The sequence below is a fragment of the Nannobrachium achirus genome, assembly GCF_963921795.1.
Source record: "Nannobrachium achirus genome assembly, chromosome: 12".
NCBI classification, from domain to species: domain Eukaryota; kingdom Metazoa; phylum Chordata; class Actinopteri; order Myctophiformes; family Myctophidae; genus Nannobrachium; species Nannobrachium achirus.
Window position 1 is genome coordinate 24,222,720 of NC_137832.1, and position 121,896 is coordinate 24,344,615.

Consider the following 121,896-nt stretch of genomic DNA (forward strand, 5'->3'; position numbering starts at 1 on the left):
ATGATATATATACTGCATATGGCACATTTGTGCACCACAAGAGGCAGAGGATATCTGCATTTTATGTGAGAAGGAGCTTTGTTCATTTGAAAATTCTAGACATGCTTGTACTACCGATGGAGGAGAGGGAGAAGAGAGGGGGGTGGGGCGGGCTAAAAGACGTAAAAAGAGTTAAGTGCACATAAGATGAGTCCCTTTCTTGAACTTATGAAGAGGTAGAGAGCTAATCCAATCACTAGTCTGTCCATACCGATAGATATCTCAGTAACATAACTTTGTTCACAAAGCAAGGGCATATGAGAAGGGTTGCATTCTCCAGAACTACCATCACAGCAGTTCAGTGTCTAACTCTAAGCCCTTTCTAACATGTCCCATTGTATTATGAAGATGTGCTGAATCTGAAGCAAACGCTTGAACAGTGCAAATACGATCCGTTTCTCCGTTGCCAACCAATGTTGAGTTTTACTGTGCGCAAGATTGAGATATCAGGTTCATTGGTTTCAACTCTGAGGTAGGATCTATAATATCAACGCGGGATACATGTTATTGTTCACAAACCCAGAACACAAGTGCATTAAAGGGAACAATCCGTGAATGACCATAACATTTGTGCTGCCCATTGTTTTGCGGCGACAGCTGGACAGAGGTTTCTCTCAATGAGATGTGTGATTGGCCCGTTGGCAGAGGAGGGGTGGCTGGTTTATGTAATGTTGGATCACGAATGGAAAACACAAAAGGGAACCTTGTAAAAAATAACTCTTACTGTACACTGAGCGCCCCATTTTAAAAGGCACTAATTTCAATATACCCCCCAAAAAACTAACAACACTATACTCACTGTGCACAGCTGTTGTTCAGCAATGACCCTGTATCTAAACTTCAGCAATTGCCCACTGACCCCTAACTAGTTTGGGCTAGTCATCATTAAGGTGCCTTAATATCGAGGCCTTTCTATCAAGTTCATTAAAATACCGCGACTTGCCACAGATACCTAATATGGGCATGATATGTGAAATCATTCTTAAAAGTTAAACAAAAGCATTAAATAGAAATAAATACATTTTATTTCATACAAATATGGGCCCTTGTGTTCAAACTGTCACTGATGTATAGGTGTTTGGGAATAGGGGTAAATGAATGTCATTGTACGTTTCAAGAAAGAAGCTGCCCTACTATTGATATGCTAGCATTTAAATAGCAAGGTTATCGCAAATTGATCAGTGTACGCAAAATCACCAACACAGTCAACCAACTCTATCAGTAACCATCACGCCCTGTAAATCCCCATGTTACAATGCATCTGATCAGCATTAGATCACTTGAAATAAGCTGTAAGCCCATCGCTTACAAACAAAAAACATAACAAAAAAACACCATCAGTGATCATGTCACGGAAGTATGGTCCCTTTTCATCTGATCATCTTTTCCACGTGTCGATTTAACATTTGAATAATATTATGGGACATATAAAATCTAATACAGACCCCAAAAAACCTCAACATGACAGAAGAGACAACGAGATCAAAGGAAATGATCCAAATCAGCTGAAGTTCAAACATTAACATGTGGACCCCCCACCCCAAGGCCTTTCCCCCCCTCCCCTCCAACCATTGCTAAAACCTGGATTTGTCCACATACATACAGTAATCATATATACTTTGTAATCTCTCAACGTCTCTGGCTATGTACAGCTATACAAATAGAGAAGCAGGCTTAAGGCCAGCTTTCTGTGAGCTGTTGGGTTGGGGAAGGGGAGCAGTTGGTTGGGAAGTGTCCCAGTCTCCCGGCTCCTTCCCCGCAGTCTGCCCGTACAGGTGGCTGTTCTGCTTCACTTGCGATCGTCGATGGTCTTAATGAATTCCACTGCCGCGGTGAACTGCATCCACCAATAGCACTCCTCCCCACTCAGTCGGCTGGCGTAGAAATTATTGATGTACTGAATGGTGGACAGCAGGCAGGGCGGGTTTGCCTGGAGGGGAGGAGAAGCGGGGATGGGCCCCCACATTAGCCGCTGAACGAACCACGCGCTATGCCCCATGCAGATTATCGCCATAAATATGGAAATATGGAAAATATCAACCGGTACAGGTTATCGGGCCAGCGAAAAAATCTCGACGCCACCGTGCAAATTACTGGTTAATCATATCAGGTAAGGACTAAGTAGATGTCTCGGGATGATTATTTTCAACCTTCAGAATTCCAAAAGTGGTCAACGCTAAAGCGCGAACAAGCTTGGAGCTTACAGATTGTTTTAGAATACACTCACACAGTTCAGTAATGAGAGTCTGCTATTCAGCATAATGTGTAAACGCATTAAGAGTAGCAGGGACTCACCTTTATGACGACATAAACGAGCACGGGGACAAAGTCGTCTGCTCCGGGGACGGAGTCATCGTAGGCCAGACTCAACAAGTTCATAATGGTGGAACACATGCGCAGTATGCACTGGACTTTGTCTCTTGGGGTCTTGTAGGCATTGATGGTCCTAATCTCAGACTGTGCAGAAGGCCATGGAGCCTCTTTCAGATACACCTGTAAGGATAATAGTAATAATTACACACAAAAAAATAAGCATTTACACTTCAAGCAACTTTGTGGGGCAGCCATTATAGACATATTGGCCGGCTATATAAAATGTTCTTTGGATGCATCTGATGAGGGCATTGGATTATCAGGTTGTTACCTCTGGGATCTGAAGGGCTTTGTGATTGGCCTGTACAACCTTCGAGAGCCGAAGTATGTGTTCGTGGAAAAGCCTGGAAGAAGGTAATAGAAGATAATTTGAGTGAGAATAGAAAACACAGCCCCAGCTATTTAAACCTTTACACATCTCTGCCAGGAAGAGAAGCAGAGGGAATTGGATCACTGTTAATTGAGATGGACGGAGTCAGCATGGCACTGCTGGTCTAGATACTCACTGATCTCTGAGAGTATCCCCTTCCCCGTTGGGGTAGAAGGCCAGTTTGAAGATTCGGTTCATAACGCTGCGTTCGATAGCCATCTGGGCATCTTGCAGCTGGTCCTCGCTAGCATACTGCCAGATGGCATCACGGGCCATGGCACCATACAAGTAGCGCAGAAAATCCTCCACTGCTGCAGTCTTGTCATCAGACGCTGTGCACCCCTGGAAGGCTATGGCGGGAGGCAGAGAACAATGAAGTCAACATGGATACGGGACATACACCACATGAAAGTCTGGAGGAATCACACTCTGTTGATGAAGGGCAAAACGGAATAGCTTTTCTGACAGAAACCTTGAATCTCCACATTTAAATTGTATGTTTTTTCGTAAATTAATACCATACAAGAATGTCACACAAAGTGGTGAAATAGCAGATCTTACAAGCTTGTAGATAGTCTATTTTTACAATTTTAAAACGAACAGTTTTGGACATACAAGGTTTCCACCCGACAGCAATGATATTATATAGGCCTATTGGAGGCTTGCTGCCAAAACCATTTAATGAGCACTGCTAATATGACTACTAGCATATCATGATGTGCGACAACAATGGATGTGAGGAAATACCCTTGATAAAGTCCTGCATCTTGGCCTCCATATGTTCGAGGAGGAGCCGAACACAGACTGTGGTGAAGTAGCGGTTGGCCACCTCCTTGTCCCTCAGCACCCTCTGCAGGAGCCTCTCGAGGTGGGCCTGAGACGTCTGCAGGCCCTGGCGACACCTGGTCAGATAAGCTATGTACGGCGCCCTCTTCCTGCAAGAGGCACAAACCATTGCCTTTTCATATTTGCTATTATACTCCACACTACACCTCACGCACAGAACAGCTAAACAAGACAATGTCTTCAAAAAGCCACAGAGCTGTCACCCCAGACAGGTTACCTGTAATTAGGGCTGTCACAAGTATTACATAATCGTCTAATCGTGATTATTTGACATTATCGCAATTATTTTGTCATAATCGTCATAATCGTGAATGTTGAAAAATGTCCGAAATAGTGGAAATAGCAGATCTACAAGCTCACAACGCGTCGCATCGCGACGCGTTGTGAGCTTGTAGATCGGCTATTTCCACTATCAAAGTTATTAAGTTGTCAAATATATCAGTAATTTCTTTGTATATTTAGGTTATGTGTCATATCTACCATGTACAACTTCAAAGCCTAAAAGCCAAACAGAAATGTAATTATCAACGACAAAAACACAATTAAATCGTTAATCGCCAATTATTTGAGTGACAATTAATCGTCCTGTAAAATGTCATATCGTGACAGCCCCTACCTGTAATCCTCGGCGATGGCAGCCAGCAGCTTCCTGCAGGTCCGCGGGTCGAAGCGGCCGACACAACGAGTGGTCTCCTGGATCTGTGCCATCTGGTTCTTATCCTGGAGGTTGATGGCCTCCGCTAGCTGGACCTTCAGGAAGCAGACGATCTCATTGTCTGGTGAGAGGGAATGGGGGGGAGGCAGGAGGGGAGACGTGTGAGACATGCTGCTGGTGTACAAAAGCGAGAGGGCGGCTGCCGTAATCAGATCAGCCTGCGCCTCCAAGTAAGAATGTGAACGATGGCTGCAGAAATGCTGTGTTATGGATTCACTGTTGGCCATTTGAAAAGGGATGTCATTTTCAGTTCAGCCTGGTGTTGTACTGCTTCCAAATGTGTAGGAGAGATCCTTAAATTAGAATTGCTGCAAGGAATAGGCGAGTCGCTCCCAAGAAAAAAACTCACTTTGAAGAAGTTGTGCGCTGTATGCTATTGCTGCATGTCAAATTAGAATTTTATGGTGGGAATGTTTTGCAAAACTGAACCGTGTATCCAGTTTGTACAATGAGGCAACAGTGCGTCAACCACATAATTGCTACACATGTCACTGGTTGCATTCTGGCTAGAGACCTCCGTTTCATGTCTTAGGCCCTCTATCCTCAGCTTCCCGTCACTCTAGTATAAACTCTCCAATCTAAATAACTGTAAAACAACTGAGTGAAAGTTATTTATTGTTGTACAATTATTTATATATATATATATATATATATATATATATATATATATATATATATATATATATATATATATATATATATATATATATATATATATATATATATATATAGGAGTACCACTTCGGAAAAATCTGATTATGAATAGTTTCTTAAATTAAGACAGTGGTGCGATACCTGTCTGTATATAATGTACACCACTACAAATGCCAAATCAATTTCACACTTAACGCAGCAGGAGAACATCGGGTGAAGATGAACAGGTGCAAAACAACTGTGATCACCTTCTGAGTCTGTGTGGTCAGGCAGCCCGTTTCGTGTATTGGCAGGAGCCATGATGGGCAAAGCCACAGAGTCCGCAGAACACAAGACCATTCTCAGCTTCTTCTTGGCATCACTGAAAAAACAAAGCCATCTCGTTCAGAATTTGTTCCAATTTAATCATTGTCTTTTTGTACAGTAGCATTTTATTTGTAGCTCTGACTTTACTTTAAAATGTTTTAATAAATAATAATAAACCAACCGTAGACCACCTAAACTGAAATGAAATTTGAAAAACATGAGGTCTGTATATGTAGAGTATGTATAGCCTTTGGTCTGCTGTATATGTATGTACAGTATATAGACTAAAGGCTAATGTACACCTTTTTCATTAAAAATATCATATTTTAAAATAAAATACCGGTAAACACTTTTAGGTATAAACGGTGCCATCTGACCTGAAAGAGAACTTGGAGTCGTGCTGCTGGGCTGTCTGGCTGGCAGAGTCTGGCAGGTCGTCTGTGGACATATTCTGTAGCGTATCGTCTCTGGGAGAATCATGCACACTCTCCTCTACACACAGATCTAGTGACACACATGCAAAGATACATTGTTTAAAATGTATTTTTCAGCGTGTTATAGGGATGGGACGATATGAAAATTTCGTATCACGATTATTGTGACAAAAGAAAACGCGATTTACGATATTATCGCGATAATCAAAATCCATTATCCTGGGGCGAAACATTTGCCAAAAAATACTGCGTCGCGAGCTTGTAGATCGGCTATTTTTTGGCAAAGACATTTGATAGAGTGAAAAAAATTATACTGTATCAAGTACGTATATTATAAGTACCTTTGACCAATTATAGAGGGTTTAAGTGGTACCGGATATGCAGCTCGGCAAATAAAAGCTGAATTGATCCCAGTGCATGACAGAGGACGATATCACGATAAATTAAATCTCCACAATACGATTATCGTGAGAGTTTTTTTTATCACGATAAACGATAATATCGCTTATCGTCGCATCCCTAGCGTGTTATGCATGCATCTCCAACATATAGAGGTCTCTCACCCCCTGCACTTTCATATGAGCCCCCAGCTGTGGCTCCGTCGCTGGGGCTGGTTCTCTTGATGTTCCTGTACTTGTCCAGGATGTCTTCTGCCGCCTGGGCCTGAGAGCTCTGTCTGGGCATTGGGTCATCTGATAAAATCCCACCAAGACAAACAGGGCAACATTTGGGTTAAACCCATCACTGTGTGCATATGTCCACATTCTTCCTCACTGATTCAGCAAAAAAAAAAAGAAAAAGAAAAGGGGAGCACACAATGACAATAAATCAGGACAGACCTTGTGGGACACGCTCCTGTGCCATATCGTCTTTCTCCTGCTTGTCCCTTTTCCGGAACGCCGCTATCGGAGCTGCGGTGGAGAGAGGGGGTGTAATGAGTGAGCTGGGACGGGCGAGTCCATGTTCGCTGTCGCTAGATGAGAGGATGGTCATGAGTCACCTCATGACAGCTCATCGGGAATGGGGAATGCACTTTGGTAAATCTTTGGTATGTTTTTTTTGCGGGTTCTACTGTGTACCAACATTCATAGCAACTGTACACTCGAAGGAAACAAAAACATCTAGCATTGTGTTTTGTTGCAAATAAAGCACAAGAATTTTCAAGATGGTGAAAAACAAATAATGGGACAAAAGCATACTGCGGTCCATGACAAGAAGTCAAGACCTCATCCTATTAACGCCAAGGTGCTAATAGGACAAACGGTGGTCTACGTTTCTTTGGGACAACAGGGTCTGGTATCTGATGAACCTCCACAAAACAAAGCAAGGATGCACACCGATATTCTGACCTACTGGGGGCAAACACTGAGTCCAGGGAGCCGAATGGTTACACAAGTGTAAAAAAGAAAAGAGAAATGCCAGCCAACATAAATGAATGCGTGAATGAAGAGGGTGGCTGGGGGATGTCAACTCAGGCTGCAACCATGTCACATCACAGCGCTATCTGTCACACAGGACCACAGCTACAAAGCAATGTGGCGCTCAGCCACTGGATCTAGCAGCTAAGCCTAGTGGCTTGATGATGGCGGCAGTGTTGAAGCGTTACCTGGGACTTCACTCTCAGCCGTCCAATACAGCACTGTGTGAGGAACACAACAGACAGGGGTTTGGCCTTTCACTCACACTCACGCGCAGACGCGTATATACACACACAAACACAGGCTGCCCCTCTGTGGGACAACCGTCTACGCATCTACGCGTCTCCACGCAGAGCAGCGGAAACACAATGAACTCTGTGTGGTGGGAGGAGTCGACAGTTTCCAGCTCCGCGCGCACTCCCATTCTCGCACGCCTTTGCGCGCATCTCCATTTCATGAATACCGGTTTAATGTTTACTCGAGGACCGTCATTATCTCAAAGAGTAATAAGCAGTCATCTCGTGCACGCACAGCTCATTATTTCTCAGACAGATGTATGAAAGATGGTTTGTAGAGTTGAACTGCAACAGGAGATGCGTCATCTATCAGCGTCGATGACAGAGAGGTCTATCTAATGACCATTAGCTGCTGGCTGACAGCACTGCTGGGAGGGCTACAGCCCGCTATCTACACAGCTAAAGCCCCTCTCATGACTGATTAGCTTTGAAAAGTCTAAATAAATCTGTGGCTAGTGAGACGTGGGAGAAAAAGGGGACTGGACACGTCTCCGAGGGAACTTTGAACAACAAGAAACATCATTTTCAAACTGGAACATCAGCAATGGAGTGGAGAACATGGATCATCATTCTCTTTCTTGCTTTATAAATTGCTTTTTCCGCAATGCTCTTTAAAGTGTTGTATTTCCTGTCATAGGTTGTGATTAAGGAAACCTTTATTTTTCTCTTTTTTGGTGGGGGGCTGGGGGCAAGGTAAACATGGTAGCGACAGTAACAATCTGGAGAACGTGTCTAAAATGCTTTCGGAGCAGAGAAATGAATGAACCTGTTGATCGGTTACCTTTGGGTATGGCCGAGACAAAGCGTTTCTTCCACCAAGGTCTGTTGCGGTCAGACTTCTCGTCATCGCTGTCTTTTCTCTCCTCAACCTTTGGAAAGAGAAGTTGTACACGGATAACTAACTATACATGTCAAGTATACATAATGTGTAATCCTCTAATACTCTTGTATAATCCTATTATACACACATGATCAAATAATATGGTGGATGCATTGTCTAACGTACAACAGTACCGTGACATTATAAGTTTATGTTTGCCCCAGTGTGGATCAAACCCTTTACCCCTTATAGCGGTTGCATGTATCACCCATCGAGCTACACAGGACATATCAACTCTCAACTCCACCGCTGAGTTTGCAAAAGCGCAGCCGCTCATGCCCTGCAATGTTACGGTTAGGGGTGGGCAATATGGAAAAATACAATATCACGATATCTTCCCAAGCTGTATCACGATACACGATTTTATCACGATTATTTTTCACGTTGTTTTTTTTGTTCATTTTCAAGTTACTTAACAAAAACTAGACTCTCTGGGTTCCTTTTGGGAGGTCTAAATTGAACTTTACAAGTATGTAACTGATAGTATACAAACCATTTGGTTTCATTTGTATACTGTCAGAGTTAAGGGGAGACCTTGACATTTTAAAGTTTGAGAACTGATGATTTTGACCAAAATGCAGGTTTAAATTGAATTCTGCAATGAATCTCTGTATTAACGATTAAACAGGATTTTAAACGCTCCCTCAATTGTATCACTATATACGATATCTCTGAAAAGGCATATCGTGTAGACATTGTATCGTCTCAACGATAATTATCACCATATCGCCCACCCCTAGTTACGGTCCTGTGCCTACCTCTCCTTTCAGGGAGTCCTTGCTGGGAGACGAAGACGGCCCCAAAGCGAAAGCACCGGCAGAGTCGCGCTCCTCCGCCGCTGCACGCCGGTTGAGACCCGGGTCGCTGGTGGGCCGGCGGCCTGGGCATACGATGTCGGAGCTGCGGCTCCGCACCAGCCTGTCGGGGTAAGAGTGCCGCTGCTTGGTGTGTTCCAGCTCAGCCTGGGCGAGGCAGTGGGGGGCGAACAGCGAATGGCGGGGCTCCTGCCCCAGGGCATACGCCTCAGGGATGGGAGGATCAGGGGGAGGGTGTGGGGGTCTGGCGTAGTGCACTTTTGGTCTTACTATGGTGCCAGTGGAGGAGCCTGGGGTCACAAAACAAGACAAAAATGTGTAGATACTTATGTCAACAGCGAAATGAGTTGAGAAGTCAATGTCAAGTTTGTCAACCATCTGACACGCGGTCAAAAGTTCTTACATTCTCTGTCGACAGCTTTTATTTCCTGTACTTCTTTCTGAACTGTATTGGATGACTGATGAAAGGAAAGACCTCACAACAAATTCAACATCTCGATGCAACGGTATACATCGTCTCCAGGTAGAATTAACACATTAAAGAGTAGTAGAATTACTGTAACTCAATTTGACAGTAGATTCACCAGCTTACTGGGGAATATTGGGTGCGGCGCACAGAGTGAGTGAGAGAATCATTGATGCATAGTACTAAAAGAAACATTGAGGAGGTGGGGGGTTGGGGGGGTGCTACGGAGAGCTGTTGTTGGTGGGATATGAGCCCTAGGTGTAGGTAGACCACCTGTTCCAAGGGTAGACGCTCTCTCCTGAAAAGCTTCCAATGGCAACCTCGTGCCATGAGCACAGTGGGATGAGGGGACCGTGCCAAAGAGCCCGGGGTGAGGTCTCTCAACCTGTCATCCCTTCACCTTGCCACAGACACACAGCCCCTGCTGCTACCATAGCCTTCGCTGAAGCAATCTCGGCTACCCGGTTACACTCGGCAACGTCGACCGCGCAACGCACAGAGGGAACAAAGACGGTGTTTTTGAGGAATACACTGGGCCGAACGCTAAATGGGCTAATTGAAAACGGGCATTCCCACAAAAAAGGTAATATTTATTTTTGTCCTGTAAGTGGGGTAAAGACTTGGGGTGAGGGGCACGGGCGCTCTACTAGGTTCATTTCTCAGGGCTCAAGCTGTTCTGCGGAGCCCACAACATTAGGCAGGGCTTAATAACCCGCTCATTTGCTAGCTCTAGGATTGGCTCCCCGAACATTCCAGGAGCAAAAAATTACCTTCGGCGGAGGAGAGGGGATCGAACATAGCCAAGGTGTCTGCCTGTGATGTCAGATGGTGTGCTCCTGTAACAAGAACAGAGAATAAGAGACAGGGAGATGAATACAATATGGATTATGGGCCCAGAGATTTAATATGCGATTAAAATTCCCATCTTTGAGGAAAGGACAACTTCTTCCTTGCCTATGGTTTCATTCAATCAGAGTCTTTCATCCCATGCCTGCCCCCCCCCCAACTATGTTCTCAATGTTTTCGATTAAGTACAAAAACTAAGCCGATTGTTCGCTACCCTTTATTAAATATATAAACCATAAGACATTAATACGCTGTTCTAAAATAATACAGCCTCAGTTTTATAACCCCATTTGTCTTACTGTATGTCAACCCTGTCCAGAGTCCTCAGTGTCGCACCTTGGGCTTTAAGTAAACTACAACAAGTGGAGCCCTGCGCGGTCAGTGAGTAAAGTAGTGAAGTACAGTAGTTGCAGTTGGTGGCAGCTGCGGAGATGACAGGGATTGATAGCTTTAGCCACTGCTGCTGTTTTGAGCAGATAGACAGTGGAGTGATGGCTTAGCTCTCATGGTGGGGAGGTGACACTCTTCCCACCGTCTCCTACCGTGGCCTGCCTCCTCCCCATCTGGACTGGTCACAGAGTCCTTCCCTCCGAAGTCGGAGCTGCACTCTGACCGCAGGTCCTCGATCTTGTTGGGGATATCTTCAGAGGTCGCGCTGATACCTGTGGCGGTAACACAACGTGACACAGACAGGCACAGATTTGTGGTGACATTCAGGACAAACAAAGCAAAGGGAAAAACTCAAAAAAATCTCTTCCGCGGCGAGACGCCTCACTTTGGAGTAAGGTAAGCACCAGAGGCTGGGAAATTTGCTGTGCTCAAAAAGCTCCAGTCTTGACAGCTCCTGGGGAAGCCCCAGAGAACGTGGAGTGTCAAGAGTATGCAGAATGGTCCCTCTCAGATGGGAACCGCTGGAAGCTCTAAATTGGTAGCGTAAGCTCCCATGGGTGAGGGGAAAGACACGGATAAGAGCGATCATCAGGCGCGGACTATCCATCGGCCGGGGCCCCTTGGGACGTCTCCCCTAGCGAGCTGAGCCATGGGCGTCACCGCCGGCTTCTTAACTCTCAAATGCCTGGAACGCGCCCGAGTCGCGTTAGATTTTAACCACTTTAACCATTATTGTATGCTTTAACTTTAGAAAAATAGCAGATATACAAGCTCACAGCGCGCTGCGAGCTTGTAGATCTGCTATTTTTTTAAAATCGTGAAAATGAGTGCAAGTCTTTGAATATCTTTGACCCGATCTTTGACCCGACTTCTAAATCCTTCTTCTAAATCATGCTGTTCTCAAACCTTTTCATGTCAAGGACCCCCAAAATTACAGGTATTTGGCCACGGACCCCCATCTCAAAATATGTTGTCCCAGGGACCACCAGAAGTAAATATTTGAGTTACAAAAGTTCGCTTTTAAGTAGATATATTCAAAGACTTGCAAAGAAAAATCATGATTTTTCAAAAATAGCAGATGTACAAGCTCGCAGCGCGGCACTTTGTGCCGCGCTGTGAGCTTGTATATCTGCTATTTTTCAATGGTTAAAGTAGTCAATAATCCTAGGCCTAAATGGGTTAATCTGGGATACTGCTTCATGCATGTCAACACAAGCCTGTCCACCTGAGCCCACAGTAAAAGACAACCAACATTAACCCCTGTATCCTAGTGAAAAAAGTCACAGTGACCCCGATGCACTGGTTAACAAGCACTCCAAGTATTATGACTGCTCTACACAGAGAGGAGGGGAAAAAAAGGCGAAAGAGACAGTTTCATTTATTTTACTTAACCTTGTCTTAACCGGGCCGGTCATTTGAGAACAAATTCGTATTTACAATGACAGCTTGGCAAAAGGCGAGATCCCTCTTGAGGTGAAGGCGACTGGGAGAATATATATATATATAACCAACACGATCAATAAGTCATCCGACAGAAGGACATACTGTACAACCAGGACAGACAGAGTAGGTAGTAGGGCATTCACCGAATATTCGAATATCAAAGTCACTATTCGCCGTTGTTCACCGAAGTCGAATATTCGCTTATTTATTTTTATTTTTTTATTGTTTTCTCTTTAAAAAATCTATAGTTTATAAAGCTTGGCTAGATAGGACGTCATAAGAATGAGTTGCCAATGCCCCTGATGGATGAATTTGTTAATGCTCTATACCAGGGGTTCTCAAACCTTTTTAGGCCGTGACCCCCAAAATAAACATATTTGAACTGGGGACCCCCACCCTGACAAGCACTTGGAATTGTAGGTATTACATTTAATGTGACTCGGTTCCGCAGATAAATATTGTGAAAATAGCCGATCTACATGCTCACAACGCCTCGCAGCACAATGTTCGCCTCTTGCTTACTTAATATTTGACAGTTTGGCCAGTCCTGTCAAATACTCGACTATTTGAATACTTTGAGTTTGAATAATTCAAATACTAAAAATCACTATTCGTGAATGCCCTAGTAGGTAGCAGCTTTACCTGAGACAACACTGAGGCCTGGGGTGCTGGGTCTGGAGCTGACCTCCCTGACCTCTGTGTCATCAGACGTGCTGCCTACTCCGGAGCAGCTTTCCAACTCCTGCAGACGCTCCTCCTGCTTCAGGTCAGGGGCTTCTGCCGACAAAACGAGAAACACACACAAAACCCATGCATACATGACGTTAGTCTTTTTGCATTTCATATTAGTCGGGGGCGTTAGGGAGATGACATGGTAATTTCGTGCTAATTAGTCTAAAAGCGCCAAATTTTGCACGGATGTAGCCCAGGGCATGCTCTAATATTTTAGCTAGGGCGCCCGAGTCTGCGACATTCGGGGTCGCCACAGCGGCCAGATCAAGTTGGGCACCCATCGACTTACAATACAGGAGGAAAATACCCAGAAAAACACTTTTTTTCTGGGTATTTAAGTAGGATGTGAGGGGTCTAACTAGGGGTTTGTCATGATGCTGAATCCATTGCAAGCATTTGTTTTGCACATAAAACATTCCTTGGGATACAAATGGCCCCAGAAAATGATGGTTTAGTGATGAAAAGTGATGAGTCAGAGTTTTGTGGGTGTTTTGTGGAGCCGAAGGTCGCCGACTCGGGCGCCCTAGCTAAATCATTAGAGCATGCCCTATGCTACATCTGTGCAAAATTTGGCGCTTTTAGACTGACTAGCACGAGAAAAAAAAAACCTAAGGCCTCCGACTAACATGAATGCTCACCCATACATGCATCGTTTTCTGAGGCCATTTCTAGCCCAAGGAATGTTTTTTGTGCAAAACAAATGCTTGCAATGGATTCAGCATCATGACAAACTCCTAGTTAGACCCCTCAGATCCTACTTAACCCATTTAGACCTAAGTCGGCCTGGAAAAAAGCCTTAAAAACCTATGGCCGATTGGAAAAATACCCCTAAAACCTGAGATTTTATGGAAAACTTCACAGAGGTGTCAACGTCTACTAAAACATTTATTTCTCAGCCTCTGTAGCAGCTAGAAACAACATTTCAAAACTGTTTGATAGCTTACACATTTGGCTTTCATGGGAAATTACTTGTCATGGTCCAGACCTTTATCATTCTTTTAAAAAAAATCTGCAAACTCAAATATTGTAATAAATCTTATAAAACGTCTAATAAAAAATACATTTCTCAGCCTATGTAGCACATAGAAACATAATTAGCAAATATTTGAGACCTTACACCATAGGCCTTACACCATAGGCCACCACTTTGACAAGAAACAACAATCCACCAGCCTTTATATTGAATATTTCAATTCTTACGAGCACCCAGCTCAATATTGAAACTTCATCGCCCCTGCTTTACACCACACCAGTCCACCAGATTTTATATTGACTGTGTCAATTCTTGTTTTTAGCTCCATTTAACGGTAAATCTGGCGAGCGACATTTGTCATTATTATTATATGTGCGTGCGCGCGTGTGTGTGCGCCTGTGTATGTGAATGAATGAACCATATCATCATAATCATTTTATAAGTGTTATTACCTCCAGATAGCTGCGAATCTGTTGTTCTGGAGTTTGGGGTTGACTCTGTGCTGTAAAGAGTCGGGTCTCTGAAACTAGCCGTGTCAAAGTGCGTCCATGAAAAGTAATCCAGTCCTGATGAAATCCATGAAACACTTCTTCATCATCGTCGTTGTTTTCAAACATATCACGTAACAATAACAATGCCAATTCCAGCGGGCCTGGTTTGCCTTCGCTCAACGCGTCTTCCATTTCGCCGCTATGAGTAGCTGCACTGGGATTCTCTGACAAATAAAGTTATGTAAAGAAAAAGGAAAAAAAATCCCAGAATGCTTTGCGGTAGTCAGAAATTTAGCACTTTTAGACTGATTAGCGCGAAATATCCCTAACGCCCCCGACTATATCGCCTTTTGAACAGTGGTGGAAAAAGTACTCAACTGTATTACTTATGTAAATGGTAAATGGTTCATTTATATAGCGCTTTTATCCAAGGCGCTTTACATAGATTGTGCATTACATTCACCCATTCACGCACACATTCATACACCGGTGGTGGAGGAAACCATGCAAGGCACCAACCTGCTCACCGGGAGCAATTAGGGGTTCAGAGTCTTGCTCAAGGACTCTTCGACATTAACTCAGGGGGAGCCCGGATTCGAACTGGGAACCCTTCAGGAACCCTTCGTGCTCTAATAACGGTTTCTCTACCCCTGAGCTATGCCGCCCCCCAGGTATGTAAAAGTATCAATACTGCAATATAAAAATACTCTGTTACACGTAAAGGTCTGGAATTCAAAATGTACTTTAGTAAAAGTATGAAAGCGTTGGCATCAAAATGCACCAAAAGTACCAAATATAGCAGATCTACAAGCTTGTGAGCTTGTAGATCAGCTATTTTCAAATAGCCACGGTATAAAATAGGGCTAAAGTGGTTTATATATGTTTTTATAATATTATAATGTATACCTGCAAAGTAACTAGTAACTAAAGTTTTCAAATAAATGTAGTGGAGTAAAAGTACAATATTTGGATCCGAGATGTAGTAAAATAGAAGTAAAAGTACTGAAAACTGGAAATACTCAAGTAAAGTACAAATAAAATACCTCAAAATTGTAATTAAGTAGAGTACTTAAGTACATTTACTTAGTTACTTTACACCACTGCTTTTGAATGGTGGTGTAAAACGGAGACACAGACACATACAGTAGAGTCACAGGAGACTTCCCCCCCTCATACAAGCACACTGTAATATAATGGACATACGTAGTTAAATGCACTTGTTAAAGTTCGCTAAAAAATTACAGGCATCCTCCAACTCCCCCTCTCTGAGAGGATTATACGGTGGTTGAGAGAAGTGCACACATGCATGGAATCAAAACAAGCCATATATTATCATATCTTATAACTGACTAAATTAACTCATTCAGAGCCCCAGACATTAACGGATTATAATGTCCAAAGTGCCTCCTTCAGGTCCCATTCACTTGCGTTGTCTTATTTTGAAGGCCAGAAGTCCACCGCGCAGTCACTTCCGGTCTGACGTCATCGGATCGTGCGCCGGAACCGATCGTTCTCCACGTGGAGTTGTGTAATGGCCGACCGGAGCTTTTATCATTGTGTAACATAAGCGAGCATCTGCCTCCATCCTAGCTTCTAAAGTGTAGTTTTGAGATAATGGACATTAAAGATGAGATCCCCCGTCCACCTCAATGTTATGGATGGGACTATTTTGTGCTCGTGGAGCCGTGATGATGCGAAATCAGCGACGGATTTCGTCTCCGGACCTGCGGCCATTCTTCTCGGTAATGTACTCGCCGTTACAGTAATATATTACTTTTCCCGAGATATCCCGCGAATGGCACTACAGATACTCGAGTACTTTTCGCGAGACATCTCGTGAATGGCACTAGATGAGTTAAGCCATAAAAGCCAGTTCGGCCAATTCGTTGGCTGCCCAGTGGAGTTGTTGGGTCGAACCCAGCGGCTCCATGCTAACAGCAGTGCTCATTTGCATGCTCGTTAGTAATAATGCGGCGGCGAAGTGCTCTTCGGAGTGCAGTTTTCTGCTGCCTAGCCATGAAACAAGCGCTCCACTCCAGGGCCCAAGATAGTGCTATTACAGAGCAGAACAGGGGCAGCAAACGGAACAAAAAGCAATCAAGACACTCATGCATGTCATTCCGACGTGGCACATATTGAAATGGTGTACTACTTCAATTAACATAAGGCCCAGGCTTTTTCCAAGAAACACTTAACGCTGTTAATAAAGCACTCCACCGATTTTCACGAAACACTGACTTTGGAGGTGGGGGTGGGGGTGTTTAAACACATAATCAGGCATTAACCCATTCAAAACGGGTACACAGTATTGTGTATTATTATTTTATGCTTTAACTACTGAAAAATAGCAGATATACAAGCTCACGGTGCCGCGCTGCGAGCTTGTAGATCTGCCATTTTTGAAAAATCGTGAAAATTTGAATTTTGACCCGATTCTATAAGTGTCTTATGAATCCTTCTAAGATTTTTTGAAAAACCTATTTTTCTATGTCCGCAATCTGGCAAGCCATCGTCAAAGAAAGGGTCCTTTTCACTTAAATGGAGCTCAGTTAGTCTGTTCTTGAGAGACTACTATGTCAGTGGTTCTCAAACCTTTTCATGTGAAGGACCCCCAAACTGATATGTATTTGGCCACGGACCCGCATCTCAAAATATCTAGCTCCAGAGTCCAGGCACCCCCCAGAAGCAAAATTTGAGTTACAAACGTTCGCTTTGAAAATACATATATTCAAAGATTTGCACACATTTTCATGACTTTTTCAAAAATAGCAGATCTACAAGCTCGCAGCGCGGCACTCGGTGCCGCGCTGTGAGCTTGTAGATCTGCTATTTTTCACTGGTTAAAGCATTCAATAATTCTAGGCCTAAATGGGTTAATAAAAGCTTTGGATGAAAGTGCTTTAATTTAGTTTTCCAACAGATATAGTAGGCCTACGCTATAAAATATTGGATTGCGCTCACATTACCCTAAACACAATGACATGATTGGTATAATGGCGATGCAAAGTATACTAGTGTGGAAGGGAAATCCTTCCCCACAGCTCAAAGTGCGCATGCAGCGTGAAACACAGCTAGGGATGGGACGATACACGAAATTATCGTTTATAGTGATAAAAAAAAACACTCACGATAAATCGTATCGTGGAGATGTAATTTATCGTGATATCGTCCTCCGTCATGCACTGGGATCAATTCACCTTTTAATTGCCAGAGCTGCATATCCGGTACCACTTAAACCCTCTATAATTGGTAAAAGGTACTTATAATATATGTACTTATACAGTCTTTTTTTCACTATCTATCAAAATGTCTTTGCCAAAAAATAGCCGATCTACAAGCTCACAACGCGTCGCTTTGCGACGCGTTGTGAGCTTGTAGATCTGCTATTTTTTTGGGCAAATGTTCCGCTCAGGATAATGGATTTTCATTATCGCGATAACATCATCAATCGCGATTTATTTTGTCACAATAATCGTGATATGACATTTTCATATCGTCCCATCCCTGAACACAGCATCAGAGCGGCGCGTCGGAAAAAAAGCCTAGATGTTTTGCGAGTCTAGACACATAAAGGGTTGACACCATGCAAAGTGACTGAGGACAGCTGCTGTCCTTGTGCATGTTCTCTCCCCACGGCTCCACCACAGGTGCCAACGCACCTGGAGGTCCCCTCTAGGGACACCCTGAGCTGCCTTTTACTGGCACGCGCAGATCTGCCCTGAAAGACAAGGCAAGTGCACACAAACACGATGACAGATGCATGCTCACATCCTCGGTATTGGACTGCGGCAGCGCCGCCACACCTGGCGTGTCCACCCCCCCACCCCCACCCCACACACGAAAAAGACACGCACACACACAGATGAGACTGTCATGGAGATGTAGTGCATAAATCAACACAATAACCACAGCGACAGAATGACTGGAAGGCGTGCGATCGCAGAATCAAACGGGTGCACGACACGTCGACCAGCTGAGGGAGCCGATATTTGAGGAAAAAAGCCCATTCCCCCCCCGTTAAACTAAATGTTTGACAGTAAATTCACCTGAGTCGCTGGGCAGGACCTCCACGCTCCAGGCTTCGCTGGTGGTCTCGGAGATGGTGGATCCATATGGGTCCAGCAACACCGAGCCTGAGCCTGGCAGACAGAGCAGGGTGCCTAGCATGCTCTCCACAGCTGCACCTGGGAACGACAGAGAGACAGAGGGAGAGAGAGAGAGTTAAGCATCCATTTCACAGAGGGAAACTCAGCATGACGTTGGGGGGGGAGGGGGTTTAACCACTTTCAACCTGGCGTCCCTGATTTGGGCATGTCATTATGGGTGAAAATGTTCAAAGAGTTTCAAACATTTAAAACAAAAGTCTACAAGCTCACAACACTTTCGGATGGGACGTGCTGTGATCTTGTACATATTTTTTAATTAATTGGGGTTTAAGTGCTGGTTAATAATAGCTCCAACTGGCCTACTGGTCCAGGCGCATACCACATAGGCATTGCCACATAGGCATTGATGGCTGATTGCGTCGCCAGTTCGATTCCCGATCCGGACGACCATTGCCGCATGTCACTACCCACCTCTTCCCCCATTTCCTATCAGTCTATTGTCCTATCCAATAAAGGCATAAAAGCCTTTTTTTTTTTAAATAATAAAAATAAAACAGCTCCAACAGTGTCAGAAGGTCGTAATCTGACCAGACTGTGTGATAGGGGTAGGTCAACTTCTGCTCTAGTCACAACAAGGGTGGCACCTATAGTTGACATCTATGTTTTTAACAACCATTTGTATATGCAATTACATTGCCATCTAGGAATGGAACATTCGAAGATAATCAGTCTTGGCCGACCACACTATTCTGGTTCAACAAATCATTCCGATAACATGGTTCTCATATTCCCGGTATTTATTAAGGATAGGATATTGAGTGTATATATGGAGCTATAACAATATATTCCCTAATACAGTTATAGAATATAATGGCTAATTATATTGACACAAAGGTCATTGTGTAAGGATGAGATGCAAGTGAACATGGTCAACATCAATGCCACTTAACTGCTCAGGAAGTGAAGTGCCTTGCCATGGCAACACATTAGCTCAGTCTCATGCAAGATACCAATGGCTATTCCCATGACAATTACTAAACATTCAACAGCTGACCACTGAAGACCGAGCCAATGGAGGAAAAGAATGGCCAAAATGCTACCGATGTCATTTCTGCCTTCCTGCCATTTAGTCAGCCGTGGAATTTCCTGTGTTAATGGGCATGAGATTAAGCAAACCTGCATTTCTAAACACTACTTCTTTCCTATGGCAGTTATGTGCAATTACAGCACCAGAGGCAGCGCCACAGATCACGCTCAAACCAGAGTCAACTCAAACAAAGGGTCAAATTCGTTCTCCTGCTATACCACCAAAATGTGGAACGCCTTACCAAACATCCTTTAAAATCGCCCTGAAAAACCACTTACAGGGGCAGCCGCTCGTAACTGGTAAAAACCAACCTAGCCCTGACCCTTCTATTGTAAATATCTTTATCTTTTTTGCACAGTTTTGTTTTTTTCTGACAATATCTACAGTACTGCATAGTATTGTGTTCCATCTCTCTGTCATTCAATGTTATATGAGATACATAAAGGTTTCCTGTGCAAATTAGCCGAAAAGCTTTCTCTTTTTAGTTGACCTTGTACCAGTGAACTGTACCGTCATGAAACTGTACCTTTTCCTATGCAAACTTCTAATCCAGTCTTCAATACAATACAACACACACAGAGAGAGTGCGCACACAGAGACACAGTGCGCACCCACAGAGACAAATACAGAGAGAGAACGTGCACATACAGAGACAGTGCACATAAGGAGATAACGGTGCACATACAGACAGTGCACATAAGGAGTAGGGGTGGGTGATATGGAAACATACAATATCACCACATTTTCCCAAGCTGTATCACGATTCTTTTTCACGTTGGTTTTGATGGTTATTTTTCAAGTTACTTGACAAAAACTAGACTCTCTGGGTTCCTTTTGGGAGGTCTAAATTGAACTTTACAAGTATGTAACTCTGACAGCATACAAATGAAACCAAATGGACCCGGGTTTCATTTGTATACTGTCAAGAGTTAAGTGGAGACCTTGACATTTTAAAAGTTTGAGAGCTACTGATTTAGACCAAAATGCAGTTTTAAATTGAATTCTGCAATGACTCTCTGTATGAATTCTGCAATGAATCTCTGTATTAACGATTCAACAGGGTTTCTTACAAGGCTCCCTCAATTGTATCACGATATATACGATACCTCTGAAAAGGCATATCGTGGAGACATTGTATCGTCTCAACGATAATTATCACCATATCGCCCACCCCTAGTGCACATACAGAGTCAGACAATGCACATAAGGAGACACAGTCCACATACAGAGACAGAGTGCACATAAGGAGACACAGTCCACATACAGAGACAGTGCACATAAGGAGACACGGTGCACATACAGAGACAGTGCACATAAGGAGACGCGGTGCACATACAGAGACAGTGCACATAAGGAGACACAGTGCACATACAGAGACAGTGCACATAAGGAGACACAGTGCACATACAGAGACAGTGCACATAAGGAGACACAGTGCACATACAGAGACAGTGCACATAAGGAGACACAGTGCACATACAGAGACAGTGCACATAAGGAGACACAGTGCACATACAGAGAGTGCACATAAGGAGACACAGTGCACATACAGAGACAGTGCACATAAGGTGACGCGGTGCATATACAGAGAGTGCACATACAGAGACACACAGTGCACATACAGAGACAGTGCACATAAGGAGACACGGTGCACATACAGAGACAGTGCACATAAGGAGACACGGTGCACATACAGAGACAGTGCACATACAGAGACACACACAGTGCACATTGGAGAGCTGGAGGTCACAGGCATTTCATGCTGGGACCCACAGGCACATATACTACTGTGCCAAGAGGTCAGGGGTTAATGGTAATATCTCACCCTGCCCCAGCCTCCAGGGCCGTGACTTTGAGCTGTTGATTAAGCCGGGCATTACTCACAAGCAAATTACCCCCTTCGCCAAGCCCACACCGCCCTCCCGCAAAGTCCTCGGCACCGTGTCCCTCCATCTCCATTTGGGTAAGCCGCGGGTTAACAAGGCGGAAGAATGCGGACGCGGCGAAGGAGGGAGGGAGGTAAAAAAGAAAAAAAAAAGCGGTTTGAGTCGGAGTTCTACGCTGCTGGGTCGGGAGTTGAATATCAGAATTCCACCTGTGGGTAGCCACGCCCTCATACCCAGCACCCAGTATGGCACGCACTTCCACTTCATAGCACACACAGCGTGCATGCGAGTCAGTGCCCAGGCTAGAGTGACTGTGTGTGTGACTGTGTGTGTGTGTGTGTGTGTGTGTGTGTGTGTGTGTGTGTGTGTGTGTGGTGTGTGTGTGTGTGTGTGTGGCGGCGGCTGCGGGAGAGCTCTATCCTGCTGTCCGTGTTTACAGTCTTCCTTGTAGGGGCGCAGAGCACTTGTCTTTCAGGTGGATGATTAAATGAATGGCACAACAAGAAGTGAAACAATTAGAATTTCTGCCTCATTATCATGGTAATCTTATCAGTGGGATAATGAGGTATTAATGGATATTTAATGTGCATCTCATAACCCAATCCCTTGGAGAAAACACATAAGGAAATCGCTGTAAATTCACTTAATGATGGAAAAGTCCCCCAACGCCATATTTCCGAAGAATGAAAAATGGCGGATGCAAATGAGAAGGAACCAAGGTCAATAAGACTGCAGGGACTGAGTGAATGTCAGAGAGAGAGTGAGACAGAGTGAGCAGGCAAGTAGGAGAGAGAGGAGAGAGGAGGTATGAGTGTGAGTGACTGAGAAGAGGGGGAAAAAAGCTAGGCAAACACACAGAGGTGAAAAGAGAGGGGAGTCTCTCTGAATGGCACGAAAGGCATGAACCTTTTGATAAGGACATTTAAGTGACTGTCTGTCAAATAACCAGAGGGCTTTTATGCTCTTGGAAGAGTCACTGCCTAAGATAACTTGCCTAACCATATGTCAATTGCTAGGCTTATTCTGACAACTAAGAATATTGTAGCCCAGTGGTGTGCCAAGGCTATGATAATAGTACTGCATTAGTTACTCTGATAGCAAGTACAACGCGTATTGCATAACCGGAGGGCCATCGTTCCCGAGGGGGCATCGACCATAGCATGGACTATTCTAGTCTATATATGTAATTGTCAAATGTTCCCTCACCTCCTAGACACTGTGTGAGTGTGAGAGAGTTGTGTGTTGTGTTCAACGCCAAAAGCACACAAATTAGCTGATAGGTCAGTCTATAAACGCAAACCATTTGAAAAATATTCTGGAATTACGTTCTGCTGACAGCAAAATAAATTAGTTAGGTTGATCCTTAAACTGCATCCCAGAACACATCTTCTCGACTTCTCCTTGCTCATTTAATTAGCCTCAAGTGGCTCGGAGTGGAAGAGAGTTTAAATATATTAAAATGGTGGTAACCCAGATATCTAATCTTATCTTATACTTATAATTACCGATGCGTTGTTAATTTGTCAGTTTCTCCTTCTCACAGCACACCAGTAGTGCAATTGTCTCCAAACTTTGCACAAATATAAGTCATGGGTTGGGACATTTAATAGGCTAGCTTAGCTGTTAAATAGTTGAAGTTGTTACTACGTGACTCACAGGGAAAGAAGGCTTAAATGAGCCGAAATTGAAACAAGCTATTAAACACTTGAAACATGAATGAATGATTGTGACTGGTTGTAGCCTACTACAAGCAGGGCACATTGGGTAGTCTATAATGTATCATTCCATTTTGCAACGGTGTTAATATCTTGCATGTTCATAATGAGAATATTGGTCAAGCCCCAGTGCACGCTCTCCTGTGAGGGTGCACTCGAAGTGTGATGAGATGGTGTCGCATCATAGACTGTAAAAAATATGGACTAAGGCAGGGGTGTCCAAAATGTGGCCCGGGCACCAAACGCGGCCAGAGGGCAAATTTTATTTGGCCCGCGGCTTCATTGCTAAATTATATTATAAACGGCCCGCCAGCACCGCCAAACAAGAATATTTTCCCAGAGTATTATTTGTCAGGATTCTTTGATCCCTGTTGTCTTATTCTGAAGGGGTCAAAGAAAAGCTATTTTATTGTATTTTTTACCTTGCACGTCCGGTTACATTTGGTGGAGTTATTTGTGTGTTGTTCAGAGCACACACCTGACAAAAGACCATCAAACATATAATTTTCCGAATGTCTGAGTGAGTGAGTGAGTGTCTGTCTGTCTGAAACCGCGTTTCTCCTCAGTGTCTGGAGCAATTGATCTGAAATCGCATCACCATTAGCATATGAACACACTTAACATAACTGTGAAGCCCGTTTGTCACTTTCACAAATCTTATGCTGTATATTAGCATTTTTATGGTGTATCTACTATCTATTCTGCATCTAGCATGAGGCATATCTATTCTGCATCTAGCATGAGGCAACATGTTTAACCAGCTGTGTGTGTGTGTGTGTGTGTGTGTGTGTGTGTGTGTGTGTGTGTGTGTGTGTGTGTGTGTGTGTGTGTGTGCAGGCGGGTGGGGGGGGGGGGGGGTACACAGTATCTCTGTAGCCATTAAACGAAACGGGTACTTCTTACATTGATGCTGCTACATATTATCATGCAAACACCAGTTAAAGTTACTTTCCATCCCTCATATACTGTGTGCACAGTGCACACATCCCATAACCCACACACTGCACATCATTTCGGAGCTCATATCTTTGAACGGGTAAGGGCTAGTTGATATTAAATATTGATGATGATAGTTAAATAAAATAGTTTAAATGCAATGCATATGTAAGTGACTTTGTCCGACCAAAAGGACATTATGTCAGGAGATGTAGTCAGCCTTTGGGTGTTTTAATATTTTCTATTCTACCCCCTTTGAAAAGGTTTGGACACCCAAGGGAACAGTGACATCACCCATTGGTAAATGGACTGCATTTATACAGCGCTTTTCTCAAAAACGCATTGTATTTCCCATTCACACAAAGATGGTGGAGGAAACCATGCAAGGCACAAAACTGCTCATCGGGAGCAGTCAGGGGTTCAGTGTCGTGGACACTTGGTTTCTGCAGACCTGTTTTGAAGCCACCTTTTCAGCCAATTCAAATATCTCCATCTTGGAACTTGGAAAGCAACCGGAAACGAATGCTATTGGCTGTAAGGGCAGCGGGGGCGGGTCTTCGCTCAGAAGAGCCAGTAGAAGCCCTAGAAGCATACCCTACTTTATCATCAATTTTCAAATTAACTTCTTAAATGCTAGTTTTATTTATTTCTTTATTTATTCATTTACCTCACTCTGCCAGGATGGACATCGACCTGTCCATCGATGGTGCACAATTTTGATAATCCCATTTAAAGTTGGAGCATGTTGAATGCAGCTTGCTCCTGAATTCTTTTTACAAAATGAATCAATGAGAGCCAATGGTGTGTGTGTCCTTCTCTCACACACAGACAGACAGACAGACAGACAGACAGACAGACAGACAGACAGACAGACAGACACACACGATCATGTCATTGACAACACTTGTAGGCTCACAGCCTCACACACAAGCCAGAGACCCAGTCTGACTGCATGGCTTGGTGAACAGCACCCTCTACTGGCCAACAGTGGACTCTCAGTCAAACTACATCTTGCAGATTGGCTTCTTATGTAAGCACTCTTGTCATTCCACGTCCCTGGCGGTAAACAAGTTGATGAGACCATAATTTGCAAAAACACATTGTAATTGAAAGAAGACTTTAAACTAGCGACTGAAAGCATAAATATTAAGAATTTATTACAATGATTACTACGGTAATAGAGTAAAGTCCAGTCAAATTCACATTGTAATCAATGGAGTGGTAATTGTTCTGCAGCCAGTAGGGGGAAAATAGCGACACCTGCTAAGCCATTAATGCGAACTGCAGGGAATTCGGCACTTAAAACTTAAAAATAAAGGTTCCTTGCTGCTTGTGTCACATACAAAATCACAACCAAATGTGCCTTCACTTCTGCCCATAGTGGGAGCCACAAACGCAAAAGAAACAAAATCTGTTGAAAACTATTTCCCACTGCAGCTTTCTCGTGTTTTCTACTTGTCAAACTTGTCATTGTGGAAATTTCGAAAGATCACAACAAGACACGTGTGCCTCTTCCACACAGCGCACTGTATTGACATAAACATTACACATACAGTAGATAGAGGGACAGAGTGAGTGACACATAGGAGAAATAGACAGTAAGATTGATGCAGATATTGTACACAAGTGGGTAAAATCACATGCTTTCGGAAAGGACAGAGACGGCTGTATTTCTTCCTGCTCCATTTTAGCAGCCAGTAACGGACAGAGTGACACACAACCCACTAGTAGCTACACTGCTTGTAGCGCAACACATATGGAAGCTGGGAAGTTAAAGGCAAGTCAACATTAGAGGCAGCAAAATTATTTTGTGATTCATAGAAAATAAGTATTCTGATTTTTAAATGAATCGATTTCCTCCCCCACACCCCTATTTGTAATCATTAGGGCTGTCACAATATTTTTAAGCCAAAATATTTCCAACACTTTTGACCTGTATGAAGCATAACGCTGTCTCTCTCTCTCTCTCTCTTTTTGTAAGTCTCCTCTGTCTGCACAGCGGTCTGTGCGCTGCTCAGTGTGTGTGTCTCCCTTCCCCGTCGGAAGCATGTATGCAACGAATACACAAAACATAACATAGCTAAGCCTCGTGGCTCGGACGTCCAATTGGACGTTTGCATGCACGATTCGGGGTTGTGATTTCGATTCACTGAACCGAACGTCAATTTTGATTAATTTCAGTTCGAATCGAAAATCGTGACAGCTTAGCAATGAGTTCAGTTGTTGTAACAGGTTCCATAAACCCATGTTTGGCGAAAACATAATCCCCCTTCCTGGCAGAGGTAATAAACATGAATGCAGTTTTATTCTACAGTCAACTGGCAAAGTTGAGAACTAATTTGCATGCAATGCAGGGAAGCATTACTGCAAGTGGGATAACTCAAACTAAGCTTTGGATATATTCCCAGTGACACAGGGACATTTTTAATTACTGAATTTGGTCACTATCTTAGAGATAAGTCCATTTTCCATGACAGCCTAACTCATACAGCGCACCGGTGTGTTTTATCAATATGGAACCTAATTACTTATTCAGACACATTTTGTCAGAGGCGTATTGGGACAGTGGAATGAAACGTTTCTCTTACGCTTATGAAAATTACAGATGGAAAGATGAAGCTGATGCGGAAGTACAGTCTGTCAGTATCTACTTCATATTAAAGTAAACAGAAGTACTGGAACATGTTAATCAAAGTACACTTATGATTTGTTTCTTTTCACCTTTATATGAATTAAATGGAGTTTGTGACCCAAAAGAACAAACAAAGTATATTGCGTCCTCTTCAGAGAGATGCTCTCTCAAAGCTAAAATGCAGCTTTGTGTGTGTGTCAACTCATCTAAGTAAACTTCCATTTGGGCCAAATCCTTAGTGTTTTGTTTAGGGTTAGGTCGGGTTGCACACAGTATGTATGGCTCTAAGCTAGTGTAGCTGAACTGCAGCATTACTGCACTCTGCTGTGTTTTGCCGAAACCTACTTTTCATAAGCTTTCATAACATTTTAAAACGAAAGCTCCCAAGATGACAACTCCTCCTCAGCTATTATGATCTATGTATTGTATAGGCGTATCTAAATAATGTGATGCCAATTATGTCTTTGTAAGAAATGTTTTAAACAATGCCAATTACCCTAGCACAAAACTGGCACATGGCAAGTACTTGGTACTTGCCATGTACTGTACTTGTTTTTGAGCTAAAGGTCTGCTCAAAAATAAAGAGGGACCTATTGGCCTTTGATGCAATATCAGTCTTTAGCCACCAGGGTGCGACAATTATCCATATTTAAATGGGTCATTTTATTTTTTTAACATCAACGCATAATATGTATTATGACTAAGGTGACCTGTTACCACTTCGACACTCTAACCTAACGCAGACAGTTAGCGCGGTGAGTCTCTCCGCAAGTCTCCAGCCAATAGCATGTGTTCTCCTCCCCCCACCCCCCTCTGCTCCTCTGCTCAGCGAACACTGGTGCGTCATGACGTCAACACATTTGGTGCGACGCTCTCTGCACTCTGATTGGTTAGAGAAATTCTACACTTCCTACAACAGTGATCATAACGCGATCACCCAGGCTTCTTTTTCTTCCGATCGCCTAAAGAAGTCTAGGTTTCCGACTCCGAGGCTATCACTTCGGTTAATCAAAAGGCGTGGGCGTCAATGTAACTCCTTTACCTGCGATCTCCTGCAACCGATCCTCGTCCATGTTGGGGTCAAAGTCGCTTCCCAGCACGTCGGTGCTCCAGGTCTCGCTGACCGTTTCAGAGATGTCCCGGTCGTCCGTCAGGCCCATCATGTCTCTGATCTCAAACTTGCGTAGCTTATCATCCAGGTTGTCCTGTGTGGTGGCTGTGGAGGGCCACAAGGACCAAAGGTCTCGTTTAGAAAACATTTCATGTACTGCAGTTGTTGTTGTTTTTTTTTCCATTTTAACCCATTTAGGCCTAGAATTATTGACTGCTTTAACCAGTGAAAAATAGCAGATATACAAGCTCACAGCGCGGCACCGAGTGCCGCGCTGCGAGCTTGTAGATCTGCTATTTTTGAAAAAGTCGCGAAAATGTGTGCAAATCTTTGAATATATGTATTTTCAAAGCGAACGTTTGTAACTCAAATTTTGCTTCTGGGTGGTCCCTGGAACTAGATATTTTGAGATGGGGGTCCGTGGCCAAATACATATCATTTTGGGGTTCCTTCACATGAAAAGGTTTGAGAACCACTGACTTAGTAGTCTCTCAAGAACAGACTAACTAAGCTCCAGTTAAGTGAAAAGGACCTTTTCTTTGACGATGGCTGGCCAGATTGCTGACATAGAAACATAGGGTTTTTCAAAAAAAAAAACCTTAGAAGGATTCAAAAGACACTTATAGAACCGGGTCAAAATTCTAATTTTCACGATTTTTCAAAAATAGCAGATCTACAAGCTGCCGCGCTGTGAGCTTGTATATCTGCTATTTTTCAGTAGTTAAAGCATAAAATAATGAAACACAAATTGTGTACCCGTTCTGAATGGGTTAAATGTAATTGCCTTTCACACATGCACACACACACACACACACACCCTGTTCATGCTCCAGCAGCTGTAGAGCTTCCACTCCGTTGCTCCCTGAGGGCCCGGCTCCCAGCTCAGACACAGACTCTCCTTCTAGGTCCAGAGACGACACCGAGTTGGAACGGTTGGATGGACCTGCTGGAGCAGCAGAGAACAGAACAAATGTATTCCATTTAGACCCGAGGCCGATTCTAAAAACAAACGCCTTCTAAATCCTGACCTTAGTTTTCTGGGAAAAAATCAAATATTTATTCAAAAATGATGTTGCTATATACTCTACATCAACCCCAAAAGGGGTTCCCGGAGTGAAAGGTATAGTAACGTGTAGCGGTTTACATGTTTTTAATCTGATTTGTTTGGTTAAAATAAGTGCTAAATAGCTCCATGTTTTGATGGTACTCATTGCTATGGAGTGTTTGTTCAGTAACAGGAATATATGCAACTCTCTCCAGCTCTTTATTAAACAGAACATTTTATCCAATCAGAATAGAGAACTCAGAGGATAAGGAGTGAAATTTGAAGTGACACAAAGAAATAAGCAGACAAAATTGGAACTGGAACACTATAAAAATGAAGCTGATAAATGGGGACTCTTTCAACACACTGGATTCTTTATTTTTATTTTTTATTTTTTCCCTACATTCGCCAAAAATAGCAGACCTACAAGCTAAGAACATGCCGTTTGTGAGATTGTAGATCTGCCACTTTTGGCAAAGAAATTTGGTTGACGTAGAGGGGAAAGAAAAGTACAGTAAGCATAACTTTTAAGTGGCTAGGGCTATTTTCAGCCAGGCTAATGATGCGTGTGCCTTCAGACTGCACACTGACCCTCCGAGATGCCTTCCAGGTTGTCACTGCAGAGGGAGAAGCGCAGCGTTTTGTCTGGTTTGCCGTGCAGCTTGTTGTCGTCTGCGGGAGCGTCCCCGGGCGCACCGTCGTTCATCTGCAGGTTCAGAACCTATAGTGCAGCAGACAAGTGACAAGGGCTGTCACGATTATGACGTTTTACATGACGACTGATTGGCACTCAAATAATCGCGATTAACGATTTAATTGTGTATTTGTCGTTGACAATTACATTTCTGTTTGGCTTTTAGGCTTTGAAGTTGCACTTGGCAATTATGACACAACTCAAATATACAAATAATTTACTGACATTTGACAACTTTATACTTAAAAATCACACCCGTGTGAACTGAGCGGTGGAGTCTGTGCGCGTGCGTGCGTGCGTGCGTGCGTGTGTGTGTGTGTGAGTGTGCCTTGCCTGTTCTGGCCTGGCCTGAACAACAGCGCCCCTCCCTTAACATGTGTGGTCAGAAAAGGTACTACACCACAGGCTTGAGGCTACATACAGACCCACCCACCCACATACATACATACATACATACATACATACCTACACACACGGCCACGCTATGGAGACGGTGTGACCACCGCTCAAAAAGAACATTGATAGTGGAAATAGCCGATCTACAAGCTCACAACGTGTCGCGATGTGAGCTTGTAGATCTGTTATTTCCACTATTTCTTGAAAGTGTTTGAAACTACAGTATATTAATAATTCTCAACTTGGAAACGATTATGACGATTATGCAAAAATATTTAAGATTACCTCAAATAATTGCGATTAGACGATTATGTAATAATTGTGACAGCCCTACAAGTGACAGCCCTGGTCTGACACATACAGAGCCATGTTATTACCTTCCACTTTCAATAATTAATTATCAGGGTCGTTGTGGTCTTGTGAGAGAAGCAAACATCTTAGCAAGTCCTAAATGTACTTGACGGAATAAAGTTATTCTGATAACATAACGGCATAACTAGACAACTAGAGACTGAACCCTGATTAAAATAGTATGTGATGCTCTCCTAAAATAACCAATTTACAAGTGCAACATGTCACATTGTGAGCTTGTAAGTAAGTAAGTACATTTTATCTATAAAGCACCTTTTGAAACAATGTTACAAGGCGCTGTACAATGGACAGCAATAAAAACAAACAATGTAGATTGTAGATTGGCTATTTTGGGAGTGCAAGTGAGACAGTAACATACAATGTTCACGGTCTGCATTTAGAAAATACATCAGTGCTGTTAAAGGTTTGTGGAAGCTTTGTCAAATATTGTACTTATCTAAAAAGCACAATAAAAACGACCATGACAGCAACGGTGTCGGCCATGTCATACGCCCTGTGCTGACGAGTACATTAATTCAAGTTCCATTACCTCATTCTCTGACATCATCCCAGGGACCGTCTGAGGGCTGTTTCCCAGTGAGATCACCAGCACCTCCTCGGCCATCACCTCCTGTAGAGACTCCTGGGAGCTGGCCTCTGTCTCCCCCTCCTGGGCGATGTTGGTACGGCTGCGGCTGCGAGCGGCTGCTGTTGTGAGGACAAGGAGAGAAGAGAGACATTGTACGCTGGCGCGTTACTTTCAGATGGTTTTTGTGGGACACAATAATAAGGATATGTTGCTGTAGTTATATTAGAGCACAAAGCAGGGTTATTTAAGTCAAACGGGGAATTCCAATCTCCTTTACTTACTTTGAAAGAACAATCCGAGTCGGTATTTTGTGGAAACGAGCACCTCATTCCTCAATAGTATTAACCAGAGAAGAAAATATTATGAATAATTCATATTACGGCAGTGTTAAATCAGAAAAAACATTCCCGTAATTTTTTCGACTTTACCTGAAATGTAAATTGGTCACGGATTAGCGAGCGGGACAAAAGCCCTTTCTCGTTTATAGCAATTGAAGTCAACGTTCACTAACGGGGACTCACTGACCTATCATGCAGCATTAAAGTAGCATTTAAAGCAAATGCTGTTCTATGCAGTCTAAGGGTTCATCTAACATACAGATTTTATCTGTAGAGCTGCCGTGTGTATATTATACACATGACAGCTCTGCCCATTACACCTAGTTCTTTTACCCTTCCCACTGAGCTCTCATTAGATAAATACAAATGTAAAGTTGATGAGGAGTTGAATACTGAACTTTTGAGGACTTAAATGTCACAAGTGTTTTGCTACTTCCAATCTTACCAAGAAGGTTATCATCATGTTATTACTATGCCGTTATGCTGTATTCAGCATCCTCAGTTAGTGTTGCTTCTCTGACATTTCATGATTCACAAGTGCATGCTGGAACCTCTGAAGCACTCTCCATATGGCCAACAAACACATGCCATTGCAATGATGGATCAGATGGCTGCTAACTCAGTCCAACTATGCTATGCTAGTGATGGTTATCACTGCTCTAGTGGTTCTAATGAGCTACAATAAGTCTAGGAAACTCTTGGGCTTCATCTATTCTACAGAATAGTGACAGATAGGGTTGGACGGTATAAATGGTATATAAAAGGTAGAAGAAGCTTTCTGGAGCTTGATTTTATTATAGTGCATTTTTATAGATGAAAGTTCCCAGTTTTCTATTTTTGCACAACAAATGTTCTTAACCTCTTGCTTCTTAAACTGTAAAACGACAGGGTAACACAACCCCTCGCATCACAACATGTTCTCAGCTTGCGGTTCTGCTATTTTAGCAGTTTTTTGTATATATTTTTTATATGTTGGAACTTGTTTTGTGTGTACCGAAAATGATATCCTCAAAATAAGGACGTAGTTAAATACCTCTGTGATATGTGAAGTATGTCCTAGTAATACATAAAAGAGTACCATAATGGCTGCTGTTCAGTTGCCGTATCAATGCTTTACCAAGTCCTTCTGAAGCATTTACAATATTTCAAAATCGTAAGAAAAGGTTACATACTGCAATATATACCGTTACGGTCAGTGCTTCAAAGTCTACCATGATATTAATTTGACTCCGTACCGCCCAGCCCTAGTGCCAAAGGTGTGCGAGAACACCAATATGAAAGTCCTATTAAAATGAGGGATTCTGATGGACCTGTGTGTCACGCCAGGTACTGAATCAATGCAGTCATCTCTACAGGGCCTGACAAAGGCTCATCACAACTAGCATTACTCTGTGATGACCTTTATCGCGCATTTCATTTTAATAGAAGTGGTGTTTTCCCCAGGATAACTGGCACGAGGCTTTGAAGTGCTTTCGCGATGACTTTGGCTTTACTGAGGCCTTCCACAACATAAACCCAATAGAGCAGTCAAAGGAGCTCCTGAAACAGCATCCGAAACCCCGCCATCACAGAGACGGATGGCCCCGACGATATGATTAGCTTTAGCTCGGCCCTGCAGAGGATGAAATGATCTAAGCCATACCAGACAACACCCCACACGTCCATCATGTGGCTCTCCATCATTATGAGTGGTCTTTACGTTGGTGTTTTCTTTCATTTAAACCTAGGCTCTAAAGGCTTGTTTATACTTAGTATGCAAATGCCACTGTACACGACCATGTCGTATGTCAAAAATGACATATTTGAATTGGCCGGTTGGCATTTATACTTATTATTACACACATAAATATCTAATTTCTGTCATACGAGGCATTCGCGTGACAAAGTTTAATTAAGCCTTACAACTAACCAGTACGGAGGCTAATATACAGTACCGTATTTAAATAAATACATTTGCTTCAACTCTACCTGGAAGTGAATAGCCATATTCAGCTGTATGAGAAAGCAAAAGGCAAAACGTCAAAATTAAGTGCTCACAGACGGTTAAATCGGTTAAAGTTAAATGGGGAAAAAGCAGGGTGTGAAGACGGCAAGGCAGGCACATGGAGTTAGTGTAGGTGTTAGGTGCTAGCTAGTCTTGCGTAGCCAGACAACTATTCCACAATCTCTGAATGCTATATAGAGTCTGGAACAGCAGCTCCCTAACGGCGAGTATCGAAAACGGGCATTAACGTTCAAAAAAATATATTTTAAAATGTCATTTCTGCTAAGCAGCAAGCTAAACATGCTTATATGATTTTTATTTATATAATGATAAATATGTGTGATGTGAGACTGAAACGGAAGTGACGTGGGGGCTTCACTTCCGCTTTAACCGGTACTCATCGTTCTTCTTTCGATGCACCAGACTGTATGCCGGGAGCATTTGACCAAATCGCGGAGGCAACAGTCTGGCCACGCGAGACTAGGTGCTAGGTAGCAGTGCTGGTGAAGCAGTTCAAGCAAAGCTATGGGCTATTGCTGAATGAGCGTTATCTAGCACATTAGTTGATGACGGACAAAAAAATATATAACTTAATTTTCTCCAAGCCTCCCAAACAGGGATTATGGGCTACCCACCAAACGGGGTTACTAATGGAATGTGTGCAGACAAGGTGGTTGCTGTGGGGTCCCAGGATGTTATAGCAGCTAAGTGTTGTCCTGGTCGTTGTTGGCAGCAAAAAAAGGGGGGGAAAGAAGGAAGAAAGGGTTGAGGAGATTGAGAGAAGAGAAAGAATACAACGTGCTTCTCAGAATTCTGTAGAACACTCCATGTTTTATACATTCAGAGTTCATGTGTTTTGAGAGCTGTATTTCAAAGACTAGCATGTACGTATGAGCGGTTATTTTCTAATAGAGGAGGAGTTGCTGCTGCTGCTGCGTCATTTGTCTTAGAAATGCTAATGACGGTAGGCTATGCATCTTTCCATCCATTCCAATTAAAGTGAGTTCATTTATATTTGGTAATTTAATTGGTTGTCATTTCTGTAATTGAGCTCCAATCCAGGCCACGCTAATTATCTTTATAACAAGCTGAGAAGAAGCTCATTAGCTTCCCTGCAAAACAAGAGGCCTATCAGTAGCCATCACCGCTCGGCTCAACTTGTTTATTTTATTCCTCATTAGAGGAAATATATAACAGTTCTGGTTTCTGCTTCTGGTTGCACATTCTAATAATCAGCCAAACGTACACGCCGGACCTCGGAAATTCTCACGTCTGGAAATATTACAGAGAAGTTGCATCATATCCAGAACATTAATAATGCATCGTGAGAGCTCAAGTGGATGGAACAAACGTGTAATAATAACGACTTGAGGATTGAAGACGAGGAGGAGCGCTAACCTATGGGCAGCCTGTTCTTTTTGTTGGCCGGGGTGGTGGCGGGGGAGAGCTGGGGCGTGTTGGACGGCGTGAGCTCCAGGCTGTTGCTCTTCACGTCTCGGGACTGGGGCACGTTGGCCAGCTGGGTCTCCAGGACCATGTGCTCCTCCTCCCGGAGGTGGTCTCCTGCCATGACGGCCCGCACAAAGTCCACCTGAACAATGGGGCGTGGAAGACATGAGTTCTTTAGATCAGGGGTGTTTTCCACATTTTCAGGCCAAGGACCTCTTAGTTGAGAGAAAGATGAAGCAGGGACCCCCACAACCTTTTCATAGATTTTATATCTTTTCATCGTTTGACAGCACAATCATCAGTGTATTTTGGATTCATGTCAATTTGTGTTTTCAGATATTGAACCACTTGAACAGTCAATACTTAATAAACTTGAATTTTCATTCTGTACTTAGTCTGCTCTTTTTCCCCTCTATTGTACACCAGACCTCTTTACCAAAAATAGCCGATCTACAAGCTCACAACGCCTCGCAGCGAACTTGTAGATATGCTATTTTTGGCAAAAGTTCTCAGAATATGGACACTAGAGTTCAAGTGGTTAATATAAAAAAGGGGAAAAAAGGTTCTATCACTCACCCCCTGTAGTAAATCTGAGGACCCCCTTGCATTAGATTTCATCACTGGACCTTTCGGTCGCAGCCAGGAGCTGAGTCACAATAATCGTCACAATAATCGTATTGTGGAGATTTATCTATAATTGGCAAAACGGACCTGTAAATAATGTACTTGATAGTCTTTTTTTCACTCTCTACCAAATCTCTTTGCCAAAAATAGCCAATATGCAAGCTCACAACGCATCGTGATGTGAGTTTATAGATCTGCAATGTTTGGTAAACGTTACGACCCTGAATAATGGATGTTGGGGATATTTTCATTATCGGAGTAATATCGTAAATCGCTATTATTTTGGTCACAATAATCGTGACATGACATTTTCATATCGTCCCATACCTAGTCACAGCATGACACTTTCACTTGGCGGAAATGAATGTCAAGCGCTAAGGTCAGGCGACAAAAAAAAAAGTCTTCCGAGATCTTTTCACTGCTTCTGTCGCATTTATATTAAAGCTTATCATTTATAGGAAGTCAACAGCAGTCTTCCAAAGAGGCATGTGGGGTAGTCTCTCATTCTAGTCAAACAAGTTTAGACACGGCCAGCTCCTACTCTGTACCAGTGGAACTGGTTTGTCACTTACTTAATGGATAGGCTCGAGTTGCCGCAGTCACAAGCACAGATTAGGCTACTGCTCAAAGCCACAAATATTTGGTACCATTTGATCTCGTATCAATTGCGGCTCGTCTTGTTCAATGATACATTCTTTGGCAGGTGCAAGCACTCTTTGATTGTAATGGACTTGTCAATGCCTTTTTTTCTATACACAATGCAAACGTCCTCTACATCTGTATATAGATAAACATATTTTAATGAGTTTGTATGGTAGAGTACGTTAATACAATATAACTGACACAGATCTGTAGTGGTTGAAGGTGGTCTCCATACTCTTCCATTGAGAAATGGACAAATGTCAGGTAGGAGTCGGACACCTACTGGTTGACAACTAGTACTGCCTCAAGTTCATGAACATATATCTCCCGTAGCCAAGGGGGGGATTCTGTCATTCAGGCCCAGAATTATTGAATGCTTTAACCAGTGAAAAATAGCAGATCTACAAGCTCACAGCGGGGCACCGAGTGCCGCGCTGCGAGCTTGTTGATCTGCTATTTTTGAAAAAGTCGTGAAAATGTGTGCAAATCTTAAATATATGTATTTTCAAAGCGAACGTTTGTAACTCAAATTTTGCTTCTGGGTGGTCCCTGGAACTAAATATTTTGAGATGCGGGTCCGTGGCCAAATACATATCAGTTTGGGGGTCCTTCACATGAAAAGGTTTGAGAACCACTGACATAGTAGTCTCTCAAGAACAGACTAACTGAGCTCCATTTAAGTGAAAAGGACCTTTTCTTTGACGATGGCTAGCCAGATTGCTGACATAGAAACAAAGGTTTTTCAAAAAACCTTAGAAGGATTCAAAAGACACTCATAGAATCGGGTCAAAATTCAAATTTTCACAATTTTTCAAAAATAGCAGATCTACAAGCTCGCAGCGCGGCACTCGGTGCTGCGCTGTGAGCTTGTAGATCTGCTATTTTTCAATAGTTAAAGCATAAAATAATGATACACAATAACGTGTACCCGTTCTAAATGGGTTAAGCATTATATCAAGGGGGCTCACCGTTCAGGTATTGCAATAGCCGTGAAAACGAACATTAACTAATAACTAGAAATACTGTTCCTTCGAAACAGTGTGGGCTCGATTCCAACCCAACAAATAGGATACTTTAAGGTACTGTAAGGTACAGTACCTTACAGTATTGTACTGTACCTTACTATACTGTACTGCACCTTACTGTACTGTACTGTACTGTACTGTAACTTACTGTACTTTACTGTACTCTACTGTACTGTACTTTACTGTATTCTACTGTAACTTACTGTACTTTACTGTACTCTACTGTACCTTACTGTACTGTACTCTACTGTACCTTACTGTACTGTACTGTACCTTACTGTACTATACTATACTGTACTCTACTGTACCGTACTGTACCTTACTGTACTGTACTCTACTGTACCTTACTATACTGTACTTTACTGTACTCTACTGTACTTTACTGTACTCCACTGTACCTTACTGTACTTTATTCTACTTTACTGTACTTTATTGTACTTTACTGTACTCTACTGTACCTTACTGTACTGTATTGTACTTTACTGTACCTTACTGTACTGTACTCTACTGTACCTTTCTGTACTGTACCTTTCTGTACCTTACTGTACTTTACTGTACTCTACTGAACCTTACTGTACTTTTACTGTACTCTACTGAACCTTACTGTACTGTACATATTCTATGTGTTCTAGATCTACATTTTTGATTCTGTGTTTGGGAACCAGCAACTGTCAAATGGACTCCAACTGTAGTGGAGTATATTGAGTGCATATACTGTAGGCTAACAATCCCAGATCACATCTGTCCTCCACTATGTCTATAACCAAGGCGTTCTTCTATGTGGCCACTCCAGACTGAGGAGTGGAGCATGGCTTTTATTGTGTTTGTGGATCTGACTTGGAAATGCATTGGTTTTGATATCTCCCTGACAACCAACAACAACCACTAATATGGCTGACTGTCCCTGCGGGCTCTAGGATATATGGCTATGGGATTTACATCCCATCGCCCGGACTTGATTCTTGATCACAGCTGTGTAATCAGTAGAGTGGAGAGGGACATTTATTTATAGTTTTAACTATAACTATAGTTTTATACATCACACAGCTTAGACATTTGGATCAAATCAGAGAGCAGACCTGTGTGAACGCAATGATATAGATAGCATATCTGAAGTGTGAACACTGCAGCCACAGCGCCTTAACATAAACATGGGTCTATTATCCTTCTCTCCACTCTACTAAACCCATTGGAAATGCATTGGGTGCTTAAAGTTAAACATTTTTATTTTTTTATATTTATACTACAAAACATTTCAAAACCAAAAATACAAGCACACATGTCCTCAGTAAGCTGAACACATAAAAATTTGAATGGTGTTGAAAGGTGTAAGCGTTTAAGAGATGAAGCGCGCCAAAGTTTTGAGGAGATACACATATAGCTATAAATAAACTAGAAATACTGTTCCTTCGAAACAGTGTGGGCTCGCTTCCAACCCAACAAATAGGATACTTTACTTACAGTATTGTACTGTACCTTACTATACTGTACTGCACCTTACTGTACTGTACTGTACTGTACTGTACTGTACTGTAACTTACTGTACTTTACTGTACTCTACTGTACTGTACTTTACTGTATTCTACTGTAACTTACTGTACTTTACTGTACTCTACTGTACCTTACTGTACTCTACTGTACCTTACTGTACTGTACTGTACCTTACTGTACTATACTATACTGTACTCTACTGTACCGTACTGTACCTTACTGTACTGTACTCTACTGTACCTTACTATACTGTACTTTACTGTACTCTACTGTACTTTACTGTACTCCACTGTACCTTACTGTACTTTATTCTACTTTACTGTACTTTATTGTACTTTACTGTACTCTACTGTACCTTACTGTACTGTATTGTACTTTACTGTACCTTACTGTACTGTACTCTACTGTACCTTTCTGTACTGTACCTTTCTGTACCTTACTGTACTTTACTGTACTCTACTGAACCTTACTGTACTTTTACTGTACTCTACTGAACCTTACTGTACTGTACATATTCTATGTGTTCTAGATCTACATTTTTGATTCTGTGTTTGGGAACCAGCAACTGTCAAATGGACTCCAACTGTAGTGGAGTATATTGAGTGCATATACTGTATGTAGGCTAACAATCCCAGATCACATCTGTCCTCCACTATGTCTATAACCAAGGCGTTCTTCTATGTGGCCACTCCAGACTGAGGAGTGGAGCATGGCTTTTATTGTGTTTGTGGATCTGACTTGGAAATGCATTGGTTTTGATATCTCCCTGACAACCAACAACAACCACTAATATGGCTGACTGTCCCTGCGGGCTCTAGGATATATGGCTATGGGATTTACATCCCATCGCCCGGACTTGATTCTTGATCACAGCTGTGTAATCAGTAGAGTGGAGAGGGACATTTATTTATAGTTTTAACTATAACTATAGTTTTATACATCACACAGCTTAGACATTTGGATCAAATCAGAGAGCAGACCTGTGTGAACGCAATGATATAGATAGCATATCTGAAGTGTGAACACTGCAGCCACAGCGCCTTAACATAAACATGGGTCTATTATCCTTCTCTCCACTCTGGGGACCCATTGGAAATGCATTGGGTGCTTAAAGTTAAACATTTTTATTTTTTTATATTTATACTACAAAACATTTCAAAACCAAAAGTACAAGCACACGTGTCCTCAGTAAGCTGAACACATAAAAATTTGAATGGTGTTGAAAGGTGTAAGCGTTTAAGAGATGAAGCGCGCCAAAGTTTTGAGGAGATACTGACTAGTATATAAATATATAAATAAATAAATAATGAAGATAACATACGTGTGCTCGCCTTCCAGGCGAGCCCACAATAATGAAGATAACATACGTGTGCTCGCCTTCCAGGCGAGCCCACAATAACTTCACATTGAAGTATGCTTGGCACAGTAGAAAAGTGGGCTTTTGCTGCACATACTGAAAATAAACATTCAAGCAGCCATGTTATGTGTTTCTAAGCACTAAACAGCAGAGTCTGCCACCTACCAGAGCAAGCAGCTGATTGTGCGACATATACACCACAGTCCTGCTCAGGCCTTCAAGTAAGTTCATCGAGGACACTGGCGGAGTCTCCACGGCTCTCCCACCAATCACCACGTCCAAAAAGGCTGCTACACAACTCTGGGGAACACAACCCACAAGGACACAAGTTGTCAATAAATACCATGCAGAATTACAAACACTGAACTGGTTCTATATCCTAAATAGCAGCACTTTTTAATGACATGGTGCGCACTTTATCAAATTTGGACAAACTGCTTTTCCTCCTGGGGTCTCCGTCATCATCAGCCATTGCCAACTGTTGCAGAAGTTGCCCAACCTATAAGACAAAAAGAATAGTGGATTGGACATCTTGCATTTCTTTTACAATTGTAAAAGAATTGTATTAATTTAAGCAACAGAAGTGTACAGGTATAATTATCCATACATACGGTATCTGTACTCAAAGGATAACATATTATTATGTTAGTGTTGCTCTGTGTCCACTTTGATTAAAGTTAGTTAATAACGTGTTCAATGATGAATTAAACCTTTTGCATTGAATTATTGAATGCTTTAACCAGCGCTGCGAGCTTGTAGATCTGCTATTTTTGAAAAAGTCGTGAAAATGTGTGCAAATCTTTGAATATATGTATTTTTAAAGCGAACGTTTGTAACTCAGATTTTGCTTCTGGGGGGTCCCTGACTCCCTGGAACTAAATATTTTGAGATAGGGGTCCGTGGCCAAATAAATATCATTTTGGGGGTCCTTGAAATGAAAAGTTTGAGAACCACTGAAATAGTAGTCTCTCAAAAACAGACTAACTGAGCTCCAGTTCAAGTGAAAAGGACCTTTTCTTTGACGATGGCTGGCCAGATTGCTGACATAGAAACATAGGTTTACAAAAAATCTTAGAAGGATTCAAAAAACACTCGGGTCAGAATTCAAATTTTCACGACTTTTCAAAAATAGCAGATCTACAAGCTCGCAGCGCGGCACTTGGTGCCGCGCTGTGCAATTTTTCAATAGTTAAAGCATAAAATAATGATACACAATATAGTGTACCCGTTCTGAATGGGTTATGCACTCGCCCTGCAACAGACCTGCATGAGGTTGAAGCGGGCCACTTCGTTGATGGGGGCGTCCGAGATGATCCCGTACTGCTCCGGGTTGACTATGGCCGGGCAGATGAAGCACGTGAGCAGGAGGTCCGTGCACATGGCGCGCACGGCGCCCACCTCCAGGCCCTCTACGCACGACAGATTCTTATACATCTGTGACACGATCCAGCGCAGGCTGTGAGGAAAGCAGTAGGTGTTCTGCTTCAGGTAACCGATGAACTTGTTGACGAGGGTCACGAGCTTGGCCTCGTTGGCTTCCACGGCCGCCTGCACCCACTGTTTGTAGGCGTCGGAGCCCTTCTCCCCGTAGCGCGCCTGCTGGGCCGGCGTGAGGCGCTCGGTGACTTTGGACGGGTCCGTCTCCAGGTGGTCCTCGTCCTCCACCAGCAGCTGCATGATGGGCTCGTGGAGGGTGGCGGTGAGGAAGAGCTTGGCCGAGTACAGGCCCTCTGAGAACAGCTTGAACAGGATGCTAAAGGCACAGGTCCCCCGCCGCAGCAGCCGCCGAGGGTTGTCACTCTCCTTCAGCTCAAACTCAATCAGATATCGCAGCACCTGAAAACGGGACAGCAAACGCACGCGTCAGGCTAAGATGACTCATCATCCAGCAGCATGACAGATTTCCAACAAAAGAAAAGGTGTCAACGCCGTCTCACATTGACTTATTTCAGTTGAAGATAGATAATGTTTGTCAAACGACACAAAAAATGGTAGTGAGCCACACGTAAATGTGACAAAGAATGTGACAAGATTTGAAAAGCTAAGCTACTTATAGACTTTGTGCAATAAAATATGCCTCATTCCATGCCTGATATTACAGACATGCATTTTGCAGCTGTAACTGCGGTAAGCACTAAGCAGGGCTCCTCACCTGTAGCAGGTAGCTCTCGTCCTCCTGCATAATACAGTTGCCATAAAGTGATGTGAACACCGTATGGATGACGCCATGGGTGTGCTCCTGGTTCAGCCTCTCTCCACCAACCAGACAGGAGGCCACGAGTCTGGGGTTCTCCCTCAACCTAGCCAGGAAGTCACCATAGATGCTCTCCTGGAAGCCCAGTGTCTTGTAGCCGTCAACAAACTGTGTGTCCTCCAGGACCTTGGCATGTTGGCAGCATTCAGCAGGAGAAGCTTCCGCACTGTTAAGGAGGTTTCATTATTATTATGGGAGCATGAGGTTCTACGCAGCCCAAGCAGGATGTTTTCACACAGATACACAAGGCCCGGCCTGCTGATCTTCAGTTAAACTGACACCACAATGAATCACATGCTCGCTGATCAAAAGGCTCCTTTCTGACTCGGCAGTTCTCCTTCAGGACAACTGATCATCTAAGCTGTGGTCCGGTGATTCGAGTTTAGATTTAGCTCAGGACTTGCACAATTAAGAACATTACATCAGACGCTGTGACGTCAAGTTAATATGATGTCTACTTTTTGGATGGGAATACTCCAGAGTGGGTTTGTACTTTTCTCTTCCTAACTTTGCTACTTTGTGGATGTGTAATCAACCAGTTATTTAACGGTTGGTGTGTCTAAACCTAAATATATTAATTTTAGCTAATAATATTTAGATAATAATACATCCAATTTATATTGCGCTTTTCTTGGTACTCTAAGTCGCATTACAACAAAACAAAATAGGTACAGTTTATTTTTACTATGCAGATACTTAATGCGGTAATCAATATGGATATAAATCTGTGTCTGTCCATCCCTTGTTATCATTCGATGACAATTGCCTTTCCTCTGATAGTAGACAGAATCTAGGTAAGTTGGGCTAGTTGGTTTGGTCAGTTAGGTTAAGTCACTATGATGATCATCTACTTAAAATGTATTATGTAATGTGAACACAGGTCAGACCTGGTGAGAATGAGCCGGTCGAGGTTGATCCTCTGCTGCTTGGCGATCCAGGCGGCCCGGTATAGCCTCTCCGCAGTCTTCAGCACATCGCTATTGAGCCTCTGGATCAGCTGCTTTTCAGAGGCCACATACAGCCGCTCCTGCTTCAGGTGGTGGGCCAGAGTGTGGATGTCTGGCTTCACCATCTTCACCAGCTCAGGCAGGCAGAGAGGCAAAGAACTGGGAGTACAGAAAAAGAGAGGACAAAACAGTCATATAAAGTGGAAAACAGAATGACAGGACCAGGACTTAAGGCCCTGGCTGCAAGCAAATCAGTAGGGTTCATCCTCCAAGGAAGCCTAGCCTCACATAGCTGACCTAAATCTCTGTTCTTCAACTTGTTTTTGAGCGGTGGTCACAACGCTTCTATACTTGGCCGTGTGTGTGGGTCTGTCTGTCTGTCTGTCTGTCTGTATGCGTGTCTGTCTGTATGTAGCCTGTATGTAGTACCTTTTGTGACCACACATGTTAAGGGAGGGGCGCTGTTGTTCAGGCCAGGCCAGACACCCACACACACACACACACACACACACACACAATATATATATATATTTGTTTTGCTGTTGCGCAGCCTCCACGACCACCGCTCAGTTCACACGGGTGTGATTTTTTCTGTTACAAGACATTTGTCTGGAAAATCTCTACTGAGAATGGCTGGATTTTACAGCTTTTATTGTCTGAATACAGAAACCAATTGCTTGCAATATTGCTTGCATTGAATTGATGATACCCACAGCCAAAGGAATGCCAATTGATTCTTGCCACACCATAATAAGTCACCAAATCTGGTCACCAAAATCAGTAGGGTTCGTCCTCAAAGGGGCATGAAGGGAGTCGGAGACTCGGGACACAGGAAATTCCATGGCAATCCAGTCAGTATTACATATATCTTGTTTGGGGCCAAAATGTTGGACGGACGGAGAGACCAACCTTGCCATCCCTAGAGCGCTGTCGCTAGCCTAGCCTAGAGACCTTTTTCCAGATTGACACCGCAGCCATCACTGCCGCTCTGAGAAATCGGTCTATAGAAAAACACAACAGGAACCAGGAAGTTTGACCATAGATGATAGTCTTACGCACACCTGATCAGCGCAGAGACGGGTGCGTAGGCAGGGTCAACGTATAATAAAACAAAATGACACGCACACCGTCTGCACTTGCACAATAGGCTCCTATTGTGCAAGTGCAGACGATGTGCGGGTCATTTTGGATTAGTAGTCTAAGAGTTAAATTGGCATTCAGGATTTTATATTATAGAATCCAAGCTCGCTCATCACGATCAACTTCATACAAGGGAAGTGAGTGTCTGCATTCAGTGTGCTTCACACTCTGGCATCTCAACAATGGTGAGGCCCCCTCTCCCTTCAGAGGCTTTCTTTACTGGTGTCATTACACACATCAGAAAATGCAAATCACATTTCTCCTTTCCCAAATATATAGCCAGGACACTCAAACAAGACTAGACGCATGAAATGTAAATGATTTCCCGCAGAATTCGGCACACGGAAAGTTCTTTGTGGTCGGCTCTGCTAACACGGTACACAAACTAGACCGTGGAGATAGGATACTGGGATGTGGATGGGAAGAGACTGGCAAAACTGATCCAGTCCACGCTAGGGATTTGACAATATGAAAATGTCATATCACGATTATTGTGACAAAATAAATCGCGATTTACGATATTATCACGATCATCATAATCCATTATCCTGGGGCGGAACATTTGCCACAAAATAGCCGATCTACAAGCTCACAGCGCGTCGCAACGCAACGCGTTGTGAGCTTGTAGACCGGCTATTTTTTGGCAAAGACATTTGCTAGAGAGTGAAAAAAATCACACCCGTGTGAACTGAGCGGTGGTTCCCCCCCCCCCCCCACCCCTTCCCCCCTGTGTGTGTGTGTGTGTGTGTGTGTGTGTGTGTGTGTGTGCGTGTGTGTGTGCCTGGTCTGGCCTGGCCTGAACAACAGCGCCCCTCCCTTAACATGTGTGGTCAGAAAAGGTTACTGCAGGCTACAGACAGACAGACAGACAGACCCACACACACGGCCACGTATAGGAGCGTTGTGACCACCGCTCAAAAAGACTGTATCAAGTACGTATATTATAAGTACCTTTTACCATTTATATGGGTTTAAGTGGTACCGGATATGCAGTTCAGCAAATAAAAGGTGAATTGATCATGACGGAGGACAATAATATCACAATAAATTAAATCTCCACGATATGATTATGGCCAGTGTTTTTTTATCACGATAAACGATAATATCGCTTATCGTCCCATCCCTAGTCCAGTGTCAACATGGATATAAGAAACAAGACGAACAACCATAACAGCACGGCAAGCACAAACAAAAAAGATAATGCATATTACCTAAATAAAACCAGACAGGCTGAGCATTTATATCCCTTAGAAAAGTGACAATATGTATTTTTCGAGTTTGCTTTTTTACACATACCCCTACAGAGTGAGATTAAATAGGACAGTTTCCCGTCGTCCATCTTATGAATGTGAACTGATGATTAGTGACTGATGGAGAGAGTAAACTTTATCAGTGCCCGTGTATCAGAGCTTGTGCATGCAAGCATGCAGTTGCATGTTCTTGAATCCAACTGCATTCCTAACAAAACCCAAGCGGAAGTTGAAAGACTAGCTACACTTATAAAGCAGCTAGTGTTATAGCACTTCTTGTGTTTTAAAGCCTTCTTCTGCCCCCTCATTTGGAAGCGAGATCAATCAGCTACTGTACAGTCTCAGGCCTACAGTACCTGGTGAGTCAGTCATGTAAAAGATTGGGGAACTCTAAAGCAGAAGAGAAACCCGCCATCAGATGCAGGGTTGGAAATAGTTCTCAAATGTCATAGTTTATGTGAGATATGGGGAGCCAGTCAATACTGTTAACAGGAGTGATGAGAGAATGAGTCATAAAAATGTAATAATGGTTTAAATGTTTTAAAATAACCACATTAAATGTTAAGAACTAAGAAGACAACATGAAAACTGAAGATGCATGATTAGATGTAAAAGCTGGTACAAAATATTTTGGATGCAACTAAATCATAAAATAATGCTTTGAAGCTGTTTGGGTAGAAGTCTTCCCACCACAACGCCACCCAACCACACACACAACAGGTTATAGATATCCTTAAAGGTTTCACTTTCTGATAGGTGCTTGTATTTCAGAGGTAATGTTCCTTTTTCACTTCCCATAATATCGCCTTAAGAGTTAATTGGAGAGCTTTCTGAGAAGATTGCGTGCAACCTCGTTATTACACACAATTAACGCAAATAAAATAAATGTGTGTGGGGCGCCCGCTGGCCTACCGGCCCAGGCGCATGCCACATAGGCTCGGTGTAGCCTGACAGCGTGTCGCTGGTTCAATTCCTGATCCCTACCAACTTTGCTGTGTGTCTCTCCTCATTTCATGTCAGTCTACTGTCCTATCAATAAAGGCATAAAAGCCCCAAAACATATCTTTAAAAAAAAAGTGTGACACCTGAACTACAAAAGTTCCAAAAGTTTTGAGAGTGATGAGGGTCCAAGATCAGATCCCACAATGCAACGTGAATTCAGTGCAATGCAATGCAACTAGAAGTGTGCATGTGCAAGAAATCTGAGCCGAGGAAGTAACTGCAACCGTAGGTTTGTCATACTATAAAACGGTTTAAAATAAAAGTTGTTATATCATGTCAAAAAGATTTTTACAGAAGAGAAGAGTCTGTATCTGATTAAGATATAAAGGGGCAGAACATACTGTGTTGAAGTCTGGACTACTACTGGACATTTTGCTTAATAACAATATAAAAGCAATTATCACAGAATACAGTCTTCCACATCCTTTCAGTCATGCCACCTAACTAGGGCTGTCACGATTATGACATTTGACATGACGATTATTTGTCCCTCAAATAATTGCGATTAACGATTTAATTGTGTTTTTGTCGTTGACAATTACATTTCTGTTTGGCTTTTAGGCTTTTAAGTTGCACATGGTAGATATGACACATAACCTAAATATACAGAGAAATTACTGACATATTTGACAACTTTATACTTAAAAAAGAACATTGATAGTGGAAATAGCCAATCTACAAGCTCACAACGCGTCGCACCGCGACGCGTTGCGTCGCACATACGTCACTCAGACACAGACCTGCACACGCGTGATTCCTAAACCCACCAGGCTTGAGTTAAGACCCGCCTCGTGGAAACGCGAGGTCTTCCAGGAGTGAGGCGGGTCTTAACTCAATCCTGGTGGGTTTAGGAATCACGCCCTGCACACAGTGCACAGAGCAGGGTACGGAGCACAACTCTATGACGGGGCAGCATACACTTTCTAATACAGTATCTGGCTTAAAGTCCTGTTCGCAATTTGGTGTTAGGGGAGTTTCTCACCTGAACTGAGTCAGTGGGTCCCTAGACATGAAAAATCACCGAGGTGCTCGTCCGCCATAGTGCCACGAATGGCGCAATGGCCACATCAAATATGGCTGCCATCGGCTATGATGAAAATCCAACTTTTCTGTTTCTGGGTGTATATGCACATGTAATACCTCTATTTGGACTAATTGTCGTGTGGGGAATTCATTTCTGATATTGTTTTGACTATTTTGGGTGATTTGGACCTCGAAAGGTCATGGTCAAGGTCATTTTGCTATTCCGAAGACCGTGGGCCATAACTTGGCCATTGTTAGGAGTAAAAACAGGTGCAGTAGGTCTAAATCAACTAATGCTGACATGTATAATTCATTTCTGACATTGTTTTGACCATTAAGGATCATCTTGTCTTTAAAATATCAATGTCAATGCCATTTTTCAAAAACGATTTTGTTCATTACTTGCACTTTTATAGTATTCTTTTTAAGTTTGTTACTATTTTATAGTAAGTTTGTTTTGTTTATAACAAAAGACATACTAGTGAGAAATACAACAAGTACACATCCACATTTAACTTTAAAGGGGGGTTTTAAATGGGTGTTTAAATGAGCAAATAAGACTATTTACTATAAAAGTGACATAAAGTCACACAACAAAAGCACACACAAAATTAAATAACAAATTCCCTCAAAGTGCACCATATTGTGATTGTGTGCATCCAAGTTAGTATGATGTGTTTTTACAGGATGTACTGTATTTGCCATTGTTCCATGGCAAAATATCATATGATGCACCGATATCCATCAGCAAGGCAGCCATATCCTCGAGAGTCGAAGTGTTCCTTGCATCCATCCATGTTCCATTGGTTCTAGTATTTCCTCAGGTTCCTTGGCTGTTGCAAGGTGAAAGGTGCCTTGTTGGTCTCAGAAGTTGTACTTCTCTGCTACCAATGCTGTGTCTTGTTCTGTCAAGGTCTTTGCCTCTCCAAAGTTTGTTAGATATTGTATTCGGTCAGAAGCCATAGCTGCATGCTTAGTCCCCACCTGGCCCATGCAGTCATCTCCAGTTTCCAAGGCATATGTCCCTTGATCACTGTCTTGGCTAGTGGTGCTCCAAGATGAAAGACTGCTTGATGCTGTAGAAGCATGTGCCGCTGCACACCTAGTGCCATACTGCTACCAGATCTACTTAATCCCCAGTGCTTGGAAGTATCACTACGACAACTCTCTGGGGTCCACTCATAATCCTGGTGACCCATTATTCCCTCCATTAGGTTAGGGTTATGGGTAGGTTTAGTGACTCCACATGTACCAGCAGCTTGGTGACAGCCTCCTCAATCTAGTTAAATCTTTGGGATCTCTTCACCTCCAGCCCCTTTTGCAGGGAGCCACTCATCATCATCAGAGATAACAGAGTCGACAGACACACCCATCCCTCATCAACTTTACAAATTCTGGGTGTCTGAGGAGAACAGACAGCTCTCCAGCTGTGTGTTCGGAATATGGTGTCCATTCAAGCTTGTGGCGATGTAGGTAGAACGGCTGCCTTGGAATCTGAAGGTTCCAGGGTCGATTTCTGGCTCCTCCTGCTTATTTGTCGAAGTGTCCTTAAGCAAGACACTGAACCCCTAACTGCTCCTGATGAGCACCTTGCATGGTTTCATGGTGTGAATGTATGTGTGAATGTGTGTGTTAATGGGCGAATGTGAAATACATTGTACAGCGCTTTGGAGAAGAGCACTATATACTGTAAATGCAGTCCATTTACCATTATCAGCTCTGTTGTCTCTGATGATGATGTCGCTAGTGGAGAAGAGATCCCAGACATCTTGAATAGGATTGAGGAGGCTGACACCTGGTGCATGTACAGCCTCCATTATAACTAAGCCTATCCCTAACCTTCACTAACCTAATGGTCAGAATAATGGGATGTCGGAACTATGAGCGGACCCCAGAGAGTTGTTGTCTCCTTCACATTACTGCTATACTACACCCCATATCTCCAAGCACTGGGGATGAAGGAGATCTGGCAGCAGTATGGCACTGGTGAGACTCACTTCCACTGCATCAAGCAGTCTCATCTTGGAGCACCACTAGCCAAGACAGTGATCAAGGCATATGCCTTGGAGACAGGAGATGACTGCATGGGCCAGGTGAGGATTAAACATGTAGTTATGGCTTCTGACCGAGTACAATATCTAACAAACTTTGGAGAGGCAAAGACCTTGACAGAACAAGACACAGTATTGGTAGCAGAGAAGTACAACTGCTGATACCAACAAGGCACCTTTCTAGCACATTTCTTGCCACCTGCTTGCAACAGCCAAGGAACCTGAGGAAAGACTAGAACCAATGGAACATGGAACAGGGCATGACATAAAGGCTTGTCCTGTTGTCCGGGACAAGTGCCTATACTTTGGAGTGGAGGGAGCCATCCTTTTGTTATTATTTCAATGTATGACATTTTTTATCCGGACAAGTGATTTTTGTCCCTGACAAGTGAATGGGAAATATACTTGTCCAAAGGACAACTGCCTCAAACAGTCAAGCTCTGATGGATGGAAGGAGCACTTTGACTTTAGTACACTCCTGCCATGTCTGAAGCAAGACACTCGACACTGATGGAGTTCTGTGCATCATATTTTGCCATGGAACAATGACAAATCTGTCCTGTAAAAACACCTCATACTAACTTGCATGCACACAATCACAATATGGTGCACTTTGAGGGAAATTGTCATTTAATTTTGTATGTGATTTTGTTGTGTAATTTTATTTGTCACTTTTATTCGTAAATAGGGGTCTTATTTGCTCATTTAAACACCTAGTTAAAACCCCCCTTTAAAGTTAAATGTGGATGTTTACTTGTTGTATGTCTCACTAGTATGTCTTTTGTTAAAACAAAACAAACTTACTATAAAATAGTAACAAACTTACAAAAATACTATAAAAGTGCAAGTAATGAACAAAATCGTTTTTGAAAAATGGCATTGACATTGATATTTCAAAGACAAGGTGATCCTTAATGGTCAAAACAATGTCAGAAATGAATTATACATGTCAGCATTAGTTGATTTAGACCTACTGCACCTGTTTTTACTCCTAACAATGGCCAAGTTATGGCCCACGGTCTTCGGAATAGCAAAATGACCTTGACCATGACCTTTTGAGGTCCAAATCACCCAAAATGGTCAAAACAATATCAGAAATGACTTCCCCACACGACAATTAGTCCAAATAGAGGTATTAAATGTGCATATACACCCAGAAACAGAAAAGTTGGATTTTCATCATAGCCGATGGCAGCCATATTTGATGTGGCCATTGCGCCATTCGTGGCACTATGGCGGACGAGCACCTCGGTGATTTTTCATGTCTAGGGACCCACTGAGTCAGTTCAGGTGAGAAACTCCCCTAACACCAAATTGCGAACAGGACTTTAAGCCAGATACTGTATTATTCTCTGTAATCCACTCGACACAAGGATGTTAATACATACCTTGTGTTGTGGCATATCATTTTTTATTCATACGGATTACTGGCGGAGCGCGGGCCGCGTGGAGTAAAACCGAAAATGAAACTATTTTACTTTCTCCACCGCGTCGCACGTTTGTGCCCCGTACGGCGCGTCGGCGATTTTATAACCTTTTCTGTCAAGTCTTGTAACTAAAACCTGTATATAGCAGCACTCAATCACTGCGATTTGAGAGTTGAGACGTGACGTGAGTTTACAGAATTACTGTACACGATCTGACTACCCTTCCTCTTCTGGTTTGTTCACACAGCTGTTTGTGTCTGAAAAGCCCAAGTAGCTAGCCTACGTTACTATGGTAACCCGACAGTGCAGATCTAAAAGCTCAGAACGCGTCGCGGATGCGATGTGTTGTCAGCTTGTAGATCTGCTCCTTTGAAAGCCAGACCCGCTGTGCTGTACAGAGAAGTATAACTCGGGCAGTCAGGCTGTGTCTCCTCTCCACTGTGGAGAGGCGACTTTTGGGAAGATGATTGCAATATTTTGGCTTATCGCCGTACCTTAATTAATAGATACGGGGGTGCGGTAATTACCGCAGTACCGGCGGTAAATGGGAAGACGGTAATCGCGGTAACAAAATGTCCATACCGCCCCAGGCCTAGTGCTGTGATTGGCCAGAATACTTGAAAATAATGAAATTAATTAAATAATGAAATTAACTCATAAATAGCACCGCTTTTTGTGTTTTTAACTCACACAAAAAGGATAAAATATGGAGATAAGAGGTTTCTGCTGAAAGCAGCAACATATAGCAACAACTAAAATTACACGGAGGCGTGTCAGCCCAGCTTGAAAGGTATAACAATATAGGTGTAACAGGTCTACATGGGTTAAACAGGCCTTCCCAGTACCTGGCGTTCTCAATCAGTGGCGAGAAGTGGCCTTATCAATCAATACATGGCAGAGGACCAATCAAATGTGTAAATAAACTAAGATGGGTCTCTCTTAGCTCTGGCCCATAGCATTAGAAGGAGTTATTTTTAATGTCACTGATGAGCTCACAGCCGCGGTAGCCCTGCCTCTCGTCTTTAGTAAAAAATAAAAAAATACACTTTTGCTACTCACCAAAACAAGGGTGGTTTTAGTGAGTTAAAAGCCTAGTTTTCCTAGAGGGAACACTCTGAGCCACCTCACGTCTAAAATACACTTTTTGGCCAGAAAAGAAAATATTTCGCCGGAAGGCAAAATATGCTCAATGGAATTTTTCTATTGACAAGATCAAAGTAGGGCTGAGGGTGCAGTGGAGTAAATACAACTTCTGGTGAAATATTTTCTTTTCTGGTCAAAAAGTGTATTTTTTTTTTATTTTTACTAAAGACGAGAGGCTGAGCAGCCTGAACTACCGCGTGAGTGCAAGGGCTCATCGGTACCATAGCGTTAAGGAGAACTCCTAACTCTATGGACCAGAGCTAGGTCTCTCTCTGCTGCCACCACTATGGACTCTTTACAATCCTTTGCCACTGGTCGCTTCAGACAACCTGTGGCATGATCACGTGCACGCTAAAATGTGTTCTCCTCAATTCATGATCCTAAATGGCTACTTTGCATAAACGGTTTACAGTGTTCAAATGTGTCCTCACGCCTCACATTCACGGTAATAAGCAACACAGCATTTTGATTAAAGTATTGCTGCCGGTATCCTATCTGCACGCAACAAGAACAGCATCCTTATTCTGGGGGGAACGTTTATCAAACATATTAGATAAGCTCACAACAGGCATTGTGAGTTTGTAGATCTACTATTTTTGGCAATGGGATTTGGTGTGGAGGGGGGAAGCAGTCCACAGACAGTTTTACCAAGAACGGAAGGTTTAAGTGGTTAAGAAGTGACTTAATTAGAAAGTCATCTTGTCGAAGGGGAACAAACTAAGGTGCAGAGAAGACAGTGGTATCTGACTGTGACTTCAATTCAATGTGTGAATGTTTCTGACTGGCATTTGGTGATAGTTCAGATTGAGTCTCTGTTTCTTTTTAATGTAGTCTAGTCTTTAAATTTCACCAAATCAGAATCTCCAAAGATTTCAATATGACTTAACTAGGTGGGAGAAGATGAGGACTTCGAATATCAGCCAAGAAGAGCCAACTTAAAGAATATGGTTGATCAGCAGACAGACACAGGTGGTAAATGGCTGACTTTACAGAGCATTTTGTATCCATTTGATGAAGGCCTACTGGGCCAAAACATCAGCTATTTATAATGAATTAAGTAAGTTCATATATTTGTATCCATCATCAAATCAGAAATGGCAACGGTTAAATGTAGCTCGGTAAGCTTGAGGGCATGCTCCTAATAAGTAAATGACAACATTCCAAACAAAGAAATTAGTACCCCTGGTGATGGTTGGGCTTTCCCTACAAAGAAGAGTGAATTCTTGTTTAACATCCAGGAAAAGATATTAAATATTTATGCAATATTCGAAATGCTGCAGAAAATGAACAATGAACTATGACATTTGCAGAGAGGGACAGAATAACAATGTAGTCTCCAACATCCTGCAATGCAAGCCATTTCTTCTAAATTTTGAAATGTATAATAATTACTATTTTATTCATGGATAAAGCATTTCTCCAACACATTAAAAGTAAAAATAAATGTGCCTCCCTCGGTTATAAAACAGACAAAAGGTCAACACACCACAACACACAAGCAATATAGTTAACTACAAATTAATATAATTGAATGTGGACGACAACAACAGAAGCTTTGCTTAGAGTTGCACTATATGGCAATATTAATTAAATATTGGTTGTAGGGGTTTTTTTTATGTTTGAGAATGGTGTACCATTAATAGCAAACATCATGTCATCATTTGAAGTTGGCAGCAATAACGTTGTTATAACATTATAAGCACATTTTTTGTCTTGGTTTAACCTTCATGTTGGCATAAACAATAACACACATGGCGCCCCGCCTAAATCAGGAGTGGGGTTAGGGGGTACATGATCCGATGACTTTCGGAAGATTGAGGTTGGTAAACACTTCATAAGACATTGGTCCTCAAAATGGGGTCCGGGGACTCCCAGGGGGTCTCCAGCTAAATGAGTGTTAGGAACCAAATGTACCCTTATTGGTCTGTAACTCCAAGAGTGTACAAATGGAACCAACATTGATTTTACAATATATAAATTAGGGTCCCAGAGATATAAATGCTATTAAGTGGGGGTCCGTACACACAATTAAAGAGCAGAAATGTGTGACACCTGACCCCCATGTGAAACTGGGGGTCCTTGAAATTAAAATGGTAGAAAATCACTGCTAGAGCTGTAAAAATCATCTCTTTGAGGGTCCCTGCCCTGGCATATCTTTTCAAATGGATCTCCGCGGGGCTGTCAATTTGGTGGTCCTTGACATGAAAAGGTTTGAGAACCACACTGACCTATATCAGATTCCCCTCATCCGTGTTAGTTTATTTAAGCACCAGTGATGTATTTGTGTCCCCGCCAGCGCGTCAGAAAAATGATCTGACTTAACTTAACATTAGTCAGGGGTGGCTGAGGTGCTTTAAACGAATATCAAACCAAACTGCTACGTCAGATTAACGTTACCATGATGAAGACAACCGTACTGTTGTTAACAGCACACCTCTGTACTGCCTGTCAGCCAGGCTGGGGTGGATCTGAAACAAGCCGGTGATCAGCTTGTTTAAGGTGAGTCAACTTGCTAACCTAACATCACCCTGCTAACGTTAACCAAGCTAGCCGAGGTAGCTAGCTAAAAAAAACAAGGTAAGCTAAAATTGCTACGTTAGCTTGGCTAATGTTACAGAGTGCACTCTGACGCAGGCCAGCGACGTGTTTTAGTCAATTTAACAACTCACCAAGTATAGCTGTGGTCTATTGGATGTACACAGTTTCTTTAAACGTTGCTGATCATCAGATTTCCCAAAGAACAGTTGAGTGTTTTCAGTAGACTGGTCGGATCGTCTCCCCTGGATTTGGCTTCTCTCTGCAGTGGCGAACAGAACACTGCTAGCTGTCATTTGCTGTCATCACGAGGAGACCTGCGCACCCCGCATGCGCCATGGCAACATGCTATTAAAGGCTCACGGTTGTTGTAGTAACAACAGAGCCTGGGGTGCGCACGTTGCGTCTGACGTTGAAACTTGGAGGTAAGGTAAGTTGTGCTTGTATGTTGGTTTGTTTGTTTTCAAATGATATGTAAAGAATACACCTCAAGTCAGGTGGGCACTACACTATGTGCCATCTTTTTGGGATGACTGGGCTGCAGTGCATCTGGACCAGTCAGTCGCCAGTGGGCACCTGGACAGGTGGGCACCAGGACAACTGGACACCAAAACCATCTGTGCACTAGGGACATGTGGACACCTGGACGAGCTCTGGGGACTTAGGGGTGGATATAAGTGGGCACCTGGGCGAGTGGGCACATCTGGCTACTACTAGGGACATGGTGGAACCTGGACGAGTAGGGACTTGGGGTATAAGTGGGCTCCTGGACGAGTAGGCACCTGGACAACTGGGCACCTAAACCATCTGGCTACTAGGGACATGTGGGCACCTGGACGAGTGGGCACTTAGGGGTGGAGAGAACTGGGCACCTGGACGAGTGGGCACCTATAGGTAGGACATGTGGGCACCTTATTAACTGCACCTAGACGAGTGTGCACCTGGAGAGGTGGGAACCCGGACAACTGCCCACCATAGCATGCTGCTGTGTTGTTGGCAAGTGATATTTAATCCATTGTTCTTTAAACCTCCAAACACAACACAACAAGTTCAAAGGTAGAGATGCTCAGTTTTTTGCTTATGTTCTTAGCTGCTTCCCCTGCCATTTTTTTGTAGAACCGCCGATCCAACCAATATGTCCATATTGGGCATATAGTCCTACTGATGCCATCAGGGATACCCATATGGGCATAAAAAGGACAACGATAGACAGACATAAAGAGATCTATACTCTGACAAAGCCCCCCAAATTATGACAAATATCAAACATACATCAGTAAATGCATGTATATTTGTTCAATCTGTCCAGAAGCAGGGATAAAACATATCCCTATCGCTGCTACTAATTTGTGCAGAGACTCATGGAGTTTGGAGTCAGCATGGATAGGGGCTCACAGCACACGTCTGGTCCACACACATTTCACACATATTGCCTATTATGTTCTTAGCTGGCGTTTATGTACTTGCAGGATGTACAGTTGTACAAAACTATATTCTTATCCAAAAATGTGCCCGGAAGTCTTGTGATACGATTTATGTCACACTTTTGCAGTTTACACAGGGCATGCGTGCCTCAAGTTGAAAGTAGGCACACCAGTCATGCTGCTTAGAAACCTGCAAGCAGGTCCCGACAGCACTCTCAAGAATGGCACCAGAATGGTGGTAATGCAAATGATGGACAAAGTCACTGAGTGTGAGATTGTAGTAGGCACAAACAAACAATCTTCCTCCCAAGAATACCTCACTATGACAGAGGTGATGAACTTCCCTTTACCTACATTAGATGACAGTTGCTTAGCTTTCTCTGTTACCATCAATAAGGTTCAGGGCCAAGAAGAGAATGAACGAGTTGGCATCTACTTGCCTCAACCTGAGTTCGCTCATGGCCAGCTCTACACAGCCTTCTCCAGGGGAAAGAGAGCCAGCGCTGTAAAAGTTTTCATTGTGGATAATGTCTCCATTCCGACATTGACTTCTTATTATCGGAGTGGCAACACTTCCATAGAGGTTAGGGTTAGGTATAGGGTTAGTGTCGGAATGGAAACATGTAACCGATAATGAAAAGAGCATTACAACATTGTTTATAGCGAACTCCTTTAATTATCCAAAGACAGTCGGTCAAACATCCCTTTTTTACATTAAAATGTTACACTGCTGTTACTACTGCTACTATCACTTTGCAGACTATCATTCTTTTTTTATGTTGCTGTTGCCCATGAATATTTGCCTACCTCACACACTTTGCATTTGCTCCTACTATCTGGATGCCTACTGTCTAATGACCTTCATTCTTCAACAGGTCTTTGCCATTTCCCCCCTGAAACAACACACAAATACTCCTAATTACTCCTTCATACTACATACTGACATACTGTCTTTCTGGATATAATTTAATTTTAGTACTATTTCCTTTCTTATTTGTATATGTATATATATTACAACAAACACTGTCCTATATTACAATGACAATAAACCATGACATTTAACAACATCTCATTTCCATCAACAACTGCCCATATGCATTTATACCCAATTGTCCACATGCATCATTCATACTCTTTGCTCAAACAAACACCTTCCTTACTCACTAGGCTATATGTACACAACTATGCTGTACAACAGCATAGTTAGGGGCGCGTAGCGGCCCGAACTTCTAGAGTTTATTTGCCAAAATAGTACTGAGGTCGAAAGTACTTTTCTTTCCTAATTTTATAGTGTAGGCTTACTATTCTACTTTTTAACAGTAGGCTTAGGCTACTACAGTGGTTCTCAAAGTGGATTCCAGGGACTCTGTGGGTTCCTTTGTGGGGCTCTAAATGGACCCATACAAGTCTGTAACTCCAACAGCATACAATTTTGGTTCCATTTGTATACTGTCAGAGTTAAGGGGAGACCTTGAAAGGTAGATGTTTGAGAAACACTGGCCTGCTACATGGCATGCCCACCTCTCCAGGTGCCCACTCGTCCTTAGTGCCCAGTTATTCAGGTGCCCACATGTCCCTAGTGCCCAGATGGTTTTGGTGCCCACCTGACCTGTTACCTATGATACACTGTATATTTTTCTCCAGATGTGTAATGTGCTGCTTTTTTCCATATCCATGGAATTAACTAAACAAATATTATATGATTATACTGTATATTATGCTAACTTATGTCCCTTATAGGGAAGGAGACATGCTTTTTCTCTCCCATCCATATCTTCAAATGACCAAGTATAGGCTTTTAATTTCCATTTTGAGGCACATAGATCTATCTATCTTATATAGCATTTAATTAATCGCACAATACCTGGGGATGTGGTACTGTATTTATCACATCACTAAACTCCTTATGTTTGATAGGAAAGTCACCAAAACAAGACTGCCCTGATTGTTTTAATGTCTCAGAGAGAAAAGACTTATGCCATGATTTGAAAGACATCATGACATCAGTAGGAGTTTAAGCTCACAATTGCAGTAAGTAACGTTTTTACAGTAATTGTGGGGATGCTTGCACCCCTAAAATACCCACCCAGTTTTCCTCAGAAAATGTACATTTCATAGTTGCAATGCCAACAATGTCCACATGGTGTCAGACACGTATTGTGGTGTTTTATGTGAACATATATATATATATATATATATATATATATATATATATATATATATATATATATATATATATATATACAGCAAGACTGCCAAAAAAACTAAATCATTCACAGCTGAAGTCAGAAAGACTCCCTCGTTGTTAATCAAAACAATAATTGTATTGCAGGAAAAAGACAGCTATATTATCTACATACAGAAGGGATTATTACCTTAACATTTCAATATTTCCAAGCCATCCATAATTCTTATTTTTCTGCCTATTTTGGATAGAGACAGCGACCAGCGACAGGACATGTGTAAAAGAAGGAAGGGATGACATGCAACAGAAGAGCCTTGGATTGGATTCATACCCAGCTGCAGGAAGGAGAAGCCGTTTTTATGAAGTAAGCACAGTAAGCAGTGTGAGCAATTTTGTCTGCTCATTTATTTGTTTCATTACTTCTAATTTCACTTGTTTATCCTCTATCCTGTATGTTTTCTCTCTCTTGATTGTATGAGATTGGTATCCTGACTTCAAAATGTATTTTCTGTTTACTAAAGACCAGGAGAGACGGGAGAACCGTTATTGAACAAATAACAGCTAAAACAAATATTCATCATTTTTCATTTTTAGATTAGCTATGGACGGCTTTTCAATAAAGGGCTTAAAGGAGCTAGGAAAAAGAGCTCCAAAAGGGATGAAATATTGTGGCATTGAAGACAGATATCTCTCATATATCTTAGGCGGGGAAAGGAAGAAAGAAAAGAAAGAAGGATTGTAACTGGGGAGTTTTGGAGGGAGAATATCTACAAGCTCACAATGCGTCTTATCGAGAATGTATAGATCGGCTTCTTTTGCTATTTTTGGGGGGGAATTTAGAAAATATTAGATTTAAAAATATATATTTTGGTATTATTGGAAATGTTATTGTGTTATAATTCGCCTATTTATGGCATGCCCAACATAGGGACACCAAGACCAAGTTGAAAGGGGTTAATTGGAGGAGGTGTCACTGTACACAGATATAAAAAGCTAGATACCTCGTCCACTGCTGCAGTTGATTGGAGCGACCCGTCCAACTTGATAGGCAGAAAAGCGGAAGTGTCGGACTAGTTACCCATATATGGAGAGTTGGAGACCCCTGCCGCTGTTTTTAAGAGCTGCGTATGAAAAGACCCCCCCACCTGCCTCTGATTTGCCTACCGACCTTCCGTGTCTGTTACGCACACAGAAGAATGCCATGCCTGTCAATCAAAAATGCCTATCAATGCGAGACGGGTACCAGAGAGCCGGAAGAGGCGTCTACCTTTTTATGTCTGTGTCACTGTAGGTGAAGACTTGTGATGATTCCGCCTCAGGCTCCTCCTCAGATTGGCATACGTCCAATTCACTAGGCTGCACCAAGAGCCAAGCTGTGTTCAATAAAATGTCACCTTCCTTAGTTCATTCACTTACTCAAGACAATGTGCTTGCTACTGCCTCCAAAAGAGATACTTTGAATCAGCAATAAACTGTGAAGAGGTTTGCATGTTGCTATCCAGTTGTAGTCATTCAATCAATCAATAATCAATCGATCAGTCAAACACTAAAATGAGTGGCTGACCTCACCTGACAAATATTATGGAATAGCACTTTCTTGAGCAGATGAGAACTCCGGCTAATACTCATGTACTTGTTGTCAGATGTCTTTCAACTTGCCCGATCAGGAGACACCTAGGTCAGTGGTTCTCAAAGTGGGGTCCTTGGGTCTGGTCTCCAGTTAAAATGATCGATAGGCAGGGTTTGCACCTTCACATTCATTTTAAGATGTGTAATGTTTTAATCCATATATTATAGTGTATGCATTTTGGACCTGTTGACTGTGAAGTATTGTAAGATACTGTATAAGCTAAGATACAGTAAACCCACATCTTGAAATCCAATATTGTTAGATTTGTATCCGGATTCCAAAACAAAATAACGTTTAATCTTCATCTAGCTTCCTATTGGCAAATGATTTTAAGTAAATAATAGTTTTTTAGTTTTTTCTGTACAAGTAAAGATTGTACTATGAATACTGTTCGTTCTGTGATCCACTATATGGTCAGGAAAATATCTCACAATATATATAACACAATATATTCAGTATCTATATTGTGTTCATGTACAGCATTGGTTCTCAAAGTGGGGTCCTGGGACCCCCAGTGGGCCCCCAGCTAACCAAATGGACTGTTATGGGTATGAAACTCTGAGAGTGTACTAATGGAACTAATTTGGTTCCATTTGTACACTCTCAGAGTTAAATTAACATTGATTCTACAATATAAATTGGGGTCTCAGAGATAGAAATACCATTAAATGGGGGTCCCTGACCTAATGCATGTCAAACTGGGGTTCCTTGAAATTAAAATGGTTGAGAATCACTGCTATAGAGCCGTAAAAATGTTATCTTGTTATCAAATCTTTTCAAATGGGGGTCCACGGGCTAATAAGTGTCAATGTGGGAGTCCTTGACACAAAACAGTTGAGAACCACTGTTAGAGAGTATTTGTTAACTGGCAGCTTGCTGGCAATTGTAGTTAAAAAGTCACGTTTCTACCACTAGGGGGCAATGTTTATTCCTCTATTCTCCTTCCTCTAAAATGTAGTCTAAATTGAGCAGTATTCATGTTTTAGAAGCAACAACTAGCCTAATGTAACTTTAACAGATGAAGGAATTCAATCAGTATCTAGTAAATATTGTTTTTATTTTATTTTAACCAAATTCTCAATCTCCAACATTCTGCTTACAATCCCTCAAAAAAGAAATACCAACAGTTTGGTCTGCTTTTAAATTCCATGTATTTTATTTGGGTTATAAACATCACAAAATAGAAAGTTGAGGAAGGTCTTGCACAAAGATAAATAATGACGTAAAAGAGCAACCTTATATTAATCAGGCTTTATAAGGGAAATAAGCATATATATATATTTATATCAGTCTTGTTTAAGTGCTGTTCTACAGAAACATTAGGAACATTCATTTTCTGTGATTTACATTTTAGTGCAAACAAAGTATTTCTGGCTCATGGCCCAAAGGAATGATTTAACATCATTAATAAAATAGTTTATAGTAGATGGTAAGGTTGCTCTTTTTATCTTTTTATTGCATATTGTTTCTGAACATACATTATTAGTTACAATGATGTCTTAAAGTCGTATCGTTCAACTGAAATAACAGATCTAATATTCAATATATATTTATTATATATGTTACATTTCCAAGCATCAAATGGTATTCTATCTTTTCCATAATTAACTTCATTATAAGCAATATCCATATTAAAATACCTGATTATAAATAACATGCTTTAAGCAAAATAAATTGTTAATTTACAATGGTAGGTAAAAGAACCCAAGTCAAGAAGCGGTCAAGCCTTAGGAATTAGCTAATTCTATAGATTGCTTTGTGCCAAATGCATTTTTTTATATATATATAATGTTTTTGACTGAAGGCCACTTTCAAACAAAGCAGGTACACAAGATTGACATCGAATCTGATAAAGTGATGATGCAGGTTGCAAATGAAAATCTGAATCATGAGGAAACGTTAATGGGAAGCTTGATTGTTTTTCTCTATCAAACAAGAACTAATATATCAATAAGAAAAATTATCACCCACATAAGTATACTTCAGAAATAATACTAAGGTACTACTAAACAGTAGTGATATTACAGCCACTGTAACGAGGTACAATATAAATAAGTACTTGATATAATATTTGGTGGAGAAAACAATATTAGACGTGGTGGTTAATGCTTAATTTATTGTCTGTCGTACGATGGTGTCATGCGTCAAAAATAGCCAATCTAGCTGATCTTTCAGCGCATGTCAAAGTCGTACGCCAAAGTATAAATCAGGCCTCACTCATTTATAGAGACAGCATGTGTACTTTATAAATAATATGTGCTTCAAACATTATTTGCAGAAACTGCACATATCATACATTTTTCATATCTGGAACACCTGGATAACTGAGTTTGTATCTAGTCTACATGCAGGCAAATAACTGTTCTGAGTGCAAGAGGTTCAAAACAAGGCAAAAGCAACAATGGGTAATGTGTGTGTGTGTGTGTGTGTGTGTGTGTGTGTGTGTGTGTGTGTGTGTGTGTGTGTGTGTGTGTGTGTGTGTGTGTGTGTGTGTGTGTGTGTGTGTGTGTGTGTGTGTGTGTGTGTGTGTGTGTGTGCGCGTGTGCATGCGTGTGTGTGCGTGTGTGCGCACGTAAGTGCGCGCACATCTGTGTGGTGTGCATTTGTGACCTTGTACAGTGTATGTGTGGGACAAGAAGTTGCCTGAATTAATAAAAACTTGCCATCAAATCTATATTCGGAATTTCAACTTCCTTAAAGGTATAACGAGTAGGATTTGTCGGTTGTGGTTCAAAGTTTGCCCCTCCACCCTGGCGCACACCTGGTTGATGCTGAGAAATGTCCTGAACAAAGTAAAATAATAAAGTACAGGCAGCGAGAACCGGGAAGGGTTTCTGAAGAAGAAGAATACTGTGGGTCATAAGTGATGATTGACACTTGGAAAATCCTGTTAGTTATACCTTAAACTTTCCACAGTACTCTAAAATATATACAGTATGTACATAGTGTAACTGACATCATTATTGTTGCTGTGCAGCACTAGGCTATATAATATCATCCAAGAGGTGAGGGGTGCCCACCCAGTCCAGAGTTCTTGGCTCCGATGCGGCCATGATCATACACATGAATTGTTTTCCTGTTCTCTTATCTATCGGGTATATAGTAGTGGGAGTGAACCTTTTGTTGCTCTCCACGAACTCACACAGCTGATTATAGACTTTGGGATACTCATGACGAAGGAAGACTCCCCTGGTCCTGAGCTCACGCTGGATATTGACAAAGCACACCTCTCTGGCTTTTCTGCCCTCCTCCCCCTCCTTATCGATATTAGGTGTGCCGGGAGGTGGAGTGAGGATGAGCGTTTCCATGTCGTCGTCCTTCCTGAATACCTTTTTGTCTGGGCTGGAGGAGGCCAAGGAAACCTTTGCATATTTCCGGACCGTTGGTGCTTGGACTCTTGGCGATGGTCTGTTTGGCACTAGTTCACCGACTGCTATGGATACATTCAAGAGGAAACATTCACTGGGGTCGTACTCGCTGCCTGCCTGTTGGAGTTCCTTGCAGTAGTCACCTAGATTGTCCTTGAAGCCATCCAGCTCTCTGAGAGACAAATAGGTGGGAGACATGAGAAGGCTCTCGAGCCCAACCTGCAGGAAGTTGTCCGCTGTCCCGGGATTGGCAAAGCCCAGGAAAAGAACACCTCTCCCTCTGGAGAGATAGCCTGCTTTAGCGATGCGAGAGAAGGCTTTGTGGATCTCTGAACTCTCTCTGCAGAACTTCAACATGTGTCTGCACACGCTGCTGATGCGGCCGTACAGGCAGTCCTCCTTGTGGACCTCCCAGTCATCCCTGCGGCAGTTTCTGGAGCAGTAGAAGGTGTAACAGCTGTGACAAGACTTGAAGTACAGGCAGGCGTTGAACAGAGTCTCTACACGCTTGCACTTTCTGTTTGCACAAACCATGGTGTCGTCTTCATCCGTGCTGTGGTACGGAGAGCATTCTTCGGCGCTCCTCTGTAAACCATCACAGCCGCTATCAGGGTCTTTGACTGTGTCAGGGCTGGATTTAGAGGATGGAAGTGGTGTGTTCAGTGGACCGAGATCCTCCAAGTGGGGAGTTGCTCTTTCTTTTTCACCGTCTTCACTAATCAACTGTTTTAGTTGATCCAACAGGCCTTCGCTTGATTTCTTGCCTATTGGAGGTTTGTAATCCATGACCAGGTCAGCTAACAGTTCGTCCAGTTGTTCTAGACTCTGTTGCAGGGAGAAGCTGTTGTGTTTTCTCTCTTTGGTCATTTCTGCTGGGTCAGATGACTGGCGCATTACTCTGGGAGATGGTGACTTGTCCCTGTCAACGGTATCCCAGTTGACTGAGTGCACCTTTTCCCTGTCAACGGTATCCCAGTTGACTGAGTGCACCTCACTCTGTTTGTTGTTGCCTGCACGTATATCATTGTCTGTTATGGTGATCTCAGGGGTTACGTACCACAGTCCACCCTTAGTGTTCCTCCATGGATTGCTTGAACCCCTCTCTAGTAATGAGCTCTCAGAGAGGGACAATGCAGCATATCGCCTTGGTGAACTGGAGAGGTTAAGTATCACTGGTTGTGGTGTAACATCATTGGATGCTGCTTGCCTGGCCTGGTAAAACAGGTTCTCATAACTGCGTCCACGAGGAACTGCCTGCTGTCTCTCATGACGTGGATAAAGAATGTTGTCCCAAGACTTGGAATGGTTTCTCACCTCTGCTCCTAGTCTGTTTGTCTCTACATAATTGTTGGCAAACCAGGGAGGCATAAAGGGGTCTTGCCTTACTCTTGGTGGTGTAGGTTGAGAAGACTGATTGGAATAACCAGATATACTTGAGCGATACCAGTCATCTGTAAAAGCCTGGGATGTTTGTGGGCGCCGACGGCCTTCTGTGTGGTACACCCTCGATGGAACATATTGCTCTGCAGGGGAGCTATACGGCTTAGAGTAAACCATCCTGGAGCTATTATATGGATAGGCTGGGTGGTCTTCTCCATAATAGGGTCTTGACAATGGCATTTGAGAAAAGTATGATCCCGCCTCACTTGTGGAGTACGGTCTGCTGTAGACTGTCTGCATTGGCTCATGGGGAGTTAGATGGTCTGTGTAGTATGACCTGACGGGAAGAGTGTGAGCCCAGCGAGTCCTTGGATCATACTGGCTTGTCATTGTGCTGCCGTGGCTGGCCAGACTGGACTGATCATCCTGAAAGCATGTTCGGGAATATGGATGGACAGGATATCGTACAGGGTCTTCAGTGTAGAAAAACTTTGTGGGTATGTTGGGATTTGAGTAAGCCCTCTGCTCCCTACTCAGATATGGCACCGTAGGAGAGGGCATTCTGTGTATGTCCAGAGGCTGATAGGATGTGGGAGACATGCTGGTTGTGTAGTGATACCCTGGCCTAAAATCTGTACTATAACACTCACTTGGAGTGGGTGTCGGCGAGGAGACGATCTGCCGTGGCACATAAAGCCCTCTGCTGCTACTGGAGTGTGAGTATCTCTGCCATGGCTGCTCAGTCCGTACACTAGGGGGCTGTCTGGACGTGTGCTGTAACACAGCAGCATCTGGCTTGATGTCGACACGGCACCGGACATGAGGACTTGTGGCTGGTTTATCTGGTTTGTCCTCTTCAAAACAGTCTGAGACGTATAGGGGAGAATGTGGCTGCAGTTTGATAGGATGAACCTCGTTGAAAAAAGCCCTGCTTGAGGTTGAGGTGTGGGGCTCCCGATGTGTTTCGGATGTCCTCAGAGGTTCCGGCACAGCCTGAGGTGTGTCCCTGCCCTTCCTAGCGCTTGGCGGAGCCACCGAGATCGGCACGTGGGTGAAGGTTGACTTGACTCGGGGAGCACTCTTGGACCTTGTTCTCTTCTTAGAATCAGACCATGTTAGATGGCTGGTCTTGTCTTGGCTGGTGTGCTGTTGAAGTGGTTTAGAGTTAAACAAATCAGGGGAAGAGAAACGAAGGTACCCTGGTTGATTGAGTCCATTCCACACGACATCTTTCTCCAGTGTGTGATGGTCGGTCCTCTTGTAAGGGTACTCCATGGAGGAAGAGAAAGCCTGCGGGTCGTCCAGTGACTCGATGAAGTCAAAGCTACGACAGTGTCTTTTGTTGATGATTTCTGGTTTGTCAATCATTTGCAAGTCACATCGTGGGGAGGACTGGCCAGAAACAGAGTGCCCAGTGATGGGATTCAGAGTATTGTCCCGATATAATGTAGATACCAGTATATCAGGTGGATGTGTTCGAGTCATCTTTAAGGAACTCCTCTGGTCCCCATTCAGTGTGATTCACCATCAACACAACCTGTGAAAAGAAACAGATTTAGAAAACACACTTAAAATACCGTTTTGTATTAGGTGGTTGGGGAAATGATTAAGTAACTTCATAATGACACATCTTCACACTCTTAATATGCTTATGCAGTTATATCAGATTGTAGTTTATTGGTAACCCTGGGCCTATACAGATTAATCAGTTGTAACATTGTAGTGTATTGGTAACCCGATACAGATTAATCTGTAGTAACATTGTAACTAAATACATTTGGGCCACAGATGAAATGTTATTTTTCATATTCTGTTCTTCATAATTATAATTGGATGTTAACTGAAACTTGTAAAATTGGTAGTGAACTAATACAATTACTTTAGGTTCCAATTGACACTTTAAACATTAGAAAATATGAATGAATAATGAATTGTTTATTCAAAGAGTGTGCGTGTGTGCGTGTGCGTGTGTGTGTGTGTGTGTGTGTGTGTGTGTGTGTGTGTGTGTGTGTGTGTGTGTGAGTGTGTGCTTGCGTCCGTGCGTGCATAGGGAGCTGAAGTATGGAGCTGAAATAATATAGCCTAGAACTAGAAAAAGGTTACATTGTTTTTCTTTTTCGGTATATTTTGCTACACCCTTGTTTCTATAATAATAGATTGTGAAGAAATGTGTTGGGGGTTGGGGTGTGATGTATCATAATTGCCCTTGTACATACTACAGAAAAACAAGCTATAGCCTAGAAATCCACAGAAAACATTCAATTTGGTTGTCACAAAAATAATTCAAACAAAGAGCTACTCAACTATACTGGCGGTTTAAATAAAGCAAACACTATTGTTAATACACAAAATACAGCTTCCCACACTGCTTTGATGGATTTCTAATGTGTTTCTGACAGAGATGATCATACGCGCATGCACAGACACACAGACACACACACACACACACACACACACACACACACACACACACACACACACACAGTCACACACACACACACACACACACACACACACACACAGAGGGTTCCTTGTTGGCTCTCACCCATGAGCTAACCCTGAGTTACCATCTGTTCATCGTGATGAGAGGTAACTGACCAACCATGTCCCCATCATGTCTCCTCACACCTAAATATCACTTCTGTTCAGAAACACACAGCCATAGCCTAAAAACCTACATACTAACCCTGCAGTACAATTCACTGACTCTCTCAAAACAACTATCTAACTACTAACACCAACCTTTATATTATCATGTTATTGCTGATTAGTAACATTGTGTAAATGATAATGATATAGGTACATATTCTGAAGGTTCTGGCTTTTGGTTAATTACATTCCCCTTTCCCCCCATTATATTTTTGACATGCAACTTTTGCATGAGCATGACATGCTACGTGTGAATGTAAGGCTATATATATAGGCTATATTGTCATTTTGTTCAAAAACATGTTTAAATTTGAATCTGAATTTAATTTAATAGTGTGGACTTGCTTGCTGGAATAGTAGAATACGGCTAAAATGTCCACAATATTTGAACAATACTTATTACTGTATTATGTTTTCACATTTAAAAAGAATAGCTGCAGTCCTTACAGGTATATATATCCACTTTCACAAAATAACAGGATAACAAGAATAGGCCTATATATACTGGTTCCAAAATGGTCCACCATCTAAGGAGAAGAAGGTTGCATAAATCTATCTCAATCTTTTGGTTTTCACGGAATGGGAATGACGGCAAGAGAGCAAAGTCAACCCGCATTTCTTTTTTTCTTCAGTTTTTTAATGTGTGAGCAGTGTTTGATGAATAGTTTATTAATAGAGCATGTCTTGAAGGACTGCCCATGCAGTTTCAATACAACTATGAATGTGGAATGTCTAGCTTGCACTGCTATATAATCCAAATGCTATATTCTCTAATTGCTAGTTGGCAGTAGGGGTGTAACGATACATTTTAATAGCGATTCGATACATATCACGATACATGGTTGACGATACGATACATGGACGATATTGGTTCATTCATGGCGACACGATACGATTCAATGATTTAAAATCGATATAGTAACTATTTATCAAAGAAATTAAATTTGTGTGAAAGGTGTGGATAGTGCAGGTTTTTAAGGGAAACATGTATTATTATGGATATAAATAAGTAAACACTGATTATCTGCCAAATACATGGACATTGTATATTGACAAACCTGCACCTTGACATGAACCCAGAGATTACACACATTTATCGATAGACCAGTGTAGCTATATGGAATGGAAAAGTAATTAAACCCCTCCTTTTCATGTTTTCTTCTTAAAAATGCTAAATACAATGCACAAGAAGGTAGTTTCGATACAATCGATTCTTTGCACTGCCGATTCGATACGATACAAAATAAAACGATACGATTCGATTTTAGCTGTTTTCATTTCGATATACTTCGTTTTTTTAAGTTAAAAACGATATTTCGATACAGTTACTATATTGTTACACCCCTAGTTGGCAGGCTACTCTATAGCACCCTAGCGTAGAGGGATAGTTCCACTTTAAAGGAGTAGTTTACCTCCAAAATGTCATTTTTTTCTATTGGTTACTCACGCCTTTGAGTTCAATAATATTTTTGTTGTATTTGTCACACACAAATAATTGATTATAGTAAGTTTACCCTGATAGTTCAGTTCCCCCATCCAGTGCCATTAATTTGGGTCCCCATCCAGGGCCATGCATCCAGGTCCCCATCCGGAATCAATGGGGGTAAATTTACTATAATCACATTTTTGTCTTTTGCCTAAGACAAAAATGCGACAAATACAAAAAAAAAAAAAAAACATTATTGAGCTCGTCTCTATGGCATGAGTAATCAATAGAAAAAATCGAACCTCTGTTCGAAGTGGAGCTGTGTGTGTGTGTGTGTGTGTGTGTGTGTGTGTGTGTGTGTGTGTGTGTGTGTGTGTGTGTGTGTGTGTGTGTGTGTGTGTGTGTGTGTGTTGCTCAGGCTAGACTGATAGCAGCCTCTCTGGTCACTCAGTGGTATTCAGGCTACACATTCCTCAGGCTACACATTCCTCAGGCTACATACAGACAGACAGACACACACACACACACGGCCACGTATAGGGAGCTTGTGTTCCACACAGCTCCAAAAATACATTTTGGAGGTGAACTACTCCTTTAATATTAAGATCTAGCTATAACTAAATAAATATGTCAGACTATGTGCAATGCTTTATTTTATTTATTTATTCGTGGAGAAGTTAAGGGCAAGAGAAGAATCATTCCCTCACTATTCAATAGTGGGGCCACTTTGAACTAATCATTGAACTAGTTAGGGTGAGACCACATGCCACATAACTCTTGTCGCTTAGCTACGGCTCACAGCAGTGAAACCATGAAAAACATTCTCCGAGTAGCAAACTAAGGGCAAAATCTTCATTAAAAAAGAGTCTATGTCCGGATATGGGTCAACATGTAGTCCTATAAGTCATTTCTAAGCTATAGTAGGCCTACGTGTTTGATATGGTCTTTAATATTTAAAAAGAAATGTCATGTGGTGATTTTAGGCTATGCCACTAATAAATAACTTCGCTGTCAGATAACAAATTAGGCCTGTGCTGTGTCTGTGTGAGTGTGAATGCTTATTCAAAACGTTCGACAAAATAATTCGCAACAATTATACGAACAAAATAAGCTGCTCCAACGACAACCTCGCTTGTTCATAGCAAATGGCGAATTAAAATGTGAAACAGTGGGCTACCAAATCTTGTCATACACACTTCAGTAGCCCTTTTATTGTGTTGCTGCGGCACGGCCCCTGCATCCTCTGTGGCTGACCCAATGTCTTTGAGCCACCATGACGACATCGTATCAATAAAGAAAACGCAGGTGCACATTAACTAAAATCTCGCCATAATAGAGGCGACATGGCTTAACTTTTTGACATAAGAGATGTCCCATCGTAAAAATACAAATAAAGGGCCTTTACCGTCACGTCAATGGCTTGATGATCGCTGGCGTTTATCATGACCTATCGATGCAGCTCCGCGTCCAGACAGTGAGATGCTGGGTTAGCTCACTGCACCTGCCATCATCAGCGCTGCTTTCCACAGCCATCACGTCGTATTTCATTCATCCCCGGGGTTACATGTTGTCCAGATCACTCAGCACAGCGCTCATCGCTGCCTCTCGTCTTTTTATGGCTCTGTGATGGAGAGCAGAGCGCACACAGCACAGAGGAGGAGGTGTGTCTGATGCGCTTGCGAGGGGCTGTGGTGGGAGAAAAAAAAGTACTCGCATGTTTTACTTAAAGTAAAAGTATCAAATTCAATCCGGCATTCAAAATGTACTTCAGTAAAAGTATGATTGACAGTGTAGGCATAACAATGTATTAAAGTAGCCTACCAAAAGTAGGCTACTATACTAGACTAGTAGCCTACAATTAGGCCTACAGAATGTTTGATAATAGCAGATCTACAAGCTCGACTCGCAATGCAAGGTATAAAATAGGGATAAAGACATGGTTAATGTATGTTTTATAATAATATTATAATTTGTATCTGAAAGTAACTTGTAACTTGTGTTCAAATAAGTGGAGTAAAAGTACAATAAATACTCAACTTCTGAAGTAAAGTACAAATACGTAAGTACCGTACTTAATTAAATGTACTTTAAAGTTACTTTTACACCACTGGCGAGAGGCGTAATAATACATGTGTGTCTCTGGGGGCGTGGCTGTGCGTGGTGAGAGCCGGGGGGCCGGTGTGAGAACAGCACTGCAGTCTCCAATCAACGCCCAACTTTGATTTATGTCCCTGCCTGCCTTTCATTAATCCATCCCTAATGGACAATCGGGACACGCCTGCTTATCAGTGGCTACTATTATTAGTAAATCCTGTATTTTGTGATGCATGTAGACTAGTGTCACTGTCAGTACTAGCCTATAGCTATTAGCTAGCCTAAATATTAGGGTGCATACAGCATTAGCAATTGCAGCTGCCTACAAGTACCCAAGGCTATATATTTTCGAATTGGTAGGTTAGGTCTACTATACCTTTAGTGGATCCATTTGTTGGAAAATCTAAAAAAATTGTACATTTTGAACAATGTTACAAACTTCCAATCTCCAACTTGGTTTGCGACCTGTGAACTGTGAAGTTTTGGATTTGGTTCCTATGGTAACACATGAAGCCAGTCTAATGCATTATTCCAAGCATACTCATAATGCATTATAATCTGCTTCTAACACATATGTAATAGTTAAAAACTCAGAGCACCCATAAGACCTTAATCATAGTAGTTTTATAATGACACATAAGGTGTATATATGCATTATAATCAGCTTATAAGCACTCTGCCTTTTAAGAATAATAACAGATTATAAAGCATTTTAGGTAAGCTATCATAATACGTCATAATTACTGGACACTCACAGACATAATTATAATCACAGTTATAATAGGCTATTGTATCGCGATTATAAGTTGTCATTGGCTGCTTAAAAGCAGGGCAACACATAATTGCTGGATATTCAACTAATGTAATTCTCGTAAACAAATTCATTAAATAACTAGAAATACTGTTCCTACGAAACAGTGTGGGCTCGCTGCTCCCTCATTGGCTAAACTGCTCTCGCCTTTCAGCGAGCCCAACATGTGGGTGTTGTTATTTTTTATATCAGGTCGCACTTGTTGGTGGTGATGTCACCAGGAACGCTGCTCCTCATTGGCTAAAGGCCCTGCCTTTGTACTGTCTGTAATTTTCTTTTTTTCTTTTTTTAGGAGAAGAAACTTGGTCTATTAAAGAGGCGGTGCCATAGTTTTATACTTTTTCTGTTTTTCATTTGTCTAGGATGTTGACAGTACTTCATTAGACCCCCTGGTGTGGTTGTTATGAGCAATTATGTATTCTCTTTGTATTTATTTTTTTCCCTGTAGGCTGCCACCTTGTGGGTCAAAAGTACCTTCAGCAAATATCCCAAGGTGTTACTGTTAAGGTAATACAATGTATTCCTGAACGTAAGTGCCATGCTTTCATGAAGCCTAAGAACCACACCTCCAAATCTCATTAAGATACAGTATCTTCATTGTGAGAATTGATGAGGGTGGAAAACCCCAACCCCAGAGATCATGTGACATCTGCAGGAAAACTGCTTACCAAAGCAAGTCTAGCATGGATGGATAGACATCACCAAACATACAGGGATGATAAGCTGGAGATCAGACCCTATACTTAGCTATGATGGAGTTCCATTTATTACACGACACACAGCACATACACCACAGCTACAGCGTCACAGGGTTTTCTTTTTCTGCCTGCCTATAAAAGATTGCACATATTCATTATGTAACACCACAGATAACGAAGTCTCCATCTGCAACATGCTCCGTGTAGCAGAATGATTCAGAATGACAGTGCGGTGGATCTCACATTGCGAGGTGCGAGCATCCAGCATCCCTGGGAGTGGGATCCAGGGGCGTCACAAGGGGGGGTGGGGGACTGAGTTACTAGGGCCCAAGGTGGAGGGGCCTTAATTATTTTATACTTTAGCTATTGAAAAATAGCAGATCTACAAGCTCACCGTCCAGCTCACGAGCTTGTAGATCTGCTATTTTTGAAAAGTCGTGAAAATGTGTGCAAACTGCAAACCTGAATATATGTATAAGCGAACATTTGTAACTCAAATTTAGCTTCTGGGGGATCCGTGGAACTAAATATTTTGAGATGGGGGTCCGTGGCAAAATACATATCACTTCGGGGGTCCTTCACATGAAAACGTTTGAGCACCACTGTCAAAAGAAATCACGATTTTTCAAAAATAGCAGCTCTACAAGCTCGCAGCGCGGCACTCGGTGCCGCGCCGTGAGCTTGTATATCTGCTGTTTTTCAATAGTTAAAGCACAAAATAACAGGGTTAAACCCCCTCCCTCTATGAAGAACATTCATGGGGGGCCCGCAGTGAATCCTTGTACCCAGGGCCCAGAATTCGATGTGACACCCCTGTCCAGCATCCCTGGGAGTGGGATCTATCGGAGCATGACTCACCCTCTTCAAAACAGAGCTTTGGCATCAGTTAGTGTCAGCTGTTGGTTAGCAGGCATTAGTATCTGTCAGCTGGCTTTGAGCTGGTGTCTCAGGCATCTTGCAAGCCCTGTGGAGAGGAAATCAATGGCTCTCTGTTGATTAGAGGCCCCCCGTCCAAGGGATCAATCAGGTTTACACCTTCACATAGTAGTAACGAAATGAAACAAAAACACAGCTTTGCTCTGCCTCAAATGATCAGATAGGCTTGCATGGATTCTGGGATCTACAACCATTATGGGAAATGTTAATGTTCATCCTGGTGAATAGACAATTCTCAGCCCTCCTCCAGCAGTTTTGGGGTTGAATGATGACTCGACCAAACGTTGTCTTGCCTTTCTGATATAGTGCTTTCTATTATCTCCACTGAGAAATAATATAAAATATGTAAGGGGATAGGCCTACAGTGAGATCCATTGGTTACTAATTCCAGTCCAAAATAGCCAGTGGCAGCCAGTAAACAATCATAAAGCAAGTCTCACTTTTGGTTATATGAGAATGTAACAAGAGGTCACGGAAAACAAGGAAAACACATTAGGGTGACATGTTAGACTAACACATTTTCCCCATGCTGTGTGTAATCCCAGCAGTGTTTAATATTTAAAATAGCCAGATTCAGATCTCTTAGAAAGACTTGCATTTGAAAGAGGTAGCATGTCAAGACATTACTTCTAAAAACCCTGTATAAAATATGTAGATGCTCAGATTCAGACAGGATGGAGGCTTAACCAGTTGGAAGGAAGGAGAGTGTGGTGCTAAAATTAAGGGCTCCTAGGGATTCCACCCAGTCTTTTCCTAATTCCAACTGAAAACGTCTGAAAACTGTCAATTTGTTTTTTACTAAACTAGTATGTTCTCTATCCAACAATCATGCCACAGACAGCAGTAGATGTAGCCCCTACAGGCACAGGCCACTGGAAGCACATGTTCCTTTTAGACGGTCAAGGGAGTATTTGGATGCATTTTCTGATCAACAAGGATAGTTTGTGGATTGTGGTCCTGGAATAGAGTCATGAAAACTTGAAAAGACTAGAAGATTGTTGGACATTTCAGCTTCACTTGAACTTCTACATACTCTTAAGGCTTGTTTATTGTTCTGTACATTTGATTTTGTGTACATTTTGGGTGAGAGAGGACGTACAGTAATTATGTTGTCATGCATAGTTCTTCTACGGTATGCGCAGGCTGAATCGCCCTCCGCTCCAATTCCGCTCCCGTTGGGGTGATTGATCAATAACCAAAAGGATTTAATATTTTCCGTCTTATTAAAAAGGACAATGTCTACATAAAGGAAACTTCTTTCCTTTTTCAACATATTAGGCTAGACTAGCTGTCCATGTCCATCGAGGCTCACTGCCGTTTCACTTTACCATGGGCTCTTTATTACAGTGATGAGAACGCCGTTCACGCCACAGGCACAGAGCTTTCCATGTTGGTATCCTAGAGGTATGGTTGATATTTACAGACGTTGAAGAACAACATCTTTCCACTCTTTTTGGAGGAGGGGGCAGAGGAAAGGTTTTTCCTCACTACTGCCCCTATGGTTGACAACGGTGACCACGGGTACTTCTTGCCACGGACAAGTCCAATACGTTCAGTTGAGTGGTGCACGTAATCATACGGAGAAGTACGGACAGGGAGAAAGAACGGACATCAAACGGACCAAACGGAAGAAATCTCTCGTGTCGACCTGCGGTTCTTATTTATTACTAAGCATGATACTTTAACCACTTCATTGACCGGAGTTCCCCAGGGGTCTGTTCTTGACCCCTCCTTTTTCCCACCTAGTTTCGTCTGTGCCTTACAACTTCTTTGCCCTTTACTATTTTGAAAAACCTTTTAAAATACTTAAAAAATAACAAGTTCACAACTTGTCGATGTAGATCGGCTATTTGAACAATTTATTTTATTTTATTTTTATTTATTTATCCAAAAATGCAAAGAAGTTTAGGGATAAGCGGTAAGGCACTGCCGAAAATAGGGCTCAAATCTCAAGTACTGTGCACCTCAGAAAATTGCACTTTGCTACTTTTTAATGCATTCTGAACTTGAAGCATGGATTGATTTGAAAAGTCTAGCCAAATAGACCTCCAGGGGGTTACACATCGGCACTCTGAAACATCGATATTCCGACCACCTAAACCTAACCTTAACCCTAACCCTAACCTCAGTAAAACTAACACTGGTGAATGCTAACCGGTGAGTAGCTAGCCTGCCGACGCTGGTGAATACTAACCTGGTGAGTAGCTAACCTGCCGATCCTGGTGAATGTTAACCTGGTTTTTGGAATGGGGATGTGTTGGAATGGAGACCAGTCCCCCCTCCGGGGAAAGAATTGATTGACATTTGAGACAATGAGTTATGTTTTTGTATGACATGTGGCCGAAGTGGTGAATAGTTGATTATATGTATTGTAGATGATAAGGTCCTTTTACATGGAATTGGAACACTACATTGTGTAAAAGTAATAACGAATTGCTCTGGGAAGTTAAAGAGTTTGAGCTTTTGCTTGCTTATTCATTCTTTGTCAGCTTGTTTGTCCAGTATCTTGACAGCCAAAGAAACAAATGCATGTTCAACCATAATAATACTATATGCCCACTCAGGATCAGGGAATTATATTTATTTGAGACTGTGTAGAGAAGAGCATTCCAATCATAAACAAATTCATGTGCAAGCCAAACCAGTTGGGAGCGGTATCCATGGTTACCCACACTGAGTAGGAGAAAAGAGACTGAATTGATTTCAAAGGGAATGAAGTAAAGTGCTGATGGGAGCCCTCCATGGAGACCATAAAATCTACGTCACAAGGATGAGCGGAGGTGAAAATTGCTTTCAAGTACATGCATATCAATCTGCAACTGCACCATTTCAGGATTGCAGCTTCCCACCCACTTCGAATCCCCCTTAATTTCAATTTTTTGTTGTGCTTGCCTTGGTGGTGTGAGGAAACATCCGGTCATTATAATCTGTTTGTTTTCTGTCATGGCCCAGATTTTCTCTAGTTTCCAAGACTGAAACATGTAAGTAAACATAAGGTATACCATAAGATCTCCCTCTGGCAGTGTTACAATGAGGGGAAAACAAGATGGAAGCAGATTCTCCAGGCTTCCTTTGAGTGCATGTGGGTCAATGTTAAGAATAGTGGAGATATTATTAACAGCTGCATTCAGCAAATGCAAACTCTTCTCTCTTTTGTGTCACAGTAGGATATCCCATGGTGAGGCTTAATTACATTTCTACTACTCTACACACTAGTCTTTCATCCTTCATCATCTGTCATGGGGAGTCATTGTGTCGAATGTAGATGAAGGCCATGATGAGGGCAAATATGTTTATCTGAGGGGTAAAGCCTAAAGCCTATAGGCTTAACACATTTGCAACTAAAGTAACATTTTCTTTAGTCACTGTTTTAGAAAAAGATGATTGGAATCTGTGTTTGCACCTTTTTCTGCTGTATATTATTACTACATTAATACATATTATAACACAAAATATCACATGGCCTTAAAGAGTTATATTCCAAGATACGATGTAAAAATTAAAATACAACAACTCTTTCAGCCTGATTGATTGACATACAAGTTTACAACTACTTTGTGGCTTGTGGGTTACTATCAATTGCAAAACTAATTTTAAGACTTATCTTGATGATCAGCTAGTCTTTGAAATACGTTTTTTATTGACTGAATATTTTCAAGGAACTTCCTAAATGGGTAGACATGGTGTTTTAAAACAAAATATGTCATAATTAATTTGCAGATTGGGTGTGGATTAGTCTATGGGAAGTCGTTCATGCTTTATTATTGCAGATATTCATTTATTCAAGACTGGGCAGATAGCAAACCCTTTGTGCTTCAGTTAAGGAAAATCAATGAGGTCCTTCTATCTATGGGTATCATGCACCATCTATTTCACAACAGGACAATTCAGAGCTTTATTCTGAGCCATACTATTGGTCCAAGGTCCGAGGCTATAATGGCTGATAACAATCACTGAATTGTTTCGTATTCAAAAACCAATTATGCGATTGCAGCGTCACATAGGGAATTGTGTATTGGCATTTGTTCTCTCTCCCTCTTTCTTTGTATTCTCATGCATATGCACAAATAAACACACAAACAAACATTTTGTTTTACTAAGACAGGATTGCCATAAACTTGCCAATGACTAAGAATGCTCATGCACCAACACAAATTCAGTTTAAATAGGTGAATTAATTGCAAACAACTCAACTCATTGCCCCAAATTATATATTTGAAAGTGAAACCCTATGAATAGTTGTGCCAATCAGGCACACTGACCAACCCAATTTCATACATAATCAGTTTTAACACAATGCCCTATGAAGTTGGACTGCATCTTAATGCATGTAATTGCACATTCTGCTTGGCTATCAGTGACGGGCGGCTATCCAGATGCACCTGTGCTTGCAGCTACCCAGGGCTGTTTAAATGGGTCATCTCTAGAAATATCTTTCATTACTGAACCCCTCCCATTTCGCCTCTCCCTGAAACGGAGCAAAACTCTTGCTAGTTGTGTCCCCTGATGCTTTATTCTTAACCTGCAAAATAATGAGAAGCTGGAACAGAATTGTGACACATCAGTGGCACTGCTGTATTAGTCACATATGATGACAACTCGTTTCAGATACAGGCTACGTCATCACTGCGCCTTCTTTTCAGCTAGTGGTTAAGAACAAAAAAATCCTTATATAAATTCACATCTCTCCTTGTGCAGCACCTCACAAGGTGCTTTCAGGATACCACTCATACCAGCATCATGCTATTGTCCCTGTAGTCTAATGATGTAATGTGAGGTTGATCAATGTTTGAAAATAATGCTGGCACATGACATTTTGTTGCCACGAAAACAGTCATTTTTTTAGGACTATAGGAAATGGATGTTACTGTTGTTACTGTTTTGGAGAATAATACAGTCCTCTGATAATATGTCCAAGAAATGTAAGCAGCCAGGCGGCTAACCATTAAAAAATAGCAGATCTACAAGCTCACATCGCGGCACCGAGTGCCGCGCTGCGAGCTTGTAGATCTGCTATTTTTGAAAAAGTCGTGAAAATGTGTACAAATCTTTGACTGGTATGTATTTTTAAAGCGAACGTTTGTAACTCAAATTTTGCTTTTGGGTGGTCCCCGGAACTAAATATTTTGTGATGGGGGTCCATGGCCATAAAATAATGATACACAATAATGTGTACGTATGTATGTCTAAATGGGTTAAAAACTACTCTGACCTTTCATAATCAGAAGTGGGGTGAAAGGTATATAACATCCTGCCTACAAATTGGGTTTTGCAGTCCAGACACTTCTGTCTGCAATGAAAACTTTCAAGGGGAAAGGAAATTGATCCATTTGGTAATTAAAATCGGACTCTCACTCTCATTCGTTCCTGCCAGTGTATCTCATCCAGTCTTCTTCATACAACAATTAAATCAAAAATATTTAGTTTTTCTAATATCTTCATTGTAAAATCTTCACTTGGATAGTGATCAAGGCGCAAGATGGGGCAATGAAGCACTGGTTTTCTTTTCAATCGGAGTCCATTATTCTCTCCCTTTCCTGCAGCTGGCTGCATACAGACTTGCAAACCCATTGGAACATTATACTGGAACATAATACATACTATTTCAACTGCATTTTGTTTTCAGTAGGCATGAATTAAACCATTATGCTCAAAAGAAAACATTGACTAAACCATGATGAGTCTTTTAAGGGATGCTATTTGTCATGCACTGTTAGCTCAGTTTTGATTAATAGGATTATTCAACCATTGGCGTTTGTGTGTACCCAGCCACAGTTGGGGACAGTGAAAGTATTATGTAAGTCACTGCTCACAAACACTATACTTTCTCCATCTTTCTCCAAAAGCCTTGTGCTTACACGTTACTTTTATATCATCTGCAGAAGACATATTCCAATAATATTTGTATTACTGTATAGACAATAACTTGGACACAGGTAGATAAGGAATGAAAATACAGTATATCATATTTTATAATTAATCTCATTCTCCATTGAATGCTGGTCAGATTGCAAGTCCACACCACCTTGTGGTCACATTAGTGTTCCTAACACTGCAACATTCTGAGCATTCAGTTATAACATGTAACATATTTTCCATTTTAAACAGGAGATATTTGAGACATCTCTTTCAATTGTATAAGTCTCTCATTCAAATGTAGTCAAATACAAGTCAAGGAACTTTATGTTTTCTGTTTCTAGCTTAATTTACTAACTTGACCTGAGTTGGCTCTGTACTTGGTCTGCTCTTTTTTACGCTCTGCATCAAATCTCTTCACCAAAAAATAGCTGATCTACAAGCTCACAACATGTTACAGTGTGATGTGTTTGTACTGTACATCAGCTATTTTCTGCAAATGTTACCCTAAGAATTTCATGTGGTTAAGTGAAGTTAACTCAGTAGGCTGCATATTCATGTGCCTTAAATTCACTGTTCATGGATTGTGTATGTTGTTAATAATTCATTGTGATTGCCTAGTGCTTTATGTCTTATAGTTACATTATAAAACTTAAGCTTTTACTATACAGACACAGTATCAATCGTGAACCAATAGCTGAGGGAACATTAATTTAATGGTTTTGAAACATAATTTCTTTAAAAAAGTAAGAAATCATAGCCATTGTTGATCATAGACTTTATTGGATATGTGCATGTTTTGATAACAGTAATTTTCACATAATAGAGCTACATTGCATATAACATCAAATAGATTTGTATTTTTTTATTAATTTCTCTACATTTAATTCAGTTGTTCACCATGATCTCCATTATTATACAATAATCTTACTTTTTGATTAACAAAACGTTTTATACTTTCAGATACATTTATGTTTATTTTAACATGTGGCAGCCATTTACTGAAATGTCAAATAAATAAAAAATAAAAAGCAAAAAACTGAGAATTGCAGCATTCATCCATGTTTAAACAGATGCACTATAAAGAATGCAAACATTTTAAAACAGGAGTAACAATGCAAGACAAAACTGAGGGTAAATGGGAAAAATAACATTCTGAATTGCCATCACTGCCAGTGCTTACCCATTTGTTCTCAGAGATGGCATGGCAGATAATGCATGCCTAAACACTGCCAAGAGCCCTCTGAGCGACAGCATTTAACTATCCATATTTATTACGATGACTCAAATACCCAGATATGACACTGTTCCATGAGTCTTGTCTGATCAATCCGTTTGGCAGTAGGCTATGCAGGGATGATATGAAACAGTGATGCAGTGACACTGACTTCACAATCAAGATTCTTAAACCGATAAACTCAAACAAAACACAAATCAATGCTAAATCCACAAGACATCAGAAAAGCTTGATTTGTAGAAAATGTACTGGAATTACAAAAAATAAATAAATAAGGCATCGAAAAGCACAAATAACCCTTAAAGACTCACATTACATTGACAAGCATAGCCAGCCAGGTGGAATAAAGGTGACAATCACTCATGAGTCTGTACAACACTTCTATTTGGTTTCGGGAAAGTCCCGAAAGCGCGAAGCCCGAAAGCGCGAAGTGGGGAAATGTCTCCTACCGCACCGTTAGCGCGAAGTGGGGAAATGTCTCCTACCGCACCGATATTGTATGGTAGTACAGCTCCTTGTGAACGTTGATAATATGCAGTGCTCGATATTGTATGGTAGTACAATGTCTCTCTTTTCATTCACATGCTCCACTGTGCACGCACTGAGCACGAATATGCAGTGCTGTCTGCACTCAGCTTGTCTCGCAAAATAGCTGATCTGCAAGCTCACAACACGTCGCATCCACGAGACAACGTGAGCTTGTAGATCATTTCTCTGCCTTCAGCCCTTCACAATAAGGGTCCAGGAAGATATATTGTGTGGTAGTACAATAGTTTCGACAGGGGGCACCCTTTTTCATTTAGTCAAATATATTGTGTGGTTGTGTAGTTTCTTACGGCTTAAAATGTCCTCACGCCTCCCCTCTCGTTCGCGCTAACGGTGCGGTAGGAGACATTTCCCCACTTCGCGCTTTCGGGCTTCGCGCAAAAGGTACGCACCCTTGGTTTCACCAGTTACAGAACAACATTCATACATTTATGCACCGTTTATCACAAGGGGTCACTGTGAATACACAAAGAGACTGATACACAAAAGGCAGCATAGAGGATTTGCAGGGGTATTGGGGCATGTCAGTTGGGTCTTCACTAGACGTGATATTGCCATACTATATCCACATTGGGACTGAAAGCACTCTCTTTCTGGAAGACTGTTTTTCAGTGCTTACTTAGAAACTTGGCATCGGAGTTTTGACGGTTATCCGTGCTTTGAAGGGGTGAAGTTTAAAATCCAGATATACCGGTACATCTACTGCAGTGGTGTATTCCATAGTTTCCCTATTAGTACATTTGTCCTGACTTTATTATCCGAAACATCTTGTACAGTAACATTCCTTGGCTGAACATTCTTTGGAGTGGGTCCCTTGCTCTCAGGCCGTTGAGTGACATATGTATGGTGCAGCACACAGTAGGTTAGGTTACTTTGCAGATCAACAGCATTAGTATTAGTACTAGCATTAGCATAAAGTTAGTTTGTTATTTGACAGAGAATATAAAACTGATAATTTATTCCAGTTTTATTTTGCAATTAAATTACGCCTTATTAAATTATGCCATATAAAGCAACTTTTTTTCTATATACCCTATGTGAAATCACAATTAATACTTATAATCTGTGATCTCACAATACAAATATTTTAACAATTTTCTTGGTCATCCAAAACATGTTCTCATTTTAAAAGCATCTACTTTTAGGGTCTACCATAACCTGATCTGTTTGCTGTAAACACATAATCCCATTAAATACACTCAATTGCTCACACACAATGATTGTAGTATGCCCTACTGTACCGTACCGTACCATACTGTACCCATCACATACAAAGCAGCATCCCAGGAGAATGGATTTGATGCTTTGTCAACTGCCAACCTAAAAATAGTCTTGATACATCAGTCTGGGCCAGGCATTGTATTCAAGTATCATTTTGTTACACTATTTGTGCAATTGTGCATCTCATTCAATATATACATTCTACCTCGTTAAAACATGTGCCTTTCCTTTCGTTACCAGCAGAACATTGTCATCAGCAACAGTAGCAGCAACAACATACAATCACGTTGAAAGACCCTCACCCTGAGTGTCACAATCAATAGGACATCCCTGAGACAAATCCATTTGATCTGACTCAACTCTTGCAGGTGTAATAAGGCATGCTTTCAAGGTGGAGAGTGCTATAGGGCTTTTGTTCACTGTGTATCAAAAAGAGAGGGGCAGGGGATGGGGGATTAGCATGGACATTCTCACAACACCTACTAGGCTACTATACTAGCGACTTAAGCTACAAAGACACAATTACAGTACAAGCGCCAATGACACAGGTTGTAAATTGCAACCGTTGACTCCTGCTGACATGCAGATAAAACATCACCAAGAGTGGTCAACAGCTCAAAACAGTCTAGCGTTGGCTAACACTGAACATTATGTGCAGCTGTGCTGAGTTGATGTATGAATTAAGGACCAACTGAAGCTCAAACATAACAATCAATGATTTTACGGCACCTAAAAACAAGTGGGAACACTAGTTTGATTGTTATCTTGTGTGGGTGTGGGTGTGTGTGTGTGTGTGTGTGTGTGTGTGTGTGTGTGTGTGTGTGTGTGTGTGTGTGTGTGTGTGTGTGTGTGTGTGTGTGTGTGTGTGTGTGTGTGTGTGTGTGTGTGTGTGTTGTGTGTGTTTAGCATAAATGTGCACTCAACTGTGTGCTTGTGCACAAAATCATTATGTGAGTTACTTGAACTTGTGAAGGAATGTTTCCAATATATGCACTTATATATTGTATATTTATCTATTCTCCAAACATTTAAACTACCCAGCAAAATCCTGGGCCTTAAATTAATCTGAGCGTGTGCAAACAAAACCTAATGGACCAATTCGGTCTCATTTGTACACTCTCAGAGTTAAATCAACACTCAGGAATTTACAGTGTACTTAGGCAGTGGATGAGTGCATTTATTTCCGGGGTCAATGTCCTGATGTCCTGTTGGTCCTTTGTTTGTTGGAGAAAGAAGGTACCGGTCCTTCAATCTGCAGTGAGTGGGAAGAGGGCTTATGCCAGCTCAGTCTGAGAAGAGACTGACAAAGGATTTGCGTAGATTGCGTATGGTTTCAGCCTTCACCTCATCCTGGCTAAGGCTGGGCCGTGGTGCTGGGGTTTCTGGAATGTTGAAGGTATTGGTAAGAGACTGGGACTTGCTATAAAGGGAGGAAATGGCGATAGAGGAGAGGAAGAAGCTATTAACGTCATGCAGCAAACCCATGAAATGGGACTGGAGCATGTAATGGCAAGAGATGGAGAGAGCAAAGGTTCAATGACAAAAGAGCATCCGTATATTGTGACATTCATTATTGTTTTATCATTTCAAGCTAGCATTTGAACATGATATGAATAGTGAATGACTTCTGGATGCACAGCCATGCATTCTCACAGTGGATTATTGACAAGTGTTCCTCAATGTACAGGAGAGCACAATGCAATATAGTTTAGCACTTATTGATTTGTGCTGACTTCACTTCAGCAGTATAATGTATTGTGCCCTCCAGCATGTGTACACTAGCATTGCAATGTCAATAATTACACAGCTTTATATTGTTTTGCATTAATCACCAGTATTCAGAATACAAATAGAGTACAAATATGTATATATCTTTTTTTAAAGTAAATAATTACTTATATTAAAACATAATTTGTTTAGTTAGGGTTATTTTTCCCTCACTCAAATTTCTGGCCATCAATGCAAATGTTTATAGTTACAACAAAATATGCTGTCACATTTTAAATCATGTGACCTGAATTTAATCAAGATACATTATTCACAATCATTCCACGTAATAGTAATATTGATGGCTGTCAATAAATAAAATTCACCAGATGATTTTTTTCTTCTTCTTCTTATTTTTTATTTTCCTTCTATGTTTTAAGTTGAGTTAATTTTAAAATTATGTAAAGAAGAGAAGTTTTAGGATAACTGCTCAATACATTGTGCAATCCATGAACTTTTATCGTTAATGCCTAATGTGAACCAGCACATAAGTAGAGGTTGGGCCATCAGTGGTATGGAATTTAATATTTCTGACTGATAAAACTGAGTGGATAATGATTAATAATGTAATTGACATCTGAAAGCGATCCTCCTCCGTTTGGAAAGTGTCATAGTAACACTATCATCCCAGACATTCTGTAATACATGTTCTGTGAAAGTGCTGGAAGAGCACTGAAAAAAATCTATATGCATCACTAAAACATGCTCACTCAAGTATGGATCATGGGGTTCATCCAATAAAGAGGTCAAATTGTGACATGCACATACTGATGCAGGCAAAAAGTGACACAGGAAATTGACCCGTCTGGCCAGTCGTGACTTTATCGTCTACAACAGGGGTGCCCAAAAGGTAGATTGTGATCTACCAGTAGATCACAAAGACTGTGCTTGTAGATCATATGACATGCCCCTAATATAAAGGGAAATAATTATAAACACAAATCACAAAACCCCTCATTTTGGAATCTGTCACTTGAATTATGGTGACTTGACTTGCCTGTCAGCTCCCTTCACTGCTTCTAAAGTAGGCAACCCCCCACATTGCAATGCTTTGGTTTAAAGTCAGTAGAATTACAAAGAACCCAAAAACCTATCACTTCCATTTCCCATTTCAAGTGCATTTGTATCACTTCCATTTCCCGTTTTAAGTGTGTTTGTCTTATGTGTTTTGTCTATATGTAACGCCAATGCTGCTACTATTCCAAAGCCCCCCCAGGTAAATGTTTTGGGGTGGGTAGATCATGTTGAGCTTGTCATTTTAAAAGTAGCTCTCCAGTCAAAAAGGTGTGGGCACCCCTGGTCTACAATGAGAGGTAACTCAGATTCCTCTTCATTTAGCCTATAAAACGACTTACTTCAGCTGCGGTGAGCCGCCCATAGCCTGGCTGTCCTGACTGGACCTCTGGGGGGGTGGGGGCTTCCTGGGGGTGGGACCACCCTGGCCTTGGCCAGCGGGTCGGGGCTGCTGGGTGGTGGCTGCTCCAGGGCGGCCTTGCGGGCCCGGGGGCCTCTGCTGCTGAGTCCCTCCCAGTGACTGCTGCCTCGGGGGCTGACTGGGCCTCTGCTGCGGGGGTCGTTGCTGCTGAGGTGGGCCGCCTGCAGGTTTTGGGCCCTGAGATGGTTTCTGCTGCTGGGGGGCAGATTGCTGCCTCTGAATCGGAGGGGAATCTCCCTGACTTCTCTGAGGAGAGCCCTGGCCAGAGGGAGGTCTCTGGCCTGGAGTGGGGCCCTGACCTGGTGGCCGTTGCTGGGCTCCGGGCCCTTGGTTAGGTCTGGCCTGCTGTCCCTGACCGACTGGGTCACTGGTGTTGGGGCTGGCAGCTGGTTGTTGGGTCTGAGCAGGAGGTTGGCCCTGAGGTGGGGGACGTGGTTGGGAGGGGGGCCCTTGCGGAGGACCGCCTAAGAAAAACATAGCTGTTGTCGCGTCAAACATCTCGCTCTTTTCTAAAGGACTGCCTTCTACAAAAGAGTTCACAGAAATAGTGAAGAAAGGGACTTAACAAATGCATTTTCTTATGGTTAATTATGTCTTACCCTGGGTTGGAGGGCGCTGTGCCTGTGGTACTTTATTCTGAGAGACAGCCTGTGGTGACACTGGTTTCTACAAGAAATACAGGAAATAAAACCACAAGAAATATTAGAACGTTTAAGAAAAACGCATCATACAAGTTTGTTTCAGCCATAGTCTCTTTCAATAATTTAGGTAAACAATGTTTAGGGCATAGATTGTCATTGCAATGCTTTATATCCACACAACCATGGGAGAAACCAACCATGGCAACTTTGTAGATATTTAACCTGAATCCGGTGTTGATTTCGTGGACTAAAACTATGACGAAAAATGTTTGTCGACTGTTTTTTTTCACTGACGAAAACGCAATAAAAACGAAATAAAAACTAAGCTGTGATGACTAAAACTAAGACTAAGAAATATATTGACAATTTCGTCAACAAAATAAAAACTAGACTAAAATGTTAGGGAGGGACTAGTGGAGAAGAGAGTCATTTCTTTTTTCTTTTTTTTGCCTTTATTTGACAGGACAGTAGACCGACAGGTAATGGGGAGAGAGATGGGGAATGACATCTGGCAAAGGTCGACCGGATCGGGAATCGAACCAGCAACGCCAGCAGGCATCACAGCCTAGTATGTGGTATGCGCCTTGACCACCAGGCCAGCGGGCGCCCCCTAGAGAGTCATTTTATGTTTGGTTGCTCTCAGGTGTTGCGTGCTGAAAATAGCAGATCGGCTATTTTCAGCACGCAACCAAGTATAAAATCAGCCAGTACAATGTCATCAAGGCCTGCCAAAATACATTTTAGTTGACTAACTGTAGATTTAGTCGCCTAAATTCTTATGATATTTAGTTGACTAAAATTAGACTAAAACTAAAACTTTGCAGGTGACTAAATTATGACTAAAACTAAATTACATTTTATTCAAAAGACTATGACTAAAACTGAATCAAAATTTGCTGTCAAAAACAACACTGCCTGAATCCTATTATTCTCTCATGAGGAGATCATGAAAATCTGACGTAACACTTCCCAACTGTACTGTGTGTTGGCGCTAGAATATCTTCACCAGCCTACGTAACATATGTTGAAATGCATGGTCCAGAGAGAACTTCCAATACACAAAACACATTGGAAAGTCAGTGTTATATACATTTTCACATATCCTCCTCACAATAGAACAGTAGAATTTGGGTTAAAAATAGCCAACGTTTATTTATAGGATAAGCCCCTTGAGACGCAGCATCTAGTTTTCGAGGGGGTCCTCAAAGTCACCCTTTAATCATGGAATGGTATATTCCTACATCAGGTAAAATGCCACATGCAGACCACACATAAAGGCTAAGTCATCCATGTGGCATTTTACAGCCATATGAATGTTTATTTGTTATTTAGTTTTCCTTATTGCACCACTATTCTTGACCACTGGGAGTCGTATCGGGCACATACTGGGTAGCTCAAGTTGCGCTGACTAAAGAGGAGCAGACTGTTTTTGACTGTATAGCCATGCTCAGCCTGTTTGTTGGACAGTTGTCAGCAATACGTTTTCTTGCAAATAACATAAATGGTTATTATGTATTATTGAGTGAACGCATCCAAAACAGACTAGACCCAGTAGCAATAGTCACTACATGCAGGTCAAGCTCTGAAGAATCACTGGCAGGCCCTCAGTGGCTTTTTGATTAGTCAATACATACTTGTAGGCCTATATACTTTGTCATACAGCAAACAGTGACAATAAGCGAACAATGATCTCCTACTCACGACTCACAAGTCACAATGCATTGCATCGGGACACGTTGAAAGCTTGTAGATCTACTGTATATTTGGTGTTGAAATACATTTAAAGGAGATGCATTTTTTTATTCAGTCTGACCAGAAGTAGGTGTAAAACAAATTCATGGGTTGCATTTGTAGTCCTAAACGGCCATGTTGAGGACCAACACAGGTGTTTCAATTGTCTCATTGGCTAACTAATGTTCTACGCCAATCAGAACACCTGTGTTGGTCCTCAACATGGCCACTGTAGGACTACAAATGCAACCCATGAATAACCAGCGGCCATGGAAATGAATGACCAGAGGGGGGAGGGATATCAAAAGCAGAGGCCTGGATTATCCCCCCCTCCAGCTAACCGAACCCTAACTACCGTGTCTATTGGTGCAAAAACATAGCCTCCAGCTGCTCAAGCACCTGCGCTGGCTGTCCTGCAGTGGAACGGCCCAGGGAAGGGCTGGAGGTGCGTGGAACAGTCAGGTTCATCTTGTACACCACCAGGTCCGCAATTTGAACACGATCCTCGTCCTGCTGGTCCCCAATCAGTGGCATGGAGCAGTCATCCACCTAGGACAGCACGATGACATGTTTACACGATGTTCTTCTTCATCACGTGAATGATCAGTTACCCCTTTCCCTTCAGAAGCATACTACACCCTATATTAGAGCGATAATAATATTTTACTTGATGATGAATTGCAAAACATATAATTGCGATTAACTTTTTAATTGTGTTGTTGGCATTGAACAATATAAATAAATGGTCCTATGTTATTATGTTTTGTTTAGCTTTTAGGCTTCGTAAATAAAAATTCCACAGGGCAGATATGACAAATGACAGACTTATTTGAAGTTTATACTTTCAAAAATAAAATAAAATGTTTTGGAAATACTGTAGCTGTATTGAACATCTATTCTCTCTTTGTATGAATATTCTTCAACTTGGAAAAGAATATGACGGTTATGTAAAATAATTGTGATTATCTCAAATAATTGCAATTAGGCGATTATGACAGGCCTACACTCTATTCCAGTACCTCTATGATGTAGTCCTTGCCATCTTTACCATGTAGGGCCTCAACAGCACATATATCCAACCCTCCAAAGACATCTGAGCAAGAGTCGACCCACAGTCGGTACCTGCATTAGAAAGGCAAACACTGTTAGTACACGTTCATACTGTATTTAGGGTGAATACAGAACTACATTGTACATATTACGGCAGAGCAGAGTGACGGGGGCAATGTGCATGATATGAACAGGTAACTGAAGTCAATTTATAGTCATGAACAATGCATGTAACCATAGCAATAGTACAGAGTCAGACCAAAGATAGAAACTTCCATCTGCTGTAGAGAATCTTTTGAGCTCACTTGGCTGCTAAATGAGTTTATCAGTTACGTTGTCATAAACCCACAAGCAACTTCATAATTATGCTTTTCCTCCTGTTCAGTTTATTTAAGCCAAGCGCATGTATTTTCCAACTGAAAAACCTGAAACTTTCAGGTAGTGACTTCAGTCATAGTCATAGAATGTGGCTGACTGGCTGTTCATAACTGAACTGTGAGTGATTTTAACTCAATTTAGCATTAGCAATCCCCCTGAGAAGCTGCAGTATGTGCCACTGTGTGCTTAAACTGCTTACTTATCTGACATAGCCACTTGTTCTAGCATAGATGATCCTGTGTTGGTTTTCCAGTTGCCAGAAACTGATGTCCTCCTGTTAAACAAAATCAACAATATTACCTTGATGAACTCTTTAGGTCAGTAACAATTACAACATGAGATTAATACAGTACATACATACACATTTATATATATACTTACATGTAAGCCTTGTAATTGTTCCCTATTTTCTGTATGCGAACATCGTAATTGGCATCAATGAAGGGTTCGGATGTGGCGTATGTCTTGGTCAGAGCAACAACACTGGCAATGTCTTGAAAATCCGATTGATTGTCCACTTTAACCTGAATGAAGCAAAGGTTCCAGTTATACCATTGGTCTGTGAAGCATAAACAGAACCCACAACATAATTAAACACACATATTCCCTGAGTGTCATAATTAAATGATCCACTGGTCCCACCTTGCCCATTCCTGAATGAGCGTGGCCCATCTTCACCACCACAGGGAACGCAGGAGCGGAAATCTGGAACACATACAGTATACACCACACATCTTATCAGCACAGCACTACTGGTGTTCAGGGGCGTCACAAGAGGGGGAGGGAAAGTGGGATTGAGTTACTAGGGCCCAAGGTGGAGGGCCTTCATTATTTTATACTTTAGCTATTGAAAAATAGAGGATCTACAAGCTCACAGCGCGGCACCGAGTGCCGCGCTGCAAGCTTGTAGATCTGCTATTTTTGAAAAGTCGAGAAAATGTGTGCAAATCTTTGAATATATGTATTTTTTAAGCGAACATTTGTAACTCAAATTTTGCTTCTGGGGGGTCCCTGGAACGAAATATTTTGAGATGGGGGTCCGTGACCAAATACATATCATTTTGGGGGTCCTTCACGTGAAAAGGTTTGAGCACCACTGACATAGAAACATAGGTTTTCCAAAAAACCTTAGAAGGATTTGAACTATTCAAAGACAAATTTTCATGATTTTTCAAAAATAGCAGATATACAAGCTGAGTGCCGTGCTGTGAGCTTGTATATCTGCTATTTTTCAATAGTTAAAGTTAAAGGGCCCGCAGTGAAACCTTGTACCCAGGGCCCAGAATTTGGTGCGACACCCCTGCTGGTGTTAATTACACCCCCCCCCCCCCCTCCTCTCCAAATTCATTTTCTCATCCATTTCAATGTGTAAATGTGTTGAAATAAGGAGCATTTCTTGACTACCTCTGCCAAGACAAATGCTGTAAAAAAATCTGCCAAATTACTTTTTGTTCTTTTTTTTCCAACATTGAATGAGGTGATCCATGCTAATGGCGTAAGCCCTACACTGCAAAATTGTGGCTGCAGGGAGGGGGAGGCACACTGGCGCATTCTTACCGGCATACTGACAGGATAATGAAAGACTTTGCCTCTACCGAGAGCCCTAAAAAGGATACAATTCCCCAAGAATGAGACCAGCTGCCAAATGAGATGGAATATTGATGAGAAAGAGGCAAGTTGCCCTCCCAACATCTTCAGTGACCCAAGGAGGAGGATGAATTGTCAATATTTATGTCCCTTTTAAGGACCGTTTCAGTCTGAGGACACAGCCTCGCCAGGGCAGGCAGGAAGGGGGGACGGGGGGGCGGGGGGGAGAAAGGAGCAGAACAGATGGCAAAAGGCTCACCATTTCCTTGTGGTTTGGATAGTAAACCTGCTCAATCAGTGGGAATTCCTCTGGACCTAGTTGCTTGTGCAGTCTGGACATCTGCGCAAACTGGAAAGAGACACAGCTCTTTAGGATGTATATCTTTTTTGGTACTAGTATTATTCCTTAAATATATACTGTATATAGATATCCCTTCATCTGAACCCAATATGCAAATAATTTCAACACTTTGTAGTTTACATAATGTATTGTCCTATGAAAAGCATTCAAAGTACACAAAAATACTGTGAATAAATTCATAAATCTGTGTAATATTCTGAGGCACTTAACAGGGTTCGGTTCAGTTTAACTCTTTCTGTGCCCTGGGCCAAAATGGCCCCAAGGTAGATGTGCCAGGATTTTGTATGTTTTTCTTTACTATGCAATGAAAATAAATGTTTTTTTTTCATAATTTTTATCCCCACAGAAACAGACACAGTTGTTGTGATTCAGTGGCAAAAAGAATTTTGTCAATCAGAAAAATGGTTCCAGAGATAGATTCCAGAGATGTTTGAATCAAAAAAAAGTGTCCATCCACTAGAATGAACACACATTTTCTCAATCAGCTAAACGAGGGAGCCAACACACAAACAGAGAAAAGCATCTCTCTGATCTCAGGTCATTTTGACATCTTAAAAAAAAAATGTTTTTTTTTCTATCCAAAAAACACAAAAGAGTCAAAGACGTCATTGGCACCCAGGGCCGTCAAGAGACTCATTGGCACTGAATGAGTTTGACATTCTTTCTATTTAAAATTCCATACTATTTACTATTTAACTGTAATTGGCCTCCAAAATTAGTGGGAGGACCTATTCTTAAACAACATTTTTGTAGACGGACATTAGTAGTGTAGAGGACAGATGTCTATTTGTGTAAATCTTACTCACAGGAGCCTAGGAGGGCTAATGCCCCCATTTAACCATTTGGGTCATGTTTGTGCAAATATTATACACAACATCTAATCAATGATGAAAACGTACTTTCTCTACCATTTACATCTCATGTAAATTTGCAAAAACACTGCAGGAGAATAATAATAAACCAGCACAAATATAATAGAGTTTTGGCCCTTCTGGCTTTAACCGCTAAGAAAGGGCTTCAATTGACAATGTGGGCACTAGGCAGAGATTCATCCATACTTACCACCCATGGTTTGTCACAGAAGTTATAGACGGAGTGCATTGAGTTTACACCGGGCACCCCAGCATACTGCAGTCCAATCACCATGTTGCGATGGTCTCCATTCTTGTCCATACTGAAGGCATGCTGTCTAATCAGTACAAAGTCTGGCTTAATGGACCTGAGGATAGAGGACATTAGCAAAATATTAAACCACACAAATAGAATTAGTTATGATATTCTTTTCATGAAAGGTTTCCTCAAAACCCCAAATAGTTTTTTTTAATCATCATTAAATCCAGACATGTTTTCTTAACTAAATGAAATAATCTAGCACACACTTACTTTGTAACCTTATGCCCGTTCCTGATGGCATCAATGTCCACACTATAGGTGCCCGTGGTAGCATGTGCCAACAGGTTGATTTCACTGAATTCCGCCTAAAAGGACACCATACAAATCATTGCAATCAGGGTTGGAAACTGAAGATAATTTTCGCAATCTATTGTATGTCTATATCTATTGTTCTTTTATTATGAATTAATTTAGACCATAAAAGGAATAATGAATAAGCAAATGAGGAAAGTGTGCCCAAAATTATCGTGAATGCTTGTCACATTATTTGAACTGAAGCACACGTCTTGAAATTGCCCAATATGTTAGACCAACTTTTCATTTTTATAATATGGGGAAAATATATTTACATGATGCTAATCAAATTATTCAAATACAAAGACGTATTAGATACACTTTCAGTCCATCAATTCAATCAATCATTTCACCCCCAGAAGAGACGTTTTAAATGGAGTTTTAGAATGCTAAGAGAGAAAATAATGGAAACTCTAGCATAACATGAAAGAGGAAGGCAAAAATAGAGCGTATGGAATGTGCCAGAGGCAGTGAAAAAAAGATCTTACAATGTTCAAAGTCCCCTTTGCTAAGCACCTGTTATAGGATACATGACAGTGTAAGGGGAAAAGTATTTTCTAGATACCACCAGCACGTGTCTGAGAACGATCTTCTAAATTATTTACCAATTGTCCAATTGTTTGGTTTAAAGATCAATTCACGTATCCTTCTCAATCATTGCGATGATACATTTTTCATTGGATACAACGTTTTGTATATATGCGTTAACATAAAATAAATTACATAAGCAACTTGTCTTCCACTGAGATATCATGAGAAAGCAATTGAATTAGGTCAATTGTGTACAGATCAATACCCTGGCTATTAGTGGACTGGTTTGTGATGTATTTATCACTCTTGAGTGCTCCTCTCTCCATCTGAGGGCAAATTAGAAGCTTGAATTGTTCTGAAATATTCGTATGAACGTTCACAGTCCACACTGTGGACTGAAACAATTTTTATTTTTTTATATATATATAAAAAAACTTTGGGCTAGAACAGTGGTTCTCAAAGTGGATTCCAGGGACTCTGTCCTTTAGTGGGGTCTAAATTGACCCTTACAAGTCTGTAACTCTGTACAGTGAGTACACAGTCGGAGTTAAGGGGGGACCTTAAAATTGGAAAGTTTGAGAAACACTGGGCTAGAATGAGAAACAGCCTAAGAATGTAAAAATAAATACAGATTTTTCAGTGTGTAAAAATGTGAATTCGAAAATAAATGTGGATGCATCCCACCTGTTCCACCCTAATGTCAAATTCTCCATGGACCTTCTTCCCTTTGAAGACTTTCACCCTGAAGAAAAGAAGACAATTTGATTTGCATATATCCAGCGGATGCAGCAGAGTAGCCCTGCCCCTACACACAGAAGCTCAATATCTCCCTCAGTCAGGGCGGAGGAGTTCCATTTGACTGAGCAGATGTTTGGTATCCCAGTGGTTCTCAACCTGTGGGTCGCCAAATTATTTTGGTGGGTCCTCGGATGATTCATTTAATGTGCAACACTGTTTTCTCACTCAACAGTAAACAAAGCAGCATAAAGTTTAAGTGTATAGAGGGTATCTGCACATTTCTAACGTGACAATTTAAGGAATATTTAATACCTCTAAAATGTCAAATTAAACATAGGCCGGGGCGCCTGGTGGTCTAGTGGACCAGGCGCATACCATATAGGCATTGCCATTTCGGCATCAATGCCTGTCGGCGTCGCTGGTTCAATTCCCGTTCCGGTCGACCTTTGCCGCATGTCACTCCCTGTCTCTCCCCCATTTCCTGTCAGTCTACTGTCCTATCCAATGAAGGCAAAAAGCCCAAAAACAAATCTTAAAAAAAAAAAAAAAAAAAAAAAAAAAAGTCAAATATTAGAGGCAGAAATTGTGAAAATAGGCGATCTACATGCTCACAACGCCTCGCGTTGAGAGGCGTTGTGAGCATGTAGATCGGCTATTTTCACAACAGAGCCGTGTTATACAAAATGTTATGCCTCAACTCGTGCTCGGAGGGTGGGTGGTGACCAGCTAAAATATGATTATTTTGGGGGTCACAGCCTGAAAAGGTTGAGAACCACTGTGGTATCCCACGTGGAAGTAGACCTGTCACGATCATGACATTTTACCTGACGATTAATTGTCATACAAACAATTGCAATTAACCATTTAATCGTGTTTTTCCAAAGAACATTGGAACATAACAATTACATTTTCCATTTGGCTTTTGGGCTTTGCAAACAAAAATTGCACAGGGCAGACAACTTAAATAGAAATGACTGATGACTGATACCAATTATATAAAATAATTCAGTATTTCTTCAGAGGGATACGATAATCTACCTGCACATGGCTGTGGAGATATTCTACTGCGTTTTCAATGGATGAAATGGTTAGTAGAGGGCTATGCTTTCTTCTATAGCTATGTCTATAGCGTAACACAGTAGAAAACACCACTACAAATAATGTACAATGCCACAAATAGGCCATATTTAATTATTGTATAGTCATATTATTAGTCAACAATTGTAAAAAAAAAAATGGTGGAAATAGATCGTCTATTTCCACTATGTCCCATGATATGTACCGTATATTCTATATGGGAAATGTATGAATATTTTTCAACACAGAAATGATTATGAAAAAATGAATGATCATCTCATTAAGCGATTATGTAATAATGGTGACAGGGCCTAGTGGGAGACCTGGGTTCAAATCCTGGTGCTTACATAGGGGCTCCTGGGATGTGATTTGTGGGGGAGGGGAGGCCCGGGGGTCAAAGTAGGGTGAGCAGAGCAGCCCTGCATGTAGGCTACAGTAGCCAGGGGAAAAAGAATCTCCTTTGACTGCAGCAGATGTTTTGTTTGAATGGTCTGAGGCTGTTACAGGTCCTTACACTGAAACCTTGACATTTCTTTAAAATAAAAGGTTATTATTTATAGTTCCTATTGTGTTTTATAACAGGAATAAAACTATAACAGCCTACTGTGATAAAAAATAGGCCTAATAAAAGAATTGTGGAAAATCACAGTCCTCATGGTCATTTCCAACAACACCATAGTCATTTACAAGTATGATGTATGTTACCTAATGGCCAGAGGCATAAAGTAACATCCTATTTAGATGTTTTCATTTTTCAGTAGGTGTGTAGGCCTTGCCTACACACCATACATTGAACATTGCAGGGTGCGTCTGGGTGTGCATTGTAATGTGGAATGAGGCTTCTTGTACACACACTTGATGTGTCAATTACTCAATTTGCCTTGTTGCCACTGCCACTGGTGGTATTGGAAAATGTCTGTCATGGTGACAGCTTCAAAAGATTGTACATTTTAATCTTGTATCAGATGCTAAACCTGTAGGCTATCATAGCCAGAACAAGCTAGTCAGTAGTTTATTCATAGTTATAGTGAAATGATTAATGCTTTCATCATATGGCCAGTAGGCCAGGCCTACCCAATTAACTCACTAATTTCTGCAAGATAATTCATTGGGCATATGGGGGGGGGGGGGGGGGGAATGAAGGGGGAAAAAAGCTGTTCACATGTGCAACTTAAGATAGATCATGACCTTCTAATATGCCACAGTCTATACAGTCATCATGGCTAGACATTGAGAAACAGGGTCACTGACTGTCTGACTCACTGGGAAGGGAACGCAAGCAAACTCCTTACCAGTCCGTATGCTGGTCATCTATAACCAGGAGCACCTTAGCACTGCTCGAAGCACCTGCTGCTTCGGTTAATGTCGCAACCGCAGCCGTGGTCTGTTTGACAGCGTTGGATATGGAGGAGAAGAAGCCAGTTCCGCCGCCACCACCACCGCTACCACCACCACCAGCAGCAGCAGCAGCAGCAACAGCAGCACCGCCAGCCTGCTGCTGCTGGCTGATGGACTGGCGCCTCTCCGCTGGCCCTGGCGACACTGCAGGTGCAGCAGGGCTCTGCTGCGGCGCAGGGTCGGGCCGTTGGAGATCAGTCATGTAGCCGTTGGGCAGGTTGGACATGAAATTGCTGTCCGAGAGTCGTCGACGGAGGAAATTCATGATGGAGATTTAAAGCCGTCTGAACGGTGGCCAGTAAATCCTTCCGCAGTTATAGCCTAGGTAAATTCCAACTTGTGCACTTCGATTTAAAGGAAAATGACTATGCTCCCATCTGAGGAGAGGAAAAAAAGAAAGAAGAATCAATGACAGGCTACACCCAAAATACAAACAATTCGTATAATAAAATTAGATCCCGAGACTCAATTATTTTATCAGCAGGCTAATCTAGGAGCGATGTCGTGACTAATAGCCTAGGCTATGCTCCTGGAATTATGTTCAGGAGAGCGAGACAAAAAAACCATCAAGCACATCGGGGTGGAAATTAATCTTCTAATGAAATAAAGAGGGTCAACTCAACGCCGTTTAGCTTAATTAGTATAAGTTTTCTGGATGTAGTCATTTACATTAGTGACGCTCGTCAATTCGCCAACCCAAGAAGGAACTGACTCTCTCCAAGAGAGTTGATGCATAAACAAATAGAAGCCAACGTGACTCAGCCAGCCTCACTTGTCCTCTAACAAGAAAGGGCATCGGGTTTGCTAACCAGGAAACCCACCTACCTTATGTCACAATGATAAGCACCGCTCCTGCATCGCCACCTTCTAAAATCCTTCTCAATCCAAGTGCAGTTTTACCGTCCGTCCTCCTGCGTCACTGCTCCCTACAGGCTATAACATCCTGAGGCAAGGGGGCATCTAAGGTTGTGATGATGGGTGGTGCTGATGAGAGAGGGATGGATAGGGGCGTTGCTCTACGACTTGCTATGCCTGAAAGAAACTGTGGTGTGGCATGCCATGGACATGAGGTAACTCTCCTTTGCATAAACTAAATGCGTTGTGTACTGTGTAGTAGATCAGTGGTTAATTCTCAACCTTTTCAGGCAGCGACCCCCAAATAATTACATCATTACATTTTGTATAACATGGTTCTATTGTGAAAATAGAAGATCTAGCATGTAGATCTGCTATTTTCACAATTTCTGCCTCTAATATTTGACAATTTGGCCAATGTTTCATTTGTAATTTTTGAAGTATTAAAAATTCCTAAAATTGTCAATTTAGAAATGTGCAAATAAAGTTTAAGTATATTGCCTCTATACACTTAAACTTTATGTTGGTTTGTTTAATGTTGAGTGAGAAAACAGTGTTGCACATTAAGTTCATCATCTGGGGACTGGGGACCCCCCAAAATAATTTGGGCACCCCCCTGGGTCCCGACCCACAGGTTGAGAACCACTGTAGTAGATTATACAAGTACTCTCTAGTACAGTGGCTTTCAACCAGTGGTCCGGGGACCACCAGTGGTCCTTGAGGGGGTTCCAGGTGGTTCCCAGCTATAAATGATGGAGAGTTAATATTAAACCAAATGGACCCTTATAGATCTTTAACTCCATAGGAGTTCATACGGGTCCACTTGGTTTAATTTTACACTCAAGAGGTAAATTATTGTTAACATTACTTAATTTACTGCATTAATTAAGACTTCTGCAAATTAGAGAATTTGGTCTCTGGATCTCCCCTGGATCTCTCCTATGGCACCACATCAGCATGGAATTGTGACAAAATCATATCCAAAGACAACAAAATATCCTACGTTTTGGGTATGAGAAGCTTAATCTCGTCAAATGGTGGTCCGTGGCTCAAATTTGGAATAATGGATCTTGATATGAAAGGGGTTGAAAACCACTACTCTAGTAGGCTGTCTCGTTAGGCTTAAAAGCAGCCCTGGCTATTGCATTAGTGATTCTCAACCTTTTTCATTTCAAGGACCCCCCACTAACATTCTTTGTTAGACATTATTTGGTCCAATAGTCATAAATGTAAATGTCTTTATTGCCCATTTATTGCCCAAAATGTTGTAAATAATCAATGCTTCTCAGCTGTTTTCATATTAACCCTCACAATGCATAAAATAAAATGCTTTCTCTCCTCCAGCTACTGTATGTTCAAACTAAAACAATCAGTGAATGTCTATTTGCATTGTAATGTACTGATTAGCACACAGCGTCTATGCATCCTATTTCACAGTAGGCCTACTCATTGAATCCACATTCTTTATGGGACAAACACTACCTGTTCGCTCACACACAGTATACATTGTGGAGGGGGGCAGGTAAAGTACAAATATGCTGATTTTCTAATGCCTCAGGTATGGTATTTCTTTCCCCATAATAATAATAATGATATATTATTATTATTATTATTATTAGCTTGCCAATGCTTCACTAAAGTTTCACCAGATTAAACATTTTGGGGAGACAAAATGCCTTTCTTGGTTGATATAGTACATGTCATTGAGGAAGCATATCATATGAATGTAATACAGAGAATCTACTAACCCTTTGATTCGCTTTGGACCCCTGATTTATTTAAAAAAGAAAAAATATTGAAGGACGGTCACAGCTTAGAGGAGAAGCTAGACACTAGACAGTGATTTGAATCTGTGATTCATTGGATACTTTTTTAACATAAGGTTCAGAAAATAGTCCAAATTAGATTTTGTCTTTTGCAACAAAGGATTGAGGTATTACCAGTAAGACTCCCTAATCAGGAGATAAGCGACCGTCAGTTCGCATACACAAACCTTAGAAGGCAATCGTAGCCAATCAGGAGGGAATATGGGAAATGGGACAGATCCATGTTGATGACATGACTTTAGAGATACTGTGTACTGCTTTGCATAATTTTAGGCCAAAATCTGTAGGAGCAGTGTCCAAAAATGTGTTTAGCAAAAATCTGCGTCATGGTGGCGCTAGAAGAGGGCCATGTGAGAAATGAGGGGTGGAGGTTGTGAGTTGCCATCCAAGGAGTGTGTGTGTGTGCAAAGTTTGGCATGGATAGGGGCAACGGTGCCGGAGATAAGAGTAGGGCAAAAGTGTGACGTGATGGACGGACGGACAGACAGACAGACAGACAGACAGACAGCCGGTGGAGCTTTTCATAGTAACTTGCGACCATAAACTAATCACTGGAGTGCGCTGAAAACACTGTTATGATTTAATCTATCGATACAATCTAAGTTAGGGGTAGGGCTCGATAAGCATTATGCTTCTCCCTGTCCCCTTTTTTGGCATCTTGGAATCTCTATGTGTCAACACTGCAATTTGGTACAATATTGATGGTACAGGAGGTGGTCATGTCCACCTCCTGTACAATTGCACCTTGGTGTTCATTGTTCATCATCATAAATTGCACTGTTGTATATATACACGGTATACAAATTGTTTTTTTGTCCAAAGCTGAAAATAAACTGAACTGAAAACTCATGTTATCAATGTCAAGCTTGCCAGTGCAATATGTGCCCCAAGGAGGCACTGCTGAGCTTGACTCTGTGTAATTGGTCCAAGACTACTGTAGGTGCAGCATGCTTTCATGCTTGTATGCACAGCCAGATCTTTATTTTCTTATGCTGTGCCAGGGCTACACCAGTTTTTCCTCATAGCTAAATTATATCTCACAGTTGTTATTGGAATATAGGCATAACGAATCCGAAACGGACTGCAAAGGGACTGACATCAAATTTTAAGCAGTATTGAGGTAGTGTTTGTGTGCGTCTTTATAGCAGATGTGTTTATAAAGATGCTTTAATCACAGATTTGTTAATCACAGATTCAACATCATCAATCTGTAGGCCTATGTTCCTCCCACCTGTGTGTGTGTGTGTGTGTGTGTGTGTGTGTGTGTGTGTGTGTGTGTGTGTGTGTGTGTGTGTGTGTGTGTGTGTGTGTGTGTGTGTGTGTGTGTGTGTGTGTGTGTGTGTGTCCAGAGTCCTCCTCAGCATGCTCAGGCAAGATTGTTCTCATGGCTGCGGCATTTTCAGGACTTAGGACTCTTTGTCTGGCTATCAACAAAAGCCTTTGGATTACTGATGAGGCTGGCTCACAGTACAGCTGTGTGCGTGTAGAGGCAGGTCAGTGGAATGACTGGAGCTCCGGTGGGCTAAGTGCTCGAAAAAATGCAGTTTGGTGAGATTGTAGATTAGTTGGGAAGGAGGGGCAGGGGACAGGTGCTGACTCCCCTGGAGGGAGACAAAAGGCACACTTAAATTTCTCTGTAGTTCAAGGATAAATCTTCAAAGTTTAGGAACAAGGTGAATTCTGATCAAACGGTAACATCCTCAGTGTGGGTCGACTTTTTTTGCACTGCCAGAGTCAGGATTTTACTGTGCTGGAGTTGTTGTTTTTAGTAAATTGTATTAAATTACACAAAGTCAAGTCAAATGTATTTATAAAGAACATTTAAAAACAACCAGGTTGAAAGTGCTGTACAACATCCTAAAAACAACATAAACAAACAGCATTTTAAACCAGCAAAAATTACAACAATTTACAGACCACAAAGATGCCAATGACACTCTAACTTTGGCAAATATTGGTCAAGCCATAAAGCCACTGTTATGGTGGCACTACAACATTTATGAATAGGCTGAACTAGGCAGTTCCTAGTCCTACCTCTTGAAGTACCTGTGATCACTGTCTGCCTGCAGCATAATAACAACAACACGGATGAAAGGGGGAGCTTTTGATTGGTCCGAGAGCAGCCAATCTGATCGCAGCAGGGAAAGACTCACAAGGAAGCCACAGCACCTTTATACCTGATACGTTACCTGGCTGAGCTCTCAGACCCAGCATCTCATTACCTTCCCACTAGTGCAGTCCATAACTGAGGCTCATTGTGTCCTGTTACTCCTGAAAGCCACAGCAGTGAACGAAGGTGTTTCTCTGTACTTGACTTTATTCTCATACACACGGAGCCATGGCTGTGGCAAACTTTCACTACATAACTCGGATGAGCAGTGGCTTCAAAGTCTACATTTTGGAAGGTATGTATCATTATTTGTCTTTTTACTTTTACTTGTTTAACTTAACCACAGCAAGACCTGTATAACCTTGATGAAAGGATCTAACGTGACAGTATATTTCTGTCAAATGTGTGCTAATGGTTAATGTATATCTGGCCCTGCAATCCCAACGTAATATAAATATTTATAATAATGAGACACTGTAACTTGGGTTTGAGTAAAACATTTTCATGTACATGTTACATGCTTTTTGTATATGAAACTCAAATAGGATTATGACAATTGTTTACAATTAAACATAAAGATCTAATCACACAGCACACACCATTAAGTTGAATTGGAACAACTGTACGGTGTGCTTTCTCTAATATTTCTACACATTTGCAATCCAGAAAGAAACAGTTTATAGCTTTTCTTTAAAACAAATCAGTAAAAGCATTCATTAATGTTTTTCGTGAGGTCCTTGTGTTTTTAAAACTCATTCAGCTTGCTACATTTTTGCTTGTATATGCGTAAAGATAATTATGCTAAAAAGCCATAGAGTAGAGGGCATGGCCACATGTTCCCTCTGCTAATGGGGGAAAAAATTACCATGCCCGAGGCATTAGAAAATCAGCATAGGTGTGGTTTACCTGCCCCCTCCACAATGGTACTGTGTGTGAGGGAACAGGTCATAAGCACTGTAGTGTTTGGCCCATAGAGAATGTGGATTCAAAGAAATGTGAAATAGGATGCATTGACGCTGTGTGCTAATCAGTACATTACAATGCAAATAGACATTCACTCACTGTTTTAGTTTGATCATAGCATGGGTGAGAGAATGCATTTTATTTTATGCAGAGTGAGGTTAACATGAATATAGTTGAGAAGAATTAACCATTGCTAGTATATGATATCCTGGTGTGTGTTTTTCACCCTCACATTATTGGAGAAATCTGTAGTTTGCATACACAATACAACCAGAAACATCTGTGTTTCTATTACATTTTCCCATAGTATTAAGTACTTAACATGGCTGTTATGATGCATCCTACACTTAAGTGTTCAACAGTTAGCCATTAGCCAGTGGACAGATCTTGAATCAGTTGTAGCAAATAACATGTATGGAGTTTAGATAAATCCCAGTTTGTTTGACATGGGATTGAATACATGCATAGACCTCACACTATGCTAGTTTACTGCATTTAAATACCCTTTCATAGACCTTTATGCCCCATTATAAAACATGAAGGACATTATCACCTGCTATCGTGTGTCATTGTTAGGATTGAACTTATTCGTATTCGTCTTGCCTTCTCTCAAAAACACATGCAAATGAAGAAACAGCTGACACACTTTTATTTCAGACCCCATTGTATCGAATCAGATGATCATCACGCACGCTCACTTCACTATGCATGTGTGAACACTGACACTATGTAGAATAACAACCTTTACCGTTACAGTGAATCAGCTGTGTAGTGTTGTAATACTCACCAATCAGGTTGTTCTAGTTTCACCACTTAACGGAGTTTACAATTAACGGTGACAGAACGTTTTCCCACGAACAGTAGTCATGTAGGTAAATGTCATGGATAAAAACAGATAGCAGATTGGCCCCAACATATGGTTTAGCTGGCCTCAGCTGCACCAGTAGGCCTATTTGGCCGCCAGCCATTTTACCCAACTTCTTCCATTCAGTGTAAATGTAACATGCTTTAAAAAAAAAAAAACATTCTAACTTTGTGACTCTTTCCCTAGGTCAGCCCAACCTCAGAAGTGAAGACAGATACAGACATATGACTAATGAGCGGGTGCGAGTCCCAACCGCGTACCCCATCAAACGCAAGCGCAGCCACGACAGAGCCCTCACCTTGGAGGAAAGGTGGGTGAAACCTGTTCTGTTTGTTTGTTTGTTTATTTATTTATTTTGTTCTATTTCTATTTGGTTCATAATCCTGAACAAACCGAATTGCTATTATGAAAAAGTTGAAATATTTATATATTTCTTGTATGACTAAAGGTACCACGTCTATAGAATTTGGGGGACTTAAAATGATTGTTTGTGTTCCAGGCGAGAGAGGGCACTGAGCAGAAGCAGGGGCAGAGCCCTCCAGAGGTCAACGCCAGCACCAGCACCGGCCGCGTTCAGCGTTCCACAGAGCCCCACGTCCACCTGGAGCCCTACGCCCAGCCCCACCAGCCCCCTGCCCAGCCACATGTACTATGCACCAGTCATGGATGAACCTCTTGACCTCATTAAGAAACCCAGAAAGGAACCAGCGAACGCAGCGGAGAAGACCAACAGCATCCCTGCCAGTCAAATCCAGGTAAATTCTTGACAGGAGCAATTATAAACGGCTGTTCATGCCTTCGAGAGAATGTGGTTCTGTAAGGGATTAAGCATAACTGGGTCTTTGAAACCCCAGGAAAGGTGGGTGCTGTATTGTACTTGTCTCTGTAATCTCCGTGTAGCTCCAGGCAGCCAGAGCATCTGTATCTCTCCCATCTGTGTTAGATGGTGAATCCAACCGCTCCGACATTCTATTCCCAATAGCTGCAGACAGGTCCTTGCTTGCCCAAGCTATGCAATCCAGCCGGATTCTGGCAGAAAATGTGAGCAATGGTGGGAAGAATGTCTTCAGCAAGAGCAAACAAACGACTCTCTCTGTGACCTGTTTATTGCCAACACAGTGGGAGTGATCAGATGCTCATTAGCAGAACCAACCTGTTTAATCAGTTTTGAAACTGAACTTTACAACAACAACAGTCACTCTGTACAATATTATGGATAGTATATGGATTCAGTCTGTAGTGAATTATAATAAATATTTGAAGAATGGCTTGAAAGTGTAAATCAGTATATACACTAAAAGCCTGTAGGCATTAGGCAGGATATAGAAATAAAAACATAGAAGTCAAACAATAATGTTGTTTGTTTGTTTCTTATATTCATGCCTGTCTGATCAATCAAATCAACCTTGTTTTTTAGATGCGCCCCTCTGTGATTACCTGCGTCTCCTCAATAAGAAACCCTGCCTCCAGATGTGAGGTCAGCAGCAGCCACTCATCAGGTCAGTGTTATTAAATAGTCTATAGTCTATCAATGAACTAATTCCTCAATGAATATTAACAGAACTCTGTAACTGCCTCAGTGTTCATTTAGCTGTGAGAGTGTACAAATGTAATGTACATTTGTCGTGTACATTCACAGTTACAACTGGTTAAACCAGTGTTTCAAATTTTAAGGTCTACCCTTAACTCTGACAGCCTACAAATGGAACCAAATGAACCCTGCCGGGTTCATTTGGTTCCATTTGTAGGCTGTCAGAGTTACAGACTTGTATGGGTCCATTTAATTCTCAAAGTGGATTTCAGGGACTCTGTGGGTCTAAAGGAACCCACAGAGTCCATGTAATCCACTTTGAGAACCACTGGGTTAAACTATCACTGAGTATTTCACTGTGCAATCATGCATCGTACATAGCATTGGTGAATGGTGATTACACACAACGTCTATGGTTTCACTGACCCGCCTTGTCACCAAGGCCTATATTGACTTTTGTCATGGATCCCTTGTTTCCCCCCCAGTGATTCCAAAGAGCAACTATGACCATGTGGTCGACGAGCACTTCCAGAGGAGCCTCGGGGCGAGTTACCAGAGAGCCAGCAGCTCCCAGCAGCTGTCCATCAGTGTGTCCGTGGACGACCACTTTGCTAAGGCCTTGGGAGACAAATGGCTGCAGATTAAATCTAAGTCGTCCTCCTGCTCCTCGTCCACCTCCACGCCACCCAGCAGTCCGAGCGTTACTCACTCTCCTCCTAGCTACAGCCACAGCCCAAACCAAACCCATAAAGAGTCCTCCAGCACTTCAACGCCAACCTCAAGTCGCTGGTCAATCAATTAAAGCCGAGATGACCGTTCATCCCCTACCCCAGCCGAGTGGGGTAAAAACAGACTTTGTGACTTTTTAACATTTCACTGAGTGCGACTGCTTTTCGAGGAAAAGTGAAAGTGCCAAGAAAACAACGGAGATGTCGGTCTAATACAGTGGTTCTCAAAGTGGATTCCAGAGACTCTGTGGGTTCCTTTAGGGGGGTCTAAATTGACCCATACAAGTCTGTAACTCTGACAGTGTACAAATGGAACCAAATGAACCCATCAGGGTTCATTTGGTTCCATTTGTACAATGTCAGAGTTAAGGGGAGAGATTGATATTTGAACGTTTGAGAATCACTGGTCTAATAGATGCAGGACTCTTGACTATGCTGTTGAACTGGACCGGTTATGGCATTTCATTGTATGAGAGTCACTAAATGTAGCATTTCCTTGGGATGTTTGTTTTGTTTCATTTCTATACTCTGCTTGTCAGTAGTGTTTGTATATACCTGAAACCAATGGTTATATGGGATGATCAGAAAAATGGACCAAATGATCCTTTACATTTCTTAATTTTTGTGTCATTCATTTCATGCAGAGCGAAAGCCACCGTATCATTGTACTATATTTATATTGTAATGCAGCTAATTCAAATCCAGTCTAAATGGATAGCCTATCTGCTCTATAGTGTGCTGATAAACTGCAAAGACTTACTGAAAACCTTTATGAAAGCTCTGAATTTGAACTGATATCATTAAAGATTGTCTTTGCCACTGTCAAACAATCATTGTATGTTGTCATTTATACTTTGACATGTTTTAACTATAGATTACAAAATGCAATGTACTTTTGGTTAGACCCACACAATTTTGCATTGCCATTTACATTTATGAAGAAATCACTTTCCAGACAACCAGACAAGTAGCTCACTGTGGTTGTAGTAGGTCACGTAGTCAAAATAAACAAAGTGCCGCTCACACATAAAAATCATGAGCTCATATGGACACCTGTCTGGCAAAGGGGCAGGGTAGTTTTTCCAGACAAACTAATTCTAGCAGTGAGTCAAGAGTGTGTCGGCTACACATCCGGCACCCACGTCTACATGACATGGACAGACGAACACGCAGAGACTCATCGTAAATGAAGGAAAGGTGAGCAACTCTGCTGGAGTTTTTTTCCCCCGCTGGAGGACTCAGGGAATGTGGAGTACATGTCCCAGCAGGCACCAGGGCTTCTGCTTTGACATTCCTGTCTCCTGAGAAAAGGACTATGTGCGATCCTACAGATCCTGTTTGGCAAGGGGTAGGAGGGAGGGAAGCGGGGAGGTAAGGGTAGGGCTAATATAGGCCTGAGCATGAGAACCGATTGTGCTCTTTGCTTGCTTATTTGCATGTTCTATCTTGCCTAACTTTAAAAATGATAGTTGGTGTCTAAACATTTTCCAGAGGCAAGGCCTTTGAAATCATGATATCAATACGTCAGTATGTCCTCATTGCCCTGGGAAATAACCTGAAAGTCCTAACAACTTTAACAACTTACGAAAAGTTTTGGATCTCACAGAACGATTTTTTTTGCTGTTAGTCGTCTCTACAGTACAAAATCAACATTGGCATTGACTAGATCATTTAGTTGTTAGAGTTGAGGCTTCAGCCTCAACTCACTGACAATGCACATCTCATCAACATGTAGGGCACATTAAGCAGTTAAAGACAACATCAGCTGTGGCAGAAGATCCGCGAGGACAACATAGTCGAATGTTTTATAATGTGGGTGAATATTGCTGATTATTTTCTTGTGCAGTGCTGAAACTGGTATTTCCACTTGCTGTATACATTCCTTGGGAATGGTGTAACCTGAACAGGGGCATTTGATGCCATCTAGAGGCCCTTAGGTAAAGTGTTTACAGGGAGTGATGTCAGTTTAAAATGGTTTGAATACAGGACAAGTGGGCACCAAAACAGCAAAGTGGACCCAGGAGAAACTGGGACTAAAACAAAGGGGCCACACAGGTAAACTGAGCACTAAGAGTGGACACATGAGGAGACTGGGCACTAGTAAAAGGAAGTCGGCACTGAGAAATGTGCATTCTTGAGTCACATCCACACTAGCCTCGGAAACCCAGGCTTTTTACATCCACACAGAATGCAAATATTGCAAGGCGATTAAGTGACCTAATTAGAAAAATATGGGTGAAATGTGGGATGCGTTACTAAGAAAATGAGTTAGTGTAATTCCTTCAAATATTTCCAAGTAGTGCCTATACTGCCCAGTCTTCTCCTGGGCTCCTCCCTATATTGAATAGAACATGGCGCCACTTCTCCATTGAACTCAATGGATGCAGCCATCCTCCCTGTTCTTTTCTGTCGCCCTATTACTTTGAATGGTGTCCTCAAGCTTGATAGTGACCAGACTTCCCATAGTCGGGGGCCTTGGGGAGATAGAATGGAAATTTCGTGCTAATCAGTCTAGTAGTGCCAAATTTTCCACAGATGTAGCCCAGGGCTTGCTCTAATGATTTAGCTAGGGCCCCCGAGTCGGCGACCTTCGGGGTCGCCACAGTGGCCAAATCAAGTTGGGTTCCCATCGACTTTCTATACAGGAGGAAAATACCCAGAGGGGTCTAACTTTGGGTTTGTCATGATGCTGAATCCATTGCAAGCATTTGCTTTGCACAAAAAACATTCCTTGGGCTACAAATGGCCCCAGAACATGATGGTTTAGTGATGAAAAGTGATGAGTCATCACTTTTCACAGTTTTGAGGGCGTTTTCTGCGGCCATTTGTAGCCCAAGGAATGTTTTTTGTGCAAAACAAATGCTTGCAATGGATTCAGCATCATGACAAACCCCTATAGCTAGACCCTTCACATCCTACTTAAATGCCCAGAAAAAAACTTGATTTGGCCGCTGTGGCGACCCCGAAGGTCGCCGACTCGGGCGCCCTAGCTGAATCATTAGAGCAAGCCCTGGGCTACATCTGTGCAAAATTTGGCGCTTTTAGACTGATTAGCGCAAAAAATCCCTTAGGCCTCCGACTACCATAAAATCTGCCACCAATTCTATCAAGTCCCAATAAAAATAAACACTGAAAGTGGTTATTGCACGTTGCATGATGAATGAGAAACAGGATTGCTGTTTTGAATTGCATGTTGTTATTTTTGGTGAGGCAGAGGGAATACATGAGAATGGCTTGCACATTTCATGATTTACCTTCAAGCTTAATGCATGTGATTATAGAAGAAAGAAAGTGCTGCTATGAATTCCTGTACAGGAGTTTTGGTCAAATCAAAGGGAGTAGTTCACCCCCAAAATGAAAATGTTTCATGGAGACTTGAGTTCAATAATATTTTTTAGTATTTGGCGCATTCCTATAATGTATTTGAGTAAATTTACCCCCATTGATTCCAGATGGGGACCCAAATGCATTTGGGTCATCATCCGGAATCAATGGGGGTACATTTATTGTAATCAAATTATTGTCTTAGGAATGCGACAAAAAACTAAAAATATTATTGAACATGGCATGAGTAATCAATAGAAAAAAAGTCATTTTGGGGGTGAACTACTCCTTTAAAATCAAATCAAATTATTCAACACCTGACCTAACTGCTCTATATGTCAAATAAATCACAATAAAGATCTGTAACTCTCATGTAAAATATCAGAGTGTTACTTATAGTTTTGAAAACTTGATATCTTTGCAAACAGATGGGCTTAGTGTTGTCTTTATGTTCCAGAGAGCGACTCAATTCTGTCAATCACAGCAGGGGGCGCTGTAGCCCAATATGTGCAAGTGAGTTGTGAGGTTTTGCACAGCTGTGTCTAAAACACCAGCTTATGTGAATGTTAGAAAAAACATTTTCTCATGCTTCCGAAAGAACACAAAGCACTTTATTCTTCAAAAGTAGGTGTATTAAGGGAAAACAACATTTATCTCACTTTTAGTCTAGGAGTAGTAATTAGGTGGGCATTACAACACAAAATTGGTCAAGCTTTCTGGGAACTTTTCTATGCTATACCTGGACTGTAAATAAACAGATCAACATCTATATTCAACTATAAACAAAACAGAAGATTTGACATTTAACAAAAATACATCCTCTAATCTCTCTAAAAGTAGATGATTACATGGGATGATTGTGACTTGAATGTGTGTCAAAGGGGATAATGGTTTTCCACAACACAGGCTACTCTAAACAGTGGTTTCTATTTACTCCAGTGCTTTCTATTATAGTACCATACTGTTTTTTTTTTCAAAGACCTTCCAGAGACACTTTTGCATGGCCACAACTTACTGTAAGTGTCTCATACTAACCTATTACCTACTTGATATGTTTGTCTGATTGAATATGACGCAAAATAGTATTGATTGATTGATTGAAGATTTTATTTATTATTTTATTTGCATAGGAAAAGGTACTGTTTCATGGGGGACTGAGCATTGGTTAGACCTCCCTCTGGTCCGACCAGGTTAAGATGCGTCGGCAGGTTAGCATTTCACCAGGTTAGCATTCACCAGTGTCGGCAGGTTAGCATTTCACCCGGTTAGCATTCACCAGCGTTAGTTTTACTGAGGTTATAGGGTTAAGGTTAGGTTTAGGTGGTCGGACCAAAGGGAGGTCGAACCAATATCATGTTACCGTTTCATGAAGGTCAACTAAAAGGATACACCCGATACATCCTTTTTAGTAGTTATAGTTATAGTTATTATAGTTATAATGTACAATTATAACTATAATATACTATAAGTCTTGTGCCTGAGAAATAGTCTCCTGTCAGGATTTATTAGCAATTAGAATGTAGTCCAATTATGTTTGAAACAATTACTCACATAGAGACAAAACATTTCTAACTGTTCGAGTTAAAGTTATGTGAGTTTATTGTCATTCATCCACATATAGACCGATTTCTCAGAGCAGCAACCATAACTGCAGTGTCAAGCGGAACCTACAGTATGTGTGTGTGCGGCAGTTTGCCACCACAGCTACACAGCAGCACTCTGGAAAAAGGTCTATAGGTGGGCTGAATGACATGTCATTCCTCAGATTCAGAACAGGAGCAAGGTGCTAACAGTAAAAAAATAGTTCATAGTCACAATCAAACTTCTTTCTTTCTTTCTGTCTTTGTCACAGCAAGGCAGAGTAAGACTGGCCTGAAGTGAAGTGAGCGGTGCTGCTGCAGCTGATGGCCCAGGACTGGGATGCCTGGAGAGCACTTGTTCATGGCCTAAATGCTCAAAGTTGGGCTACAGGCATACGTAAGTGGGCACTACCTTTCCTGTTACCAGTAGCGTATAACAAGTAAATCTTGCGAAATGTGTTCACAGGGAGTGTGTGTGCGTGCGTGCGTGCGTGCGTGCGTGCGTGCGTGTGTGTGTGCGTGTGTGTGTGTGTGTGTGTGTGTGTGTGTGTGTGTGTGTGTGTGTGTGTGTGTGACAGATGTAGTGCTACTTTTAGAAGTGGGGGAGTTCATCTATCTATACTGTTATTTTCTTCTACAACACCAAAGCTCTTTGCCAAAAGCTTACAACGTGTCACACTGGCAAAATTGTAGATTGGCTATTTTGGCTAATGTTCTCCCAGAATATGGATGCTAAGGGTTCAAGTGGTTAATTAATCGACCAAACCCGTAATTCTGTTTTTAGAAGTGCACTACACCCCTCAGGGATACACTTGAGGGCCAGGAGAAGACCATCTGATTACCATTAAGCTACCCACTAAGCTACATACACCCCAAAGGAAATTCACATTTTTAAATTGGCCGGTATTCATTTTTCATTAACAAGAGAACAATGGCTTCCATTATCGCACACTAACTTTCTAGGGATAGAAAGTAACTATGCATAACCCTAAACTTATTTCTAACCTTTCCCTCAATAAAACAAATAGAAGAATGCAAGAACCGCTGTTTTAAGGCGAGCATTCCAGTTACCTACTATATTATCATGAGCATTAGTGAGGATCAATTATATTAACACAACTTTAAGTACTGTACCCGTTAGATTCGTCTAAATGTAGAAACATGGGATGCCCGCTGGCCTAGCGGTCCAGGCACATACCACATAGGCTCTGTGGGTTCGAGTCCCGATTCCGACAGCCTTTGCTGCATGTCACTCCCTGTCTCTCTCTCCCTGTTTCCTGTCTACCTACTGTATTATCAATAAAGGCAAAAATCCCCAAAGATATCTTTATAAATGTAAGAACAGGAACATGAGTCATCATGACAAGGATCGCAATGTGGGAATGACACTTGGTGAGTCTGCCAATTTCAGTTAATGTTTACCCATGTATGTGGTATGGCAGTGGAAAAGGCCTATGTCTGTCCCCTTTTTTCGTCATCTCTGAATGCATAAAAATGTGTCTGAATGAGGTGAAACCTTAACATTGTATATTATTTTGAGGTGCACACGCACATTGAAAATTCATGGTTTATGTGGTATAGGGAGCCTGTGCCATCTTACGCTGTCAGTGTCATCATTAAAAGACTAACCTCGCATCATCAGACTTTCCACCTCGGAGGAAAACTCCTGGACAAACATTTATTTCATTTCATTGGATAGATATGACCTCAAACCAAAGACCATTCCAACAAGCATACTATCTCAAATAGAGCCTTTTAAATCCGCTAAGCACATTTGATATGATACTGTCGTAGATTAGAGGTTATCATGATTGATTATGTGTGACGTTATAGAGTAGATCATGTATTCATTGATTATATGAATATCTAGGTCTGTATGATGATACTAATACTTGATAGTTAGGAGTAGAGAGGCCTTCAGTAGGCCTCAGTAACTATTGTTTTGGTAAAGCCTATCTTGTTATGGTACGCCTCGTTCCAGAGGCCTTGAAGCCACACAGTATAACTCTAGTGTCTGACCATTCTTCTTGGCAGAACTACTTTGCCACTGCCCAGAGTGTTAAACTGTACTTCTGTCCATGATATCATGTTATATAAACTTGACCACACCACCACCTAATATAATTGTCTTGTCTCCTCATTTTCTCATGATTATTGATTGATCTGAATTCCACCACAATGCTAACATTCCTTACTTACATTACTTTTCAGGGGATAACACTCAATCCAAAAGAACAGCTCTATGCGTCATTTCTATATGGCCCTGCAGATCAAAATGAAAGGTCAGCATGTTCCAGACCAGGAGGGCCATTTAAAGGCTAACCTGTTCGATCTCACCACCACCAATACTACAGTAGTCTACATATAGCTTTACTAAATAATAAGTAATGAACAGGAACCCATCAGCAGTTTTGGGTGCAGTGTAGCATTTCAGCACATGGCAACATCTGCTGACTTGATGTGTTCAGACACTTAACACTTTCCACGTAACAAAGCAACTAATATTAGATAGAAGATTGATCATTAACCCTGTTTTGGATCCTACTAGGCCTGTATCATACTGTTCAACTACTACACATGGGTTACCACAAGTTCTCATACCCCAATGTGAGATTCCAACTGTAGCTTCCATAGTTGCATGCAAAGTTTTCCATGAGTGCTTTATAAGTCGTGCTACTGTACTGAGTTTATTCCTAAGTAACAGAGAGGGGTTTAGGTTTAGGAGAGAGAGATGAAGGGGGATGTAGAGAGACAGAGAGAGAGAGAGGGGGGGGTGAAGAGAGAGAGAGAGAGAGAGAGAGAGAGAGAGAGAGAGAGAGAGAAAGAGAGAGAGAGAGTTTTCTTTGAGTAATTAGGTAAATGTGGCATAACTGATAGGCCTACATCAACAAATGAACACTTTTAGGATTGGCCTTGTCACAGGGGCAAGCTGACAAAATCCTCTTCTGTTTGAGGAACGTAAATGAAAACTGTAATTTTATTTTTCCTGTCAACACTAGACAAGCTAAATATTAACGGCAGCAACGGTCTCGTGGTTAAACTGGAAGAGGCGTTTACATATCCCTCCTCCTACCAGCCAACCCGGGCAATATATAACCTGGTGTAACAGCTCCAACCTCCAGACTAACAGGCTTCAAGCAGCAGCCTTATGAGCGAATGATCTACGCACACCTGCCACTGAAGCATCTGTCAACTTGGCACACAGAGGCGTGCACTGTCTATCTCTCTCTCCCCCACTCTATCTATCTCCTTTTCAGATAGAAAGCGGCGTCTGGGACCCATATCACACCGAAAGAAAACCTTCACTGTGGACTTGCAAGTGAGTAGCCTATCAGTTTTTCAGTGGTGTAAAGTAAAGTAGATTGACTTGAAGTACTACTACAATTTTGAGTACTTTTACTTCTACTCCACTACATCTCAGAGGCAAATATTGTGCTTTTACTCCACTACAGTCATTTGAAAACTTTAGTTTCTACTTTTCAAATTCAATTATTACATTATAAAACATACATTAATCAAGTAGATTGACTTGAAGTAACCTACTGTACTTAAATAAAATTTTGAGGCACTTTTACTTCTACTCCACTATATCTCAGAGGCAAATATTGTGCTTTTATTCCACTAGTCATTTGAAAACTTTAGTTAATTCTTTTCAAATTCAATTATTATATTATAAAACATACATTAATCAACTTTAGTAAGCTTGTAGATCTGCTATTTTCAATTCAAGTTAAGTAGGCTACATTTTGAATTCCAGACATCTACTAGAGTATTTCTACATTGTGGTAAAAGTAGGCTACTCAAATTTACTTAATTTGAGTAGCCTACTTTTCCCACCATTGCCTATCAGTTTATTTTAGACTCCCATTCATTCATCACTTGTTACTTACCTATTTGTCGTCGTACTCTTGCTGATGCGCGGATGGCTGCCTCATGGGCTGCCTGCCTGCCTGGAACATAAAAGAAAAGAAAAATGAAACACTTTTCAATTATGCAAGTGCATTGCAAAAGCTAAGAAGATTTGTACAGAGTTCGTGACCAAAGACGAGACTGAATAGGCCAATTAATTGCCCTCTCTGCATGGCTTTATGGTTCGTTCTTTGAAGTTTTAAGTGGCTTTATGCAAACGGCATTTCTGCTATGCAGAATTGTGCAATTGGCTGACTCCACACATTTGTGTGCTTTTATTTATTTCCCACGCACACTTTTTGTCTACATTGAAGGCTACATATCTACTGTGAGATAGATATTATTACAAGTAAGACGCCCTAAGGGTGCGAAGCTCACTGAAACAGCAGACTGGCACAATGTCCATATATGGGCATTCCCAGATATTATGGGCTTAATATGATGACACCAGGGATCTCCATATACTATATGGTCATAAAAGGGACAAGGGCAGAATTAATTTGCAAGTGTGGTTGCTGTGATGCGAGTGAGCGAGTCACAGTTGCAAGAATTCTGTCTTGGCCATAAATGAAGCGTGACATGAGGCGTGACTGACTGAAGCACATGAGCTGCATTTTAACTTTAAAATGTTCAGCTACCTTAGAGCTAGATAGACTGTTGAATGATTATCGTTTTTTAAAAGCTGGTAATTTTCTATGCGTTGTTGGAAGATCATATCATATATACTGACATAAATTGGATTGATTATGACATATAGGCCTAAAGCCTAAAGCCCCTGTTAATTTATAAACTAACATGCATTACTATTCATTATTTCAAGCTCCCTCTGAACTAATTTAGGCCTTGTCTTTTCTTGCAGCATCTATCACCAAAGGCTGACTCACCATGGATGAAGTTACTCTCTCTCTATCATGTCATTTTCTAATGATGACTTCAGACAACCCCTGTATACCTAGATAGCACAATCAAGTTACGTTTTTTTACTAGAAAGACAGAGCATAATTTATACACACACTACCTCATATATCACTGTCCTGAAATTGGCATCAAGACATTTTCTTTCAGAAGTAGCCTAACAATGGATACTACTACCTTAGCCACCATCGCTTACACCGCCACCATGGCGGTGGCTTTCCAAAATGACATGTCAAGCTACATGTGGCTCTTAGTGCTGGGCTTCATCATAGCCTTTATCCTGGCTTTCTCCGTGGGGGCCAATGACGTGGCCAACTCGTTTGGCACAGCGGTGGGCTCCGGTGTGGTGACGCTGCGCCAGGCCTGCATCCTTGCCACTGTGTTTGAGACGGTGGGCTCCATTCTCCTGGGAGCCAAGGTCAGCGAGACCATCCGGCAGGGAATCATCGACGTCAGAATGTACAACGGCTCTGAACATGTGCTAATGGCTGGATCCATAAGTGCCATGTTCGGTGAGTGTTATACTGGTCTTCGGAGACCTTGGTTGTTTGAGCAACGTTAACCAATGGTTATAATTGTCAGAATCCCCCGGTATTGGATGGGGGAAGTGAAAAAAACGACCATGTTCTCCCTCTAAAGCAAGGTTGTGCACCTCTGATTGGAGTTTGTCATACGCAATTAATGTTTGATTAAAGTATGTGTTTGTGTCTCATTCTTTCAGACAGCAAATACTTGGACAGATCATTGGTATAAATAAGATGTTTTGTTTTTCTTTACAAAGAATCTTACATCTGGTTGCTTTTTTGTGCTTCAGGTTCTGCTGTGTGGCAGCTTGTGGCTTCATTTCTGAAGCTTCCCATTTCTGGAACCCACTGTATTGTCGGAGCTACCATCGGCTACTCCATGGTAGCTAGAAGTTACCAGGGGATCAAATGGATGGAGCTGCTCCGCATTGGTGATTACTGTTGGTTTTTCCCCATGGCTTGCAACATTAAATTATAATATCACGTGGGCATTATACAGTTATAGGGGTGAGTTATAAGCTGAACATAATATTCTGTGAATTATTTCCACTTTCAAACAGTTGCATCCTGGTTTCTCTCGCCTCTGCTGTCTGGAATCATGTCTGGAGTTCTCTTCTATTTTGTTCGCAAATTCATCCTGAACAAAGTAAGGGGAAAGAATAATAATAATAATAATAATATTGATTGATTGATTGATTGAAGACTTTATTAGAAGTTTGCATAGAAAAAGGTACAGTTTCATGACGGTACAGTTCACTGGTACAAGGTCTACTAAAAGGAGATCCTAGAAAAGACTACGCTTATTTCCACAGGAAATCTATTATACAGAGTTCTCTACTGTGTGCGGTCTCAGTTGATGTGTGGTCATTAGATCAGTCACATCTCAACACTCTCCATAACTTCCACAGGATGACCCGGTGCCCAATGGCCTCAGAGCTCTTCCTATATTCTATGCTGTCACCCTGGGCATCAACCTGTTCTCCATCATGTACACAGGAGCACCAAGTGAGTACAAAGACGGGCGTATGTCATACACACACTCTAGTACACCCCTGATTCTTTGGAAGCACTCTCTCACTGAACTGCACTACAGCAGCCATTGAAAGCCCTGGAGCAAGAGTTTGACTGGCATGAAGTCTGAATAGAGTGTGTTGCTGCAGACTCAATGGAGTGCTCTTCCCACTATTGTTGATGACTATCATCTTATGACAAAAGCAGGTGACAAAAAGAGGAAATATTTCATCAATATTTCAACCTTGACCTTATTTGTTTGTCAAAAAGAAGTGTCCGGTTAACATGGGAAACATTCTTACAAAATTATTTAAATAAAAATGTATTTATTAAATACAATAAGATACCAAAAAAAGAAAATCAGACGCTAATAAAAAACACTTAAAAGAAAAAAGTAAATAAGTAAGCAAGTAAATAAAATGATAGAATAAAACTGAATGAATTGAAATAAAATGCACTGAGAGAAATATGGGCATTAAATGGACAATTTCCGCTCCTTTTTGTTTCATTTGCAGGATTGAACTTTTCAAGAAGTCAACTGGCCTGGGCCCTTCACTGAAGGCTGCAGGCCGGTGTGTGTATGGGTCAAGGAATAATGCACACCATTACAACCCCTGCTCTCACAAACACACATAGGCCTATCTACAGAGAACGATCTCTCTACAACACATTTTTGCTCTCACACATTTAAACCACATTCTAGCTTCCTCAAGCTGAAAATAGTAATTCAGGTGGTTTCATTTAAATTAGCGAACCCTTATATTCTGGATACAGTGTCAACCATCTCTGTTGAAGCCTCACTGAAATATGTTGTTAATGGCTGTTTTCTTTGGCCATTAATATTCCCCACCACCCGTTTGGCCCTGCGTTAGTAATTATTATGCCATTGTCTACATGGAAAAATGGGTAAGTAAGTAAAATATTGAGGATTAAGTCAACTTCTCAGGATTCACCTCCATAGGAAAGGACCACAAACCTTTGCTGATGGACTGACTTCAATCATAAATCTTTATTTAATTAGTTCCACAAAAAGAATGTAAGTAAATTGTCCCTGTCATGGAACGCTGTCACTCTAACCCAAGTCAACCAGTTAAAACAAAATAATGTCTTACTCTGAATAATTAAAACCACAACAATATATTGTGCAATTGTATGTTCTCGATTTAAAGCCAAAATGAACTAGATACAACTGTACTTAACTGACACCCTGTACTCCAAATTATCACTGCCCTGCAATGTCTCTCTGCATAAAGTAGATAAAGAGAGTGAGACATTGTGGCACAATGATACAGTCTGGCAGCCATACAAGAAGTTCGGAACTGACAGTTGAAACCTTTTGCATAACCTCCGACAAGTCATGTGATCACCACTCACGAGACTCACTCACGAGAAAAGGAGTTCCATCACATGTTCCTTGATATCTTGAATAAACAGTCTGTCCTTTTGGATTTAAAGGAGTAGTTCACCCCCAAAATGACTTTTTTTCTATTGATTAGTCACGCCATGGAGAGTAGAGTTCAATAATATTTTTGGTTTTTTGTCACATTCCTAAGACAACAATTTGATTCGAGTAAATTTACCCCCATTGATTCCGGATGGGGAAACGTTTCGAAACGGGTCCCCATCCGGAACGAATGGGGGTAAATTTATTGTTATCACATTTTTGTCTTAGGAATGTGACGAAAACCTGAAAATATTATTGAACTCTAGTCTCCATGGCGTGACTAATCTATAGAAAAAAAGTCATTTTGGGGGTGAACTACTCCTTTAACTGTATATTGACTGTATTTCTTAACAGTTGGCATTATTTTATTTCTTTATACTACTTAAAACACCAGACAATATTGTTTATGGATTAATTAGAAACATGTTCTTTTTTTCTCCCTTGTCTGAGATGTTGTACTCTCTCATGTTGTTGCTCTTCTCTGTACCTAGTGCTGGGTTTTGACAGAATGCCATGGTGGGGTACATTGTGCATTTCGTTGGGTTTTGCTGCTGTCACAGCTGTGGTCGTGTGGTTTATTGTCTGTCCGCGCCTCAAAAACAAGATCAAACGTGAGTTAACAACTTTTTTCCCTTCTAAAATGCTATTGGAGAAATTCATTTGTACTAAGTTTGTGAGTGAAAATGCATATCATAATATTGTTTGGCAAAATGTGTGTTTGGCAATTGAAGGTGAAAATATAATTCATCTCTCAAATTATAGTATTCACTTGAATTTGTAGTTGTAGACTTGTAGTTTTTACAAGTCATTGTAGTAACATTGCAGTAACTACAAGTCATTGTACTAACCAATAGTGTACACATTCAAATCTGAAGTGTTGATTTAACTGAGCGTGGAGTTAAATTGACTCTCTGGATTTTGCTGTGTTAATATTCATGCACACATAAATTGGCCCCTGCATCTTGCTGTTTGGTGGCTGGAGCTTTAAACTAGTTTTTACAACAGGGAAACTGGCTGCTAATCCATGTGAAACGCCACTGATGGAGAAGAACTCAACCAAACCTCCCAAAGAGGTGCTGCCATCCAAACCCAGTGACCCTGGACCTGAGACTGCTCCAGCTGACAGTGAGAAGGTGGCTTTCAGTCTGGGAGGTTCAGAAGATGCTGATTTGGATGTCAATGAAATGGACACAAAAGACTTAGATATTGGCAACGGTGAGATACATTTTTCCTTTAATCTAAACAATATTTGTGTATTAAACTGTGTATGAATGTTGTTTTTTATGTTTATGTTGAACATTAATTATGTGATGTTATTTCTTATAGCGCTAAATGGCACTTTTGGCCCCATGACCATCACGGATCCCCACAGTGGACGGTCACACACAATACACAAGGACTCTGGGCTTTACAAAGACCTGCTTCACAAGCTCCACATAGCGAAGGTTGGGGACTGCATTGGTGACAGTGACACAGAGGAGAAGTCCATGCGCAGGAACAACAGCTACACCTCCTACACCATGGCCATCTATGGCATCCAGGGGGACCCCAGGTACAAGGACGGCGACAGCGGGCTGCAGAGGAGGTCAAGGGTGGACAGCTACAGCAGCTACAGCTCAGCGGTGACCGATGGCGGGCCAGCCAATGATGGGAGCGGAACAGTCGAGGCTGGCCAAGACCCCGGTCTGGAGGAGGATGAGCTGGAGGTTGACCAACCAGAGGTCACCTTGTTGTTCCAATTCCTCCAGATACTCACTGCATGTTTTGGCTCCTTTGCACATGGAGGGAATGATGTCAGGTACAAAGCAGCTATAGTATTCCCAATTGCTGCACTGCTCTGTGCATTTCGTGTAATCACATTTGTGTTTTTTGGGTCATTTGGAATGTTACACTGCAAGATCACTGGTTCCATACAGGTCTATTTTTATACTCTCAGAGTTAAATTAACACTCAGGATTTTTGCAGTGTAATCCAGAATGACCCAATAAAACTGGAACTGCTTAAATTCTTAGATCACCATCATTACATGCAACCAGCAATAAGAAGGGCAAGGGTTACTGTGCTGTATATCATGAAAGCTTTCTTTTCCATCAGCAATGCAATTGGCCCCCTGGTGGCTCTCTGGCTGCTATATGAGAGTGGTTCTGTGATGTCCAACTCACCCACACCCATCTGGTTGCTTCTGTATGGTGGAGTGGGCATCTGCATCGGGCTCTGGGTGTGGGGTCGGAGAGTGATCCAGACTATGGGCAAAGACCTCACACCAATTACTCCTTCCAGGTACTGTACTGCATACCATATACACAGTATCATTATGGTCTGTTCATTCAGTATCCTCAAATTTCATAATGCTACTTTATCATATCACTACTTATATCATTTAGATTCTTACTGTAGTCGTATGATGCTGTATGCTGAAAATAGATTTACATTTTGACACATTGTGAACTTTTTTTGTGAGCTATTTTTGCAACATTAAAATGTCTTAAAATGTCTATAACTAATACCGTGTTTTATTCAATCCAGTGGATTCAGCATTGAGCTGGCTTCAGCACTCACAGTGGTGGTGGCCTCCAACATTGGACTTCCTGTCAGCACAACTCACTGCAAGGTACAAGAAGCATGCATATTAATTAAAAACGATCCCAAACCGATAGATACAATTATTTTGAACTAGCCCTTACCCGTTCAAAGATATGAGCTCCAAAATGATGTGCAGTGTGTAGGTTATGGGATGTGCACTGTGCACACAGTATATGAGGGATGGAAAGTAACTTTAACTGGTGCTTGCATGATGTAGGAGCATCAATGTAAGAAACCCGTTTCGTTTAATGGCTACAGAGATACTGCCCCCCCCCCCCCCCCCCCCCCCCCGTGTGTGTGTGTGTGTGTGTGTGGGTTTGTGTGTGATTGTGCATGGCCTGAACAACAGCGCCCCTCCCTTAACATGTGTGGTCACAAAAGGTACTGTAGGCTAAATAGATATAGATACAGCATAAAAATGCTAATATACAGCATACGATTTGTGAAAGTGACAAACGGGCTTCACAGTTATGTCAGGTGTGTTCATATGCTTATGGTGATGCGATTTCAGATCAATTGCTCCAGCCACCGAGGAGAAACGCTGTTTCAGACAGACAGACACTCACTCACTCACTCACTCACTCAGACAGACATTCGCAAAATTATAGTATAGATAGGTTCAGGAGGTCTTAACATGTACCGGTATTATGAAATAACTGCGGCTGACTGTTACAACCTCTGTGAGCTGGAGTGATCACATGTTGACTTACGGTACATGCTGCCATGTCTCGATGCAGGTCGGGTCTGTGGTGGCAGTGGGGTGGCTGCGGTCCAGGAAGGCAGTGGACTGGCGACTGTTCAGGAATATCTTTATCGCCTGGTTTGTTACAGTTCCTATCTCTGGCTTGATCAGTGCGGCCATCATGGCCCTCTTCATCCATGTCATATTGTGATCTGACAGAATAGTTTGCCTCCACTGATGGTCTGTGACGCAGTAAACATGAGTAATGTTTTTGTTTGAAACTGTATTGAAATACTTCATTTAAAGTTTTTTTCCCTGTACAAACTATAATCATAATTGTAGCCTTTATATAGCTCTGCACCAAGATGATGTTGATCATGTTATATCATTGTATTTTTTGTAGTATGTTGCTTTTTGTCTCATAAGTAGGAAGATGCTCTGCAAATGGCTTCTGAATGAATAAACAATGCATGGCAGGACCTAAGAATGCAATTCAGAGAACCAGAAGTTAATTAGAACTTTTTTTTCCTTTTTTACTTCTTTGTTCATCACATGAAATTTATATTTATAAAAGTATCCTTGATCAATTAAATGTATTATTGAAAGGAGTATATCTTTATAAGAACATACATTGAGAATAAACATTAATACCAACAGCTGTATGTTTTTGTTCATTATTATGGTGTAATAATAATGGGAGCACTGGC

The 121,896-nt window shown here is 41.7% G+C and overlaps 5 protein-coding genes across 12 annotated transcripts; 2 read left to right on the top strand and 3 right to left on the bottom strand.

Moving 5' to 3' along the window:
- Positions 1-1,618: 1,618 nt before the first annotated feature.
- gapvd1 (GTPase activating protein and VPS9 domains 1) lies at positions 1,619-54,990 on the bottom strand. 8 transcript variants are annotated; one of them, XM_080738294.1, is made up of 28 exons: positions 54,852-54,990; positions 43,087-43,305; positions 42,098-42,365; positions 41,209-41,781; positions 40,361-40,444; positions 40,111-40,245; positions 34,756-34,948; positions 30,997-31,151; positions 29,597-29,726; positions 28,778-28,906; positions 27,892-28,065; positions 18,534-18,671; positions 14,449-14,562; positions 12,934-13,068; positions 11,001-11,120; positions 10,383-10,448; positions 9,090-9,436; positions 8,233-8,320; positions 6,577-6,648; positions 6,301-6,429; positions 5,681-5,807; positions 5,246-5,358; positions 4,245-4,404; positions 3,530-3,717; positions 2,919-3,132; positions 2,684-2,756; positions 2,335-2,532; positions 1,619-1,969 (listed from the first exon to the last, which is right to left on the bottom strand). In XM_080738294.1, the coding sequence occupies exons 2-28, from the start codon at positions 43,269-43,271 to the stop codon at positions 1,829-1,831; spliced, it is 4,449 nt and encodes a 1,482-aa protein (XP_080594420.1). In that variant the 5' UTR covers positions 43,272-43,305; positions 54,852-54,990; the 3' UTR covers positions 1,619-1,828. The 8 variants fall into 8 exon arrangements, with proteins under 8 accessions (XP_080594420.1, XP_080594419.1, XP_080594418.1 ...); XM_080738293.1 differs by having other exon boundaries at positions 28,778-28,903; positions 30,997-31,154; XM_080738292.1 differs by having other exon boundaries at positions 12,934-13,065; positions 30,997-31,154.
- Positions 54,991-62,940: 7,950 nt separating this feature from the next.
- On the bottom strand, positions 62,941-66,189 carry unm_hu7912 (un-named hu7912; the record flags this gene model as incomplete). Its single annotated transcript, XM_080737957.1, has 1 exon — positions 62,941-66,189. The coding sequence occupies one exon, from the start codon at positions 66,187-66,189 to the stop codon at positions 62,941-62,943; it is 3,249 nt and encodes a 1,082-aa protein (XP_080594083.1).
- A 17,273-nt stretch (positions 66,190-83,462) lies between these two features.
- On the bottom strand, positions 83,463-96,604 carry syn1 (synapsin I; the record flags this gene model as incomplete). The annotated part of the gene is made up of 13 exons (XM_080738260.1): positions 83,463-83,598; positions 85,301-85,844; positions 85,980-86,046; positions 88,152-88,301; positions 88,772-88,874; positions 89,380-89,454; positions 89,562-89,704; positions 89,823-89,885; positions 91,027-91,116; positions 92,191-92,347; positions 92,512-92,606; positions 93,811-93,868; positions 96,234-96,604. The coding sequence occupies 13 exons, from the start codon at positions 96,602-96,604 to the stop codon at positions 83,463-83,465; spliced, it is 2,052 nt and encodes a 683-aa protein (XP_080594386.1).
- Positions 96,605-101,358: 4,754 nt separating this feature from the next.
- vgll4l (vestigial like 4 like) lies at positions 101,359-105,291 on the top strand (the record flags this gene model as incomplete). The annotated part of the gene is made up of 5 exons (XM_080739389.1): positions 101,359-101,425; positions 103,145-103,268; positions 103,458-103,713; positions 104,376-104,457; positions 104,975-105,291. 5 exons carry the CDS (start codon positions 101,359-101,361, stop codon positions 105,289-105,291), a joined length of 846 nt encoding a protein of 281 aa, XP_080595515.1.
- Positions 105,292-113,264: 7,973 nt separating this feature from the next.
- Positions 113,265-121,657, top strand: slc20a1a (solute carrier family 20 member 1a). The gene is made up of 11 exons (XM_080737860.1): positions 113,265-113,440; positions 114,890-115,457; positions 115,760-115,900; positions 116,030-116,115; positions 116,378-116,474; positions 118,416-118,535; positions 118,930-119,139; positions 119,251-119,722; positions 120,019-120,204; positions 120,451-120,535; positions 121,245-121,657. The coding sequence occupies exons 2-11, from the start codon at positions 115,109-115,111 to the stop codon at positions 121,398-121,400; spliced, it is 1,902 nt and encodes a 633-aa protein (XP_080593986.1). The 5' UTR covers positions 113,265-113,440; positions 114,890-115,108; the 3' UTR covers positions 121,401-121,657.
- The last annotated feature ends 239 nt before the right edge of the window (positions 121,658-121,896 follow it).

Excerpts from the sequence above, each read along its gene's own strand:
- gapvd1 (XM_080738291.1), bottom strand. The coding sequence starts at position 43,271 with ATGGTGAAGCCAGACATCCACACTCTGGCCCACCACCTGAAGCAGGAG. Across the intron at positions 6,430-6,576 it reads ACAGGAGCGTGTCCCACAAG|ATGACCCAATGCCCAGACAG; the intron begins GTCTGTCCTGAT and ends GGATTTTATCAG. Across the intron at positions 5,359-5,680 it reads GACTCCAAGTTCTCTTTCAG|TGATGCCAAGAAGAAGCTGA; the intron begins GTCAGATGGCAC and ends TTGTTTTTTCAG.
- slc20a1a (XM_080737860.1), top strand. The coding sequence starts at position 115,109 with ATGGATACTACTACCTTAGCCACCATCGCTTACACCGCCACCATGGCG. Across the intron at positions 116,475-118,415 it reads CATGTACACAGGAGCACCAA|TGCTGGGTTTTGACAGAATG; the intron begins GTGAGTACAAAG and ends CTCTGTACCTAG. Across the intron at positions 119,140-119,250 it reads AGACTTAGATATTGGCAACG|CGCTAAATGGCACTTTTGGC; the intron begins GTGAGATACATT and ends TATTTCTTATAG.